At 43.1% G+C, this 121,896-nt stretch overlaps 3 protein-coding genes and 1 pseudogene across 6 annotated transcripts; 3 read left to right on the top strand and 1 right to left on the bottom strand.

Annotated features, from left to right (window-relative positions):
• Positions 1-469: 469 nt before the first annotated feature.
• Positions 470-47,823, top strand: LOC142049497 (poly(A) RNA polymerase GLD2-like). 4 transcript variants are annotated; one of them, XM_075077262.1, is made up of 15 exons: positions 470-549; positions 3,339-3,527; positions 4,186-4,299; positions 6,397-6,646; positions 7,231-7,345; positions 7,459-7,550; positions 8,292-8,358; positions 12,828-12,897; positions 17,524-17,600; positions 20,310-20,438; positions 23,168-23,211; positions 30,235-30,371; positions 40,833-40,924; positions 44,792-44,871; positions 46,694-47,823. In XM_075077262.1, exons 2-15 carry the CDS (start codon positions 3,376-3,378, stop codon positions 46,766-46,768), a joined length of 1,494 nt encoding a protein of 497 aa, XP_074933363.1. In that variant the 5' UTR covers positions 470-549; positions 3,339-3,375; the 3' UTR covers positions 46,769-47,823. The 4 variants fall into 4 exon arrangements, with proteins under 4 accessions (XP_074933363.1, XP_074933361.1, XP_074933362.1 ...); XM_075077260.1 differs by having other exon boundaries at positions 482-549; positions 4,177-4,299; XM_075077261.1 differs by lacking the exon at positions 470-549 and having other exon boundaries at positions 3,321-3,527; positions 4,177-4,299; positions 30,259-30,371.
• A 14,725-nt stretch (positions 47,824-62,548) lies between these two features.
• Positions 62,549-64,910, top strand: LOC142049743 (uncharacterized; annotated as a pseudogene).
• Positions 64,911-69,233: 4,323 nt separating this feature from the next.
• On the top strand, positions 69,234-70,777 carry LOC142049742 (uncharacterized). The gene is given in 3 exon segments (XM_075077675.1): positions 69,234-69,523; positions 69,525-69,951; positions 69,953-70,777. Coding segments are annotated over 3 exon segments (1,542 nt in total).
• A 41,722-nt stretch (positions 70,778-112,499) lies between these two features.
• Positions 112,500-114,032, bottom strand: LOC142049741 (uncharacterized). Its single transcript, XM_075077674.1, is given in 3 exon segments — positions 112,500-113,327; positions 113,329-113,687; positions 113,690-114,032. Coding segments are annotated over 3 exon segments (1,530 nt in total).
• Between the last annotated feature and the right edge of the window lie 7,864 nt (positions 114,033-121,896).

Raw genomic sequence — 121,896 nt, 5'->3', positions numbered from 1 at the left:
ATAACCTCTTCCTTTTATTCCTTTGTCAGCACATAAAGGCCGTCAGGCCTTTGTCAGACAAAACACTTGCAAATAGTGACTGCTGAGGACCGAGAAAAGATGCCGTGAGGCCGGGTTTTCGGTCTGCGCCTTTACAGGGCTGTGATGTAGTTCCAGCCCCAGCATACGGAGAGGCCGCAGGCGACTACCTACCGCCCCACACACAACACAGTGCCGCCCACGCCTGTCAACGCGGCGGCTCCCCGCTGCGCTGCACTCCCAGCCCCTCGGAGGGCAGCTGCCCCGGCCCAAGGCCGCCCTGCGCCGGGAAATCGCCCAGGAGACGGTAGCGCGTCCTCACACGACGCCAGGCGGAGGCGGCCACCCTTGACAGCTTACCACCAGTAACGGCCACCGATTCCAATGTCGCGTACAGCCGCTACACTCCCCCACCCCACCCCTCCCGGCACAGCGAGGGGGCGGAGAAGGTGCATGCGCAGGTGTTGCGCGGCGGGGAAGAAGTGGTGCGAGGGCTGGGTGGTTGTTTCCTGCCGGCGTCTCTGTATTTGGGTGAGAGGGTAGTGCTTAGTTGGTGGGGTTGTTGTTTGTTTCTGGTTCGTGCCGTTGTGGGGGGAGAGTGGCTTGAGGGGTTGTTGGTCGCTGTCTGTGGGCCTGTCTTTGCCCAGGCCTGGTGTGAGTCTCCTGGTGGGGTGTAGGGGTCTCGTGTTGTTGTGGGGAGAGGTGCTAGGGCAGTCAGGGTCCGGGGGGTTCGGGGGCGGGGGGGGAGCTTTATAGTGCTGCCCTGTGGTTGGGCGTCCTGGCTGCCTCCCTCTGGGTCGCTAAGCGCTGAGGTGGGGAGTGAGGTGTGTGAGTACTGTGGGGGGCTGGTGGGGCTTCGGGCGCTGTGGGAGCTGCGTCTCCTCAGGGGCTCCGGGGTCGTGTGCGCTTGGGCTTGCTTACGCAAAAAGCGTACCAGTATTTAGTTATGTGTTTCCCTCAAAAGTACATGCTTACTTGGAAAAGAGTTGCTCACTGGTGGAAGTGTATCTGACTTGTAACGCTTACTAGACTTTTTGGAGAGTAATTTCTGTCACGGTAATCTACTGAAAGTCATCGTAAATGCCGTTATAGCTACTGTGAGACAACAGTGTTGTTATGCTGTTTTGTTTTGGGTTTTGTTTTAGGGAAGGTAACTCCTTCATTGCTGTTCTCTTTATGGTATTTACAACTTCAAAGGCTAAAAATACCTTGTTACTTTTACAACTAAATCTCGAATTCTGATGCTGATGAATTTTATTAATCAACTCCTTATGTATATTGTATGTAATGCTGAGAGTGCCTGGGATGCTTAGAGATGAATGAGGTGTGTCAACAGTTTTTACATTGCCTGTCCATACTAGAAATGGAAAAGGTTAAGAGGTTTGTTTCTGAAGTGTAGGTCCCTTTTCTCTGTTAGAAATTACTAATTTCTTACTGGATTCCTTACTATGTCCACTTACTTCCTTAAAGTGACTTAATTGGTGTTTCTGCATCTGTGTGTTTTGCTTGTACTGTTTTATGATTTTTGCACTGCACATAAATATTATTCAGACTAAATGTAAATGTCAGGTAACTTTCTCATCATGCAATTTTTTTTCTCTTCAGCAGAATTGTAAGTAAGCATCTCAAAAAAAACTTTTGCTAATACATAACACTTCACCCCACCTCCAAACAAAAGTGAAAGAGAAAACTGTAAGAATAGTTATCTTGGCAGGTTTTTCTTGGAGCTAGTATAGCAGTGTCAATGTAGGTAGTACTAGTTTTTCACTAGTGTGGGCTGTCATCACAGGAAGTAAGGAACAATGTCAAATTTGAGCAAATAAACTCCTTGGAATTTATTTACCTAAGTTCCATGCTAATGCCACCTGCAGTGATAGTTGGAGCTGTCTGAGGAGGTAAAGAATATGACAGGAGTCCATAGTGGTAGGTGAAAGAAGACTTCGAGGCCATGGAAACAATGAGACCGTACTACAGTAAAGTTAGGAATAACTGATTTTATTTCAGTGTATGAGAGAATGCCTATTACTATAACTGTTAATACAATTTTATATATATATATTTAAATGTTTAGTTTGGTAATGGAGAGAGAGAACCTAAAAGTGATACTTTAATTTTATTCTGAACTTAGATTACTGTGTGGTGATAGGATTTCCATGCTGGTGCATGGATCTGTCAGCACTTTTCCTAATTGTGTTACTGTAGCATTGGGCTTATAAAAAAGTTTTTATGTAATAATTAGGGAAACACTGCCATTGCTCTTATGACTTCTAAATGTTCCACTTTTTTGAAAAAAAACTACTACTTGTATTTGTATCCCCGTATTGCACTAATGGGGTAAATATTTATATGCAAAGTATTGAGGTCAGTCATGAAAAACTCTTTCAGTGACACATCTTTGTTTGTAGGGTTCTTATTTAAGACAAGTAAAAAATGAAGAAACTTGAAAGTAATGTCAGGTTTTCACTGCAACAAAGAGATATATACAGAATTGATAACTGGTTTTAAAAATCTTCTAATGTGGTCTTGCCATGTAAAGTCTGAACTTTTATTGTCTCCAATCTATAAGTTGAGTTTAAGGTAAAATACTGATGACTTGCAAAATGGATGCAACACACAGTTTAACCTATTGTAGAGGCAAAGATTTTCACCCAGCCTTTCTGCTAATGTATAATGCATATAATGACACAAGATCAAACAGCAGTCAGTTGTGCCAGAATCAATTTAAAATATAGAAAAATGCAGATTTACTATCACAGCCTCCATTCTGTTAGCACACACATAAAATAACACTATATATATGACAGTCTTAAAGCATGAGTAGATTACTTTCCAATTGCTGTCACCATTTGGATGCTTCTTTGCTTATGTTATGAAGAAAACCTAATTTTGCTTATAGTTTGTGATCAGCTGCATCTTCATGTTCTTATGATGAAGTGAAGTGTTCCTTCCCTTATATTGTGAACATCATTGTGGAACATTTGAAATAAGAAACCTATTCCACTAAAATATGGTACTTTTTCCTTGAGATGAAAACTTATGAAAGTTACATGAAACAAAATATAAAACTAAACTTAAAATGGAGGGGAGCAAATCAAAATTCACTTTTAAAAATAAGTAAATTAAGTAGTAATTGTGAAACTTAGAAAAATATAGTGCTCTTATTTAGTGTCTTCTCCTGAAAGGAGATAAAACTAGCCCACAATCACAAGTCTTTTAAGCAATCTGTGGAAATATATTGTAGATTATTTCAGTTTTTAAACCAGATGTTTAAAAGGTTACTAGTATTTCTTGTTGCCTAATTTTAATTTTTTTTAATGTAGGTAAAAGGCTACATGTTCACTTTGAGTAGAAAGGAGCATGTTCCTAAATTCCTCCAACTTGGGTTGTCCACCCTTCCCTCCAGAACGTCATCAACAAAGTAATTTCTTCAGTAAGGTTCATCTAAATATGCCACCTGCTCGTCTCCCTCACCAGCTCAGTTTAACTCAGTTTAACTTTCAGAGTGCAGCGTAAGTACAGTAAGATTTGATAGTGGGGATTGGGTTGAAAAAGAGAGTTAACTATCTCTTGAAAGAAGTATTTCTGTTTATGGAGGATGTTTTTCACTGTTTGACATTAAACTGCATTAAACTTTAAAAAAATAGGAAGGTGTCGTGTAAAACAGAGCTGTATCATTTCTGTTGGTGACCTGCAAGTTTTAATGGTCCCCTATGTTGTGCATAATGCTTGAGATGCCACTGCAGTGGTTAGAGTTAATAATCCACAGTTCAATTTTAAGGATATTCAATTGTACTTGTTTACTGGGGAAATCAGGGAGGAGATGAGAAGGGGAGGAAACTTTTATTCTTGGGGTTAGGTCTGAAGACACGATGGTATTCTTTAGGCTCTTAACTTTAATGCTGCCTTAAGTTAATTTTTTTGTTAACCTCTTCTTACATGTGTGCTCTGAAGAATGGCTGTTTTCTTTGTATATTTCATTTAAAAATATTTTTAAAAATATATATACTAAAACATCTCTTCATTTTGAATAGAAAGGACAGATGTATTGCTTCTAAGAAAAAAATGGCAGGTCTTACTGAGTTAAGTATTTAATTAAGAAAAAAATGCCAACCCAAACAAAAGCATCTTAGTTGTTATATAAACAATTATGGACTGTAGTTTTTCCAGGCCTCTGAGTGGGAACCTCACAACTGTTCCAGCTGTTACACTGCAGCCATTGACTTATGGAAATGGCAGTCCACTATGTGTGTCTGCAGCCCCTATATCATTCCAAGGAAGAAAGTAAGTTCTTTGTGTGTGATTAATTCTGGTTGTAATGTACTCGTGATCAAGTTTGTCTAATATAAATTTCTTGTGCAGCTTGAATTTAGTTAGCAATTGCAAGAATACGGAATAACACTTTTTTGATGAAACGGGCCATGTCATGGATCTTTAAAGCGTTCGTGTATCTACTTTTGAGAATTTTAGTATTCAGAAGTGACTTAGTATGTGTAGTTTTTCTCTTCCAACAGCTGTGGACTTACAGCACTGACTTGCATATTTTATTTTAATGCTATAATAGATCGTAGTTTGTGTGTGCTTTGACTATAAGAGGGTTTGTGTCAATAGTGTGTTCTCTTCCTGTTAATTTGTCAAGCTAAGACTGCTCCTTCAATGTTTTATGTGAATTGTGATGTTTTTCTGATGACATGCTAGATGTTTCTCCTGATTTTCTTAATAATGTGATGTTTCGCTTTTCACAAAGTGCTGAATTCAAGTTCTGTAAGTTCTTTTTTTACTTTTTAAAACAACTAAGCTTATGTGAATTTACATAGCTTCCTTTGTTACCTTAGTTATAACAGAAAAGAATTTAAGATGAATGTGTGGTTTCAGTTTCTCTTAACATTCTAGGAAAAAAAATACTTTATTCACCATATCAGTTCAGAAATAGTAGTTATGTTTGCACAGTTTTTAATAGTTCCGTGAATCAGCTGATAGGGAGGAAGCCTTGTGTAATGTCTTAAACTTTCCTGTATGCTATTTCTCTTCCAGATTTAACAGATGAGAAAATAAGTACAATTAAATATATTGTAATAAGCTATAGTTGAGTATATAACCATCACATGACCTAAAGAAGTGCCTGGTTTCACGATGTATGCATGTTTTCCTCTTGACCAGTCTGGTTTATGGAAAGCTATATTGTGTTGAGAGATTTGCAATCAACTAGTTAATCCTTAGATCTTGAGTCAACTCTTAAGGTATTTTTGCTGAAGATGAGTTCATGTAAGTTCTTTTTGGTTAAAATAAGCTGAAACAGCATCACGTTTTGATTTAATATTACGTTGTGAATTTCTTTAAGGTTGTGGGTAGGTAATGTTATCAGAACTTCACTCAGAGTTGAAAACTGAAATGGTGAGTTGAGGTCTCTTCAGATAAACTTGTGTTTAATAATACTGTTCAGGTCCCCAAAAGCTGTGTCAGCTTTTCTGACTACAAGAAATAACTGTAGTTTTATTAATAGTTAATTTATACATATGAAGATTTGATTTAATGCTTTTTTAATTAAAAAAAAAGTGTGAATACCCCCATACTGGTTAGCTCATATGTAATACTTGATGTATAAACAAAATGTGAATGTCTTGTTTTAATCTTTATTGTGAATAGACCACAGTATCCAATCACTGATCAGCTTTCAGAACAACTTTTCTTAATGAAGAGTTCAGATGCCAAGGGGCTGTCTGTAAGATCACTATATCTCTTCAGATATATTTGAATTCCTGTGATAAATGACTTAACGAGGTGATACAAGCTTGTGCTTGAAAATGAGACATTAGTTTTATGACTTGTGTAGCTTAATACAATCATTAGTTTGATTTGTCAAATGAGTAGTGGTTCTTTTTTTTGCCCAGATTAACATTTATCTGTCTGTATAATCTAAGCCTACACAGACAAATGCTAAATTTTGAATGGCTATTGTGGTAAGTTTCTTTTTCTCCCCTCCCCGCTACTTGAACTTGTCTTGTTCATCCTGGGTATTCAGAACTCACAAAACTTTCTCACTGCACTCCTGTTGATTTTTAAAGAAAAGTACACTTACATAGTCTGTATGTATCTTTTTTTTTTTTTTTAAAAAAAGTGTCTGATCATGAAAATAGTAATACCAGCATTCATCTTTTTTAGCTGTACTGCTTAACTGAACTTGCCATTTAGGTTTCAGTTGGTTAATATATACTCTTGTAAAGCAGTTGCATCAGTTCATTTCAAGGGTATCTGTATTTTTGTAGTTGTTTGTTCCCTTTCCCATTCTAGATTTATTTCACCTAATATCTAGGATGGGCATGCCTTTTGTTCTGTAGAATACTTGCTTTTAGTGAAATAGTCACTTGTTTTTTTCCTTAGGAGACTAAGTGAACAAAGTGTTCCATATGATGTCAAGCGGCAGCGATTTCATTCACCTCATCATGAAACTACTGTAGTTAACCAAGCAGTGCCTTTACCAGAAGAATGTAGGTATTCCTATCCAGGATCAATTCCATCTCCGCTGTTCCATGCATATTACATACCATGTTTAACTGGATGTGTTCCTCCATTGCGAGATGCTTTGTTTCCAGACCCTATAGAAACCATGCTCCCTGTGGCAAAAGATAAGGTAATATCTTTCTATGCCTGTGCTTTACATCTGCCTTCTGAGTAGGCAGGGTCCAATGTTTCTGTGGGAGACCACAAAAATTTCTGCAAGGTTCTTTGACAGTGTCACGGGGTCTCTATTGCTGATCTGTCATTAGAAGGAATATCAATAAATGTAGCTGCCACTATGGTCCTATATAGCCTCCTTGTGTGTTTGGTTTTGGAGCATTTGGAGGGGGTAGGTCTGTTTGCTTGTGTTGGTTGTTTTTCATACTAATTTCGGGAAATCTACATGTCTGTCAGCAGAATATATATCTGGTCTTTCACTGCTTATTCCCTGAAAGGCTGTGGATACTGATGGGGCAACGATTATTTTCTGTGAATAGACATTTTGTAACAGATTGAAAAAATTTAAATTTAAAAACTTTGCAGAAATTTCTTCTGGGGAGGTGTTCAATATGAATTCAAGTGCAGTAAAACTCGAGACAATGGAATAGATCATGTGGAACTTTTTTTTTAATGCAGTTTTCTGTTTGATGTAATTGCAACTCTGGCAGGAAAGAATGTTCAGTTCTCTTTATCTTTACTTTTTGGATGTGTGTCAAGTTAAGTCAGCAGGTTTTGGAGTTGTTTCAAGCATGTCAGCAACAGACCTGTGATTTGAACAGAAAAGAGCTTTGCAGAATAGAACTCCAGAGAGAACTTCAGTGTATTTTTCCACGTATGTTTTCAACTTGATTACTTAATATTAGTTTGAATGTTCAAGTTCACAGTTCTTTCTCTTAAACTATGATACATCACATCAGTTTTTATTCTGTGATTCTTCTGTTACAGGGAGCAAGCTCTTCTTGGTTGGGTCCTCACTGAATGGGTTTGGCACTTGTAGCAGTGATGGTGACTTGTGTTTGGTGGTTAAAGAAGAACCAGTAAGTAATTTAAAAAATATATAGTTAAACTCTATTTTTAAAATGTGTGTTCTCTTATAAGGCTGGATTCTAAAACAAGAAACAAATGTTCAAATCCTTTTGATTTAATAACATATTTTATCACTTATGAACTGTGGGTCCAATAATGTTGCAAATATGAATTTAACAGGTAAACAAAGAACAGCAAAATGGAGAAGTAAATTGCCTAAGATCTTTAAACAGTTTTCTTCATGAACTCTAACTATTTTAGATGCAGGAACAATTTTTATTAAGTACAAACTTTTATTTCTTTAAATTCATAGCCAGTAATTTTAGTGAGCAGGAATAAGAAAAATGATATGCAATGTGTCTTAAACGTTTTCTTTCACCAAAAGTACTTATGAGTAGAATTCAAGTTGAGAGAAAAGATAACAAAAAAACCCCAAACCTAAATAGAGCATAATTTTGAAAGAATTGAGACATCATTGAAAAGGAGTTAAATTTTATGTAAGTGGGGCTAGCTTTCCCTCAAGTTCTGTGATTTGTGAATGTCTGATTGGTATTTGCATATTGAATATGAATTGTTCTGTCTAGCTTTTGCTACACTAAATGTATCTGTAGACTGAGGAATGTGTTCATACTCATGTACGTGTCTTACTGCAAGAATAATTTTTTTATTTGAAAAGTAAAGCATGCTTTACTATATAAGAATAAGAAATGTAAATGGGAGATACCACTTTTTTCTTCACTATCGTATTTCAGGTAAATCAGAAGACTGAAGCAAGGCATATACTCAGCTTAGTCCAAAAACTCTTCAGTACTAAACTTTGTAAGTTCCTGGCTACGGTGAGGTGGTAAGATTACTGGTAATTCTGGAAGAAATATTGATGCATGGTTATAACTAACTTATGTAATTGCATGTTGTCTAGCTTCTAATCACAGTATGGTTTGGAGAAAAGCTATAAATATTTTGTAATGTTACTTATCTTGGTACTGATGGATAGCAATTAGAAAAACATAAGGGTTGCTTTCCAAACTAGCGGACTTCAAGAACAGGTAGCATCTAAAATGACTTTTGAATAGTGGACCACAATTGCGGGGGGTGGATTTCACCTGTTAGTGAAATCTTACTACTCTTTTAGATTGCAGTGCCTTCCTGGGGATAATACTCTAAGGATTTGTAAAATAATAATAGACCGTGTATAATTTTTTTTTTTTTGGATGACACACAGGACGGCATGGATGGATGACTTGATACAGGTGAAAAAGTTAACTTAGGTGCCTAGTGGAGAAAATTTAAATGTTGACAGTACCAGCATGTATAGGAGAAACGGGTCAATTCATAGTTCTTATAAGTTGTTGTTTAGACTCCCTTCAGATGAAGAATCCATTTGGGCAGTTCTTGACTTAAAAGTGAAAACCACCTACTTAAGAGAGGTTTTTGTGTCATCCTTTGAATTATAAAAGATCCTGTCACTTATTAATTATCAATGACTGTGTCCCCTTAGTTCTCATACTTGTGAGATTTTTTTCTTTTATGCTACTCCTTACATTGCTGTTCTGAACAATCCTGTAATGGTAAAAGGAACAAACAATAAATTTTAGACTTCAAAATATCTTCACTGGCAGGTCTGTATAACCAGATTTCAACAGCTCACTTGAGGAGAGACTTGCTATATCTATCTCAGAATAGGCATCTGATATACAATAGCAATAAATCATCAAATATTGATGTTTGCATAAGTGGTCCAGAACTTAGTCTGAGTATGCCTAGGATGCGAGTCATTCCAGCGCTGAGAAGCACAGTGATAAAATAACTGTTTTCAGGGACCAGAAAGGGAGCATCTAAATGAACTATTACCCTCTCTTTTTTTTTTTTTTTCTTCTTTCTTTCAAGAGGTGTTCTGTGACAGAGTTTTAGAAAAAAATCAAGTTTGTTTGCCAGTAGCAGAAAGACATGAGTCATGTGGGAATGTGGGAGTGATCCCTGAAGGTGTGTTTGTGCCATCACTCATTTCTGATGCTTTCCAAATTGTCTGTTATCTTGCAAGTGCCTTTAGTCAGCTTCATTTAATCAAAATGTTCTGTGGAAGGTGAGGCAGGACAAAACACTGGTGATGATATTGCTCCTGTCAGACTGTTTTCGTTGTGGTATGTAGACCTCTTAGATAATCTCCTCATAGGTTTAACATCGCTATGAGCATGAATTCCTATACCTAGCCATCTGTCCTTGTATCTGTGTATGGGTGTTCTCTGGATACAACTGATAGACAATAGTTGTTTGAAAACATTCCCCCATTCAAAATGAAAAAGCTTTTCCATATGGGTCTTTCCATTTGGATTTAGTTCACTTTACAATTTTTATCTCAACTATGTGAAGGTTTCAGTACTTCTGAAACAAGGGAGTTGCCCAGTTATTTTGATTAAATCTTATTTAGGCAAATATAATTGCTGTAATCCAAAATTTCAAAATAGCTTGTGGGTTGCTGTGTGTTTAGTTGGGTTGTTTGTTTTGGGTTGGGTTTTCTTTGGGGTGGTGGGGGTGATGGGTGTCCCCCAAGCTAGATTTCAGAAGCTAATAGATTCATATGCTTTTTCTCTGTCTCTGGGGAGATGATCTTAGCAGTATTCTTCACTGGTGTCCTGTTGGCACTCCTGTGGGTTTGTGGAGTCAGGCTTACGTGCTCAGAAATGTCTGTTCATTGTCAGCTCCAAATTGGCTGCAAAGCTCTTGTTGTGTTTTGTGTATATTTTTTTAAATGGAACTGCAGTTTCTTGTTTAATAGATTTCCTACCTTATACTGTCTTCAGAATCCCAAATGTGGGATCTACAAGTACATAAATTTGAAGAAAAACCATACAGAAATTGTAATTCTTTTAAGACGTTACTTCAACTTGAACCAGAATTCTAGATTTGCAGCCTTAAAAGGGTTAGCGTGAGTGCATGTATGCTGCAGCTGTGTACAAGCAAGTGTAAGATTTGTCTGTACCAAACTTCATTTAAGAACTGCAATTTCATTCAAACAGTATTCTGTATTTTATTGCAAGGGCTTTTTAACAACCTAAAAAGTATGAAGCTGCTTCTGATCATTATTTTCAGGTTTTGTGCTGCCCAGTTAATACATATGCTATCCTGTAATCTTGTGGAAGAAAGACTGCAGCATGTTCTCAACAAGTGTGTGAGCTGTCATTAAACATATTCTTTGCTTCACACAGGAGAACAGAAATAAACATAGTTTGGGCCAGACACAAAAGCTAACTAAATATACGTGCCAAGATGTGAGAGAAACAAGAAGGAGGAGGAAAGAAAATGTTATTTAAAACTAAGTTCTTGGGCTAGTTTTGTGAAAGAGAAAGGGCTAAAAAAGAATTATTTTTTTTTTGTAAGGAGGAGATTTGTGGCATAGGTAATGTTCTAGAGCTTTTCTAGACTTTTCCTAGACCACTGCAATTTAGGAACTTGAGAGAAGTTTTCCTAGCTGTGCCTCTCCTAACATTTTCTGCTGTTCCTGCACTCTGGTGTTCCTGTATATTTCAAAATAAGGGCTATAAGAGGAGTGATTCTCTACTTATTTCACCTTAATTCCATGATTGACTAATGGGAAACCATTCCAAAGAAAAGTCTGTCTTTTAGGTAAATCATCTTCAGAACTTTGAATGCCATCTCTCTTACCCTTTATATACAGTTAACTGTGATTGTTAGGTTAGCATTTCATTCTGGGAGGTTTGGGAAGTGGATTCAAAACTTATCTAAACTCCAGCTTATTTCAGTTTCAGGCTTGCAAAAGGTAACAAGTGTGAGCAAGGAATTTGAGCCCATCAGATTTAAAGGCTTATAGCAGAGGTTTTTCTGTGTTGCCATTCTGCATGTAGAATACTGACTGAAATGGATATGTTCTTTTTTTGTTTTTGTTTTTTTAAATGGATAAAGAATTAACTTCAGGTCAAATCTGTCCAAATGTGCATATCCATAAAACACTTTCAAAAATTCTCAGGAAAAAAAAAAGGTAAGACTAATTTTAATTGAATATTGTACAGTAGGGTTTTAACAAATCTGAAGTTGTCATCCAAATGCAGTAGAGCTGACACTCTTTAATCAAGGTTGCTATCCAAACTGGTAGAAAGATCTCTTCCCACCTGCCTGGTGAAGATCAGCTTTTATTTAAGGCTATTTTTAATCTGTACTAATCCTATCTTTGTCATGCTTATTTATGCTAATTTGAGGTTAATTTATGGAAACAAGGGGAATATGTAGTGTTTGATATGGTCAAATTCAAGTGGTCCTATGTTTTGCAACCTAAGAATTGACTAAAGCTGTGCTTTTTGCCTAAATTCATATTGTGTAACCTATGGACTCTGCTTTGTCTTTTCCATTACTTTCATGGGTGCATTTCTCATTCAGGATTATGGGCAACTACTAAATACAGCCTGAGATATTGTGAAGAACGGGGAAATCGCAGATAATGACTGATGCAGCAGTCTTGGGTTGCTAAGTGTAAAGATGTGTTTGGTCGCACTGTCTGAGTCTGGCAGAGCTTAGTATGTTTGGGTTTAGACAGTCTGGCATTGAGCCTGTGTGTCTGTACTGTGTGGATAATAATCTGAGGTGCAGTCCTGTGATTGTGTATTTATTGCATGTCCTATTGTCACTAAAGCAAAAGGCAAATAAAGCTTAATCCATCTTTCATGGAAAGCGGTGTCCTGTTTTCAGTAGTAATTCAATAGGAAGTGTCTTTCTTTGTATGTACTTTAGTCAAAGAAACCGTTCTTGAAGTTTTAAGCGTAATCAGTGCATAGTGATGATACAGTTATGTTAATATTTTTTGATCAGTAAAATGCATGACATCAACTGCAGTCTAGACATGATTAACAAGTATGCAGCTGATCATGTGCCCCTTGCTACAATGTGGTGCTGGACTTAAGTATTTGGTCATCCTGGATGGGTCTGTTCTTGCTCCCTTCTTTTTGAACCTTAATTATTCAGGATTTCTATCACAGGTACTACTCCATTCCTTATGTTCAAATTTCTTGAATATACTTCCCACAGAAAAATCTTCCACTAATGCTTTTTTCTAATATTTAGTGCTTTTTTTTTTTTCACATGTTTTCCTAGATTGTATTTTTGCTGCAGTTGCTAAGGTTACTTAGTTTAGTGCAACCCTTCTAAGAATATTTTTGCGAAATCTAATAAGCTACTATTTGAAATAGATAAGTCAGTTTGACACTAGGATTTTTTTAATTATTATTTTAAGATCAGCATCTTTCATGGAACTTAGTTGCATATTTTTTCCCTTTTAGCAAGCTACATTGAACGACCTCGGCTGATTCAAGCAAAAGTGCCAATAGTGAAGTTCAGGGATAAAGTCAGGCAAGTATTCTGTTCAACATAATTTCTTAGACTTCGATGCAGGAAAGTATCTACTGTCCATATGAGTAGTCCCACTGAAGTAATACTTTATTTGTGTTGTACTGTAGTTGGATTACAAATTTGTACAGCTAGCATACAGTGGCAGTCAGCTTACTTTTTCAATGGCCTGAAACATCTCTTGTGGTTGAGATGCTGTTTAGTTTCTGTGATGTGAATTAGTAGCGGTACATCATGTATTTCTATGGGTGATTTGTGCATAGTGGATTCTAGTTGACAGATGGTTCATGACAGGAAAACAATGGTGGGAAGAAAATTGTTGTGAAAGGTAATTTTGCTTTCTGTGCTTGCTTGCTTCCCCCTGGTGGGATGGGGGAGAGAATTGGAAGAGTAAAAGTGAGGCAACTCATGGGTTGAGATAAAGACAGTTTAATAGGGAAAGCAAAAGCTGCGTGCGGTAGCAAAGCAAGGAATTAATTCACTACTTCCCATGGGCAGGCAGGTGTTCAGCCATCTCCAGGAAAGTGGGGCTCCATCACACGTAATGGTTACTTGGGAAGACAAATGCCATCGCTCCAAAAGTCCCCCCTTCCTCCTTCTTCCCCCAGCTTTATATACTGAGCATGATGCCATATGGTCTGGAATATCCCATTGGTCAGTTTGGGTCAGCTGTCCTGGCTGTGTCCCCTCCCAGCTTCTTGTGCACCTGGCAGAGCATGGGGAGCTGAAAAAGTCCTTGACCAGTGTAAGTGCTACTTAGCAACAGCCAAAACATCTCCCCATTATCACCACTGTTTCCATTACAAATCCAAAACACAGCCCCATACTAGCTGCAGTGAAGAAAATTAACTCTATCCTAGCTGAAACCAGGACATGATGACATTTGTTTTCTTGATTAAAATTTTTTGTTCATTTTAGCAAAATGTATTCTGCTGTCTTCTAGGGAGATATTCTGTGTTTAACAAAGTGTAGTATTGCATGTTCTATTTACAGTGTTAGGTACTAATTCTATGGCTTTTTTTTTTTTTTAGAAGGGGAAAGTAATTGGACAGAAGTTGTTGTATTGTATTCATTTTATCTTCATTATAAAGACATGAAAATAAATAATCAAGAGGGATGTAGTAGGACATGACAATGTATTCCTTATCGTGTGTGATAAAAGTACCTGCCATAGAGGAAAAAACTTTTCCAAAGCACTCAAATTGGTTGGGAGTCTGAGTAATGTTAAAATCTTCCTATATTTATGGGCTTATATTTTGTAAGAATTATGTGTATCACCTTCATGTAATAACATGGTTTGACTATTATTTGTAAATAGGACTTTGAACAACTTCCTTGTATCTATTTATCTTATCCTGCCCACATGCTTCTAAAATTCACGATATGCTTTTATCATGGCAGAAACCCTGCTCTGATAAAACTGAATCTGTCATGTTTACACTTTGAGCTAATAAATATCCATTTAAGCTATTCTTGCATCTGAGATATTATATAATACTTGCTAGGGTTTTGTTATATACTTTTTTCATTTACACCTAATCCCATATTTACTTCTGTATACTTTCCTGTCTTTTAAAAATGTGAATTTTTTTTTTAACTGATAAGTTTCTCCTCTAACAGTACAGAAGGTTGTTTCTCTCATGGTTTCTGAAAGTATTAACACACAAATTTTAGCTTGACAAGTTTATGGCTTAGCTACTTATAACAATATTAGTTTTCATGGATAAGTTATATGGTAATTCAAGATTTTTTTACCAGGAATAAATCATGGAGCTATAGCAAGAATATTTTTTTCCAATTTAACATCAGAAAATTAACTTTAAAAAGAAACCTTAAGTATGGAAGTGATTATGTCAGAAGATGGAAGTATTTTGTAGGCATTTATAGTCCATACTGCTGTCACTTTTAAAACAAAACAAACAAAAAAAGTCATGATATTAATATACCTTAGAGACAGGATTTAAAGAACTCTTTATTTCCTACTAAATCAAAGTATTATCTTATACTAGAAGCTGCCTATTACTTTTTTTTTTTTTTTGAGAAAAATCAGTGCTGTTCACCATCTGGCTTTCTGTGTTGGTTCTTTTTGGAAGAAGGGAGTGGGGTGGGGGGGAATGACATGACTTTGGGTTGGGGTTTTTTGTTTGGTGTGGGGTGTGGTTCCCCCCCAGTTATCTTTCTCTTATGTACCCTGTCACCTCCATCCATGTTTTGTCTTTTTATTTAAAGCATCTGTCTTTCTAGTCCTTATCAGCTTTTGTCTTTCCTAGGCTCACACATATACATAAATGCACAGTCACTAGTTGTTGTTTTTTTTCCAGAGGTATTAAAAATGGTTTGGATATTCTGTACCCAGGGGACTAAGCTTGTTTTGGCCAAAACCAGAAACTAAACATAACAAGTTTCCTGTGAAAGCCAATTCTCTTGATGGCCAGCTGCTGGGAGAAGGTGGTAGGATTCAATGGGCGCTCTCAGCCTCTGGATTCTAATGTGTTGTCACTGGTCCATATATATTTGAAAATTACCATTTCCTACTTATTTTGACTTGGTGAAAGGAGAAAACATTCAGTTTGTGTGTTCTCCTTTTTCATTTTAAAGGGTTTGTTTGGTTTTGTGGTGGTTTTATTTTGTGTTTTTTTTTTTAATGCTATAACAGTAAGGAAAGATCCATTGCATGTAAAGACTTCTTATCTTTTTTTTTTGTAGTCTTTCCCAGGTGTGCTGGTTTTGGCTGAGAAGGGGTTAATTCTCCTCACTGTGGGGGTCGGCTACCTTTCCAGCTTCCCGCCCTCTGCCGCGTGGCGGGGGGGGGGGGCTGGGAGGGGCGGGGCCGTGGTGGGGGCGGCTGACCCCGACTGGCCAATGGCAGGTTCATTCCATACCATGTGACACCATGACCGGTATATTAAGGGGGGGCAGGTTGCGGCTCGGGGGCGGCGTTGCGTGCGGTTTGTTTCGGCGGTTCGTTCCCCTCCTTCCCCCCCCCCCCCCCCTCTCCCCCCGGGGCTTTGCGCCTCTCGTTGTTCTCCTTTACATTGCATTTCTGTTGTTGTTTCTTTTAATTTTAATTATTAAACTGTTCTTATCCCAACCCATGAGCGTTACCCTTCTGATTCTCTCCCCCATCTACCGGTGGGGGAGTGAGCGAGCGACTGTGTGGGGCTGAGCTGCCGGCTAAAGCACGACACCAGGAAATAATTCCAGTGCTGGCTCTGCTACCAGACAAGCCTTTGATTAATTAACAAGATTTCTGTACTATGGAGGATGAAAAAGCTTCCTCTTCTGCTACATTTGATGTGCAGTTGACTCTCTTCCTCTCCTTTAGCACTTTTGCTAGAATTTGAGTCCCAACAGTACAAAACCTTTTTCACTTGCCATAATTGCAACATCTATTAAATGTTTGTATTAAAGTACAATATAACTGCAATGGAACTTCTTTAATCAGTGTCTGGTAAATAGTAATCTTGTCAATTGGGGTTAATTGGAATTACATATGCAGCTTGACATACTTTATTATATTTGCATATACAACTGATATTCATACTGGTTTTTACACTTATTTTTACATTTGTCAGGCAGTAGCTCAAGCTTGTTTATTTCCTGTACTGTTAGATGTTTTAAGATGGTAGTATCAAACAAGTCATGCTTGATATTAATTCAGGTTTAAAACTGTGTTATACCTGTGATGCAAAGAATGTTTTAATGTAGTTGATGTCAAAAACCTGTTGTAGGCATCAAGTTAATGTTTTATCTAGTTTAATAAATTCTAGGTCTATGTTCCCCTTAAAATAGTTCAAGAGAATCCAAAGGAATGTTCAGGCAAACAACTATGTGAGTGAGACTTGGATATATAAAATTGAAATAGCTGTACATAGCAGATAGCTACTGGTTTGGCAACAATAGGTTGCTCTTGTTGTGAGTTAAAATGTTGCTATGGCTTATTGACTATGAATTTAATATTGTTTCTTGAGTACTGTGAGCAGTTAAGCTCTATATGCAGTATGAAATTCAAATTGGAGGGGGATATAAGTAAAGCAGGTAGTGCTTGTTTGCCTTGTTCTTATTTGCTGTTAACAGTATGAAACGGTTATTAAAAATTGCATGCTCTGAAACGGTTACAATTCAGAAGTTTCTTTACACAGTATGTGCCACTTACTAATAAACAGTTTTCATCTCCAAGTGCTTGCTGATTTATCTCAGACCATCATTGCAGAAAAGAGATTCTTACCTTTTGACCTCTTCTCAGTTCATTGGTATGATTAGCTAAACTAATACCTCAATCCCTCCTGGCATCAAAAGTTGTCCATACTAAATCATGTATTGTCTAGTTAGGAGAAAGATTTGTTAAAAATCTACAAATTATTTTATATATTATGTTGTCCTAAGGTCTAGATTTGGATCTACATGTATTTTCTATGTAAAACAAGAACCTACATTTTGATAACAATGGAATTCAAGTATATAAACAATTCAAGTACTATAAACAAAAAGAGTAGAAATCACAGCATCAAAACTCTGAAGAAAGTGACAGAGGTAGAGAAATAACTAAGATAATACTCTAGAAACTAAGTAGGTAAATATTCTGAAATTGAATATCTGATGATTGATTCTTTTTCTTCTCACCAACAGCTGTGTGGAGTTTGACTTGAATGTAAACAATATTGTAGGAATAAGAAATACATTCCTTCTGAGAACCTATGCATACAGTAAGTTTTTAATATATTATTTCTATAAACTTTGCTTTTTGAATTTGTATTTTTGTATTGATAGACTATTAAAATTAAGTTGAATGTATTAGGTTACTATATATAATTACCGTTAGCTGCATTAGATAGCTTTAAGGTAACTTCTTGTTCACTATAAATGTATGGAGAAAACTGATATATCAGCTAAGTATGTTTTTAATTAAATATAATATTCAGAAGATAACAAGGAGTCTTCATATTAAGGTCCACATATCTACTACAGGGGCTGCTTCAGTCTTCTGCAGATGATGAGATCACTATACTAATGACCATCTCATGGTGTAATCTCCAGTTTCTTTTATTTCTTTACAGCCACTGATAGATATGTGTGGCTGATAGCTAGCTGTGACTGTATGCTGTTACAGAGTCTTTCCTTAGGAAAGCCAAAATACTGCTTCAGTTTTTATACTAACCCCAAAACAAAACTGATTTGTGTCTCCTCAGGAGTCTGTTTTACTATCTCTTCCTGAAATGCAGACTTCTAAAGGGGAAGTAATAAGAACAACACTCTTAGTGCTAAGCTAAGCTTTTCTTTCTTAGCATCACAATGTCATTTGGCAGATAAATACATAAGGAGGGGGCCTTAGAAGAAGGCTGCTTCTTCTAGGCCATCTGTGCTGCTGCTTTCACCACCTTCTTCAGTTCTTGCATACAGGAATTCCTTTCTCTTTAAGGTAGGAAGCTATTAGTAGAAGTTACCTTTACTAGTTAGTTTTGACTGTTTCAAGCAGAGTAGTTTGTGTTTCATATTCACATTATTAAAATTTTATTAATTTATTTAAAATATTAAAAATCACTTAAAATTTGTGTGGCTGAAGGGCTTTACCCTGCATCGGAGAGAAAAAAAAAAAGAAATTACCTCTCATGTGGAAGATGTATGGGTATCTCCTGTTCCATTAGAACAAATTAGATGCTTAGGCAGACAAGGGACTGGTTATCTTAGCATGATTAAAAAAAATAATAAATATTTCTGTGGATGTTGTTCTGTCTTTAAAATCAGCCCTTCTACGTTGGTGCATAGGTATTATAGAAAACATCAAAGATGATGTGGCAAAGTGAAGGAGAATGCCTCCAAAAGGGGGAAATGTAGGTAGATAGGTAACTGAAGTTGATGCTGTTGTGTTATCAGTTAGTTGCCTAAGGAGGCATGTCTGCAATTAAATCAGCAGTTGATGGTTGGGATTTTTCAGTTGAAGCTGGACCTTTTAGCTTTGAGCAAATGACATTACTGAGCACTTTCTTGAGGGGGTAGCTTGTTGACTGATGAAAGAGCATCAGGACAAGTTTACTGCCTGTGTTACTTTGTTATATGCTAATTACGGGTACTAGCAGACAGAAGACCTTATCTCAGAATGAGGTCAACTAAAAAGAGATCTCTTCTACTGTGTCACAAAAAAGAGAGTCCACTTTAGAATTTGAGCCTGTTTGTATTTCTCTCTCATGGAAGAATCCTATTCCAGTTAATGCATGTTCATATGATGCCTGTACAGTAATTCTTCTGTATCTCACAGTGTAGTAGTAGTCATATCTCTTCGTTCAACCTCTGGTGCATAATGTAGGGGATGAGATGACTGGTGGTAAGGAGTTTTCTTTCTAAGAGGTCTTCTGGATCTAGGACATGCATTCCGAGGAGTAGCACTTTCAGGGGCATGTGTGCTGACCCGCTGCAAATAGGTTGTGAGGAAAATACCATGCTTGGTAGGATTTTCAGAATAATGGAGAACACAGCAACTGGTACTGGTGCTATTGTAGAATGTTTCTTGTCCTGGATGAAGTAATTACCTATTGATGTATTCCTGTCCTGATGTGCAGAATACAAAACTTTGTACAATGATGTCAGGTTAGAAAAGATATTCCAAAACATATAAGGCATTGTAAGGCAGCTGACTGAGCTGATAATCTGTTTCCATGTATCTGCAAATAATAAATTAAGTATGCTGTAAGGTCCCTAGGAGGTAGTGGTGAGTGACATCTCCCTATAACACATCACAACCTTCATGAGAAAGCTGTCTATATTTCCCAGAAATTCAGATGATCATAGCTGGAATATGACTGTATTTATGTCTTTACTCATGAAAAGCACATCTTGATTTAATGTGTTACTGTATCTAACAATCTCATCTACAAAAAAAAAAAAAGCTGTTGAGGACAAGGCAAATTTTAAATTTAATGTTTGGATGCAGGGATTACTACTTTTGTGGATCCTGAAGGAAAACTTAAGAATGAGCTGTGTCCTCCAACCAGAAGAATTCTTTTCCCTGCCCTCAAAGGTTATTAAATCTAAATTTTTTCTTATTTAGATTATATCTGTCCTGGCAGCAAGTTAATTCAGGGAATTAGTGCAATGAACTGGAGAGAACTTAATGAAGTAGTGTCACGTTCTACTTTTGACTGATGCATTGTTTTGTCTTATCTGCAAGTTACCTGGCATACCCCTTGTAATATATCTGTGGATCTTACTATTCAGACTGTTTTCAAATGTGAATATTTTTTCTGATTTTTATAAGATGAATAGTAGTTGTAGAATAACTAAGGAAATTCTATAAAATAATTACAAAAGGTAACCTTAGAATACAAGAGTATTGATCAAGTAGGAACAAATACTGATTGATTGCTGTCTAGTTAAATGTGGTGGGTTTTTTTTTTTAGAAGCATTTGTTTTATTTGCAGTTGAGAATAGAGTTCGTCCCTTAGTGCTGGTTGTTAAGAAGTGGGCGAGTTACCGAGACATAAATGATGCCAGTTGTGGTACTTTAAGCAGCTATACTCTTGTGTTGATGGTTTTGCACTATTTACAGAGTAAGTATTTTTCTTTTTTTCTTGTTGAAATAATCCCTTTTAAGTTCATATTTGTGTAGTTTTCACTCTTAACTCCTGCCAGTGTTTAATCTTCTACACAGAAAAATCTGAAAATAAAGTGCTCCATTTCCTTAGTGCTGTGTTTTTATTTAACAAGTGGACCTCTTCTCTGGAGGTAGTTACCAGCTTTAAAAAGGAAAAAAAAAAAAAAATCGACATACCTGCAGGACACTGTAACTGTAAAATAAACTCAAGCTCTAGTTAACGAAATCTTATTTTCTTGTAATGTGCTGATTGTTCTTGTTCATGTTATCTTAATGACAGCTGGTTCTTAACGTCTTATGATTATATCTGTGGACATATTGGGTATGCTCTCACTTTAGACTTCTTTCTTTGTCAGTTTGTGTAGGTTTTAAATTTTTTTATCAGATAGAAAGAGCAATGCTTAGTTCCTCTGACAGCTTGTTTGGCCTGGAGTGTAGATACTTGCTGTAAAGTGGGTAGCCAACTATTTATTAGTCTCAAGATTGCACTACACCCACTCTGTACTAGGGTGGAAAGCTTTTTATGATAGTTGACTCAAGCTGTTGACTTGCTTTCAGCTGAACAGTATCTGTAGTAGAGGACCTAAGAGGGTGTTTTTGTCTGTTTGGGATCCAGTTGACTAGGTTACTAGTCTGGTGCTCATTTTAAAAAAAAAAAAAACAAAAACAAAAAAAAACCAACCAACCAAAAAAACCCTGTTGATTTGGAGGAGGTGAAATGGCAAGCAACTTAAAAATGAAAAGACCAAAGTGATTATTAGATACAAGATTGAAAATGTTGGGAGCAACTGGATGCTATGCGAAGGTGAAGCACAAACAGGAGAGGAGAAAAAGTATCTTTACGTGGTCTAGCAATGAGTGACCATCTCAACAGTGACTTGATAAGCATTTGATAGTGTTACGTTTTTAATGGAAAATAATTCCTTTCATACAAAACTGTGCAGTCAGCTGCCTGGGAAGGATCAGCAGTCTGCAGGCCAAAGAGGAGCTATTACCAGTGCTTTATCAGTCTTTTCTGCCAAAAAAAAGGCTGAAGTGTGGCTCTGGACATGTATCTGGCACCAGCTGTTTAGATTCTGATGTTTTATTTGTGCAGATTTTAACTTTTTTTCACTTCTGCTACTGAAAGCAGCTTGTGTCCTAGTCATAGAATTTTCTAATAGGGCTTTTGTTGATGTTACTTGGGGGGGGGGAAGCTTTCTTTATCAGTAAATAGTATCCCCGTCTTCACTAGACAAACTTCTTTCCTTTATTAATCCATTTCCATATTCTCATACTTGTGTGGAAGTCTTTTGAATCTAAGGTTAGTGTGTCTTGAGTTTATTTTGTAGATACATCAGTCTTGTGCATGAACTTTCCTCCAGGTAACAGGTCTATCTTGTACAGTAGGAAAAGGAAAACGCATGTGACAAGGGGTAACTTCCCCTTAACTCCATCCTCCTAATATATTATGCAGACCCTGATGAAATATCTTGATTGCTCATATTGCTCAGATTTTGTTGCCTTTTCTTTCATTATGGCAGATAATTGGAAAATATCCAAGATCTTGTAGAAATAAGCTGTTCATTTTGTTTGTGGGTGTTTAGAAATTTTAAAAAATTATTATTAAAGCAGCTGTGATCATATTCTTAGCAATCCTGCTAGATAATATAGTATACTCTTTGAAGATATCTCAAGCATGTTCTAAGAATTCTGCTGTTCTGATTCTTAGTCCCTATGGAAAAAGGATTCTGTAACATCTCTTACCCTGTGAGACCTTGTCTGAAGGGTGAATTAAGTCCCAAGTCTAAGTCCTGTGTGCTGAACTTAATTATTCTTCTCCCTAGTAAATTATATAAAACAATTGTTTAAAAAGACATGCTGAAGACATGATGTTGAAGCTTTAGTACGAGGAGTGTTCTAACAGTTCTGTAGCTGCTCTAAGGCTCGAGTAGGATGTGAATACTTTAGATGGTGCCATAGATAGAATAAAATTCTAACCTGGGAGAGAAAGGTTTTTTCCCCATTACTTGTATTGTGCAATATATGCTTTCCCTATCCATGACTTTCATAAGTTACAGACATTAATGATATTAACAAACACAAAATAAACTAAACAATTGTATGACCTTTAACCTGTTTGCCATTCAGTAGACCAGCTAAAGGCATTAGACTGTATTTATGTGTATTATGGGGATTTTGCTAGCAATTGTTGCTGAGTGGGTTGGGTGTTACTTTTATCTTTGGGTTACTTTTGGAGACTCGGTATCTAATACTTTGCAGCTGAAGAATGTGTACTTATGCAGTATCTGGAGACTTCCTGTGCTGTGATAGAATCATATTAGATGTAGGGGGGGGAAAAATGAATGAAGCTCTGATTTCCTTTAGGGAATCCTAAACTAGTTTCTTATAGCCATGAATTTCAAAAGTCAACTCATACCCAGCTGCTGTAGAGTCTCTCATGTCTTCTGCAAATAGCAGTATCTTAGTAACAGCTTCCCTTTAGTTGAATTAACCTCTTATACTACTATATACAAGATATAGTAACAGAAAGATTTGTGGAATAACTTATTTTACAAAATACACAAAAGTGAAGTTCTTGAATGTTTCTAAGATAGAATTTCAGTACAACTCTGGTGTAGTTGATATGATATTGTTACCCAGGAATTACATGAATCACAGCAACTGTTAACTTTTTTTTTATAGCCCTACCTGAACCCATCCTTCCATCCCTCCAAAAAAATTATCCAGTAAGTGTTTATGAATTTAATACATCATATATGTGTATGAAGCTGCTTATCTAAAATATGTGAATTCATAAATATCTCTAATGGGTTAAGTTAAACACAGTCTGTAAGCCTGGTCATTGATAACCTTTTTCACACAAGTTTAGTGTATTTGCTGCTTTTGATCATTTCTTTAGTGAAAACAGTTTGTTATATATGAGAAATTTACAGCTGTGTTTGAAACAGAGTGCTAATGAGAGCTGCTGACCTAATTCTCTCTGTGCTGGCCTGAAAATATTCCTGTCATCTTAACTTTCTGATTCTTATTTATTAATATGTTAAGTAGTGTTGTTTCTATCCAACTGTGGTGTTTCAGAATTCCATACCTTCCCACAGCTGTTGAGTTGATTAATATTTCTGGGTACAGAGTGTGAATGATATATGTTTTACTAAGGAGACTTCTGAGATCTCACAAAATTGGGCTTCAGTGAGCCTTAATCTAAGGAAGATTATCTAGAAATAACAGCTACCATCTTAAATATTTGTCCAGGAACAAAAGAGCTATTGCTGAATAGTTCTATGCTTTAACTAATTTAGAGAAATACCTAATTCCTTCTTCCTTACCTTTCCTTTCATGTGTCACTCCTTACATTTTTTCTTTTATTCATAGTTGCTATAGTTCGATGTTCCTATCTATGTTTTTTCTACTGTGCTGAAGTAGTATCAGAAAACCATTCTTTCCTTTGCATATACTTCCTATAATGCTGAAATGGGAATGTACTGTACATCAGGGAGAAAATACTGTGGTGTCAGCCATCTTGGGTAATTAGCATAATCAAGATGCAGAAGAAAGCTTTGAGCTATAGTGAACTGCTATTTCTGTTTTGTAACCCTGCTTAGGTATACCTGTGCTAAATTTTTATGGTCTTTATTTTTTCTCTGATTTTTTTTTTACTGTACTGTGTACCTTCTAATCTCTTCATTGATATTGCTTAAAAGCATTTGAAGCTGTCTTTAATTTCTTGTACACCTAGCTTTATCTGGTGGGTTTTTTTAATTACTAAATTTGCTAATTATATTTTCCTAAAGCTCATATACTTTTTAAAGTTTTTAAATTATTATTTATTTTTAAGGGTGTTTTATTTTAGTTTTATGTAGCATGTAATTTAAAGAAAAGAATCAGTAATTTTGACTTCTTTGTAATAATAATTCAAACATTCATTTTTGTAGTTTGAACTGTATAAATGCCTTCAGAGTACTACACAAATATTAATGGTTTAAATTATTAAAGCAAGAGTGTACAATACCATAAGCTGAAAAATCTGATTAATTTGTACTAAATGCGAGGTTTCATCTTGTGTCCTGTGAAAGTGGTAAATCAGTTGCAGGTTCCTGTGTTTTTATTCCTACAGCAGTGTTCTAGCATTTTTTTTACCCTGTTTCGACATAGATTTCTTTGTTGGTTATCTTGCCTTGCATTAGTATGGACAAATATTCTAGGATGACTAATTAATAAAATAAAAAGAATATTTTATACATGCTTACTGTAAAACCAAAGTGAAACTATGGATCAGGACACAAAAAAAATTATGCTAGAAATTTGCAGATATGTTTTTAGTCTACTGTCTCTATTAGGAATATAATTAAGTGTTTAAAATGTGCTGTGAAAGTTACAATTTCCAAATACTGATACTGCAAAGAAACTTAAAATGAAAATGAGAAATACACCAAAACGATTCTGGTCTTATAGCTTGCAGTAATAACTACAAAGTATGGGCAAATGTCAGTACCCAAAGAAACCATATATTTTTTTCTCGTGGTTGTAGCTAGTCAAAGCTGTGTGTCCGTTCTAATACTGCACATAAATGCTGCTGCTTCCCTTCTGAAACAAACCACCCTACTTACAGTCTGTGGTTTTTTTGTTTGTTTTTTTCAAATCAAATTTGCAGCTCTTTCTGCAGTTTGAAAATACTTCTGTGCTTTGAAAGAAACTGCTTGTTTAAAATTGTAGGTGCTGCGTAAGAGAGACATACTTACCTTGAGCGAGAAACAAAAAGCAGATTCTGTGACTTGGTATATCCCTACTGCAGATGTGAAGGGTGAGAAGTCCTGGAAAGCCACCAGATCTGACCACCTGTGCATTCTGTTGCCATGGGGGAGTCTCCAGCTGGCACCGAACTGATGTTTTGCAACTGCTACTTTAGAGGGAATGTTGGAGCATATCAGATGTGGGGTTGGATTCCGGGGCTTCCTGGCCCCCTAGCCAGATGGGGTAGATGAGTAGCCTACAAAATGTGTTGATCGGTTCTGAAGCTTATATAGAACTCGCCTCTGAGTCATAACTTTCACAGATAAGCTCTGGAGAACCTGTGGTGGCTTAGGCCACTACTGCTTCTGGTTGTTTTGCCTGTGTATTTGCCAGAGGTGAACACTGCTGCAACTGGGAGTCAGATGGGAATGTGTGCTTCAGTCTCCAGTGTTCCAGAGCAGCCTGGTGTATTGGCTTAAATCCAGATGGAGCCAAGTCTCCACTAGTGCTCTGGATTGTGAACTTTATGGACTCCAGCATGAGCATGTTTTTGTTTCTGCTTTCTCAGCTTCATGAGCAGTTGTATCTTACAAAGGGCTGGGGCAGAAGATGGGATGGTGCTTACAGTAGCTACTTCATGCATGGGAGTCAGTTGGACAGACACAATTTGCTTCACCCTTTGAGTTGCAGTTGTTTGAAGTATAAACATGAATTAAATGTTCATTTGTAAGACTGGAGAAGGGTCTTTTATGCATGTGACTATAGATACCTATAAAAACAGCAAGACACTATGCTGATGTTACCACTGTAAACTCTTTTGAAGGAAGTGTCTTGTACAGTCAGAGTTAAAGTCATTATACACCAAGATATTCAGATGTAAAGATTTTTTTGGATGTACGCTTGTGTTCCTTTCCTATGTGTAAGGTGGTGGAAAGGTGGAATGAGAATATGCATAAGCATTATGTAGCTTTGAATATAATGCTAGTGTTTCCTTGAGAAATCAGTCAACCAAAGTAAAGATTAGAGATCTAGAGGAAAAATATTTTTGGGGTCCCTTTTTCTGGGGTATTTTGAAATAATGGATAGCTCACTTATATTTGTTTCTCAATCAGATCCTGAATTTCTTTGCCATTTCTTAAGATGGCACGAGGCAAAGACACACCAAGCAAAATGGGGACTACTTTTAAAAGAAGCTGAATTTCTTGCCTTCTAGAGCAATTTAAGAAGGGAAAACTTACAAGAAGGCCTACTTGAAGCTAAGCTAATTTGAAGGATGCTTTGTAATTCTGTTTTATTACTAGCCTCCCTTTATGTGCAGAGTTGTGGTGGGTTGACCTTGGCTGGACACCAGGTGCTCACCAAGCTGCTCTATCACTCCCCTTCTTGGGGGGATAAAATGGAAAATAAATTAAAAAAAAAAACCAAACACCCCCAAAAAAACCCCAAAACAAAAAGCAACCAAAAAACCATCTCATGGGTCAAGATAAAGGCAGTTTAATAAAGCAGAAGCCAAGGAAAACAAAAGATTTATTCTCTACTTCCCATGAGCAGGCGATGTCCAATCACTTCCTGGGAACCAGGGCTTCAGTACATGTAGCAGTTGCTCTGGAAGACACATGTTGTAAATAATAAATGCCCCCCCTTCTCCTCCTCCTTTCTCTTAGCTTTTATTGCTGAGCAGACATCATATGGTATGGAATATCCCTTTGGTCAGTTTGGGTCAGCTGTCCTGGCTGTGTTCCCTCCCAAGATCTTGCCCACCCCCAGCCTACTGGCCTTTGTGGGGGGAGTTTGGAGAGACAGCCTTGATGCTGTGGGAGCACTGCTCAGCAGTAGCCAAAACACTGGTGTGTTATCAACACATCTCTAGCTATCAATACAAAGCACAGTGTTATGAGGGCTGCTATGGGGAAAATTACTTTCATCTCAGCCAGACCCAATACAAGAATCTATAATCTGTACCTTGTTCTGTTTATGTAGTATTCCCTGAGTCACTATGGCAGGAAGAAAAGTACTGTTATCCTTGTTTTACAATAGACGAATGGAGGCAGGGGGAGCCTAATGGAGTTTTATGGGTTGTCTGTGGCAAAGCAGAAAAATGAGCCTAGGTATCCTGTGCCTGGTCTGATCTCTTGTTCAGTAGACACTGAGTGATTGCTTTAAGAAATAACCTTAATCTACATTGTTGGTTATTGATATATTGAATATTGAGACATATACACATATAAAAAAAATCTTGACAGAAGTTTCCATGAAATCTTCCCCATAACCAACTTTAAATAATAATTAACTTTGGTTTACATATAAAACTCTAATCTGGTAATAGTAATTTATTCCATAACAAATTTGCTGTATTTCAGAAAGATGAAACACACTTCTTTTTCTACATGTGGTGATCAGCAACCTGCAGTGTTTTTAAAAAAAATAAGGTGACTAATATTATCAGAAACACCTGACTAACAATTTGCTTTAGATAATTTAAGTTAGTGGGGAAAAAAAAATATATCTTCCAGAAAAGTACTTTTAGTCATGCTTTCTATTTTGTGGTACTTAGTTGTCTTTTTAAGAGTCATTTTCATAGTGGTATAACCACTAAAGCAAGTGGAGATGGGAATTATTTATAACTATGTGTGTCTCTTAAACTAGATGGGTTTTTTAATGACTAGCTGCTATAGACTGTAACTTGTATTTTTACTATAGCACTTGTATAGAATATGCATTTATTTTTTGAAGGTAGATGCCTTTGAATAAGGAAAACTTATTTGCCTGACCTTTGTGAGGTAAATGTACTTAATATAAATGGTAAAACTTGGAACTGCAGATTTCATGAAATTGAACTCGATGGGGGGAATTTAAACATCATAATTTTAGATTTCAGAATTCAAGAGTTTTAATCCTAATTACTAGATGAAGATTTGGAAACTAGCCTTCTAATGCAGTTTAGGAATTGTATCTCTTCTGCCATGGATGGGAATCTTTGGAATGTGGTATGTTTCCTGCTCCTCAGGTGAGGAGTCTTTCAGATTTATTGCTGGTGCTTGCATGGCTTTTGTAAGTTGTAAATTCATTGAAGAAACAGACAAACTAAATATCCTGAAAAATGTCTTCATCTGGGCTGTGCTTCTATCATAATTGCCCTTTTCAAAATACAGATTTGTGATTTTAAAACTCTGCAACGTTTTGTAACTTCATGTTTCAGTAACTGCCAAAAAAAATCTAATTGAGAAAATATTTTTGGATAAAATTGTATTTTATATCCTTTTGCTCTCTCTTTTTCTGGATGTAAGTATCCCCACACAGAGGCATTACATGTACTCCCCCCCCCCCCCCCCAAGTTTTGTTACAACAATATTTGATATTTTGTCTTTTGCTATTGGTGTAACTATTACCAGGTGACTTTTTTTTTCCTCATTCATATGGTGCACAAACATAGATAGACTCCTCATGAGTTGTTATTCTGCTAATACTAAATTCATTTGTTTGACTCTTCCACAACTTTCTGTGGGCATGGGTAAGGAGTGACTTTCACTCCAGTTACCCATCTGATTAACATTAGGGTTAAAACTATGCTGTATAATCTATGAACATCTCTGTTCCCCTTTTTAGATCTTTATATGTATGCTGCGTATCTGCTTTTTGTCTGTCTCCATGTTTTTGGTGTGTTCTGGATTGTAAGCTGTTAAATTCTGAGCTCTGCTAACTATAATAACATTTTATATGCAAAGTTATATCATGTGAGAACAAGACCTCAAATTTTTCACAGCTGGAAGAATTGCCTTTTTTCCTCCCACAGAAGGTGTTATGCAAGGTTCCAGGAAGGTTTGCTAGAATTGGCAAAAGAGGGTAGGAGTCCAAAAGCTTCCAGTACTACTGGTTTGATCACTAACCATACTTTTCTCAGTGGAAGCATTGCCTGCTGTGCATGTGGAAATAGCATTACAGTGTATAGTCCTTCCAGTAATGTTCTAGTACTATAAAGTTTGAGAGTCATGCCTGATACTATTTGTTAAAATAACAAAGGAGTGGGAGAGGCGATACATCTATGTAAATTTAGGGACCCATTAAGTCATTACTGTATGTCCTTACGTGAATATAAAACTTTCTCCTGCACATCTTGGGTTTATTTTCCTTAAAATACATGACACTACTGTAAAATGCAGTATCCTGGTATTTACCAGTTTTTAAAAATAGTTTCTCTAGCTAGCAATAGATGATGTATGTTCTCTTCCATGTGCCCCAGTCTTTCGGAAGAACCTAAAGGATGTGATGGATGCCCAAACAGTATAGCAGATCTAAAACCATGTTAATTTAGTCTTGTGCAAATTCCTTTGAAAGTTGTCTTTCCTTTACAGCAAACATGACTTTTTTTTTTTCTTCTTCTCCATAGAAAAGCATGTTTCAGCTTAAATGCTGTGTTCTGTCTATTCAGGTTTTCTGTATCACCTATTCTTTCAGATAGGTTGGCTAGAGGAGGTACTGCTGCAGTCTTTGAACTCATTATGTGTTCATATTAGAGCTAGTGGGTTTGAACATGCATGTCAACTATGCTGTGGGGAAAAATAAGTCAGGCCTTCCTTTTGGATTGAGTATTTCTGTACCACAGTTATGGGAACTTGGCGATAAGTGCATTAGCTTCACCTACCCTATCTCAGTTCAACTCCAGCCAGCTCAGAGCAGGCTACCTTACTCAGCTTCCACTCATGTGGTTTTACTAGCATGTAAACACAAGTCCAGCTCAGAGATTCTCCCATGTTAAAATTATTTAGCAAATAGAAGGCAAGGGATGGTCTTGGACACTCCTGTGCAAGATGATTTTACCTGAGCTCAGGGGGAGTAACTAACTAGTATCCAACAGAGGAGTACAAGAGAAATAGAGCTGTTGGCTTGCACGTGCCCTTGAACCTCTAAGAAGAAAATGATGGGCAGCTTTTTTTATTGTGAAAAATACATACACCTAGACTAAGTCTCTCTGTGTGTGTGTATATATATATATATGTTCTCTGATTTAATTTTGACAGGAATGTTTTAATCCTACTATGCAGCTGCATCTTGTTCATCAAGCTCCATGTATCATTCCTCGTTACCCCTCAAAAAATGGATCAAGCCTTGGAGACTTACTAATAGGCTTCTTCAAATATTATGCCACAGAATTTGAGTAAGTAATAAGCTAATCTTAGTGTTTTAGAATATGTAATATTTTGATTCCTTCTATTCAATATATCAACACTTTATGACCCTTGAAGAGGAAAGAATAGCGGTAATGCAGGAGTGACAACTGACAGGAAATCGGTGAAAAGACTAAAGAACAATAGGAATGCTGATAAAGACTGACATATTTTGCTTAACCAAGCAGATTACCCTGTAAAATAGCTGCTGAAAGTTAGATAGCTTTGTCCTTTAAAAATAGCTGGGTTTTGTTATATTACACTATTTTAAAACTGCATATCCCTGTGCGAGAAAGATCTATTCTTAGGTGTAGTTTAAGGTATTGATTCTGATATGGAATTATTTGGACCTTAATACCTGTACTTTCTTCTGTCACCCCAAGTCAATGGAAATAACTGACCAAGTGGCTCTTTAACTATAATGTACATAAATATAGGCCATACCTAGGGAGGAATTCTCCCATATATAGTTGGCTCACTAACCTTCTTGGTTTGCTAGAATCTTGAGTTCAATTTTGACATCTGGACTTCCTTGTAGAAGAGAAGTAGAAGCTAAAATTGTGAGGGGAATATGAGAAAGCTGTAGATTATGAACATTTTGCCAAACTGTTGCTCAGATTTCTTACAAAAATTGCTTGTCCGTGTAAAACATCAAATGGCTGTATTTAAATAAGCTTAAAGACTTTCCATCCACTCTCCATCACTTATCAGCAGTCCTGGTTAACAGGGGAGGTCCCAGATGACTGGAGGCTTGCCAGCGTGATGCCCATCTACAAGAAGGGCCGGAAGGAGGATCTGGGGAACTGCAGGCCAGTCAGCCTGACCTCGGTACCAGGGAAGGTTATGGACTGGTTCATCCTGAGTGATCTCACCAGGCATGTGCAGGACAACCAGGGGATCAGGCCCAGTCAGCATGGCTTCATGAAAGGCAGGTCTTGCCTGACCAACCTGATCTCCTTTTATGACCAGGTGACCTGCCCAGTGGATGAGGGAAAGGCTGTTGATGTTGTCTACCTGGACTTTAGCAAAGCCTTTGATGCTGGCAGCTCATGGCTTAGACAGGTGTCCTCTTTGCTGGGTAAAAAAACTGGCTGGATGGTTGAGCCCAGAGAGTTGTGGTGAATGGAGCTAAATCCAGTTGGTGGCCGGTCACAAGTGGTGTTCCCCAGGGCTCAGTGTTGGGGCCAGTCTTGTTTAATATCTTTCTCAGTGATCTGGGTGAGGGGATCAAGTGCACCCTCAGTAAGTTTGCAGATGACACCAAGTTGGGTGGGAGTGTTCATCTGCTTGAGGGCAGGAAGGCTCTGCAGAGGGACCTGGACAGGCTGGATTGATGGGCCAAGGTCAGTTGTATGAGATTCAACAAGGCCAAGTGCCGGGTCCTGCACTTTGGTCACAACTACCCCGTTCAACGCTACAGGCTTGGGGAAGAGTGGCTGGAAAGCTGCCCAGCAGAGAAGGGCCTGGGGGTGTTGGTTGACAGCCAGCTGAACATTAGCCAGCAGTGTGCCCAGGTGGCCAAGAAGGCCAACAGCATCCTGGCTTGTATCAGGAATAGTGTGGCCAGCAGGACTAGGGAAGTGATCGTGCCCCTGTACTCGGCACTGGTGAGGCCACACCTTGAATATTGTGTTCAGTTTTGGGCCCCTCAGTACAAGAAGGACATTGAGTTGCTGGAGTGTGTCCAGAGAAGGGCAATGAAGCTGGTGAAGGGTCTGGAGAGCAGGTCTTATGAGGAGAGGTTGAGGGAACTGGGGTTGTTTGTTCTGGAGAAGAGGAGGCTGAGGGGAGACCTTATTGTTCTCTACAACTACCTGAAAGGAGGTTGTAGTGAGGTGGGGGTTGGTCCTTCTCCCAAGTTACTCGTGATAGGATGAGAGGAAATGGCCTCAAGCTGCATCAGGGGAGGTTTGGATTGAATATTAGGAAAATATTCTTCACTGAAAGAGTGGTCAGGCATTGGAACAGGCTGCCCAGAGAGGTGGTGGAGTCTCCATCCCTGGAGGTATCTAAAAGATGTGTAGATGTGGCACTTGAGGACATGGTTTAGGAGGCATGGTGGTGTTGGGCTGACGGTTGGTCTTGATCCTAGAGGTCTTTTCCAACCTTAATGATTCTATGATTCTAAATAACTTGTTTCTGAGCCTGTGGTTCATACACATTGCTGTCCTGTGTATGTGCGTCATATCCATTTCCTGGAAGGAGAACAAAATATTTAACTGCTGGATATTCATTATTATTTTTGAAACATTCATATTTTACTTCAGTGTAAGAAATGAATGCTCATGAAATCCTTAAAAGAAAACATCACTGGGGCATGTACCACTTGCAGAATATGTAAGCTAAATCCATGTGGCTTGTGGCAATTCATGAACTAATTGCACTTTTTGCATGCTTAAGTATGATTCTGAGATATTTTCACAGAAAGGATTTTCATTCAACAATCTCTGCAGATAAGGGAATGGTCTTTTGTCCTAAAAGTTCGTCCTGACTACCTGTCTTTTTAGCTGGCAAGGTGCTGTTTGCTATACAGGTAAATTAGACACCACTGGAGGATATCCTCAAGTTCCTAATTTATCTGGGACACTAGAGGCATCCTTTACTACTCATCTGTATAATGAGTTGTTAATCTTCTCATATATAAAAGAGGTCTACTTAGTAAATACCTTTTACACTAAAGTTGTTTCTGATTTACCTGTGCAAACTAGCAAGGAAGTCTTGCCGAAATGCAGGAAAAATACCTAATTTGACTTTACCAGTTTGAGTGCTCGTAAACATAGTCAAGAGCAGATATCTGCATAAATCAGTAGCTGGTCACTGTGTTCTCTTACTTTAAGGGAATATTTTTTTTTTGGTCTGCTGTTAGACATGCAGGGATATACTAAGGAGTATGAAGACTAACAATGCTGCAGTATCAGTATTTGAACTGATGGTAATATATTATCTCATGTGATGATTATATATAAAGAAAAAATGTTACCTTGATTTAATTGCAGAGGCATGGTGGAGCTTCTGGTTAAAACAAAGCTTGAAAAGGTGGAGAACAAAGGTAGGATAGTTGCTGAAGTCAAGGGAAGAAAATATTTTAAAACAAATAATAAAAGAATATCTGGCTAGTTTTTTTCCAGTGTTAAGTACCTTTTAAATATTTAAACTTTTGACTGGTGATATTCTGTTTGAAGAACAAACAAAAAAGACCCTGTTAAAAAAAAAAGTCATTAGGATTCCTGTGTTGAAAATGTTACATAGCTGAGAAGACATATCAGGAAATGATGCACCTAATGCAGCAACCTATATTATCTTTAGCTTTTTCTACTATAGAAATAAAAATCAGTTGTGTATCCCTGATAATTGTATTTCCTATTTGAAAGGAGCGGAGTGTGTGTCTTAAAGATACCAAAACTCTGAGTTTCATAAAAACTGGTAATTGGCTGGAGAAGACAAACTCAAATTAATGCCCATGTGGAGGAAAAGGCGGGCAGAATGTTGTGTTTAAATATTTGTGTGTGTGATAGCTAGCCAATGAGAACAAATAGTGTCATGCTATCCACAGTTTGAGGTTGTTGATGGAAACAACATTATAGGTGGGAATGAGGATGAGTTAAATAAACACAACACAGGGCTCAGTTAGTTCTGCCTTTCATGGAAGAACCAGTATTTTACTTCTGAATCATATAATGGTTTGGGTTGGAAGGGATCTTTAAAGGTCATCTAGTCTAACCCCCTGCAGTGAGCAGGGACATCTTCCACTAGATCAGGTTACTCAGAGCCTCATCCAATCTGACCTTGAATGTTTCTAGGGATGGGGCTTCCAACAACCTCTCTGGGCAAACCTGTTCCAGTGTTTCACCTCCCTCACAGTAAAGAATTTTTTCCTTATCCAGTCTAAAACTACCTTCCTTTAGTTTAAAACCACTACCCTTTGTCCTATCACAATAGGCCCTGCTAAAAATCTGTTCCCTTCTTTCTTATAAGCCCCCTTTAAGTATAGCAAGGCTGCAATAAGGTTTCCCCAGAGCCTTCTCTTCTCCAGGCTGAACAACCCCAGCTCTCTCAGCCTTTCCTCATAGGGAAATTGCTCCAGCCCCCTGATCTTCTTTGTGCCCCTCCTCTGGACCTGCTTGAGCAGATCTATCTGTCTTATGCTGGGGGCTCCAGAGCTGGACACAGTACTCCAGGTGGGGTCTCACAAGAGCAGAGTAGAAGGGGGAGAATCACCTCCCTCAACCTGCTGGCCATGCTTCTTCTGATGCAGCCCAGGATGTGATTGGCTTTCTGAGCTGTGAGAACACGTTGTCAGCTCACGTCCACCTTTTCATCCATCAGTATCCCCAAGTCCTTCTCTGCAGGGCTGCTCTCAATCCACTTATCACATAGCCTCTATCCATGTTTGGGATTGCCCTGACCTCATGAGGTTTGTGTGGGCCCACCCCTCTGGCCTGTCAAGGTCCCTCTGGATGACATCCCTTCTCTCTAGCAAATCAACTGCACCGCTCAGCTTGGTGTCATCTGCAAACTTGCTGAGGGTGCACTCAGTCCCACTGTCCATGTCCCTGACAAAAATGTTAAATAATACTGGTCCCAATACGGACCCCTGAGGGATACCGCTTGTCACTGGTCTCCACCTGGACATTGAGCCGTTGACCACAACTTTTTGAGTGCAACCATCCAGCCAATTCATTGTCCACCTATCAAATCCATGTCTGTCCATTTCAGAGACAAGGATGTTGTGCGGGACAGTATCAAATGCTTTGTACAGGTCCAGGTAGATGACATCAGTCACTCTTCCCTTATCCACCAATGTTGTAACCCCATTATAGAAGGCCACCAAATTTGTCAGGCATGACTTGCTCTTAGTGAAGCCATGTTGGCTGTCACCAGTCACCTCTGTTTTCCATGTGCCTTAGCATAGTTTTCAGGAGGCTCTGCTCTGTGGTCTTGCCAGGCACAGAGGTGAGACTGACTGGTCTGTAGTTCCCTGGGTCTTCCTTTTTTCCCTTTCTAAAAATGGGGGTTATGTTTCCCCTTTTCTAGCCACTAGGAACTTCACCTGACTGCCATGAGTTTTCAAATATGATGGATAGTGGCTTAGCAACTTCATCTGCCAGTTCCCTCAGATACATCTCATCAGGTCCCGTGTACTTGTGCACATTGAGGTTCCTTAGAGGGCCTCGAATCTGATCTCCTACAGCAGGTTGTACTTCATTCTCTCAGCCCCTGACTTTGAATTGTGTGAATTGGGTGGTGTGGCTAGAGCACTTGCCAGTTAAGACCGAGGCAAAAAAGTTGAGTACCTCAGCCTTTTCCATGTGGGTTGTAGCCAGGTCTCCTGTTTTGCTCATCAGGGCGGGGGTACAGTTTCTTTCATCTTCCTTTGTCCTATGTACCTGAAGAAACCCTTCTTGTTCTTTTTCACATCCCTAGCCAAGTCCAGCTCCAGCTGTGCCTTGGCTTTCCTGATCGTCTCCCTGCACTCTTGGGCTATATCCCTATAATCTTCCCAGGATGTGTATCCCTGCCCCCACTACCTATGCATTTTCATTTTGTGTTTTAGTTTGACTAAGAAGTCTTGACTTGGCTAAGCTGGCCTCCTGCCTCCCCTGCCCAACTTCTTGCACATTGGGATTGGGAGCTCTTGCACCCTAAGAAAAATGTCTTTAAATATCTCCTAGTTCTCATTCGCTGCTTTATTTCTGAGGGCAGTTTCCCAAGGGATCCCACACACTACCACCCTGAACAGGTGAAAGCTTGCCTTTCTGAGGTTTAGGGTCCTGACTCTACTTTTGACCTGTCCTGTACCCCTCAAGATTGAGAATTCTACTAGAGCACGATTGATGCAGCCCAGGCTACCTCCAGTCTTGACCGCTCTGATAAGTTCTTCTGCATTAGTGAGCAACAGGTCCAGCAGTTCCTCTCCTCTGGTTGAGCTCTCCATCACCTGTACTAGGAAGCAGTCGTCAACGCACTCCAGTAGTTTCCTGGACTGCTTGCAGTTCTCTGTGCTGCTTTTCCAGCAGATGTCTGGGTGGTTGAAGTCTCCTGTCAGGATCAGGGCCTGCAAGCATGATGCTTCCTGCAGTTGAAGAAAGAACTCTTCATCAACCTCTTCTTCTCGATTGGGTGGCCTTCAGTAGAAACCAACCACAAAGTTTCCTTTGTTGGCTTGGTCTCTAGATTTCACCCATAAGCTCTTGATCTGTGCATTGCTGTTCTTCAAGATAGCTCTGTGCAATCAGTCCTGGGTTTGGCATAGAGGGCAACTCCCCCACCTCTCCTTCCTTGCCTATCCCTTCTGAATGGTTTATAGCCATCAATCACAGCACTCCAATTGTGTGATTCATCCCACCAAGTTTCTGTGATAGCAATCAGGTTGTAGTTTTCCATCTGGGCAGTGGCTACCAGCTCCTCCTGTTTGTTTCCCATGCTGTGTGCATCGGTATAGAGGCACTTCAGCTGGGCTATTGGCCACATCACCTTTTTAGAGAAGCTTGTCCTAATTCCCTTGAGGCAATTCACAGGTGTTTTCCTGTTGCTTCCTAATGCCTCAGCAGTTCCTGGCTCTTCTCTAGTGCTTAGAATTCCATCCCTTTCCCCTGCTAAATCTAGTTTAAAGCTCTGTTTATAAGTTCAGCCAGCTTGTTGTCCAGGATGTTCTTGACCCGCTTGGTCAGTTGAGCCCTGTTAGCTGTCAACAGGCCTGGTTTCTTGAAGGTATGCCCAAGATTGTAGAAGCCAAGACTTTGAGCATGGCACCATATATGCAGCCAGTCATTCACCTGTTCAATTCATCTCCTTTTCTTGAACCCCCATTACTTTACTTGATGTAGCAAATAATATTTTATGGCAGGATGGGCCCAAAAAGTAGGACACAAAGGAAGAAACAAACACCTTGCATGCTGTGCAGCCATAAATAAGTTAATCTCCTTGTGCTGTGTTGTTCTGTTTTGGGGATTTTTTTTTTTCTTCCTCCCTTTATGCTATTAATCTGCTTTGTTTGTTTAGACTATAAATTATTTCAGAAGAGAATTGTTGTTTTCCATGTATTTATACAGTGCCTATTCCACAGTCCAAGTCTGGGATTTTTGCTGTGTCTATAAGTAGTAATTTTTCTCTCCCTTCATAAGTTACCAGAAATGTGGTTTGGAAATTGTCGCATATATTGGATTTACACATGATGTATGGCAAAGCTTGATTTGCTGACACAGTTGTATAATTAACTTGCCACAGAGTTCAAGTCTGCATTAAATTTTTACATGATACAGTTGGCTAAAAGTATACTTAACTCCTTTTTGACTTTCAGTAAAAGCTCTGCTGATCACGCAGTAAATGTGACAGTATAAAAATGCATGGAGGTGTTCTCAAAAAAAAAAAAAAAAAAAGTATTTGGAAACTGTTCCGTGTTTACCAGGGCCTCTGAAGAGTGTCTGATTTCACTTCTGTAGCTATGAGTGAAGGCAGCAGGTTTTCACTTGGCTGTCCCATTACAAAGGGAGACCTTGAAGCAAGGCCTTGTCCCCCTGAAGATACTGCTAGGGAACCTAGAGGTTGTCCTTTGGGACTGTACTACTTTAGGATTTATTGTTTCAAGTTATGTAATGGTTGTTTAAGATCACTCATTGATTAGGTTGTATTTGGTGGACATGATAAAAGATCAATTATGTTATCATTACAAAATATAAAATATGGTTGCTCATGGCTCTCCAGGGCAGAATTGGTCAGGTAATAAAGTGATCATATTTTTTACTAGAACTATATTGTATCAAATATGCTTGTAGTTTGTACCCATCTTAATGTGTTTATGCAAGAAGCTTTGGCTTATAAGAATGCTCTGGAAAATATAAGCTTTTAAATCTATTTGTAGTGTGTTCATATACATTTACACCTGGGAATCCCTGTTCTTTTCTTTCAAATTATTTTCCACGAGGAGCACATACCTAATGTGGGCAGCGATACCAGAAATAAGTGATGATTGAGAAAGCTGTTCAAATGGTTATTGTTAACTTACGGATTGAAAGCATGCATGCAGAGAATATTCACTTTGCATTGGCAATAATGAAGTTATTGTGTGCAAGCCAAAATGGTTAAAGTCAATACACAAATAACTTGCTGTTGGTAATTAATTTCTAGTTCAGATTTTGGTACCAAGGCAGGGTTAGTGAAGGTTTAATGATACTATTAGATAAAGTAGTTGTTTTCAAGTTTAAATACAAAGTTGTTTAAATAGCTAGAAATGTAATTTTTGTTGCATCTTGCTAAATGAGTGTATTAGAAACACGTTTATTTTTTTGCTGAGGAATTAAGCCAGGTAGAAAGGAAGAAGAGAAGAATTACATGTTTGAAGTGAAACAGTATTACTTGTTTTAACCAAACAGAGATCAAATGTTTGTTGTGTAACTCTTACTGTCCTGGACATCTATGATTTTTAAATAAGTTTTTAGATAAGGCAGAAGTTAAACTGTCATCAGCTTCTGCTCACGACCAATGTTCTGGAGCTGCAGTTTAAGCTTCTTTGCTCTAGTCACTTGCTTTCTCTCTTTTTGTCTTTTTGTGTGTGTGGTTGGTTTTTTTTTTTTTTTAAGCAATTAATCTGAATTTCTTGTTAAGCTTGTGTTTGGTAGTTTATTAAAAAGACATGATAGGAAAGTATTTGGTGCTTCACAACATCTCTAATTCTTGCAAAAGTAGTCTAATATGGGAATTAAGGAGAGGGAGAGTGATGGGTTAGAATGAAAACCTTATTTTGCTTTGAATGCTAGAAATGATCATCACCTGTATTAATTTTCTAAAGAGTATACCAAGGGAAATCTAAATACTTATTCACCCACTGCTGTGTATAATCTGAGGTATCCTAAACTATGCTTCATATGCTGTGTCCTGCACCTTTTTGAAATATTCGTATTCTTAAATAGAAGAATAATGTAAGTATTCTGTGGAAGTATGGTTATTCAAACAGCTAACTTCCATAAGTGGCTGTAATCGTGAGCTGTATCCAAGCTAATCTGCAGAATCACAGACACAGATTTTTAGCTGGTGTAAACTGGCTTATCACCACTGACTTAATGGAGTTATGATAGTTGATCTATGGCCTAGGGAACACAGAGTTCTTCCAAATTTAACTGATGATTTAAAGACTGTATTTTGGTTTACAGTTGATATATATCGACTTACTGCAGGTAGTTGATGCACCTAGCCAAGCTTTTATCTCTTCGCATTATGTCAAAAGATCCATACAGTCAGGAGATCCAGTCAGGTGTACGTAATACCAGTTCAGTTAGCAGCATGCTACCCAGCTACTTCTAATTCCCATCTAGTGGGGGGGTGTGGTGATCCAGGCCTTTTGCTGATACGGTAGTTCCCTGGGTTAGTTAAGAGCAGCTGAAAACTGGCTGGGTAGAATTGATTAGGAATATAAAGCTTAGAACAAAGAACGTAAAGCAAGCAGTTGCTTTGGCTTCCATTACGTTTGGCATAGCATTGTGCCAAGCATCATAGAATACATAGAATGTCCTGAGTTGGAAGGGACCCACAAGGATCATAGAGTCCAACTCCTGTCCCTGCACAGGACACCCCCAAATTTATGCCATATCTCTGAGGGTGTTGTCCAAGTGCTTCTTGAATAGCGTCAGGCTTGGCACCGTGACTACCTCCCTGGGGAGCCTGTTTCAGTGCTCTACCACCCTCTGGGTGAAGAACCTTTTCCTAATATCCAACCTAAACCTCTCATTTATCATAAAGATCATAAAGACACTTGGCACATCATTAAAGATTGCTCTCTAAATGGCACTGCTGTTCTTGTTTCAGTGTGATAATTTCCTATGGCTTTGTTTTAAAATTGTGTGCAGAAAGCAGTAGGTTATTTTGAAATGTGCATTTGAGTTGTTGCTCTGTTAGAGTTGTGGAAGATCTACAATTCAGCATACACAAAGTGTTAGTGCTTTCTAATAATAGGTTCCTTGCACTAGGAATGGTGGCCTGTAAGCATGCTATCTTAATATATTTTTTACATTATTGCATTTTTTTAATGGAATGCAATATGTGACGTCATCTGCACTTAAACTCCTTATGTTCCTTTTCTCCCCACAGAAAATGCTGAAAGATAGATTTGAGGCTATAATTTATTTTCAACTTAGAAATAAATGTAGGTGTCCATATTTATGTTGACATTTTTGAAGAAAAAAAGCCCCATGTTCTGTCATGAACACATGTTACTTATGGAAACTGTTCTGTTTTGCAGATGTTTTTGTAAATACACGTTTGTATCTGTGGAAAATTTTTCTTGTTTCCTACCCATCATTCCTTACTCTTATATAGTGAATTACTGTTATACTAAATTATTCCTTATTATAAAGTACTGTGTTATTCAGGCTTATGAATTTTTTTAAATGTAAACTGATATTATTTATTCAGAATCAAGAGTTAAAAGGTCTGCAAATTGTTTTCCTTTTCCCTAGTTGGAGCCATCAAATGATTTCAGTTCGTGAGGCTAAAGCTGTTCCAAGACCTGATGGTATTGAATGGAGAAACAAATTCATATGTGTAGAAGGTAAAATGTAAAGCTGCATTATAATTTTTAACTGTTAAGACACTAAATATATGAATCTGTCAATTAGACTTTACCTTGGTCGTGTTTTAATAATGCACGTGTAATATATTTATGTAGAAAACGAAGTTTAACCAATATAGTTTTGGAAACGGTCTTGCCAGAAAGATTTGAGAAGGAAGCTTTAACCTCTGTAGTGTTTAAAAATAGTTCTCCTGACCTTTTCTTCAAAAGGACTTATTGCCCTGTTACTTTGGAACAGGGATTAGGACTTTGACAAGGAATGGCAGTAGTGTTTGTTTTCCTGCTCTGCAAAAGTAGTCTTCAGTTTTGCCAAGATGGAGCTTCTGAAAAAAACACAGTGGGCATGTATTCAGATTCCTCTATAAGAATATTTATTGTTCTAGTAATGCTCTAGCGTCCCAAGTCCTAGCAGTAACTACATCATGCATATGCTGATCCCCTTGTGGTTACTGGTTTTGGTTGTCTGGTGAATGTATGGTTTCCACAGAGGAAAAACCCAGGTTACCTTTTGGAGTTGCAGGTCTCGGCTGCCTTAGTTCAGGCTGAACTGGGCAGTAGCATGATACAGGGAACCTGTTTCATGTGCTCTTTGGTGCCTTTCAACTGCTGTGGGGAGTCTACATGGAGAAGATGAACACTTAGCATGTGTGAAGTTTGGACCAGGGAAAGAGAAAATAATAGACTAAGAAGGATTGAGATGTTAAAGGAGAATGAAAAGAGAAGCAGGGAAGGACTGGGAGCTACCCTGTAACTGGAAACAGTTAACACAGATAAGAAGGGGGAGCAAGAATCAGAATGCAGCAGATGAAGGGGAATTGATTGGACAGAAGACCATGGATAAGGAACCAAGGTGGAATGGGAGCAGAATTAGAAGTAGGAGATTTAGGACGCTAGGGTGAAGAGGGAAGGTTTGAAATGGGGGAGGTGACCTGGGGCCCAGCTGTAAATAAATGGGAAGCCATTAGGTCAGGATATCAAGGGTTGAAGCTTTAGGATAAAAGAGGAATAGAAATAGGACAGGAGCCAAACTGTACAGAAATAGTTTTTAGAGACAGGGATAATTTTGCTGGGGTGGATGGGAGGAATAAGGCAGAAGTCCTGTGGTTAGGCACAGACACTCCTCAAGATTCCTGGGGGGTGGGAGTGCATTGTGTGTGTGCAAGTAATTTCCCACATTTTGTGCTGCTCTGTGCAGAGAATAACTAATTTCACCAGTAGGTAACTATTCTGTGGCCTAGAGCTCGCCAACTTGGCTATAATCATATGGACAGTGTGAAGCCTCATGATGGGATTCCTGTTCTTTGACTTGGGAAAAAAAAAAAAAACAAACCACCTACCAGTCACAGGGAAAAAATACACTGAAACCTGTGAAGACTGCATGCTTGACTCTGCAGTCTCAGAGTTGAGAAATGTGAGAAATAAGGTACCTGCACAGCTGAAATGATTTGGGATAGTGCAGAACAGAGCCTTGGCAAAGCTGTTTGCTGATGTCACATGATGTTGATACACTGAGGTGTGGGTGAGGGGTGGTGTGTTTCAAGCTCTCAGTTTTTATTTTTTTTATGACATTGTGGTTCAGCCCCAGTCAGCAACTAAACACCATGCAGCCGCTCGCTAACTCCCCCCACACCTGTGGGATGGGGGTGAGAATCAGAAGAGCAAAAGCAAGAAAACTCGTGGGTTGAGATAAGAACAGTTTAATAATTAAAATAGTAATAATGGTAATTATAATAATAATGATGATAATATAAAAAGGACAATAACAAGAGAGAAATGAAGCCCAGAAAAAAAGGGGGGGAAAAACCCACAAGCGATGCAACCGCTCACCATCTGCTGACTGACGCTGCCGGTCCCCGAGCCGTGATCACTGCATGCCCTGGCCAACTCCCTCCAGTTTATATACTGGGCATGACATTACATGATATGGAATATCCCTTTGGCCAGTTTGAATCTGCTCTCTTAGCTGTGCCCCCTCCCCTCCCGGCTTCTTGTGCACCTGGCAGAGCATGGGAAGCTAGAAAAGTCCATGACTAGTACAAGCGCTACCCAGCAACAGCCCAAACATCTGTGTGTTATCAACAATGTTTTCATACTACGTCCAAAGCACAGCACTATGCCAGCTGCAGTGAAGAAAATTAACTCTATCCCAGCTAAAACCATGGCATGATGTTACAAAGTGGCTGAATAACTAGGTTTGTCTTCTGTCAGCTTGGAAAATATAATATCAGCATACAAAATAGGCATTTTAGAATTTGTGTTAAATGGGCTTGATCACATACAACTTAAGAGCGCGTTTTGCATTTGAACTATTAAAAAAGCAAAATTATCTATAGGTGACATAACTGATTCCTTCCTGTTACTGTGTGCTTCAAGACTCAATTAAGAGTGGGTTTTATCCTCACATAACAAGTTTTTACTTTTAAATTGGAAGGGAAAAATTAAATTTCTTATTTCAACTTGAAGTAAGCTTCATGTTTAGAACAGCTGTTAAGCTGAACTAGTTTAACAAAGTATGTAGATAAACTTCTGTGTATTTTGAGAAGAAACTTTTAAAAGCTAGCTAAACATGTCAACATATTCTGGTTTCCAAGTCTTTGTCAGATTGTCAGATTTTCCATTTAGCGGACTAAAATTCCACTAATTTGTATTATTGCATATATTTTTAATATTTTATATTTGTTGATAGATTACAAGAAGTCTAGCTGCAAGTTGTGATAATTCTACATGTAGCACTATAGGCTCACTCAAAGAAAAAAATTTATTCTGTTTTAATTTTTATTGGCCTTAAGACTGATTATAACTTGTATTTCTGCTGTTTGAGAAACAAATATAGTAGAGATGCTCTTTCCAGACAGTTTAAAATCTCGCAAGCTATTACCATTATAGGGATACAGAGAACTTTGTTCATAAACATTAGCTAAAAGCATTCCTTGTCAGAAACTCTAAATTTCTAGCAACTATTCTGGTTCCAGTTTAAATCTTCTCTATATCAAATAATATCATATATTCTCCTGTTGAAAAAGACACAGTTTGGAAAAGCTAGAAAATTGGCAACTTTGTGAGACAGTGAAATTGATAGTCATTTAGGGAAACTGGATCAGAAGCTGTCTGAGCTGCACCTGATTCATGCTTGTACTTTTAAATCTCTCAGATCCACATGTTAATTCTAAAAGTAATTCCTCAGGGCTTGGTTTGCAGCAGTTCTGAAGCTTTATGATTTCTTGGATTTTCATTTGGAAAGATGATCCCCTTTTAGCCTTTCCCTCAAGCATCAGTGTTAATGTTTTATTACTTTTTTTTCTTTTAATACTCTCATGTCTGTGTGTGAACAAAACAATTTATGATGGATTCTCACTGTAGTGTTGTAAATAGTAGCTTTACTCTTGTTGCTTTAAAAGAAAAAAATATGCTAGGACATTTATGTACTTTATGTCAAATCATTAAAGACATTAAAGAAACGGTGTCAAGTTTAAGACAAAGAATGCAGTACTGCTTTTCATGTTAAGGGTGATATGGAAAATCATATTCTGATATCTCATCACAGGCTATTAAACAGTAACAAATAATTACTGATGCATAAATTCAGCACAATTGTAGCATGCTTCGATAGAAATAATAACCTGACTTTATTATGGATTACATACTATTAGAATGTTTGGGGCTTTTCTGGATGAATGTTATGTAGAAATAAAGCTTAATAAGCAAAGTGGAATCAGACACTTAAAACACACTTGGGAAGCAATGATATGTTAACTTCTCTGGTTTTTGCCTGATTACTTACTCAGTGAAGACAGCGTAACTCTCGCTTTTTTTTAATGCTTTTAATGTTTGTGTTTGATCTTGCAGAACCCTTTGATGGGACAAACACTGCTAGAGCTGTACATGAAAAACAGAAGTTTGATATTATCAAAGATGAATTTCTGAAGGTAAAAAGTGCATCAGAGTTAATTTTTCCAATCACTTTGGCTTTGAAGGTAGTTATACAAGTGGAAGTCATTGAACCTGCCTGTTTCTGATGTTTCTTATGCTTATTTTTATGCTTTGTGCTATACATATGATAGAAACTTATTCCTTAAAATGTGGAAAATTATTTAATAAGACTATTGTCTGTATGCCAGTAAGCATCAGGCTTAAGTTGAAATGGGTGCTTGAAAGAGTAGATCCTTCGTCTTAAAATTATGAATTTTACACACACAAAAATCTAACAATAATAGCTTTAGAATCACAACTTTATTTTCATTATTCCTTCCTATATGAATTTGCTAATAAACAATGTTTTATACCTCTTACTATCCCTTTTTTATAATATTGCCGCCAATGTGTTTCTGCTGGGTTTTTGACAACTGAATCAGATTGTTATTTTTCTTTAGGAAGACCACAATCATAATTTTAGAACATGAGTAGTTCAAACTGGAGGTTTCACTGTTCCAGGTGTAGTAGAGGAGGCAAGGAAACTCTGAATGAAGCAAGGAAAGACTTAAGCCTTGGTTAAACAGCCTTGTTTCTAAAAATCCTTGCTGCCAACTCACTTGTATGCTTGTCTCCTAACATGGGCATTGCATTTGGAATTATGTTCATATATCTGAGCTCAAGTTCTGGTTTTCTGAGATATCTGACTAGTCATAATGTAGTTCATGACTAGGGATTAGTGCACAGAACTGGCTTCAACCTTTAACCAGTTAGACTTCCTTGTATGCTGTCATTGGAGACTCTTGTTTACTCCAGTTAATCAAGTCCTTAAATATCTTTAGGGTTTCTCTAACAAAAAGGAAATCAATGCCAGATATTTATAAAAAAATAAATGCTATAAGGTGTTGCCTTTATATGGTCAGAAAAGGATAACTTTTTTGCTTTGTAATTATGTTCAGAAATGTCAGTTTCCTCCTATTTAGCCATTTTGGCATACAAAATACTTTTCACATACTTTTACATAATGTATTTTATTTTGTGAATCTGCTAAAGCAGTGGTTTACTAAATGTTTGGGCTCTCACACTGTTCTGTGAAATTAGAGTTAATTTCTCTTTTCAGAATTTTCAATTAAAAAATTGGTTTCAAACCTGTGTGGTTTTTAAAAAAAAAAAAAAAATGTAAAAGCAGTTGTTTGGTCCAAGCTGTTTGGAAGCCTCTTTACTAGGAACCATAAGGAATGACAGTTGCTTAAAGCTACAAGTACTTATGAATATCTTGCACTTTAAGAAGCCTAAGGAATCTGTGTTTCTGCTGTTGAAAGATTATTCTTCCTGTGGTTTTCATTACACATTGTGGTTTAAATTAATTCTACATAAAGACAGGAGGGTCAGTGCAGTTATTTGCAGATTCATGGCCTAACAGATGTATCCTGGAATCCAGAACAGAATACAGAACAAAATTGAAATAACCTATTTTAAAGACACAATTAAGTTCTGGAAATGTCAGAGTATAACATCTTGTATCAGGAAGTTTGACATGTGTGATTTTGAGACTGTTACTTCACATTCAGAATATCAGTGTAATGCTTGAATAATGTTAACATCTTAGTCTCTGCAAATCCACTCTCTTCTTGAAAGGATGTACCTTTCTCAGTAGTTCATTGCATTTTGTGTACCTTTTGGAGTAATCTTCCCTTAAAAAAAAAAAAATATCAAGGGGAAAAATATCAAACTTATTTTTGTGGATCTGTGAGGCTTACTACTTAAAATGGTATTTAAGTATTAATGGCAAAGATGATTATTTAGCCTTTTAAAACATTGTACTTTTTCCCTCCCCAGTCTTGGCAGATATTACAAGACAAGAAAGACCTGAACTGTATATTACCTTTAAGAATAACCACACGGAAAAGATAACCAACTTGTTCCATTTTTCTCCTTACTGGATCCTGCTGAAATAAAGAGGAGTATCAAAATCAAGATGCAGTTACCCCATAGTTTTTTGACATGTTTTTCTCCTTAAACTTTGGTTACGGAAATGTTTACAGAAAAGATTGCATATTTTATTATTGACATTTTTTAATACAGGTGTTCATTCAAAGATATGCTTTCTGAAAAAGCTTGCATTGTTGACTTCTAGAAGAAACTGTTGTGACTCAAACAGCAGACAAAATAAATCCATTTTAAAGAAAGTATGGGGATATACTGACTTGTTTCTATAATCTGTGTAATCATTAATTTGGATGTGTTTAACAATGAAATGAAATTCAGAGTTAAACAAAGTGTGAGTCTGACTGTATCCTTAAGGCATTGCACAGTGCTTGATGAACAGACAGCCCATGCTTTACATCTGCTTAACGCAGTATGCACTTTTGCTTAACTTAGCACTTTCCAGTTTTATTTCCCTTTTACGTAGAACAACAAGCAACAGTTTATGAAAATTAAGTTAGATTATAGTTGGTAGTATTCTGGATACAAAGAACTACTCTAAACTGGATTTTTCAAGCAACAGTTCTACTGCAAAGAAATAGAAATAAAAAAGGACAAATCAATATATGTAAATGCTTCATATTCACACAGAGTAGGCAAGATACTTTTTAGGCTTCCTCTTAAATATATGAAGTAGTAGTGATATCTGCCTGAAGGGGGCGGGGGGGAAGAAGAAAACCCCAAATAACACAACCCTGCTGCTGCTACAATAAGCTGGGCTTCTGTTTTGATTTTGTATAAATATTTGTAAATTGGTTAGCTACTGTAAATTGAATTTAAATAAGTAATCTTGAAAATTTTATCTTTTCAAAATAAAGTTGAAATTTTAGACCTGCTGTAGCTCAGTTTGTGCCTTTCATGTACTTGTTATTGAAGACCAGTTAATTGTTAAAACTGTACTTATCATTGATGTAAAATTAATTTTCACTTTTTATTTGTTTTGTTATGGTGTCCAATAGAATAAAGTTTATATATGGAAAATACAGCTTATTTTTCCAGTTTTATGTTATTTTGTACTGATGCTTATAATATTTCCTATAATTAAGTAGAAAAGGAAAATAGTATGTGGAGATAAGGCCCCTGTTGCAAATCATAAACTTCTATGTGGCTATTCTGTGCTCTGTACGTATACAGGTATAAGTTTCATCTATTGCTGTTTCTAACTAGATTGTGAAAACCCTTATAACTGTAAAATAACAAGCATTATCTCTTCTTGTGCAAACTAAGTTCTAACGAATTTAAAATTTTACAATTTAGAAGTTCTAGAAAGCGTAAACTGTTTGCCTGCTGTGAGGTTACTTACTACACACTTCATGATCTAGTCTAAGATTTTGGCTTGCTTCTTAAAACAGCTTCCTTCTGCAAATTAAATAGTTTTAATCCAACTCTAGTAACCTACTAAAATGTAAAACTTTCCCAACATAGGACCACTAAGAAGGGGCATACATTTTTGCCAAGTTTGAACACGTATTTCAAGTGAGCCGGATGCGAGGCACAGAACTTTATGTATGTCTGTCTCTTACAAGGTTGCACTGTATCACTTAAAGTGTCAACATATCCCACACCTTAAATTATTGCTTTATGTTTGAAACCACTTCTTCCTATCTGTTTTTACAACATACAATTTAAAAAAACATTGATACCCCTATGCAACTGTAAAAATTGACCCACCAGCTCAGTGATCTTTTTTAATGAGCCAAGATCTGTAGCCACAATTACTTGTCTTTAAAAAGAATCTTTGTGCTTTTTCTTAAGTTTATGTACTTCTGATAAGCTATATTTATAATCAGAAATATAATGTCTTAGATGGTAGTTTTCCCCAAATGTTTGGGGATGAGCCTGTTTGTTTTATCCTATCTAACAACAGAAAATTCCCTAGTAATTTACTGCATTAGCTAAGCAAGGTGCAAGCTCGTGTGACTTGGTTTAACTTATAGTGAAAAAAGCTAGTGGGTAATCTGGCAAGAGCATGGAAAGTGGCAGTGTGCTCTCATATTAAAAAAATAATAAATCTGAAAGGTTCGGAAAACAAATTTCACCAGATGTCATGTTATATTATTTTCCTGTCAAGGCAAATGAGTAGCTCCGCTTCCTGTAGAAGTGCCAGACAACTGGAATGGCAATGTGTGAATGTAATGATCTTTGTTAAATGGTGAGCTGCAACTTTTGTCAGAAAACTTCAGATAAAATGACACAAAATTGTTTGGGGAGAGGGAGCAAGAGCTGAACTTTAACTAACTTTGGATTCAGTTCTACATAGTCTGAAGTTGTTGAGAGGCTTAATGACCCAGCTTTTTATCTACTCTGGGCAGGTATCCAGACCAAGAAATCCACTAATGGCTATCATAAATCTTAGTGTCAAGTTTTTCCCTTCTCAACTTTAAAATAAAAACCTTCGCTACATCTATCCCTTGGCATGTACCCTAGCAGGAATAGCTTTCCTGGAAGACCTTTGATAAAAGGTGTTTATTCATGGCTGACCAAGGTTTCAGTGTGTGTGCAAGGCGCTGACATCTGAGGCTGACTACTGCCTTGAAGTGAAAATGCTTTAGTTCAGCTCTGTTATTTTAGGAATAGTTTTGGCTACTTATTTTGGTATTGGGTTTGCCTGTGTTGTGGTTCAGCCCCAGTCAGCAACTAAACACTATGCAGCTGCTCACTCACTCCCCCCCACCCCTGTGGGATGGGGGAGAGAATCGGAAGAGCAAAAGCAAGAAAACTCGTGGGTTGAGATAAGAACAATTTAATACATGGTTCTATCTCTCAGACCATTCCTGCCTGATTTCCTTTTGCAGCGGGAAGGTCTCAGGATGTGTCTGTGTGCAGGACTTACCTAAAAATGGCTCTGTAGCCAGTTCATATGTGTTTCCAGGTAGCTGGTTTGCCTGGAATGAGTATGGGGCTGTTTTTATCTATTCATTTAGTGATGACCTAAGACCAGTAAATGGGGAGAAAGTCCTGGAGTTAGTTCTGGATTTAATTCTTTTTTTTAAATGAAGCAGTCCTTTAATGAGAAAATCAGAGGTGCGGAAGCTTTAGAGCCAAGTGTAGCTTAGGATGAGTGGTGAAATGGATGAAAAAGGAAGCAAAGTGGAGAAGGGGGCTGCCTGCCACCCAGGGAATGCTGCATTATCCAGGAGAGCAAAGAAGTTGAATGATAGCAAATGGGATGGTGGGAAAGAAGGGGGTGGGAAGGGGAGCGCTGGGGATTTGTCTTCCCAAGAAAAAGTTTGCCATACCTTCCCCAAAGCAAAGTAAGAAAGACGTGGGGAAAAGGGTGTGTGATTTTTAGTTTCCTAGATCAGGCAGCGCCTGACTTGGGCCGGTGTGGAAGGGACTGACAGGGCTGTTTGTGCACCGCTGGCTGCAGGAGCGTGTGCGCAGGGAAGGTGAGAGCGGCAGGAACGGGGGCTTTCCAGCACCCCACATGAGCCATTTCGAGTGGGGCGGAGGCTCGAGTTACAGGGTGCCAGGAGCAGCTGAATGCGGCAAAGCATCAAGGTGGGTGCGCTGCGGTGGGGAGCAGCTCAGCTGGGGACGCTACCACACCTGGTCCCTGCTGGTGGCCACCGCAACCAGGAAAAAATACTTCACTCCCTGTTTTCAAGCTGTGGATGCTGGCTGAGGAAAAAGCGAGTCAAAGTATGTACCTTAGGGCATGACTGTTTCTGAAAGACTGATATTTAAGCAAAAAATAATTTTCAGTTAATTTTTGGCAAAGAGGCCAAATGAAAAATCTGTATTGCAGGTACTGGAGAAGTTTTGCACTATGAGTATAAATGAAGCTTATTAAAAGCCTTCCTATGGTTTTGTTTTCTGTCAAAGGGTGTGGAGGAAGAGTAAATCAATTGGCTTTTCACCCATGTAACCCTTCTTGTTTTGTTTTTCTTCAGCCTTTGATAGAATTTTAACTGAGCCCTTGATAAAGCTCTAGATTGCAGTTTGGCTCTGAAGTAACACTCAGATTTTGAGAAGTTCCCTATTAGGTCTCAACAAAGTGATTAAATCACTGCATAAAGGAAGTCTCTAATCCAGACCAAAGTGTTTGTTCAACGCCCGTGCTACTTCCACAGCCTGTATGGTGGAGAATCCAAAATGCAAGAGTAATGCAGACCTCTGGGGCACAAAGGTGCTGTGGTTTCTCAAGCAGCACCTGAAGCTACGACCGGCAACGCCACCAGGCCATGCCACAACCTGACATCTGGAAAAGAGGACAACACTGCAGTGGGTCATATCGCTTCTCAGGCATTTACGAGCATCAGGGACGGAACAAAATGTTTGAGACTGGCCCAACTCCTGGCTCCCAGCAACGCTTAACAAAAATCAGCTTTGTAGCAGAAAGCGAGTAACTGTTTTATTGCTTTTAGATAATTATTCATTTGAATTTGGACAGATGTATGAGCCACTGTCTTGCCAGAAGGGGCATTGTTAACACCGAAGGAAGTTATTAGCAGTCTGTAAGGGACTAGAAACTTGTCTCAACATTGCTGGCAGGACAAGTTTCACTACCAGTGCCTGATCACCAGGGAAACTGAGCGGGACAGTTTGGTCACCAGGGCAGCTCGTTGAGTCCTGCCTGGCAGGAGTGTGTGTGTCCTGTTGTCTCTGGAGTACGTGCCCTCTGTGCATGTGCCCAAGCCCAGGGTCGACTGATGGGGGGAGCTTGGACTGTCTAGAACTTTCTAGTACCCTCTAGTGACGGTACTGGGCATGCGCCCCACTGCCGAGTAGGAGGCATGGATATGCAAAACAGTTATTGACTATGCTGGAACATTCTCCTTCCACCAGATTCGAAGATACATCGGATGGCCGGACCACTGGGACTGCCCTGACCGACCAATCACATGGACGGATGGACCACTGCATGATCCGTGGTGGTAGCTATCACAACACTCCTATTCTCTCCCTCCCTCTCGTTCACTTTTTCACCTTTTCTCTCTTTGCTTTTCTCTCGTGTATCTATTTTTGGCCAAATAAAATCACTTGGCACTTGACTCCGTTTTGAGTCTTAATTCTGTTTCCGAGAATGTAAAAGGAACCTAGTGTTCTGGTTTTGGCTGAGAAGGGGTTAATTCTCCTCACTGTGGGGGTCGGCTACCTTTCCAGCTTCCCGCCCTCTGCCGCGTGGCGGGGGGGGGGGGGCTGGGAGGGGCAGGGCCATGGTGGGGGCGGCTGACCCCGACTGGCCAATGGCAGGTTCATTCCATACCATGTGACACCATGACCAGTATATTGAGGGGGGCAGTGGCAGCGCGGGGCCGGCGCGGCGTCGGGTCAGAGGGCGGCAAGTGGCTGCATCGCGTGCAGTTCGTTTTGGCGGTTCGTTCCCCCTCTCCCCTCCCTTCCCCTCTCCCCCAGGGCTTTGCGCCTCTCGTTGTTCTCCTTTACATTGCATTTCTATTGTTGTTTCTTTTAATTTTAATTATTAAACTGTTCTTATCCCAACCCACGAGCGTTACCCTTCTGATTCTCTCCCCCATCTACCGGTGGGGGAGTGAGCGAGCGACTGTGTGGGGCTGAGCTGCAGGCTAAACCACGACACCTAGTCACGATAGCACACTGGAGTTAATCAGAAGTTAAGCCCAGCCGCCCCCAACCTCCCAGAATTATCTGAGGTCAGTTGGAAAGCAAGGGGATTTAACCTCTGCCAAATTGTTCAACCCAGTGATGGATTGTGACACAGGTTAACAAGTGAAAGGCTAGGTTTAAAATAGTGACTTCCTGTAGCTTCTGATTCTCTTACCCTGAAGAAGATGGATGAACTATAGCCCTAGGAAATGCAGAGCAATAGGCAGAGACCTCGCGGAGCATACTGATTGCTGTAGGGGAAAAGGAGCAGCATGGTAAAGGCAAAAACTACAGGAATGTACAGAACAAAAACACAACACAGAAAAAGAAAATATTTCCTTGGGAATGGAAGTTGGCCAATACCAATTTTTTTTACCCCCTGCCCTGTGTCTACAGGGTTCAGGTAGGAGCCTTTAGGGGATGTGAGGTCTTTTCAGTGCAGGCTATTGCCACAGCTTGACATCTCAGTCATTTTTATCTGGGTTGTTTTCAGCTTGTGAGGTGTCATGCAGCAAACAGCAACAAAGTTTGTTGATACCAGGAGTGAAAAAAGGTCTGATGTGAAGAGGATGAAGGGAGGGTCTGGGAGGATTTTAGAATGATGGGCTGGCTATACTTCTCTGCAATGATAGTGGTGTAGTACAGGTGGACAGACCTCACTCAGCATGTCTGAACATGACTGTTCCAGCAGCTGGGGATTATTGTTATTTCATTCAGGTAGGGCTCAGTATATTTTTATTGTTGAATGTATTCTAAATTACTTTGTTAAATATGTAGAGTTCTTAGAGGATGGAACATATGAGAAGACAGTAACAAACTAGCAGATAGAGTCTATACTCCTTTGAGCACTTAGACAAAGCAAATGTGGGTGCTAATAAAACACTGACAGTATCTTATGTTTAGTGCAAGGTTTAAATTACTGTGAGATAACCTGGCACTGGAGAATAGCCCCAGAATCAGCTCAATCTCACACTGGCAAAACAAGGGCAGATCAAAGACTGGTTTTCCTGCTGGTGATAGAGGAATAAAAGCCAAACAGATGTGGCTGAGGTGAGATGTGTTTCCACTGAAACATTTCCATTGTTGGTGGCATTTCTGGAAGGCCTGAGATGCCTGAGGGCCAGGCTTACAGTGGAGACTGAAGCAAAGAAGGCATTCAGTAACTCTGCCTTCTCTGCATCCTGCATCACCAGAGCACCCACCTTGTTCAGCAGCAGGCCCACAGTTTCCTCAGTTCTTCTTTTACTACTGATGTATTTGAAGAAGCCCTTCTTGCTATCCTTGGCTTTTATTCCTCTATCACCAGCACCCTCTGGTTTTGCAGGACAATGTGGATCCCCAAAAAATTTTCTTCAAAGGACCTTTTTGGTGAGACTGTCCCATGATACGAGTGCTTAAGCTGTAATCGCAAGGATCTCCTCGCCAGATCCGTGGTTCGTTCTTCCTGCTATTAACTCCCCTCACTGAGCAGCATGCTGCAGAAACATAGGTGTATGTGAGGGCAGGTGCAGTGCCCACTGCCTGTATTGGTGGCACAGGAAAGCTTGCCATTTTCTTTTCCAGACCAAAGGTATCTTGTATGTATGGCTTTTTTTTTTCCCAGACAGCTATTTTCCTTTCATGGGCTCAAATCAATTGCTTCTTTGACAATAAAATAAAAAAAATCAGTAAGATGCTTATTAAATCTACAGCTGGTAAGAAGCATTGTGAGGCTGACAGGCATTGCCATTTTGGGGTCCTGCAATATAGTAATTTACTCTGTGGCTGTAGCCACCTCATGATAATCTTTCCCAGTCAGCAGTCAGAATATCCTCTCTGAAGGCCTACTTCAGTGCCTCAGAGATATAATAACTACTTCCATTTCATGAGATATGAATTTTTCTACAGGCTACAGGTGTGGCTTCTGTGAGCAGCTGCCCCTATGTCTGATAGAGACAGTGCCAGCCAGCTCCAAGAGAAACCCGCCACTGACCAAGGCTGAGCCAATCAGCGACCGTGGTAGTGCCTCTGTGATAACATATTTAAGAAGGGGGAACAAAAAAAAACACAAAACCCCCCCAAAAAAAAACCAACCTGCACAATTGCAGCCAGAGAGAGGAGTGAGAATACACAAGAGGAACAACTCTGAAGACTGAAGACACCAAGGTCAGTGAAGAAGGAGGGGGAGGAGGTGCTCCAGGCACCAGAGCAGAGATTCCCCTGCAGCCCATGGTGAAGACCATGGTGAGGCAGGCTGGCCCCCTACAGCTAATGGAGGTGTCGTGATTCAGCCCCAGTAGGCAACTAAACACCATGCAGCCACTCCCTCCCCGGGCCAGCTCCTCCCAGTTACTATACCGGGCATGACATTACATGATATGGAATATCCCTTTGGCCAGTTTGAATCTGCTCTCTTTGCTGTGCCCCCTCCCCTCCCGGCTTCTTGTGCACCTGGCAGAGCATGGGAAGCTAGAAAAGTCCTTGACTAGTACAAGCACTACCCAGCAACAACTAAAGCATCGGTGTGTTATCAACATTATTTTCATACTACGTCCAAAGCACAACACTATGCCAGCTGCAGTGAAGAAAATTCGCTCTATCCCAGCTAAACCCATGACAGTATCCACCCCTTATTCCATACTGTTTACATCATGCTCAGGCCCCATATTACCCAGTACAACTTCAATAACCCCTACCTGCCTTCTCATCCTTTAATAGAATATACAGATTTCATTTATCATGCCCCTAGTCTATCGACCACCCCTGAATCTTTGCTTCAGTATTCACTGCTAAGGCTGGGGGCTCCTTCTGGCCTCCTTCTGGCTCTGGTGTGGGGGTCCTTTACAGGCTGCAGGTGGATATCTGACCTCCTGTCATGGTTTTAGCGGGGCCAGGCTTACAGTGACGAGTGAAGCAAAGGCGGCATTCAGTAACTCTGCCTTCTCTGCATCCTGCGTCACCAGGGCACCCACCTCATTCATCAGCAGGCCCACAGCTTCCTCAGTCTTTCTTTTACTACTGATGTATTTAAAGAAGTACTGATGTATTTAAAGAAGCCCTTCTTGCTATCCCTGACACCCCTTGCCAGGATATTATACTTTGTACTCTCCCTTTAATTTCGTTCATTTGGCAGTACTGTAATTACAGGCTAGCCATGAGCTTGTGTTCTACTGGGGCAAAGTTCAGAGAGTGAAGCACAAGAGTCTCACTGAATTTTCAAGAAGCATTTTTTCATGGATGATCATCCTGTTCTCTGAGCCTAAAAACTCAGGGAAATGGCACGTCTCTGCTTTTTCTTGTTGCTTCAGAGCCACTGGGACTTATCACAGTCATTTGGAGTGGAACAAAAGAGAACAAGTTCATTTCAGTCGCATTACAAACAAGGGAAAGACCTCACAGTTTCATCTAAAGGTGCATCTGTCAAATTCAGACTGCAGCCATTAGAAAAATAGCCATTCAGAAACTGTTCCCTCTCCTGCAGAATCAGTCCTCTGCTTGTATTCACTTTATGCCATTGTAAGAACTTGATGTTTATAGACTAGCTCCTGCTTTATCCCTGTCAACAGTAGACAGTATATTCCCACATATTCAGGCATCCAATTTAGTGTGAACAGCAGGCAGTACAATAATATTAAACTATGAAAAAGAATTAGGAAGGTTATCAGAAGTAGTCAACATGGATTCCCCAAGGGGACATCATGCTTGACCAACCTGAGAGCCTTCTGTGATGGTGTGACTGGCTGGGTAGATGAAGGGAGAGCAGTGGATGTTGTTTACCTCAACTTCAGCAAGGATTTTGACACTGTCTCCCATAACATCCTCATAGGTAAGCTTAGGAAGTGTGGGTTAGATGAGTGGACAGTGATGTGGATAGAGAACTGGTGGAATGGCAGAGCTCAGACAGTCGTGATCAACGGGGCAGAGTCTGGTTGGAGGCCTGTAACTAGCAGTGTTCCCCAGGGGTCTGTGCTGGGTCCAGTCCTGTTTAATATATTTGTCAATGACCTGGACAAAGGGACAGAGAGTACCCTCAGCATGTTTTCTGATGATACAAAACTGGGAGCAGTGGCTGATACACCAGAAGGCTGCACTACCACTCAGCAGGACCTGGACAGGCTGGAGAGCTGGGCCAAGGGGTGTGGAATAATCGCTGGAGGTGACTTAGAAGTTAAACTTATGTTTTTAGAAAAGGTACAGCATGGAAGAAGCTTTCAGGGTAGAGTGCAGCTGATGTGCAAGAAATCCATTCCATGGAAGTTCACTAGGTTCGTAACCTTAGATGTCAGCAATGCCAGGAGAACTTGGTGTACTAAGAGGAGTTGTCCGGAGGGTGGAACGGTGTGGAGACACCGTGGCCAGGCTCTGTGATAAATGGGAACTTGAGGTACCATGGAGTGGGTACACTGCACATTTGCCACCCTGAGCCAACAGTCTGTCATACTTTTGACAAAATGCTGTCCTTTTGGTGAACTTTGCTCATTATAATATCATTATAATACCAAAACACATCTCCATCCCAAAAGCTACCCGCCTCCAAGGTGCAACCATCCCCCACTCGGCATGTGCTTTGAATTTATCTAGTCTACACCTTTAAAAGCTGTCGTGGTTTAGCCCCAGCCAGCAACCAAGCACCACGCAGCCGCTCGCTCACTCCCCCGTGGTGGGACGGGGGAGAGAATCGGAAGAGTAAAAGTGAGGCAACTCATGGGTTGAGATAAAGACAGTTTAATAGGTAAAGCAAAAGCTGCGTGCGGAAGCAAAGCAAAGCAAGGAATTCATTCACTACTTCCCATGGGCAGGCAGGTGTTCAGCCATCTCCAGGAAAGCAGGGCTCCATCACGCATAACAGTTACTTGGGAAGACAAACGCCATCACTCCAAAACAACCCCCCCCTTCCTTCTTCTTCCCCCAGCTTTATATACTGAGCATGACGTCATATGGTATGGAATATCCCATTGGTCAGTTTGGGTCAGCTGTCCCGGCTGTGCCCCCTCCCAGCTTCTTGTGCACCCGGCAGAGCATGGGGAGCCGAAAAAGTCCTTGACCAGTGTAAGTGCTACTTAGCAACAACTAAAACACCTCCACATTATCACCACTGTTACCAGCAAAAATCCAAAACATAGTCTCATACTAGCTACTACGAAGAAATTTAACTCTACCCCAGCTGAAACCAGGACAAAAGCAAAGCAAGGAAATTTTACACCAATCATAATAAAGGTATGTATGACTAGAGTCACTCAAGCTCCACCCGAAAGGTAAGAAATAGTATAAAATGTGTGAAGAGAAAGAGCGTGTTAGGGAAGATACCATCGTGTACCACTCTGACTTCTGGGACCAGTCGACAGGCTGAGCCTTTCTTCCCCGCCATTGGGATGCCTTTGGGTAAGATTTGAGCACTTGGTTATACCAAGTGTTTCCCTGGGAAAACTTAGAAATCTCTATATAGATTCACTTTAAATCTCCGATGCATTAGAGTCGCTTCATATTTGCTTAACGCACTTGTAGCCTAGCAGTGTTACTCATTTTCTTAGTATTTCTGTGTGCCTTGTAACCAGCAATTTTACCACCGGTAATCCAAAGAACCTGTGTATCTGTCGCTTTAATAAATTGTACTATACATTAATCTAGCCGTGATCGTTCTCATTGAATATGACCGGCCTGGGCAGCTGCCAAATTAGTTACTAACAAATACTCTGATGGGTGGTTACTTCTACAATCCTTAGAAAATAAACCGTTGACCAAGTCTGAGACTAGGACTGGACTTCGCCGCACCTAGACTCCTCTCGGAGAAGGAGTTTAGAAAGCAAGGGCGTCCTGTCTGAACCTCGTGACTCAACGGTAGGGTCTCCCCCTAGCCACTCCTCAGACTCCTACTATTAACGCAACAGAAAATTGGCGTAGTCGGCAGGATTACCATGGATAAATTGCTGCAAAAATGCAAATGTGCCCCTTCCCAGGCTGGGAACGAGTGGGCTCAAAAATTTTGGAAGGATGAAGAGAAAGTGGTAGAACGCATTGAGCAGTGTCAGGCTGCACAAAGGCTGGGAGCAAACAGTAAGGGTGTAACTTGTGCAGTGCTAGGAGCCTGTTTGTCTTGCGCTCAGCAAGAAGCGAAGGAATCCCCTGCTCCCCAACAAATTTCAAATGCGGAATATACAGCTTTAAAATCAGAAAATGAAGTATTGAAATCATCATTGGCCTTTGAGAGGGAGACAGGCAAAAAACTAGGAACCCGAGTTGATGAACTTGTGAGTGAGAATAATCATCTTAAACAATTGCTGGAAAGGGTTAATTAGCTAATAGATACAATGCAACCTTCTGCACCAGTTAAGCAGATTTGTAGATTAATGCGTGGTGCAGACCCTGGAATTTGGAATGGCGACCTTTGGTTTGACGACAATGATGGTGATGTTGAGGGGATCTCTGATCCCGAGCCTCAATCCATTTCCCTAAGACCTTTGATTAAAACTGAGACCGCTGTCGATGATGAAATCCGCACTACTGTGCGAACAATTCCATGGTCACCAGCGGAGTTACTGAAAATACAGGAGAAATTCTCGAGGCGGCCAGCTGAGTATGTGTGGCGAGTTCCTCTGACGGGGGAGACTGAATTATGTTAGATGAAGACGAAGCAGGAGGCTATTGGGGGCCAGGAGTATTCTTAACCTCCATGCCAGGATATCATAGCTATTCCTTAACTGCACGGGTTGCATACTGGGCAGGTGGTATAGATCCTCAGGAGAAAGGAGAACTGCTGGAGATCAAAACTACTGGCTCCTCCGATCTGGCTGCGTCAGTTACAGAAAGCAGCCTGCATACAGGCAATGTACGAAAGAGACAGGTTCAGGAAATCCCTGATGCTAGCTCCTGTCGACCCAGCACAATTAACCCCTCTTATTCGCAGTCTTCCTGATAGTGTCAAACTATTTGCAGCAAACACCCAAGATCGCATACAACCTGGCCGACGCAGGGTTAAATTCACTGGAATCGATGGCGTGGAAAAGGAATGCGCTACCGGGAAAGTTTCACTCTGGCTGCCAGGAGAACAAAGACTAACCAAGGCAGAGATGTTAGTCAGTGCCGCATATACTAACATTCTAGGATTTGGTATACTGCGTGGGCGGATGTGGAAACTCCCAGATGGAACTGTGTGGAGTTTTGCAAGAAATGAGGAGGAATCAGGCATAGTGAAATTGAGTCTGTTATAAACATCTATACCCTTGCCCCCCTCTAAAATCACTAATGTTCGACAATAGCCCTTGCCAGCAGCCGCGCAATTGGGTATTGACAGGGTGGTAACAGACCCGGAAAAACGAGGTATTATCACTTGCACACACTCTCCCTATAATTCTCCTGTATGGCCTGTAAAAAAGCTGAATGGACAGTGGAGACCCACAATCGATTATAGACAATTGAACACCAATACTGCACCTTTAGCGGCAGCTGCACCAAACAGCGCAGAGTTAGTAACACAAATCCAGGGAGCATCACACCTGTGGATGGCGACTTTAGATGTTAAGGACATGTTCGTTGTGATCCCACTCCAGGAACATGATAAGGCTCAATCTGCTTTTACTTGGAAGGGGATACAGTATACTTTTAACAGGCTGCCACAGGGATATAAAGGCTCCCTCACCATCACTCACAACACCTTGGCAAAGGTTTTAACAGAAATTTCCAGCCCGCCAAGCGTCACGATATAACAATATATCGATGACATACTGATAGGAGGAGAAAACTCAGAGGAAGTCGGGCATACTGCAGAAAGTGTACGAGAAAAACTGATAACTTTGGGGTTAGACATTCCTCCATCTAAGTGTCAGGGACCCGCACAGGAGGTTAGCTTCCTGGGGAGTCTGGTGGGTTAAAGGAGCTGCTTCTGTTCCTCAGGACACCTTGGAAAAAATAGAACATGGACAAAGGCCATCTAGTGTGAAGGAACTACAGGAAGTTTGGGGAGCTTTAGGTTACTGGCACAAACACATTCCTGGTTTCGCTATTATTGTGCGCCCCTGATATAATTTGCTCAAAAAGGGAAAATCATGGGAATGGACTGAACAGCATACAAATGCATTAGAACTGTTAATAAAAGAATTGAGGTTATTCCAGCAACTTGGTGCTATACACCCGACCGACCCTACCCATGTTGAATGGGGGTTCAGTGACCATGGTTCTCATTGCAACCTATGGCGAAGAGGGCCAGAGGGACCAGAAAGACCATTGGAATTTAGCTCCCACTCCTTCAGTGATACCAAAAGGAGATACGCGGATCTTGAGAAGGGTTTGCTGCCCCTGGTGCGAGCAGTGAAACAAGCAAAACAAATAAGGAGAAAACAGAATGTGATCATTCGGGGACCTTTCTGTCTCCTGGATGTAGTCCGTAAAGGAACAATACCACCTGCTGGTATTGCCCAGAAGCCCATGGTTTGTAAGTGGTATGCCTATCTAGAAGGCATTAATGAAATTATGCCAATCACCGAGGGTAATATAAAAATATCTAAATTACAAAAGGACATAGATAGTACTCTTTTATTCCAGTCTCCACCAAACAAACCGTCTCTGATTCAGAAAGCACCTGCTCTGAAGGAAGACAGTGATCTTACCGGAGTATGGTTCACTGATGCATCATCCCATAGGGAGAACAGTAAATGGAAATATAAAGCTGTAGCACTAGAAGTGGCAACAGGAGAAAAACTCATTGAAACAGGTGGAGGTAGTGCACAGGTAGGGGAACTCAGAGCAGTACTACTAGCTGCACAACATGGTGCTAACCATATCGACACTGACTCATATGGTGTTTTTAAAGGAGCCACCGAATGGGTAGGCTACTGGGCAGTCAACGACTGGCAGGTAAATAGAGTCCCAGTTTGGCAAACTGACAGCTGGAAACAACTGCTAAAAATAGGAGAACAAAGAGTGCTGCATATTGGTTGGGTAAAAGGACATGATCAATCAAACTCTGTTGCCACTCAGTTCAACCAACAGGTAGAGAGCCTTACGCGGCTGCGACAAATTGATGTCGCGAATAACAACCAAGAATGGGAACGCCTACTCGAATGGTTACATGTCAAGCGTGGCCACGCTGGACGGGCCGATTTATATTGGGAAGGTATAGCCCGAGGATGGCCTGTATCAGTTAAGCTGTGCGAACAAGTAGTGACTGCCTGTTCACAATGTCGTTTACGACTTAACAAAGACCACCTGAGTAAGGCGCCCCCCCCGCACATTCGGGACAAGAAAACATTGTGGCACTCTTGGCAGATTGATTATATCGGCCCACTGCGACCCTCAGGTGGGAAAAGGTATGTCCTGGTGGGAGTAGAAGTTATATCTGGTCTCACCATGGCTGCTGACTTTACGTCAGCCACTGGCAAAAACACAGTAAGAGGCCTTAAAGGATGGTTCAGCACACTTCCCCTACCAGAAGAGATCCAAAGTGATAACGGCTCACACTTCACAGCTGCAGTGGTACAAGACTGGGCCAAAGAGGAAGGGATTCGGTGGGTATTTCACACTCCCTACTATCCTCAGGCTAACAGCGTTGTTGAGCGCACCAATGGGTTGGTTAAGCGTTTTGCAAACACTCATAAACCTGGGTGGCATTTGCAATTGTATGACACCATCTACCAATTAAATAATCGATGGAGCGGAGACGGCTGCCCCAAAATGAAAGCCTTTTGTGCATCTGCTAATACAATTACCCCAAGAGTTCATGCTAAACCAGGAGAATATCCTACAGGATTTTACATCGGACAACCTGTGCTGGTGAAAATGCCTCAGATTAGAACAGTACCAATGGTACTAACTACGCCCAAAAATCCGCACGCAGGGAAGCCAAAGATTGCTCAGGAAAAGTACACCGGATTAGCACCCGGTGGATTTCACCTTCTTTTTAACCCTGCCGGTTGAATACGACCAAGCATGTTTGTTTCCTTTTACCTGTTCACAGGAATCCTGAGCGAAGAAGACTCCGATTGAAGTAGACGTCTTCAAAATGCTGCTAAATTTATTGTACATTTTGATTTGCATTCTGATTCTAATACAACCCCCTTTGGTGTGTAGCCAGAAAGACCCAGAATGGGCGTGGTCCCAAGCCCATATTAAATACAATGGAATCATAGGGACCATCAGAAAAAAACCCTAAATTTAGCTACTGTAGTTATGCATGGAGCCGAGGTGTTCTCACGGCACGAGTGGAACTCGGATAACGGATGGTCTCTACTCCTGAAGGGGAAAACAGGAGAAGAAATCCGAGTAGGGTGTAGAATGATCAACGGATCAACCCATGAAAAGGTCACAGCCATAACTATATCTGACATTTCCAGAAACCCAATAGCAATGAAGGCTTGTATCACTGATGAGTGGGATTGTTGGTATAATTTTACTTTGGTGGAACCCACTACTGTGGCTTGTGTGTGGCAACAAAACTGTTCAAGGCCAGAGTTGTCAAAGCCAGGCTGTATAGGGCTGTCATTCTGGTTCAAAATAGATATGATTGAGCCTGATCCAACTACATCACCTGGCTTAGCCCCACCCACTCCATTTGACACTCTACTGCATGGGGTTAGGAATATACCCATGTTCACCACGGTATCTCGCAATGACCCTTGGGACCATGCATTGTCACAATATACTGCGAGCATTGGAACACTACAAAACAAAAGGAACTTAAATCTCTCCGTTGTAGTTATACATGGGAATGAAGTGTATTCAAGGGATGAATGGAGTTGGAATGACTCTCTTCGGATGGCTAGGCTTCAAGCCATTCCAGGACAAACCATACAAATTGGCTGTCTAGTAACTAATGGGTCTACTTACCATAGGCCGATTGAAATGGGTCACAGAGGCACTGAATTGCTCTTTGAATTTATGATTGATACAGCAACATCTGCACCGGTTGCAAAGGACAAGGAGCCTCTGCCCCCACAAATGTCTGAAAATATACCCACTCGGCCTCCCATTAGTCCTTTCATCTTCAACACAGGTTCTTACATAACTAAAAATACAGGTCAGCAGCAAGTGCTGTTTAATCTGTCATACTCTCTCAAACGGGTGGAATTAGCAATGAAGATTAATATCTCTGCAGTTAAACCTACCTGTTCACCATTCCTGGATACATGCTATGCAGGATGGTCAGCATGGTTGCACAGACGGACCCTCGGCTCTCAAAAACAATCAGAGAGATGTGACTGGTGCCTTAGGAATGGGACTGGGAGTCTTAAACAGCATAGATGCCGAAGTACTTGCTAATAAACTAGCAACAGTAACCAGTGACTTAAATGCATTGAAGCACCCTTTACAATCTTCTCTTTCAGCCCTGGGAGATAACCAATGGCTTTTGTCAGATATATTGCCTCAGTGGGGAAAGGTAAATGAGAAAGACCACCAGTTGATTACAGATGCACTCGGTGCCGCCCAAAATAATGCTCCTCTAGCTCTTAGTTGTATCCAAGCGCAACTGTGGATACAATCTATAGTCACTGCAGTTGTACGAGAAGGTGAGGGGAGGCACCCTGCCCACTGAAATTCGAAAGATAATTTGGGATAATGCAACTAAATTTGAGAAAGAATTCCAGTCCTGGTGGTAGCCAGTTAATTTCACCTAGAACCCCCTACAACCCTACTGGCAGCAAAGCCACAGCTTTTGTTTTGACAATATGCAATGCTTCGGTATATACCATATACCCAATCATTGCACTAGGGTTGAACCACAATGGGGCCGTACTCTATCCATTGGAAAATCGAGCATGGGGCCAACAAAGAGAAGACAAATGGGAAACCCTTGATGTTGCTGCATGTGTTGTGCGGGAGCAACAGCATCAAAGCCCAAGACATTTGTCTCGGCACTGAACAAAATGTTTGTCATTTTGAAATACAACCCAAGGAAACCCCTAAAACTGTACTTGTATATATTGGGAAAGGATGCACTTGTATTAGAACCCTTTGCGATTTTATACTTGGAGACAGCGCCACTGTAGATACTTATAATCACTCTAATATTTGTGTTTGTAGCTTTACTAACATAATGGGATGTGACTTTAATTATTCAGCTCCTGTCACGTCCTACCAATTGCTACAATCTAACTACATATCATATCAAGACTTGTTACCTACCCCCATTGGAATGAATCTCACATTGGTGAGAAAACTGTTGCAACATGTTGACCTGAACCAGTTATTGCAAAAAGTTCGGAACAATGGAAAAGGAACTCTAATTACTGTCCATTGCAATGCAGAGGAGATACACCGAGTCTTAGAAAGAGTGAAGAAGGATGGAGAACACCACTGGTGGGACACTTTATTTGGATGGTCACCGACTGCAACAGGAATCTTCAACAAGATGCTTCACCCTGTCATGGTTTTGCTAATACTTAACATATCGTGTTGTATTTTAACAATTACCTTGTATGCTAAACTTTGGATTATGATGAAACGTTTGCCTCACCAAATGTCCCCACAAGAGATATATGTCCTCGATAATCCTCACCACAAGAACACATGTGATACACCCAATGCATCCTAAATCTCGTGAAGCTTGAGTGACTATAGTCACGGGGTGGATTATGTGGAATAATCGCTGGAGGTGACTTAGAAGTTAAACTTATGTTTTTAGAAAAGGATGGAAGAAGCTTTCAGGGTAGAGTGCAACTGACGTGAGAAATCCATTCCACGGAAGTTCCCTAGTAACCTTAGATGTCAGCAATGCCAGGAGAACTTGGTGTACTGACTCTAAGAGGAGTTGTCCGGAGGGCGGAACGGTGTGGAGACACCGTGGCCAGGCTCTGTGATAAATGGGAACTCGAGGTACCATGGAGCAGGTACGCTGCACATTTGCCACCCTGAGCCAACAGTCTGTCATGCTTCTGACAAAATGCTGTCCTTTTGGTGATGCCTCTTTCCTCTAACTCCTCATGAAATTCAACAAAAGGAAGTGTAAGGTCCTGCACCTGGGGGGGAACAACCCCACGCACCAGTACAGGTTGGGGGTTGACCTGCTGGAAAGCAGCTCCACTGAGAAGGACCTGGGAGTGCTGGTGGACAGCAAGTTGACCATGAGCCACCACTGTGCCCTTGTGGCCAAGAAGGCCAATGATATCCTGGGGTGTGTTGAAAGGAGTGTAGCCAGCAGGTTGAGGGAAGTTATCCTCCCCCTCTACTCCGCCCTAGTGAGGCCACATCTGGAGTACTGTGTCCAGTTCTGGGCTCCCCAGTTCAGGAAAGACAGGGAACTACTGGAGAGAGTCCAGCGGAGAGCTACCAAGATGATCAGGGGACTGGAGCATCTCCCTTATGAGGAAAGGCTGAGAGACCTGGGTTTGTTCAGCCTGGACAAGAGAAGACTGAGGGGGGATCCTATCAATGCTTATAAATATCTAAAGGGTGGGGCCAGACTATTTTCAGTGGTGCCCAATGACAGGACAAGGGGCAATGGGCACAATTTGGAACACAGGAAGTTCCACCTGGATATGAGAAAAAAACTTCTTTACTGTGAGGGTGACAGAGCAGTTGAACAGGCTGCCCAGGGAGGTTGTGGAGTCTCCTTCCCTGGAGACATTCAAAACCCGCCTGGATGCGTTCCTGTGCCCCCTGCTCTGGGTGTACCTGCTCAAGCAGGGGGGTTGGGCAAGATGATCTCCAGAGGTCCCTTCCAACCCCTACCATTCTGTGATTTTCTGAGACTCAACAGTTTGAAGAACCCTGGATGCCAACTGCAGTAGAGAACCAGGCAGTGTCTACCCCCAATATTAAGATAAGTGCAACCTCTGGAGAAGGGGAAGGGTGGAAGCTGGTGACTTCTGGCACCAAGAGGAAGGCTCCTGACCCACCTAAGTGCTAATAACTACAAACTAGGTTCACCTGCCCTCAAAGTTGAAGAGGAGCCAGATGTGCCTTCAAGCAAAGGAGCTGGTCCACCAATCCGAAACCATGCAAGACCACCAGGAAGAAGTGGCAAATGATCACAATGAGTGACTCCCTACTGTGGGGGACAGGCACCTGACCTGACCTATCCTTGTATTGGGTTTGCATGGCAAAGTTTTAGTATCAGGGGAGAGCTACAGGGGTGGCTCCTGTGAGAAGATGCCAGAAGCTTCCCTCATGTCTGATAGAGCTGGTGCCAGCCGGCTCCAAGGCGGACCTGCTGCTGGCCAAGGCTGAGCCAATCAGCGACAGTGGTAGTGCCTCTGTGATAACATATTTAAGAAGGGGGAAAAAACTGCTGTGCAACAGCAGCTGGAAGAGAGAGGAGTGAGAATATGTGAGAGAAACAACTCTGCAGACACCAAGGTCAGTGAAGGAGGAGGGGGAGGGGGAGGAGGTGCTCCAGGCGCTGGAGCGGAGATTCCCCTGTAGCCCCAGGTGAAGACCATGGTGATGCAGGCTGTCCCACTGCAGCCCGTAGAGGTTAACGGTGGAGCAGATATCTACCTGCAGCCTGTGGAGGACCCCACGCCAGAGCAGGTGGATGTGCCCAAAGGAGGCTGTGACCCCATGGAAAGCTCACGCTGGAGCAGTCTGTTCCTGAAGGGCTGCAGCCTGTGGGAAGGACCCATGCTGGAGCAGTTCGTGGAGGACTGTCTCCTGTGGGTGGGACCCCATGCTGGAGCAGGGGAAGAGTGTGAGGAGGGAAGAGTGGCAGAGACAATGCGTGATGAACTGACTGCAACCCCCATTCCCCATCCCCCTGCACTGTTCGGGGGGAGGAGGTAGAGAATTCAGGAGTAAAGTTGAGCCTGGGAAGAAGGGAGGGGTGAGAGGAAGGTGTTTTTAGATTTAGTTTTATTTCTCATTACCCTACTCTGATTTGATTAGTAATAAATTAAATTAATTTCCCCAAGTTGAGTTAATTGGTGAGTGATCTGCCTGTCTGCCTGTCCTTATCTCAACCCATGAGCCTTTCATTATGTTTTCTCTTCCCCGTCCAGTTGATGGGGGGGGGGGGGAGGGAGAGAGAGAGAGCGCAGCTTGGTGGGCACCTGGCATCCAGCCAAGGTCAACCCACCACAAGCTTCTAGAAAGGCTTGCTGCTTGCCGGAGGCCTGATTCCTGGATGCTGTGGAGGGATTGTTGAAGTGTGTCCAACCCGCTGACTTCTACCCCTTGCTGTTCTTCCGTATGGGCACCAATAATAGGGGCAACCTGGACAGTATCAAAATTGAATACAGAGCTCTGGGGGCAGTAGTCAGGGGCATGAGGGCATAGGTGGTGTTCTCCTCAGTTCTGCCGGTGAAAGTGTGTGAGGAGGAGGGTGCTGACAATGCAGGTCAATAATTGGCTGCGGAACTGGTGTTGGCAACAGGACTTTGGGTTCTAAAACCATGGGATGCTGTTTACAGATCAGCATCTGCTTGGGAGAGATGGGATTCACCTCACTAAGCAGGGCAAAGGTATCTTTGCCAGCAGGATGGCTGTCCTGGTTTCAGCTGGGATAGAGTTAAATTTCTTCATAGTAGCTAGTATGAGACTATGTTTTGGATTTTTGCTGGAAACAGTGGTGATAATGTGGAGATGGTTTAGTTGTTGCTAAGTAGCGCTTACACTGGTCAAGGACTTTTTCAGCTCCCCGTACTCTGCTGGGTGCACAAGAAGCTGGGAGGGGACACAGCCAGGACAGCTGACCCCAAATGACCAATGGGATATTCCATACCATATGACGTCATGCTCAGTATATAAAGCTGGGGGAAGAAGAAGGAAGGGGGGACATTGGGAGTGATGGCATTTGTCTTCCTAAGTAACCACTACGCATGATGGAGCCCTGCTTTCCTGGAGGTGGCTGAACACCTGCCTGCCCGTGGGAAGTAGTGAATGAATTCCTTGTTTTGCTTTGCTTCTGTGCGCAGCTTTCGCTTTACCTATTAAACTGTCTTTATCTCAACCCATGAGTTACCTCACTTTCACTCTTCCGATTCTCTCCCTGGTCCCACCAGGGGGGAGCGAGCGAGCGGCTGCGTGGTGCTTAGTTACTGACTGGGGCTAAACCACGAGAATGGCTAACCTGGTAGGGAAAGCTTTACTCTCTCCTTCCCCCATCATTCTTACTTTAATAATGTAAGGTACTAGAAACTTGTCTCAACATTGTCGGCAGAACGGCTTGACTACCAAGGCTTCACCACGATGGCAACTGAGGAGACCCAGTCCTCTGCACATGTGCCTGGCCCCAGGGTCATCTTATAGTATAATGGGGGGGGGGGCTTGGACCCTCTGGAACCCTCTGGAACTGTCAAGCACCCTCTAGTGATGATACTGCACATGCGCCCCACTTCCGAGTGGGAGGTGTGGCTATGCAAACCAGCTCATTGACTATGCAACTGGACAATGCTATAAAAGGCGGAACCAGCGGAGACCAGTTGGAACGTTCCCCCACCAGACTGAAGGTACGTCGGACTGACGGGACGCCGCAGATCCGTGGTGGTAGCTATTGCAACTCTCTGTCTCTTTTTTTTTCCTTTTTTTTTTTTTCACTTTCTCTCCTTTTCTCTTGCGTACTTGTTGTTGGCCAAATAAAGTGACTTGGCACTTGACTCCGTTTCGAGTCTTAATCCTGTTCCCGAGAATACAACAAACCTGGTCACGATAAAACATCCAATTGAACATCACTCAGAAGTTAAGCCCAGCCGCCCAGAATTATCTGAGGTTGGTTAGAAAGCAAGGGGGTTTAACTTCTGCCAAATTGTGCAACCCAACAGTGGATCATGACATTTTTAAATTGGCATCATGGACAGGATTCTCTGAGAACAGAAAGTGCACTATTAAGGTGTGACCTCCTGAGGATGAAAAGGGGAAAAGTGGCTAGCAGCATTAAGGTGTGACCCTCTCAGGATGATACAGCCCCTTTGTGTTAGGTAAAATGGCCACTCAGAAGGCAGTTAATGCCCACGATTATGTCTCTTCATCGGCCAAAGGGATAGATAAGCTATATGATCTTTTGGAGGCACACCAATCTCACCCCTCACCCCAGGGACAAGACTGGGTGAAAAAACATTGGTTTCAACCCCAGAGTGTAGTAGACAGGATAAGGGTACTGCAGAAGGAAGCTAGGGTTAGACCGGGGAAAGGAAAAGCTGTAATTTGCGCAGTACTGGGAGCAAGTCTGGCAGCAGCGGTGGAAGATAGGAAACAGGCTTTGTCAAGCCGATGTCACAATAGACTCACTGAAGATGGTCATAAAGTCACTGCAGGAACAATTGGAGGAAAACAAGCGATTGTTGCAGGAGGAGAGAAATCAAAATTCCATATTACAGGAAGAATTGAGGAGTCAACTCTTGAGGGAAGCGGATACACTGGCGGAGGTAGAGGTGAAACTTTCAGAGAAAGGGATACGGCAAGTTTACCCTCAGGGAGACTTGAAGAAGGCAAGGGAAACTGTAGAAAGCCTCCCTCACATGTATCCACTGGTTAAAACAGAGTACTTATATGAGGACAATAACGATGACTGTCCTCAAGTTCTCACCAAAGAGGTCCCATTTACAGCAACTGAACTAACAAATTTGAAGAAAGACTTTGCGAGAACTCCGAAGGAATCGGAGACAGAATATGTGTGGAGAGTGTCACTGTCGGGGGGGCAGGGATGGAATTTTGTTGTCAGAGAAAGAAGCAGAAGGATATTGGGGTCCGGGTGTGTTCCTAACTACAGGTAATCGCCAAGCCACATGGCCATTAACCCAGAGGGCCGCATATTGGGCTGGGGGGCTGAACCCTTTGGAGAGGGGATATCCCCTTGCCATAACAGGTACGGTGGATCAGTTAGTGGAAAGTGTGCAGAAAGCGGCCTGTCTCCAAATGATGTATGATTGGGAGCTCAAGCCCAACCAGAGTTCCCCGATGATGATGCCTGTGGACCCAGAGAGGATGACTCCCCTGATCCGGGGACTCCCTGACTCCCTGAAACCCATTGGGATCCAATTACAGGGGAAAATTCAAAATACTCCCAAAGGAGAAAGAACTACGGCCACTCTAGAAGGGATAATAACCCGTGACCATTGGCGGTCGGGAAGGAAAGTGTGGACGTGGGAGGAGGTAGCGCAGGAATTAATTAATTTTGGTAGAAAATATTGCCCTGTTGGTGGATCATTCCAAAAAACCGAAACAAGGGTTGTATGGTCTGCAGAGCAAGATAACAATCGGCAGCTGTCAATTGGGAAGGGCCAGGATTTGAGGCCACTCCGCAACAATCATCCCGGGGGAGAGAGACCCCTAAGTCGACAGGGGTTATGGCATCTAGGGCTTCAGAAGGGCATTCCTCGAGACCTGATGGATGGACTCCTAACCCAAAAATTGGAAAAACTTGTACAGAAATGGTCAGGGAAGAAGGCCACTCTCAGATTAGTTCCCGATGCTCCACCCCTGATAGATCTTGAGGGGGAGCTGACTAGGGAAAAGGCAGAAAACTAGGCCCTCCGTTCCCCGAAGGTGAGGAGGGGAGCGGAGGATGGATGTTTGTAAGACAACTCACCTTGAATGTAAGAGGGGATTTATTAATCACAGTAGCTGTAGGACCAAGGAGAAGACCGGTAATTTTTCTAATTGATACTGGGGCACAAATCACCGCACTGATGTGGACTGAAGCAGAACACTGCGGGATCTCTATCCCATCTAGAAATCTAATTATCTTAAATGCTCTGGGAAAAACACAGTCAATGCCTATGACTGCAGTGACACTATGGTTACCAGGAGAGGAAGCCCCCATCAATACCGTGGTAGCCATAGGACCGTTTCAGACGGACCTTTTAGGCATAGATGTGTTGAAGGGAAGGCAGTGGCATGACACCCAGTGGAACTCGTGGTCTTTTGGCATCCCCCAGATCAGGCAATTAACTGAAACATCTTGGGCGGAGGTGTGCCTATTGCAAACGGCACCTGCCCTTCCCCCCTCCAAGACTACCAACGTAAAACCCTATCCGTTGCCGTTAGGAGCCAGGGAAGGGATAGCCCTAGTAATTGAGGATCTCAAACAGCGGGGAATTTTAGTGTTTACCCACTCCCCGTACAATTCACCGGTGTGGCCAGTACGCAAACCTAATGGAAAATGGCGACTGACCATTGACTATCGGCAACTGAATGCAAACACTGGCCCCTTGACTGCGGCTGTACCTGACATAGCCGAATTAATTGCAACCATTCAAGAACAGGCCCACCCTATCTTAGCAACCATTGATGTGAAGGACATGTTTTTTATGGTTCCACTCCAGGAGTGTGATCGATATCGATTTGCTTTTACCTGGGAAGGACAACAGTATACTTTTACCCATTTGCCTCAGGGATATAAACACTCGCCTACCTTGGCCCACCATGCCCTAGCACAGGAATTGTCAATAATCCCATCAGAAAGAGAGGTCAAAGTCTATCAGTATATTGATGACATACTAATAGGGGGACATACCATAGCTTTGGTGCAGACTATGCAGGACAGAATTATTAATCATCTGGAAGGAATAGGCCTTCAAATACCCAAAGAAAAAAATAAAAAAAATACAAGCCTCTGCCAGTGAAGTTAAGTTTTTGGGCATCTGGTGGAAAGGAGGGTCAGTCTGTATTCCTCGGGACACCCTCTCAGCGTTAGATCAGGTAAAAATACCGGAAAGTAAAAAGGAGCTGCAACACACCTTGGGATCATTGGTCTTTTGGAGAAAGCATATCCCAAACTTTGCAATAATTGCACATCCCTTATATGACCTGTTGCGAAAGAGGGCGATTTGGAAATGGACTCCAGCTCACAATGAGGCATTGCAGCTTTTGGTGTTTGAAGCAAGCACCCATCAAACTTTGGGCCCTATCCACCCCACCGACCCAGTTCAAATTGAATGGGGGTTCTCACACTCGGGATTGTCAATTCACTTTTGGCAGAAAGGACCAGAGGGTCCCATTCGACCGATTGGGTTTTATTCTAGGAGTTTTAAGGATGCTGAAAAGCGGTACTCCAGCTGGGAAAAGGGTTTGTTTGTAGTGAGCTTAGCTCTTAGAGAAGCGGAGCGACCCATACGCCAACAACCTATAGTTTTAAGGGGACCCTTTAAGGTAATTAAGCCTGTGTTAGCAGGGACCCCCTCCCCCTGACGGGGTGGTTCAAAGGGATACTGTGAGGAAATGGTATGCTAAAATCGAACATTATTGTAGTGTTTTTACAGTCACTGAAGGTACCCCAAAGGTGTTAAACATACAGGAAGAAGTGACAAACCTTCTGGAGTAGGATACCTCCTTCTGTAGTTAAGATTGCCCCGCCATTTTCAGAGGAGCTGCGAAACGTATGGTTCACAGACGCCTCTGCCAAGCGAGAGGGCAAACAGTGGAAGTATCAGGCTGTAGCTATTAATGTGGATACTAAGAGGGAAGTAATCACTGAAGGTGAGGGCAGTGCCCAAGTGGGAGAGTTAGTGGCAGTATGGAGTGTGTTTAATAGCGAGGGAAAAGCAGGGGCTCCGGTGTATATCTACACTGACTCATTTGCAGTATTCAAAGGCTGCACAGAACGGCTCCCTTTTTGGGAACAGAACAACTGGGAGGTAAATCGGGTGCCAGTGTGGCAAAAGGAGAGGTGGCAAGAAATCTTAAATGTCACCAAACACGGGGATTTCACAATAGGATGGGTGCCCTCCCACCAGGAAGGGGGTACTCCAGTGAGTGATTGGAATAATAGGGCAGACGAATTGGCCAGAATTGCCCCTCTGCAGAAGGAGGACCAAACAGGAGAAAATTGGGATAAGCTCCTAGAATGGCTACATGTTAAACGTGGCCACGCAGGGTCTAATGATTTATACAAGGAGGCACATGCCAGAGGCTGGCCTGTCACTCGGGAGGCTTGCAGGACCTGTATTTCAGCTTGTGAACAATGCCGACTTTGGCTAGAGCGACATCCCATGGAGGAATTCCCACTCCATTTGAGAGACAAAAAGACCCTCTGGGAAGTCTGGCAAATCGATTATATTGGGCCTTTCCGAAAGTCGGAAGGAAAACAATATGTGTTAGTAGGCATGGAAGTAATTTCTGGCCTAGTCCAGGCCGAAGCATTTCCACGAGCAACTGGGGAAAATACAGTGCAGGCCCTGAAAATTTGGTTTAGCTCCCTCCCAAAGCCTTTCGTACTGTCACTGGGCGCCACTGAAAAGATCCCATCTCCGTCCTCTTTTCACCCTCCCTTCAGGTATTTATATACCTTGATAAGATCCCCCTGAGCCTTCTCTTCTCTAGGCTACAGTCCCAGCTCTCTCTGCCTTTCCTCACAGGAGAGATGCTCCAGTCCCTTAATCATCCTTGTGGCCCTTCACTGAACTCTCTCCGGCATGTCCATGTCTCTCTTGTACTGGGAAGCCCAGAACTAGACACAGTACTCCAGGTGTGGCCTCATCAGTGCTGAATGGAGGGGAACCTGCTGAGGTGTACCTGCTCAAGCAAGGAGTTTGGACAAGATGATCTCCAGAGGTCCCTTCCAACCCCTACTATTCTGTGAAAACTGGAGTAGAAAGTGTTTGCTTTGAGGAAGCATCCTTTGATTTGGGAGATGGAGGGGCCAAACCCTTATTTAGGACAAAATGCCTCAAAATAGGCATTTGCCCTTTGGGCATCTGGTAAACATTAAGTTTTTAACTGGTCCAAACTGAAATGGGCTTTGAATGTTCTAGAAGTAACTCTCCTTGTAAATACACTGTCAATGTCACATAATGTGAGCAGTACAAGGACGGCTGTGATTTTGTTGCACACTGGTTACTGAGAAAAAAAAATGAAAAGAAGGAACTCTGAATTAAAACACAGAGCTGTTTCCTCTGCAGACATAACCACTAAGGGATGGACATTTCTATTCAACAGAATAATCAGTCGCATTAGCTTTCAGCTGTTCGTGGTCCCAGTGCAGTGGGAGCAGGATACTGAGTCATTCTAGGCTCCTTTACTTTGCCTGAACTTTTTTTTGAGGCCCATCTGTTTTGCATATCAAATTCATAAGAGAAAAATCTTTTCAGTTTTAGAATTTTAAATCACTTTATCTCCCTCTTTCCTTTTCTTAGTCTTCTTGTTAGCTCTAATTTCAAAGATATAGTTGATCCTGAAAGTCAGAGAGTATGTTGAAGCGAGGAGTCATGTGGCCAGTTAGGGACACCGTATTCACTTAGCATTTAAGGATACGCAGTCAGACCCGAGTCCTTTAGTGCTTATTCTGCTTTGGCTCACTGCAGCCATAGCAGAGGCAGTGTGATGGGGACGGTTCACAAAACCCCACACAGGTCTCCTGAGGCCCACTGTCTCAGATCCCAGAGATCCCAGTTGGAGGCAGGGAGATGTGTGTAGCCATGTGTGTAGCCATATGTGAAGCCAACCAAGAAGCAGCAACTACCTGCATATCATTTTACTGGGGCTAAAGGTCCAGGCTAGGCAGTGCAAATACAAATCCCCCATCTCTTCCCAAGGTCTCAACTTCTCTCAGCACAGAGCCTGGCCTAACTAAAAAGTGCTTTTCTGGGGCCATTCAATGATGAGTGGGATAAGAGAAAAGTCAAATGGAGAAATAAATCTGAGCTTCACTGGTGGTAGCTGCTGCTGCCTAGAAAGGAAGAGGGGCACAAAAGAAAAAGAGGTTTAGGCTGTGCAGAGGGAAAAGGACAGCATGACAGAGACCAAAATATCTTTTTATGCACCTGCAGCATTGGGGCATAAAAGAGTTGACTGCCAGATGGCCCATCCCAAGCCTAGGGAACATGTGCTATGCTCCACACCAAGATTCCCAGCCCTGTGGAATGGCAGAATAACTGCAAGGTCACTCCTCTCATTCTGGTTTTTGGCAAAAGAGTGAATTCATTTTCCCAAAGAGATGATCAGGACTGACTCAGACTGCCTGGTATTTGAATGATATTGGGAAGCTGGCCTCTGTAGAAGCTGACAACTTTGGTCATTAGCATAGTGAAGGTTTTTTGTTTTTTGTGGTTTTTTTGCTACTGTTCCTGGCATGCATTCAGAAACATTACCATACCACTAAAACACTTAAATAGTACAATTTGCTCAGAGTGGACTTTCAGATGATAGCAGCTGGAACCAACTAAAAACTAGAGCCTCGTTTAATAGGTGCAATTCCTGGCCTCCAGTTCACTATCACTGTCCTCAGCTAAGTGACACATCTGGATACCGACTTATTCCTCAGATCTTTAAGTCTGCGTCTAACAGAAAAGAGGGGGAGACAGCCAGGGTCTCCTCTGCATGATTTTCTTTCTGGAACTATCACGCAGTGTCTTTTCTTGCATATCACATACTATATGCTTTTCAAGCATTTCTGTGTCCCACTCCAAGACTGCAGCACAGATAAAGGAAATAGGATATGGCTGGAACATCGTCTTCTGGCTAATCCCAGCTGTTGGGTATTGATGGCACCTGGCCACGAGGCTTCTTTATTTTATGTGACGGGTCAGGCTGGGCCAAGAATGGCAAAGTCACATAGGACCTGTGTTGTGGTTTAATCCTAGCCGGCAACCAAGCCCCACACAGCCGCTCACTCACTCCCCCCCCCACAGTGGGCTGGGGGAGAGAAACCGAAGAGTAAAAGTGAGAAAACTCATGGGTTGAGATAAAGACAATTTAATAGGGAAAGGAAAAGAAGGAATTCATTCACTACTTCGCATAGGAAGGCAGGTGTTCAGCCATCTCCAGGAAAGCAGGACTCCATCAAGCATAACGGTTACTTGGGAAGACAAACGTCATCACTCCGAACATATCCCCCCATCCCCCCATTCCCCCCCCTTCCTTCTTCTTCCCCTAGCTTTTTATGCTGAGCATGACGTCACATGGTATGGAATATCCATCCCTTTGGTCATTTGGGGTCAGCTGTCCTGGCTGTGTCTCCTCCCAGCTTCTTGTGCACCCCCAGCCTACTCGTTGGTGGAGTGGTGTGAGGAGCAGGAAAGGCCTTGACTCTATGTAAGCTCTGCTCAGCAATAACTAAAACATCCCTGTATTATCAACACTGTTTTCAGCATGTATCCAAAACATTGCCCCATACTAGCTACAGTGAAGAAAATTAACTCTACCTCAGCCAAAACCAGCACATTCTCCACCCCTTATTCGATACCATTTATGTCATACTCAGGTCCCACACTATCCAGTACATTCTCATTATCCACTGCCACCCTTCCCATCCTTTGATATAATACACAGATATCATTCCCTTAGTCAATGGACCATCCCCCTGTGAAATGTCCATAAAATGTCTGTAAAATGTCCACAAATGTCCACTGAGTTCATTTAGTCCATGACTTTCGGCTCCATCTGTTCTGGTGGTCACTCAGGGCAGGAGAGGTGGTGTGTTGCATGGAGTTACTGGGCACTAAAGCCAGCTCAGGTCAGGCCACTGCTGCACTTGCACTGCTTCTTGTAAGGCTTGTCCTCCACTGGTTCAGGTGGTTCCTGCTATAGTAATTCCCATAACATGCAGCTCAAATAATGGATTATTTTCACCCAGGATTAAATCACGTACACGTTGGACTTCCCCATCCTTCCACATTACCCACCAAGTGCACCCAGGTCCTTGAGCAAAAACAATCCCATGAATAGGTTTAGCCTTTCCTGAGGAAGGGATAACCCAGACCGTTTTTTCTCAACAAGTTCCTTATATGTACTACAGGGATCTTATTTCCTTCCACAGTGCGCAGGGGTTTTGATTGGGCAGGGCCAGGTCGACTGGCAGATCCTCTAGTGTTGACTAACCAGGTGGCTTGTGCTAAATGTGTATCCCAATGTTTGAATGTCCCAGTACCCATTGCTCTCAGCGTAGCCTTTAACAGTCCATTGTATCTTTTGATTTTCCCAGAGGCTGCTGCGTGATGGGGGATGTGATACACCCACTCAATGCCATGCTCTTTGGCCCAGGTGTCTATGAGGTTGTTTCGGAAATGAGTCCCGTTGTCTGATTCAATTCTTTTAGGGGTGCCGTGTCACTGTAAAACTTGATTTTCAAGGCCCAAGACAGTATTCTGGGCTGTGGCATGGGTCACAGGGTATGTTTCCAACCATTCAGTAGTCGCTTCCACCATAGTAAGCACATGGTGCTTGCCATGGCGGGTTTGTGATAGTGTGATATAACCAATCTGCCAGGCTTCCCCATATTGATATTTCAGCCCCCATCCTCTATACCAAAAAGGCTTTAGCCACTTAGCTTGTTTGATTATGGTGCATGTTTCACATTCATGGATAATCTGTGCAATGGCATCAATAGCTCACGATCCCATTTGTATGTTGCATCCCTTCCTAAAGGTCCTGATGTGTCATGGGCTCATTGAGTTATAAATAGCTCACCCTTAGGTTCCCAGTCCAGATCCACCTCAGCCACTTCCATTCTAGCAGCCTGGTCCACCTGCTGGTTGTTCCGATGTTCTTCAGTGGCCCGACTCTTGGGGACGTGGGCATCCACACGACATACTTTTATAACCAGGTTCTCTGCCTGGGCAGCAGTATCTTGCCATAATGCAGCAGCCCAGATGCGCTGCCAGTTGGTTTGCTTCCACTGCTGTAACCACCCCCACAGGGCATTTGGACCATCCATGAGTCAGTACAGAGATAGAGCACTGGCCGCTTTTCCTGTTCATCAATGTCTAAGGCCAGCTGGATGGCTTTCACCTCTGCAAACTGACTCGATTCACCTTCTCCTTCAGCAGTTTCTGCTACTTGTTGCATAGGACTCCATACAGCAGCTTTCCAGCTTCGATGTTTTCTCACAAGACGACAGGACCCATCAGTGAACAGGGCACATTGCTTCTCATTTTCTGGCAGTTCATTATACAGTGGGGCCTCTTCAGCATGAGTCACCTCGTCTGGCGACACGCCGAAGTTTTGACCCTCTGGCCAGTCCATGATCACTTCCAGGATTCCTGGGCGGTCGGGATTTCCCATTCAAGCCTGTTGGGTGATCAGTGCAACCCACTTGCTCCATGTAGCATCAGCTGCATAATGCGTAGAAGGGACCCTCCCTTTGAACATTCAGCCCAGCACAGGCAATCAAGGTGCCAAAAGGAGCTGTGCTTCAGTACCAACTACTTCTGAAGCAGCTCGTATTCCTTCTTATGCTGCTAATATTTCTTTTTCAGTTGGAGTGTAACGGGCTTTGGATCCCCTATATCCCCAGCTCCAAAACCCTAGAGGTCGACCTTGAGTCTCTCCAGGCGCTTTCTGCCAGAGGCTCCAGGAAGGGCCATTCTCCCCAGCTGTGATATAGAGCACGTTTTTTACATCTTTTCCTGTCCAGACTGGCCCAAGTGCTACTGCATGAACTATCTCTCGTTTAATTTGTTCAAAGGCTTGCTGCTGCTCAGGGCCCCATTCAAAGTAATTTTTCTTCCGGGTCACTCAATAAAGAGGGCTTACGATCAGACTATAACCTGGAATATTTGCCAAAACCCCATGACACCTAAGAAAGCTTGTGTTTCTTTTTTGTTAGTTTGTGGAGACATAGCTGTTATTTTATTGATCATATCCATTGGGATATGTCGACGTCCATCTTGCCATTTCACTCCTAAAAACTGAATCTCCTGTTGTGCTGGTTTTGGCTGAGAAGGGGTTAATTCTCTTCACTGTGGGGGTCGGCTACCTTTCCAGCTTCTCACACTCTGCCGCGTAGGCGGGTGGCTGGGAGGGGCAGGGCCACGGCCGGGGCGGCTGACCCCAACTGGCCAATGGCATGTTCATTCCATATCATGTGACACCATGACCAGTATATTAAGGGGGGCAGGTTGCGGCTCGGGAAGGTGCGACGTCAGGTCGGCGGGCGGTGAGCGGCTGCATCGCGTGCGGTTTGTTTCGGCCATTCATTCCCCTCCCCCCGCCCACCCCCCCCCGGGTTTCGCGCCTCTCGTTGCTTTCCTTTCCATTGCATTTTTGTTGGGTTTTTGGTTTTTATTTTTTTCATTTTAATTATTAACCTGTTCTTATCTCAACCCACGAGCGTTACCCTTCTGCTTCTCTCCCCCATCTACCAGTGGGGGAGTGAGCGAGCGACTGTGTGGAGCTGAGTTGCTGGCTAAACCACAACACCTGTGCAGGTCCTTTGACCTTACCTTGTTTTATAGCAAAACCAGCTTTCAAAAGAACCTGGATTATTCTTCTCTTCTCAAACACTTCCTCCGCTGTGTTGCCCCATACAATGATTTCATCAATGTACTGCAGGTGTTCAGGAGCTTCACCTTGTTGCAGTGCATTCTTTATCAATCCACGGCAAATGGTAGGGCTGTGTTTCCACCCCTGGGGCAGTCGATTCCAGGTTGTCGTGGTTCAGCCTCAGCTGGCAACTGAACACCACGCAGCCGCTCGCTCACATCCCCCCCCCACCCCTGTGGGATGGGGAAGAGAATCGGACGAGCAAAAGAACTTGTGGGTTGAGATAAGCACAGTTTAATGATTACAATAAAATGATGATGATAAATGATTATGATAATAATGACAATAATGTTAATATAATAAAAGGGAAAAGGAAGGAAAGGGGAAACGGGGAAAAAAAACGCAGAAACACGAACGATACAGCTGCTCACCACCCGCCGACCGACGCTGCCCGTCCCTGAGCCGCGATTGCTCCCTCCCTCCCCCGGCCAGCCCCTCCCAGGTAGCATACTGGGCATGACGTTACATGATATGGAATATCCCTTTGGTCAGTTTGAATCCGCTCTCTTAGCTGTGCCCCCTCCCCTCCCAGCTTCTTGTGCACCCAGCAGAGCATGGGAGGCTGGACATGTCCTTGACTAGTATAAGCGCTACCCAGCAACAGCCTGAACATCTGTGTGTTATCTCAACAGGATTTTTTTTTCCCTGCTAATTTCAAAGCACAGCACTATACCAGCTAGAGTGAAGAAAATTAACTCTATCCCAGCTGAAACCATGACAGTATCCACCCCTTATTCCATATCATTGACATCATGCTCAGGTCCCATACTATTCAGTACAAATTCAATAATCCCTATCCATCTTCTCATCCTTTAACAATATATATATATATCTCTATACAGATTTTCTTTTATCATTCCACTAGTCTATGGACCACCCCTGTAGAATGCCTGTGGAATGTCCATTGAATTCATTTAGTCCATGACTTTGGATTTCATCTCTTGTAAGGGTCCTTCAGAGAGGCGGTGTGCGTGGGGTCAGGTTGTTGCATGTCAGTCCTTGTTCCATCACCGCTGCACTGGTAGTTCTTGTTCTCTCACTGCTGCACTTTGCCTGGTTCCATTGAAGGTTCATTCGCTATTATTATTAATTGGGAGATTCCCACCATGATAATATTCCATTGATGCAACCATAGTAGTGATGACATACAACATCATATAGCAATTAACAGCATATTATTCAGTTCATTGGCTGTTTTCACCCAAAATTAAATCCCCCTGAGGTACACACCGGACTCCTCCATCCTCCCGCATCACCCACCAAGTGCACCCAGGTCCTCGAGCAAACGCAATCCCACGAGTGGGTTTGCCTCTGCTGGAAGCAGGAATAACCCAGACTGTCTTGCCCAGCATATTTTTTATGTGCACTACAGGGACTCTATCCCCTTCCACAGTACATAAGGATTCTGACTGGGCAGGGCCAGCTCGCCTGGCAGATCCCCTCGTGTTGACTAACCAGGTGGCTTTTGCTAAATGTGTATCCCAGTGTTTAAATGTTCCACCCCCCATTGCTCAGTGTCATCTTTAATAGTCCATTGTATCTTTCGATTTTCCCAGAGGCTGGTGCGTGATAGGGGATGTGATACACCCACTCAGTGCCGTGCTCTTTGGCCCAGGTGTCTATGAGGTTATTTCGGAAATGAGTCCCATTGTCTGACTCAATTCTCTCTGGGGTGCCATGTCACCACAGCACTTGTTTTTTGAGACCCAGGATAGTGTTACGGGCAGTGGCGTGGGGGACAGGATATGTTTCCAGCCAGCCAGTGGTTGCTTCTACCATGGTGAGAACATGGCGCTTGCCTTGGCGGGTCTGTGGGAGTGTGATATAGTCAATTTGCCAGGCCTCCCCATATTTGTATTTCAGCCATCGTCCCCCATACCACAGAGGCTTTACCCGCTTCGCTTGCTTGATTGCAGCGCATGTGTCACATTCGTGGATAACCTGCGCAATAACGTCCATGGTCAAGTCCACCCCTCGATCACGAGCCCACCTGTATGTTGCATCTCTCCCTTGATGGCCTGAGGTGTCATGGGCCCATCGAGCTAGAAATAGTTCACCCTTATGTTGCCAGTCCAGATCCACCTCAGCCACTTCAATCTTGGCAGCCTGATCTACCTGCTGGTTGTTTCGATGTTCTTCAGTGGCTCGACTCTTGGGGACGTGAGCATCCACATGCCATACCTTTACAACCAGGTTCTCTACCTGGGCAGCAATATCTTGCCACAATGTGGCAGCCCAGATGGGTTTGCCTCTGCACTGCCAGTTGCTTTGCTTCCATTGCTGCAGCCAGCCCCACAAGGCATTTGCCACCATCCAGGAGTCAGTATAGAGATAGAGGACTGGCCACTTTTCCCGTTCAGCAATGTCTAAGGCCAGCTGGATGGCCTTTACCTCTGCAAACTGGCTCGATTCACCTTCTCCTTCAGCAGTTTCTGCTACTTGTCGTGTAGGACTCCATACAGCAGCCTTCCATCTCCGGTGCTTTCCCACAAGGCGACAGGACCCATCAGTGAACAGGGCATACTGCTTCTCCTTTTCTGGCAGTGTGTTATACAGTGGGGCTTCTTCAGCACGTGTCACCTCCTCCTCTGGTGATAATCCAAAGTCTTTGCCTTCTGGCCAGTCCATAATCACTTCCAAGATTCCTGGGCGACTGGGGTTTCCTACTCGAGCCTGCTGGGTGATCAGTGCAACCCATTTACTCCACGTAGCATCAGTTGCATGGTGTGTGGAGGGGACGTTCCCTCTGAACATCCAGCCCAGCACTGGCAGTCGGGGTGCCAGGAGCAACTGTGCCTCAGTACCAACCACTTCTGAAGCAGCTCGAACCCCTTCATATGCTGCCAATATCTCTTTTTCAGTTGGAGTATAGCGGGCTTCGGACCCTCTGTATCCCCGACTCCAAAACCCTAGGGGTCGACCTCGGGTCTCCCCATGCGCTTTCTGCCAGAGGCTCCAGGTAGGGCCATTCTCCCCGGCTGCGGTGTAGAGCGCATTTTTTATATCTTGTCCTGCCCGGACTGGCCCAAGAGCTACTGCATGAACTATTTCGCGTTTAATCTGTTCAAAGGCCTGTTTTTGCTCAGGGCCCCATTTGAAATCATTCTTTTTCCAGGTCACTTGATAGAGAGGGCTCGCGATCAGACTGTAGTGTGGAATATGCATTCTCCAAAAACCCACAATGCCCAAGAAAGCTTGTGTTTCCTTTTTGCTAGTTGGTGGAGACATGGCTGTTATTTTATTGATCACATCCATGGGGATCTGACAACGACCATCTTGCCATTTTATTCCCAAGAACTGGATTTCTCGTGCAGGTCCCTTAACTTTACTTTGTTTTATGGCGAAACCAGCTTTCAGGAGGATTTGAACTATTTCCTTTCCTTTCTCAAAAACTTCTTCTGCTGTATTGCCCCACACAATGATGTCATCAATGTATTGTAGGTGTTCGGGAGCTCCACCTTGTTCCAAAGCATTATGGATCAGTCCATGGCAAATGGTAGGGCTGTGTTTCCACCCCTGGGGCAGTCGATTCCAGGTGTACTGGACCCCCCTCCAAGTAAAAGCAAACTGTGGCCTGCACTCTGCTGCCAGAGGGATGGAGAAGAATGCATTAGCGATATCATTTGTGGCATACCACTTGGCTGCCTTTGACTCCAGTTCATATTGAAGTTCTAGCATGTCTGGCACAGCAGCACTCAACGGTGGAGTGACTTCGTTCAGGCCACGGTATTCTACTGTTAGTCTCCACTCTCCACTAGACTTCCAGACTGGCCATATGGGACTGTTAAAGGGTGAGTGGGTTTTACTGATGACTCCTTGGCTCTCCAGTCGACGAATGAGCCCGTGGATGGGGATCAGAGAGTCTCTGTTGGTGCGATATTGCCGCCGGTGCACTGTTGTGGTGGCGATTGGCACCTGTTGTTCTTTGACCTTCAGCAACCCCACAACAGAAGGGTCCTTCGAGAGACCGGGCAAGGTAGACAGCTGTTTAATTTCCGCCGTCTCCAAGGCGGCTACACCAAAAGCCCACTTGTAGTCTTTTGGGTCCTTGAAATACCCTCTCCTGAGATAGTCTATGCCAAGGATGCACGGAGCCTCTGGGCCAGTCACAATGGGGTGCTTTTGCCACTCATTGCCAGTGAGGCTCACTTCGGCCTCCAATACAGTTAGCTCTTGGGATCCCCCTGTCACTCCAGCAATGCTGATGGGTTCTGCCCCTATATAGTTTGATGGCATTAAGGTACACTGTGCGCCGGTGTCCACTAAAGCTTTATACTCCTGTGGGTCAGATGTGCCAGGCCATCGGATCCACACAGTCCAGTAAACCCGGTTATCCCTTTCCTCCACCTGGCTGGAGGCAAGGACCCCTAGTCCTGATCATAGTATTCATCACTCACTTCCGGTAAATATGAATCACGGGTGTCTCTGTTAAGATCAGTCAGGACATCAGCACTTCTGCTCCTCTGTCTGGAGAATTGCTTACGGGAAACTGGGGCAGCAGCTCTCCTGGAGAAACTCCCCTGAGTAATTGTTCTCCCTTGCAGCTCATGTACCCGTGCCTCTAAGGCTGAGGTAGGTTTTCCATCCCACTTCTTCATGTCCTCTCCGTGATCACGCAGGTAAAACCATAGGGTGCCCCGTCGTGTGTATCCCTTCTCTTGAGCCAAGGGACGATTACTCCTAATGGCTGAGATACTGGTCCGTACTGGTGGGGAGTAGGACATATCTTCTTTGAGTTGCTGGAACTCTCGGGACAGTTTCTCAACAGCAGAGACGAGCGAGGAAGAGAGATTCGCTTCATATTCCCAGAGTTTATCAATCAACTCAGCCACCGTTGGTGTCTCGTCATCTTTCCAGGACATCACTGCCAATGAGTTTGCATACGAGGATGGTGCGCTCCGTACAAACTTCCGCCACATGGGTCGTGTGCACTCAGCTTCATCTGGATCTTTGGAGGACCGTTGATCGTCCAGGTCACCATAAACCACCTCAAGCACAGCTAATTCCCTTAGATGCTGAATGCCTTTCTCCATGGTCATCCATTTTCCTAGGCGAAATACAATATCTTCTTTGAAGGGATACCTCTCTCTCACCGCGGACAGGAGCCGCCTCCAGAGGCTGAGGGCTTGTGTTCCTTTTCCAATTGCTTTGTTGAAGCCCCCTTCCCCAGAAAGGGATCCCAGTTGTTTGGCTTCCTTCCCCTCTAATTCCAAACTACTGGCCCCATTATCCCAGCATCGGAGCAGCCAGGTGATAACGTGTTCACCTGAATGACGCCCGAAATCTTTCCGTATATCCCGCAACTCACTCAAGGATAGAGATCGGGTAGTTTCCGTTTCTTGTACACATGGTTCCTCCTCCTCCTCTTCTCGTGATGGCCCTGGTTCCTCGAAATCTCTTTCTAAACGAGTTGACCTTCTCTTCCATGATTTCTTCTTGCGTATAGGGGCGACTGATACTGGCACAGGTTGGTCCTCTGGTTTAGCTGCAACGCTTGGCACTGGGGTTTGAGTAGCTGCAGTGCCTGTCGTGGGGGTTTGAGTGGCCGCCGTGCTCGTCACCGGGGTTGGAGCAGCTGCAGTATCTGTCATGGCGGGTTGGGTGGCCGCAGTGCTTGTCACTGGGGTTGGAGTAGCTGCAGTATCTGTCGTGGCGGGTTGGGTGGCCGCAGTGCTTGTCGCTGGGGTTGGAGTAGCTGCAGAGTCTATCGTGGGTGTTTGAGTGGCCGCAGTGCTTGTCACGGGGGTTGGAGTAGCTCCCTTCTCTTTCCCTTGGAGGTACTGAATAGTGTTAAATAGGGACCAATAGGCATAAGCCAGACCCCAGCACATGGCAGTGATTTGCATCTCTCTGGAATTGCCAGGGTGACAACATACTTCCTCCAAATGTTCTACTAATTTTTCAGGATTCTGCACTTGTTCAGGGGTGAAGTCCCACACCACTCCTTGGATCTCCAGTCACTGGATCAACTTATGGATGGGAACCAGGGAGTCTCAATTGGTGCGATATTGTCCCCGGTGCACTGTCATGGTAGCAATTGGCACCTGCTGTTCTTTAACACCCAGCAACCCCACCACAGAAGGATCCTCTGAGAGACCAGGCAAGGTAGACAACTGTTTAATCTTCTCCGTACTCAAGGAAGCTATACCAAAAGCCCATCAGTACCCTTTTGGGTCCTTGAAATACCCTCTCCTGAGGTAGTCTATGCCAAGGATGCATGGAGCCTCCATACCAGTCACAATAGGATGGTTTTGCCACTCATTCCCAGTTAGGCTTACCTCAGCCTCCAACACAGGCAGTTCTTGGGTTCCTCCTGTCACCCCAGAAATACAGATGGATTCTGCCCCTTTGTGATCTGATGACATTAGGGTGCACTGTGCACCGGTGTCCAATGGAGCCTTATACTCCCGTGGGCCTGATGTGCCAGACTACTGAACCCACACAGTCTGGTAAACCCATTTGTCCCTTTCTTTCACCTGGCCAAAGGCAGGGCCCCTCTGTTCCTCATCGGAGTCTTCATTACTTGATTTTTGTAAGTGCAAAACAGAAGTCCCTTCATCAGGGTCAAAAGTACGATCAGCCCTTCTACTCTTCCCAACAGACACTGGAGCAATAATTTTCCTGGATGGATGCTTTTTAGCTGTTGTTTTTCCTTGCAGTTCCTGTACCCGAGCTTCTAGCCTCCAGGCAGGTTCACCATCTCACTTCCTCATGTCCTCCCCCTGCTCAAGCAGGAAGAACCACAGGGTTGCACGCGGTGTGCACCACCAGTACCTTCTCCCTTGAACAGAAGAAGGCTGACTCTTAATAGCTGAGGCCTTGGTTGGAGTGCGTGAGGAAGACCTATCCTTCTCGGCTTGCTTGGTCAATTTTTGGGTCAGACTGTCCACAGCCGAGACGCAGGCCCGCATGGAGGAAGTGAGATTTTCTTCGTATTCTCAGAGTTGCCTGGCTAGTCCATCTATAGTTGGTGCCTCCGTGTCTGTCCAGCTCATTATCGCCAGGGTGTTGGTGTATGGTGTTGGTGCATTTCATATAAACTTTCACCGCATGGACCGCGTGCACCGGATTTCATCCAGGTCTTTGGATGTCTGGGCGTCATCCAGGTTGTTATAGATCACCTCCAGCACGGCTAATTCCCTCAGATACTGGATACCTCCCTCAGTGGTGGTCCATTTGCTCTGGGAATTTGCAAGTTCTTCCTTGAAGGGATACCTGTCCTTCACACTTGACAGGAGTTGCCGCCAAAGACCGAGGACTCCTGCCTTTTTTCCAATCCCTTTGTCAATGGCCTTATCCTTAGCAAGGGATCCTAGCTGCCGTGCTTCCTTACCCTCTAATTCCTGACTACTGGCCCCAATATCACAGCACTGGAGTAACCAGCTGAGAATTAGCTCACCTGGTTGATGGCTAAAATGTTTTCACATATCTCACAGCTCACTTAAGGATAGGGATCGGGTGGTTCCTGTCTCGTTTATGATTTCAGTCTCTTCCTCCTCCTGTTCTTGTGACTGCTCTGCTGCAGAACAGGCTGCCTCTGCTGATTCTTTCTCCTGTTCCCTCCTAGGAGAAGCTTCTTCATCCCTTACTAAATAAGCCGACTTCCACTTCCATTGTTTCTTTTTAGTTAGAGGGGCAACTGATATAGCGTCTGGCTTAGCCATAGTGTCTGTTGGTATGTTTTTTGTCTCTTCTTCCTGAGGGTGCTGCATAATATCAGTCAGTGTTTGGTAGATGCTGGCCAGGGCCCAGCACAGTGCACTAAGTTGTGCCGCTTTGGAATAGCCACGGCATTTTTTTTTTTTCTTCAAACATTCTATCACTTCATCAGGATCCTGTAGTTGTTTGGGAGTGAAGTTCCAGACCATTGGAGGTGAGAAGTTCTCTAGATACCTGCCCATATCCCAGTGTCCTCCCACCTGAACATGGGGTCCTGTAAGGGACTGAAAGAGTTAATGTCTCAAACATTGTTGTAAAGTGGGATATAGCAAACTGCAGGCAGGAAATTGATAGACACAAGACATGGGAGGATGCGCGGTCCCAGGTTCTGCTGGGCCTCACATAGCAACTTGCTGAGCTCATACAAAGTTTATTTGAGGAAGGGGCTTATGACTGCCCGAAAGACCCCTCGCGACCACCCCTCACAATGGCACCTGCGCAGAAGATCATGAAACTTCTGAGACAAGAACTATATAAACTCACAGGAGGCATACCTGAAGGCAGGGCTTAGACTATAAAAGACACTACAACAAAGGGACTGGTGCATGCCCACCATCGGAGGATCATCATGTTTGTCCGTCATTGGCGCTGGATCCAAAGGCGGTGATATCTCCCTATCTTTCCCTATCTCTCTCTCTCCCCCCCTCTCCTTTCTTTTCCTCTTCTTCTTTTACGAATATTCTTAATGAGAACCCCCACCATCAACGCTTTTCCATGTTTTCAAGTTCGAGTTGCCTTCTCAAATTCAAGTTACTTCTGCATTGAAATAAAATGTTTAATTGATCATTTGGTGTTGTTTCACCTTAATTTAGTCCAAGGGGATCATTAGAACCTCGGTCCGTCTCCCTCCTCCTCTCAGATTGGGATGCGACAGGTCTCTCCCATGGGATATAGTCCTTCACAAACTTCCCCAACATGTGTCCTTCCCACAGGCTACAGTTGTTCAAGAATGGACTGTTCCAGCATGGGTCCCCGACGGGGTCACAGTTCCTGCCGGAAAGCCTGCTCCTGCATGGGTTCTCCACAGGCTGCAGCTTCCTTTGGGCACATCCACCTGCTCCGGCGTGGGGTCCTCCACAGGCTGCAGTGTGGATATCTGCTCCACTGTGAACCTCCACGGGCTGCAGGGGGACAGCCTGCATCACCATGGTCTTCTCCATGGGCTGTTTATTCTATTAGTGCAGGCTCTTCTGAATGTATGTTTAAAATCAATAATCAGTAATTAATAAACACTGAACACTTGTAACAAAGATCTCATTGGAGGTGAGAAGTTCTCTAGATACCTGCCCATATTCTCCCACATGCCATGCCACCCATGACCATACTCTTGCGGAGCCCGGGTCATATTCCTAAGTTGCTTGTTAACCTTAGACAAAACTGAAGCAATATTCCAAAGAAATACTAATAGAAGTATTTTAACTACCCAAGGATGTTCAAGATAGTGAAAAGTTATTGCAACAAGGGAGAAAATAACACAGAAGAAGGTAGTGAAGGTGCCATTCTGTATTTCCGCCACAGAAAACCTCTCAGTAGTAGTATAATTGTTAATTGTCTCCATGAAATTGTATCCTAAGTACAGTAACGGCTTTAGTACAAAACCCAAATACCAGATAAAGCTCAAGGCCAGTTTTTTAATAACAAATCTCCCAGGCAAAACATCATTAAGCACTGCAGAGCACAGCAAACTGCAAAAGCCAACACCAATCTTTAACATGTACATCAAAAAAAAAGAGCATGGCACAGATGAGATAAACTGCTATTGAGAACAGATGAATTAATATCGTGACCTGCAACTGTTAACAGATATAAATCCCTTCTAATACGCTCTGGTCAATCTGTTATTATCTCAAACGACTGTCGTGGTTTAACCCCAGCTGGCAACTAAGCACCACACAGCCGCTTGCTCACTCCCCTCCCACCACCACCAGCAGGATGGAGGGAAGAGAACTGGAAGGGTAAAAGTGAGAAAACTTGTGGGTTGAGATAAGAAGAGTTTAATAATTGAAATACAATATAATAATAATAGTAATGAAAATGAAAATAACAAAGAGAGAGAAATAAAATCCAAGAAAGACAAGCGATGCAAATGAAAACAATTGCTCACCACCAACCAACCAATGCCCAGCCAGTCCCCAAGCAGCAGCCCCCCTGGCCAACCTTCCCCCTAGTTTTATTGCTGAGCATGATGTCATATGGTATGGAGTATCCCTTTGGTCATTTGGGGTCAGCTGTCCTGGCTGTGTCTCCTCCCAGCTTCTTGTGCACCCCCAGCCTACTCACTGGCAGGGTGGTATGAGGAGCAGAAAAGGCCTTGACTCTGTGTAAGCACTGCTCAGAAATAACAAAAACATCCCTGTATTATCAACACTGTTTCCAGTACAAATTCAAAACATAGCCCCATACTAACTTCTATGAAGAAAATTAAAGCTATCTCAGCCAAAACCAGCACACCTGTCTGCATTATTGGGCCCTCCATTGCCAGGCCCTTGTGCCCAGGGGCACCAGCCTCTCACTATGGGACCTGACGAGCCTGAGGTTAACCCACCTTGACAAGGTCAGGAGAATATGGTCAACATCCTGCGAAGCAGTCTTTCCCCCCTTTGGGGCATTTGCCATCCTTGCTGAGTGGTGGTTGGTGGGCAGCCCCAGAGACCCCTGTGATGTCACTGTGGGGCACCTGTGACAGCCCCAACCTCACTGCTCTTCAGCAGCTGCATGCTCTGTCCCAGCACACTTGGTCCAGGGCTCCTATGAGTGCACATGCATGGCATGCAAGCTCCATTGGGACTGTGGCCCTCCATTTGGAGTGCTGCCTTTGTGCAGAGACTTGGCAGGCAGGGGTGCTGTGGGTCCTGCATGGTGGCTGTCCTGGGGATGCAGGCACCACTGAAGACTCCCAGACAGTTCCTTCACCTTCCTTAATTGCCTCCTTCAGTTACCCTGTGCTAGCTCGAGTCGTGCTAGTTGTCTGGGGGGGGAGCATGGGGTGTGGGAGATCTTGGACTGGGGTTCAGCATCTATGGGGGGAGGTAAGGGGGGAAGGCAGGTGTGGAGGACAGCCCTTGGGGCTGGCTGGACCATGGGGCTGCTTCTGCTGCCACTTTCCTTTTGTACCTGGGGGTGCTGGTTGACAGCCGGCTGAACATGAGCCAGCAGTGTGTCCAGGTGGCCAAGGCAGCCAACAGCATCCTGGCTTGTATCAGGAATAGTGTGGCCAACAGGAGCAGGGGAGTGATTGTGCCCCTGTACTCAGCACTGGTGAGGCCACACAGAGAGCTACCAAGCTACACTGGTGAGGCCACACAGAGAGCTACCAAGATGATCAGGGGGCTGGAGCATCTCCCTTATGAGGAAAGGCTGAGTGACTTGGGTTTGTTCAGCCTGGACAGGAGAAGACTGAGGGGGGATCTTATCAATACTTATAAATACCTAAAGGGTGGGTGTCAAGAGGATGGGGCCGGACTCTTTTCAGTGGTGCCCAATGACAGGACAAGGGGCAACGGACACAGGTTAGAACACAGGAAGTACCACTTAAATATGAGAAAAAAACTTCTTTCCTGTGAGGGTGACAGAGCAGTGGAACAGGCTGCCCAGAGAGGTTGTGGAGTCTCCTTCCCTGGAGACATTCAAAACCCACCTGGATGTGATCCAGTGCCCCCTGCTCTAGGTGTACCTGCTCAAGCATGGGGGTTGGACAAGATGATCTCCAGAGGTCCCTTCCAACCCCTGCCATTCTGTGATTCTGTGAATACTGTGTTCAGTTTTGAGCCACTCACTACAAGAAGGACGTTGAATTGCTGGAGCATGTCCAGAGAAGGGCAATGAAGCTGGTGAAGGGTCTGGAGAACGTCTTATGAGGAGAGGTTGAGGGAACTGGGGTTGTTTAGCTTGGAGAAGAGGAGGCTGAGGGGAGACCTTATCGCTCTCTACAACTACCTGAAAGGGGGTTGTAGTGAGGTGGGGGTTGGTCTCTTCTCCCACGTTACTAGCAATAGGACGAGAGGAAGTGACCTCAAGCTGTGTCAGGGGAGGTTTAGATTGGATATTAGGAAAAATGCCTTCACTGAAAGAGTGGTCAGGCTTTGGAACAGGCTGCCCAGAGAGGTGGTGGAGTAACCATCCCTGGAGGTGTTCAAAAAACGTGTAGACGTGGCACTTGAGGGCATGGTTTAGGAGACATGGTAGTGTTGGGTTGACGGTTGGACTTGATGATCCTAGAGGTCTTTTCCAACCTTAGTGATTCTATGATTTTCAGCCTACAAGGAGACCCTTCAGGAGGCCCTTACCTCCCCTCTCCCACCACTTTCTGGGGTTTTCTTTGCTTTTCTGTTCCTGCTGCCAGAAAAGCTCAGGCACTTTGAACATCTCTCTTGGTAGGACATGGTGTCAGGTGCTGAGGAGGCTCCAGAGCAGGGCGGCTCTGCCATGACGGCCAGCATGAGCCAGCTGCAGCAGGCAGGGCAGTGGGAGGCAGCAGCAGATGGCCTGTGCCCCATCTGCCTGGGTGACGTCGACAATGCAGCCTACATCAATGCCTGCTGCCACCACTTCTGCTTTGGCTGCATCTGGTGGTGGGATGCCACAAGAGCTGCGTGCCTGCTCTGCAGGCAGCCTTTCATCTGTGTCCTGCACATGGTGAGGGCGGATGATGACTACCGGGAATACATGAGTCAGCTCGTCTGCCCATCGGCAGAGGACCATGGCCTCTTCAGTGGATTAATTGCTATTAGATCATATATCTCAGCCTCAGAAAGGCTAATTAGAAGTTTTAATGTGCTGCAAGCCAGCTGCATCAGCGTTACTTATTCCCACTAGTCAAGCAACATCAGTTTCAGAAGTAGCTATTATCTACACCCTTTCCTTTGGGATTTTTTAATATTATAAATTGCTATTGCAGAATAATTGCAATTGGAAATGTTAGTAATTAGTACCTTCTTTTTGAAGGCTGAGATTTTAAATTATTCTGTAAATAAATATATGTACTCTGACTTTTTTTTGTTTTATTTTATCTTTTACAATAATTTTTCTGAGATTAAATAAGAGAGGTGGATTTAAGTTAGTTTTGCATATATTTTTGTTTATTGATATATATTCAGAATATTAGTTTTATTAAAATTTATTAAAATATGTATGTATACACTTGTATTTTAAGGAAAAGCTGTTTGTTATAGTGTCCAACCTGGGTTAACTTTAGGATCGCTACCTTTGGAAATTGAAATGGTCTATGTCACAAGACTGGTTACAAAGATTTTCAGGGCAGAAAAAAATAAAGTTAACCCTTGCAAATGCTATAGCACCCTCCTGAGGTGGTCACAAGCATCCAGATCTATCTGACAGGTGGAAGACATTGGCACTAGGAAAGTTTTGGCTAACAAATGTGCTGAATCAGTGCATCTGACTTCCAAGTTCTGCTAGGGGGAAGTGTTGACATCATGGGAGATACTAACATGGTCTCATGTAGGGCTGTGAAATTTTTACTTTCCTAGTTTCCAGAAAAAAATAACATTAACCCAATCCAAGTGTTAACAGTTGAGATTTAACCAGTACAGCTGGCTTGTAAGTCAGTTACTGAAAAGATGTAGAGATCTGATTTGCCATTGCCATAGTTTCCAGTGTTGCTTATAAAGCCTTCATCTGTTCTCCAGAGGGGGAAAAAAAAATTTTAAAAATCATGTTTGCACGTATTTCTTGAGGAAACTATGGAAGCTTTTGAAAAGTTTCTAGCTCTCTGTGCTGGTTTTGGCTGAGAAGGGGTTAATTCTCTTCACTGCAGTGCCTGTAGTAGTCAGGGACCTTTCCAGCTTCCCTCGCCCTGCCATGTGGGCAGGAGGCTGGGAGGGGCAGGGCCACGGCTGGGGCAGCTGACCCCGACTGGCCAATGGGATATTCATTCCATACCATGTGACACCATGACCAGTATATTAATGGGGGCAGTTGCAGCTTGGGGACTAGTGGTGTTGGGTTGGTGGGTGGTGGTGTCATGTGTAGTTTGTTATGGTGGTTCATTCTCCTCCTCCCCTAGGACAAGGTTGGTGTGGCTGACCTTACCCTAGGCTATAGAATGAGGTAAGGTAAACTCTTGCAGTAGGAATCCTAGTCTTCCTGAACAACTAAGTTACAAAACTTGTTCTTAAATTTCTGAAATTCACAAATTAATAAATAGATTTAAAGTAATTAAATGGGACATATTTTACCTGTTCAGATTATACTATAGTCTTTTTAGTATTTCCTGTTTATTAGAACAGTAAAGTTTTTAATGTTTAAACAGTTTACAGATGTTTTGATAAGTTTAAGAAAGTCTGCACCAGTAAGAAAAAAATGAAGGGAGTTATCATACTACAGTTGGTGTTTTTCAAAGATGAACACAACAGAAACCTTAAGTAATTTTTGGTAATTTGTAATTTACCATGTTACATAACCATTATTAGAGGTTTTAACTTTGCTGTGATTAAATCTTTACTGTTTTAATCCATCACTGATTATGTAAAGTAATTAGCTTTTGCAAGATATTTTTTTTTGAGGGGAGAAAAAGTGATTGCAGATATGTACTCTAAATTACTGAGCTGGATAAATCTACACTGAATAGGTAATATGCTTTCTACCAGTGTCATCAGCTATTTGACAGGCCAAACCCCAGTGTGACAGAGGCAAAGATAAGGGTATAATGCATCCTGTACAATTGCCAGAAAACCATGATGAATATAAGTGCAAGTAGGTATCATCTTCCCCTAGGACAACTGGAACATCTACTACCTATTTTTCACAATAGCCTAGGAACATCTGCCAGTGTGATGCCATTTCCAGTTGAGGAGTTGGGGTTACTGTAATATTGGCTATTATGTCACTTAGAGTGATTGAAGTGAGCCCAGGTATTGGCTTGGCATGTCAGCTACATAGTTCAGCAGATATAAAACACCTGGGAAACACAGAACTGAAGCTCAGCAAACATACAGAGGTAGAACTGCAGAGGAATGTATTATGAGCTGGTGCTTGTACAACAGACACAGAAATAGCCTTTAGAGGGCAGGAGAAGACTGTAACTACGGAGGGTCTTCTGCCAAGAATGAAACAAAACTTTGTTTCTCCAGCTTAATGAAATAATGTGTCAACTAAATACAGTACATTCTTTTGCCTTATGGCTATGTGCAGAATAGTTTCTAATTTTTTTTAAAGTGAACTTGGGATATAATGTGCAGAGATTAAAGAGACACAGTAGGTCAATGTTAAGGATATCACAAATATTCATTTTAGTAAATCAACTAAAAAAAGGAAGAATTGATATCCAAGTCCATTCTCTGCAATTGTTTTTTTAAAAAACATGTCAACTTCATTATATCAATACAGTGTATTTTCCTGTCATTGCTCACACTATTATTCCTAAATAGCAGTTACCACAATTATGATATAGTCTGTCTTAAGCTCATTGCCAAGACAGTTGTGTTCTTCAAAGGCTATCACATAAATTTCTTCAGTATTTATGAAGATGAATATTGAAATATATAATTATATAGAGATTTACTGATCTATTTTTACAAGTTATGGTAAATGTTTTTTTTTTAAAAAAATCCTTTAGTGCTGCCAATGGTGCTGATTGGCTGTCCTGGTTTTGGCTGGGACAGAGTTATTTTTCCTCCTAGTAGCTGTGTTTTGGATTTAGTATGAGAATAATGTTGATAACACACTGATGTTTTAGTTGTTGCTAAGTAGTACTTACACTAAGTCAGGGACTTTTCAGCTTCTCATGCTCTACCGACTGAGAAGGCTGGAGATGTATAAGAAGCTGGGAGGAGACACAGCCAGGACAGCTCACCCAAACTGGCCAAAGGGATATTCCATACCATATGACATCATGCTCAGTATATAAGTTAGGGGAAAGCTGGCTAGGGGGCCACTGCTCAGGGACCGGCTGGACATTGGTCATTGGGTGGTGAGCAATTGCATCATGTATCACTTGCTTTATATATTCTTTTATCATTAATGTTATTATATTACTATTTTATTTTACGTCAATTATTAAATTGTTCTTATCTTGTCCCACGAGGGTGTCTTTCACTTTTATTCTTCTAATTCTCTCCCCTACTCCACTGGGGGGGTGGGTGAGTGAGTGAGCGGCTGTGTGGTGCTCAGTTGCTGGCTGGGATTAAACCAGGACATTGGTCAGCTATGGCCAGCAACGGGTCTGTCTTGGAACCAGCTGGAACTGGCTCCATCTGACATGGGGGCAGCTTCTGGCATCTTCTTACAAAAGACACTCCTGCAGCCCCACCACTACCAAAACCTTGCCATGTAAACCCAATACAGAGACTAAGGTAACCTTTATTTTCATTAATGACTTTGGAGAATACAGTTATAATGCCTATGGTGTGAAATGCAGAATAAAACCATTAACTTATTTTGGGGAAAAATGTGAAATTCTTGGTTAATTTCATATTTAGCTGATCAAGATAATTGAAAACTGTAATATTTTTATTTTTACCAAAAAACCTTAGCTTTAAAATGTTTTAAAATAAATATTTATAATAATATTGTATTTAAAGCAACTATTAAGAAAAACACTACAAACTTCATATGGACTCAGGACAGTGGATAATTTCCATAAACCAGTTTAGCACAAGTGTACTCACCCCCAAGCTGAAGTAGCAGCTTGTCAGTTTCTACATGTCCATTTGATAGTGGACATATGGACATTGGATAGTGTCCATTGGATAGTGGACATTTTTGGACATTTGATCACACAAAGGAGTCATCCTGTCCACTTGAATGAGCAGATCTATCTCTGGACAATGTTTCAAAATTTCACAGATGCACACCATGCTGGTATGGCTACAAGCTTAGAAATGCATCCAGCTAGCATAGTCTGAATCAAGGGAAGTTTTAAAATGGAAGTAGTACTAAAAAGTTTATGTAATACATTAGACAGCAAAACACTTATTTTCAAATATTCATTATGCTTACAGTGGGAACTTTTGATTTCAAAACAAGAAATTTTAGTGAAAAACATTTGAAAAGTCTTTAATCAATAAAACTGTGATGAGTGCTACAACTTCAGTTATAAATTAATTTTTTATCAATTTTTGCTTTGAAGTCATGCTATTGTTATTTAAAATAATATAGTTTTCATAGTATAAATATGAACTCTGTTTCCAAATAGATTTTAATGCAGTCCTTTATCTCTCTTAAATTGTTAATTCTGTAGAAGAAAATAACTAACTTGCCTTCAACGTTATTGTTTCTTTCAGGGGAAGAGAGAAGCTAAATCAATTTCTGTACTTTTTTTCTTATGTCAGCTTTGTGCAGGGTTGTCTTTCCTGCCATAAAATATTAATAGATTACCCTAGACTAGGCAAGATTATTTTCTTTAGTTGCTATCAAATATGCCATAAAATTCAATAACAGGTAAGATTTTCCTTTATCCTGTTTAACTATCTTTTAAGAAAATTTTAAAGACCCCACACAGCTGCTGTTCCACCATCATATATGAGATGGAGGATGAGGAGCAAGGGGGAACCCCAGCCCAGAAGTGTTATGGGTTTACAGTGGAGCATTCTGTCAGTTGCAGCAACTTGTAGAGAGCAAAACAGGTCACACAAAGTTCAAGAAATAGGTCAGGTCAGAAGCTGTCCCCCAAATCAGAATAAAACTGGTGATGTTACAGGTATTACGGTAGATCAGGCAGAACTTTGACTTGGTTCTGCTCATCACCATTTAGCATCAGTAATAACCTCTGAGACTCAGGGTGTGGCCACTGCCCTATGTTCTTTTTCATTGTTTTATCTATCTTATCTCATGCATCCCTACCTTTCCTAAAGCAGACAAATAGGAACAAGATTGTTGTAAAAGTAACATTTTCAATGACATTGTATACAGTAAATTAATATGTAGTCATTTTCTTTTCTTGCACTTTATGTAAAGCAGTCAGACACAACTAACAGCTTGAAAATATGTTTTCATATGTAGATTGTTTAAAGTTGTCTTCAGCAATTTTTTTATATGTGCCTGTCCTGGTTTCAGCGGGGATAGAGTTAAATTTCTTCGTAGTAGCTAGTATGGGGCTATGTTTTGGATTTTTGCTGGAAACAGCAGTGATAATGGGGAGATGTTTTAGTTGTTCCTAAGTAGCACTTACACTGGTCAAGGACTTTTTCAGCTCCCCATGCTCTGCTGGGCGCATAAAAAGCTAGGAGGGGACACAGCTGGGACAGCTGACCCAAACTGACCAATGGGATATTCCATACCATATGACATCATGCTCAGTATATAAAGTTGGGGGAAGAAGGAGGAAGGGGGGGCATGTTTGGAGTGATGGCGTTTGTCTTCCCAAGTAACTGTTATGCGTGATGGAGCCCCGCTTTCCTGGAAATGGCTGAAAACCTGCCTGCCCATGGGAAGTGGTGAATGAATTCCTTGTTTTGCTTTGCTTCCACACGCAGCTTTTGCTTTACCTATTTGTCATGGTTTTAGCTGGGATAGAGTTAATTTTTTTCACTGTAGCTGGTATAGTGCTGTGCTTTGAACTTAGCATGGAAAAAAAAATGTTGAGATAACACACAGATGTTTTGGGCTCTTGCTGGGTAGTGCTTGTACTAGTCAAAGACATTTCTAGCTTCCCATGCTCTGCCGGGTGCACAAGAAGCTGGGAGGGGAGGGGGCACAGCTAAGAGAGCGGATTCAAACTGACCAAAGGGATATTCCATATCATGTAACGTCATGCCCAGTATGTTAACTGGGAGGGGCTGGCGGGGGGAGGGAGGAAGCAATCGCAGCTCGAGGACGGGCAGCGTCAGTCGGCGGGTGGTGAGTGGTTGTATCGTTCATGTTTCTGTGGTTTTTTTCCTTTTTTCCCCTTTCCCTTCCTTTTCCATTTTATTATATTAACATTATTGTCATTGTTATAATAATAATAATGATTATGATTATTTTATTGTAATCATTAAACTGTGCTTATCTCAACCCACAAGTTCTTTTGCTCGTCCAATTCTCTTCCCCCATCCCACAGGAGTGGGGGGAGTGAGTGAGCGGCTGCGTGGTGTTCAGTTGCCAACTGGGGCTGAACCACGACAGTCCATTTTTGGCACCCAACGTGGGGCTCAAAGGGTTTGAGATAATAACAGTTGCTGGTCACAGCATTGATTCATCTGTTCTCAGTATTAGTTTGTCCAGTCTTTACCATGCCGATTGTAAAGTCCATGTTAAAAATTGCTGTTGGTTTTTGTAGTTTGCTGTGCTCTGCAGTGATTAGAGAGGTTTTGCCTAGGAGACTTGTTATTGAAACACTGGCCTTGACCGTTATTGGTTATTTAGGTCTTGCATGGAAGCCATTACTGTACTTCGGCTACCACCTCATGGAGAAAATTAGCAATTATACCTCCTCCTCTGAGAGGTTTTTTTATGGAGGAAATACAGAATGGCACCTTAGCTACCATCTTCTATAACGCCTCCTCCTTCATTACAACAACTTTTCAGTATCTTGAACATCCTTGGGTAGTTAAGATACATCTGTTGGTATTTCTTTGGCAGATGGTTTCAGTTCTGTCGAAGGTTAATAAGCAATTTAAAAATATAATCCATAGATCTGCCCCAAGGCTTGATAGCTATGGGTGGCAGGGTATGTGGGGATAGTATGGGCAAATGCCTTATATGGTGGACACCCCCAGTGTTGTGGGACTTCACCCCTGAACAAGTGCAGAATCCTGAAAAATTAGTAGAATATTTGGAGGAAGTGTGTTGTCACCCAGGCAACTCCAGAGAGATAGAAATCACTGCAATGTGCTGGGGCCTGGCCAGTGCCTATTGAGCCCTATTTAACACTATTCAGTACCCCCAAGGGGAAGAGAAGGTCGCTGGATCTAAAAAGACAAAGGCAAGGAAAGCAACAAGCACTGCAGCCACTCAAACCCTCACGACAGACACTGCAGCTACTCCAACCCCAGTGACAAGTGTTGCAGCTAAACCAGAGGACTAACCTTTACCAGTATCAATCACCCCTATATACAAGCAGAAATCATGGAAGAGAAGGTCAACTCATTTAGAAAGAGACTATGAGGAACCAGGGCCATCACAAGAAGAGGAGGAGGAAGAGGAAGAACTCATACAAGAAACGGAAACTACCCAATCCCTATCCTTGAGTGAGATGCAGAATATATGGAAAGATTTTGGGCATCATTCAGGTGAGCACGTTATCACCCGGCTGCTCTGATGCTGGGATAATGGGGCCAGTAGTCTGGAAACAGAGGGGAAGGAAGCCAAACAACTGGGATCCCTTTCTGGGTAAGGGGGCTTCAACAAAGCAATTGGAAAAGGAACACAAGCCCTCAGCCTCTGGAGGCGACTCCTGTCCATGGTGAGAGAAATGTACCCCTTCAAGGAAGATATTGTATTTCGCCTAGGAAAATGGATGACCATGGAGAAAGGCATTGAGCATCTAAGGGAATTAGCCGTGCTTGAGGTGATTTATGGTGACCTGGACGATCAACGGTCCTCCAAAGATCCAGATGAAGCTGAGTGCACACGACCCATGTGGCGGAAGTTTGTACGGAGTGCACCATCCTCGTATGCGAACTCATTGGCAGTGATGTCCTGGAAAGATGACGGGACACCAACGGTGGCAGAGTTGATGTATAAACTCCGGGAATACATAGCAGATCTCTCTTCCTCGCTCGTCTCTGCTGTTGAGAAACTCTCCCGAGAGTTCCAGCAACTCAAAGAAGATAGGTCCTACCCCCCACCAGTACGGACCAGTATTTCAGCCATTAGGAGTAAGCGTGTCTTTGCTCAAGAGAAGGGGCACCCTATGGTTTCACCTGCGTGATCACGGAGAGGACATGAAGAAGTGGGATGGAAAACCTACCTCAGCCCTAGAGGCACAGGTACGTGAGCTGCAAGGAAGAATAGTCACTCAGGGAGGGTCTTCCAGGAAAGCTGCTGCTCCAGATTCCAGTGAGCAGGTCCCCAGACAGAGGAGCAGAAGTGCTGATTTTATTTATAAGCGTAATAGAGGGACTCCTGATTGACATTTACAGGAAGTGAGTTGTGACTGCCATGATCAGGACTAGAGGGGCCCTGCCTCCAGCCAGGTGGAGGAAAGGGATAATCAGGCTTACTGGACTGTGTGGATACGATGGCCTGGCACATCCGACCCACAGGAGTATAAAGCTTTAGTGGACACGGGCGCACAGAGCCCCTTAATGCCATCAAACTATATCGGGGCAGAACCCATCAGCATTGCTGGAGTGACAGGGGTATCCCAAGAGCTAACTGTATTGGAGGCCAAAGTGACCCTAACCGGGAATGAGTGGCAAAAGCATCCCATTATGACTGGCCCAGAGGCTCCGTGCATCCTTGGCATAGACTACCTCAGGAGAGGGTATTTCAAGGACCCAAAAGGTTACAAGTGGGCTTTTGGTGTAGCTGCCTCGGAGACGGAGGAAACTAAACAGCTGTCTACCTTGCCTGGTCTCTCGAAGGAGCCTTCTGTTGTGGGGTTGCTGAAGGTCAAAGAACAACAGGTGCCGATTGCCACCACAACAGTGCACCGGCAGCAATATCGCACCAACTGAGACTCTCTGATCCCTGTCTATGAGCTAATTCATCGACTGGAGAGCCAAGGAGTCATCAAAAAGAGCCATTCACCCTTTAACAGTCTCATATGGCCAGTGCGGAAGTCTAATGGAGAGTGGAGACTAACAGTAGGCTATCGTAGCGTGAATGAAGTCACAGTGCCACTGAGTGCTGCCGTGCCAGACATGCTAGAACTTCAGTACAAACTGGAGTGAAAGGTGGCCAAGTGGTATGCCACAATTGATATCGCTAATGCATTCTTCTCAATCCCTCTGGCAGCAGAGTGCAGGCCACAGTTTACTTTCACTTGGAGGGGTGTCTAGTACACCTGGAATCAAGTGCCCCAGGGGTGGAAACACAGTCCTACCATTTGCCATGGACTGATCCATAATGCTTTGGAACAAGGTGGAGCTCTCGAACACCATCAATACACTGATTACATCATTGTGCGGGGCAATACAGCAGAAGTTGTTTCTGGGAAAGGGAAGAAAATAGACCAAATTCTCCTGAAAGCTGGTTTTGTCATAAAACAAAATAAGGTGAAGGGACCCGCAGAAGAGATCCAGTTCTTAGGAATCAAATGGCAAGATGGTCATCGTCAGATCCCAATGGATGTGATCAACAAGATAGCAGCCATGTCTCCACCAACTAGAAAAAAGGAAACACAAGCTTTCTTGGGCGTTGTGGGTTTTTGGAGAATGCATATTCCACACTACAGTCTGATCGTAAGCCCTCTATATCAAGTGACCCAGAAGAAGAAGGAGTTCAAATGGGGCCCTGAGCAAAAACAGGCCTTTGAACAAATTAAACAGGAGATAGTTCATGCAGTAGCTCTTGGGCCAATCCGGACAGGACAAGATATAAAGAATGTGCTCTACACCACAGGTGGGGAGAATGGCCCTACCTGGAGCCTCTGGCAGAAAGCTCCAGGGGAGACCCAAGGTCGACCCCTAGGGTTTTGGAGTCTTGGATACAGAGGGTCCGAGGCCCGCTATATTCCAACTGAAAGAGAGATATTGGCAGCATATGAAGGGGTTCGAGCTGCTTCAGAAGTGGTTGGTACTGAGGCACAGTTGCTCCTGGCACCCCGACTGCCAGTGCTGGGCTGGATGGTAAAAGGGAAGGTCCCCTCTACACACCATGCAACTGATGCTACGTGGAGTAAATGGGTTGCACTGATCACCCAGCGGGTCAAGTAGGAAACCCCAGTCTCCCAGGAATCTTGGAAGTGATCATGGATTGGCCAGAAAACGAAGACTTTGGAATATCACCAGAGGAGGAGGTGACACGTGCTGAAGAAGCCCCACTGTATAATACACTGCTGGAAAAGGAGAAGCTATGTGCCCTGTTCACTGATGGGTCCTGTCGCCTTGTGGGAAAGCACCGGGGATGGAAGGCTGCTGTATGGAGTCCTACACGACAAGTAGCAGAAACTGCTGAAGGAGAAGGTGAATCGAGCCAGTCTGCAGAGGTAAAGGCCATCCAGCTGGCCTTAGACATTGCTGAACGGGAAAAGTGGCCAGTGCTCTATCTCTATACTGACTCCTGGGTGGTGGCAAATGCCCTGTGGGGCTGGCTGCAGCAGTGGAAGCAAAGCAACTGGCAGCGCAGAGGCAAACCCATCTGGGCTGCCGCATTGTGGCAAGATATTGCTGCCCAGGTAGAGAACCTGGTTGTGAAAGTATGTCATGTGGATGCTCACGTCCCCAAGAGTCGGCCCACTGAAGAACATCGAAACAACCAGCAGGTGGATCAGGCTGCCAAGATTGAAGTGGCTGAGGTGGATCTGGACTGGCAACATAAGGGTGAACTATTTCTAGCTCGGTGGGCCCATGACACCTCAGGTCATCAAGGGAGAAATGCAACATACAGGTGGGCTCGTGATCGAGGGGTGGACTTGACCATGGACGCTATTGCGCAGGTTATCCACGAATGTGAAATGTGCACTGCAATCAATCAAGCGAAGCGGGTAAAGCCTCTGTGGTATGGGGGACGATGGTTGTAGTATAAATATGGGGAGGCCTGGCAAATTGACTATATTACACTCCCACAAACCCGCCAAGGCAAGCACCATGTGCTCACCATGGTAGAGGCAACCACCGGCTGGCTGGAAACATATCCTGTCCCCCACGCCACTGCCCGGAACACTATCCTGGCTCTCGGAAAAACAAGTCCTGTGGCGACATGGCACCCCAGAGAGAACCGAGTCAGACAATGGGACTCATTTCCGAAACAGCCTCATAGACACCTGGGCCAAAGAGCATGGTATTGAGTGGGTGTATCACATCCCCTATCATGCACCAGCCTCTGGGAAAATTGAACGGTACAATGGACTATTAAAGACGACACTGAGAGCAATGGGGGTGTGGAACATTCAAGCGCTGGGATGTACATTTAGCAAAAGCCACCTGGTTAGTCAACACGAGGGGATCTGCCAGGCGAGCTGGCCCTGCCCAGTCAGAATCCTTACGTACTGTGGAAGGGGATAAAGTCCCTGTAGTGCACATAAAAAATATGTTGGGCAAAACAGTCTGGGTTATTCCTGCTTCAGTCAAAGGCAAACCCACTCGTGGGATTGCGTTTGCTCGAGGACCTGGGTGCACTTGGTGGGTGATGTGGGAGGATGGAGGAGTCCGATGTGTGCCTCAAGGGGATTTAATTTTGGGTGAAAACAGCCAATGAAATGAATAATATGCTGTTAATTGCTATATAATTTTGTATGTCACCACTACTATGGTTGCTATATGCCATATCAGTGGAATGGTATCATGGTGGGAATCTCCTAATTAATAATAATAGCAAATGAACTTTCAGTTGAACCAAGCAAAGTACAGCAGTGAGAGAACAAGAACTACCAGTGCAGCGGTGATGGAACAAGGACTGACTTCAGCATGCAACAATCTGACACCACACACAGCACCTCTCTGAAAGACTCTTACAATAGATGAGACCCAAAGTCATGGACTAAATGAACTCAATGGACATTTCACCGGCATTTTACAGGGGTGGTCCATAGACTAGGGGAATGATAAATGAAACTCTGTATATCCTGTTAAAGGATGAGAAGGTGGGTAGGGATTATTGAAATTGTATTGAATAGTATGGGACCTGAGCATGATGTAAATGATATGGAATAAGGGGTGGATACTGTCATGGTTTTAGCTGGGATAGAGTTTATTTTCTTCACTGTAGCTGGTATAGTGCTGTGCTTTGAACTTAGCATGGAAAAAAAATGTTGAGATAACACACAGATGTTTTGGGCTGTTGCTGGGTAGCGCTTGTACTAGTCAAGGACTTTTCTAGCTTCCCATGCTCTGCTGGGTGCACAAGAAGCTGGGAGGGGAGGGGGCACAGCTAAGAGAGCTGATTCAAACTGACCAAAGGGATATTCCATATCATGTAACGTCATGCCCAGTATGTTAACTGGGAGGGGCTGGCGGGGGGAGGGAGGAAGCAATCGTGGCTCGGGGATGGGCAGCGTCGGTCGGCAGGTGGTGAGCGGTTGTATCGTTTGTGTTTCTGTGGGTTTTTATCCTTTTTTTTTCCTTTCCCTTCCTTTTCCATTTTATTATATTAACATTATTGTCATTGTTATCATAATCATTATTATTATTATTTTATTGTAATCATTAAACTGTGCTTGTCTCAACCCACAAGTTCTTTTGCTCGTCCAATTCTCTTCCCCCATCCCACAGGGGTGGGGGGGGAGTGAGCGAGCGGCTGCGTGCTGTTCAGTTGCCAACTGAGGCTGAACCACGACACTATTAAACTGTCTTTATCTCAAACCATGAGTTGCCTCACTTTCACTCTTCCGATTCTCTCCCCGGTCCCACCAGGGGGTAGTGAGCGAGCGGCTGCGTGGTGCTTGGTTGCTGACTGGGGCTAAACCACGACAGTACCTCACTCAATAATTCACTCTTATATGCTCGTGTGAGAGGTGAGTGGGCTATGTCTGAGCCAGAAAGTGGGAAATTTTAGACCTTTCTCTTGGGGTTTCTTGGTAACTGAGAAAATTTTGATATGTTTAGTTGGACATAAGACTGAAGCAAACTTATTGATTCTCAGGTAATTAATGGAGATATTTACAAGCTTTTCTGTACCCAACACAGAGCAATTTGGCAAAGAAATACCCCCCTCCCTCATCTCTATTAAGATGAGGGTTATATTAAGCCTTTGGGCATTGTGGAGGCAATAAGCTAGTAACATTTTAGGTGTTCTCTCACTACTAGGATAGTCTGGTGGGTTAACCTTAGCCAGCATCCAAATGCCCACCCAGCTGCTCACTTCCCCTCCTCAAGCAGGACAGGGGAAGATAATAAGATGTAAAAGCTTGTGAGTCAAGATAAAGACAGAGATCACTTCCCAATTGCTGTCATGGGCAAACAGACTCGACTTGGGGAAAATTAATTTAATTTTAATTATTAAACTGTTCTTATCCCGACCCACGAGTGTTACCCTTCTGATTCTCTCCCCATCTACCGGTGGGAGACTGAGAGAACAACTGCGTGGGGCTGAGTTGCCGGCTAAACCATGACAGTCTTTTTCGCGCCCAACGTGGGGCTCAAAGATTAGAGATAATAGCAGCTGCTGGTCACAGCACCATGTTCTCATTTTTGTAGTTTGTGTTAAAGATTGGTGTTGGTTTGTTTAGTCTGCTGTGTTCTGCTGTGATTAGTAATGTTTTGCCTGTGAGATTTGTTATGCAAACACTCATTTTCAGCTTTATCTGGTATTTGGGGTTTTTGCTGAAACCGTTACTGTACTTTGGATACCACCTTGTTGAGGCAATTAGCAATTACACCTCCTCCTCTGAGAGATTTTATATGGAGGAAATACAGAATGGTATCTTTGCAACTTTGTTCTATGATGTCTCTGCCTTTATTACAACAACCTTTTTGTATCTTGAACATCCTTGGGTGATTAAGGTACACTTATTGGGTTTTTTTGGGCATGTTGTTTTGTTTTTGACTAAGCAACTTCAGAATATCACCCAGAAATCTGCCCCAAGGCTTGATAGTTATGAGTGGCAGGGCATTTGGGATAGCATGGGCAAATACCTAGGGGAGTGGGCACCCCCAGTGTTTCAGAGCTTCACCCCCGAACAAGTGCAGAATCCTGAAAAACTAGTAGAATATTTGGAGAAAGTATGTTGTTACCCTGGGAACTCCAGAGAGACACAGATAAATGCAACGTGCTGGGGCCTGGCCCATGCGTACCGAGCCCTGCTCAACAGTATTCAGTGCCCCCAAGGGGAAGAGAAGGTCTCTGGATAGAAAGGCAAAGTGACAGGCACTGTGGCTGTTCAAACCCCCAGGACAAGCACTGTGGCTGCTTGTCGTGGTTCAGCCAGCAACTCAGGCCCACACAGTCACTCGCTCACTCCCCCACTGGTGGGATGGGGGACAGAATCAGAAGGGTAACACTCGTGGGTTGAGATAAGAAGAGTTTAATCATTAAAATAAAACAACAACAACAGAAATTCAATGGAAAGGAAAACAACGAGAGGCGCAAAACCTGGAGGAGGGAGGAAGGGGGATGAACCACCGAAACAGACCGCACACGACACAGCCGCTCACTGCCCGCCGACCCAATGCCATGCCTCCTCAAGCTGCAACTGCCCCCCTTAATATACTGGTAATGGTGTCAAATGGTACAGAATGAACATCCCATTGGCCAGTCAGGGTCAGCTGCCCCAGCCGTGGCCCCACCCCTCCCAGCCTCCTGCCCACGTGGCAGAGCGCGGGAAGCTGGAAAGGTCCCTGACCACCACAGGCACTACAGTGAAGAGAATTAACCCCTTCCCAGCCAAAACCAGCACATTCTCCACCCCTTATTCCATACCATTTACACCATGCCCAGGTCCCATACCATCCAATACAACCTTACCAAACACCACCCCTCCCCTTCCCATCCTTTGACATAATACACAGACATCATTCCCTTAGTCTATGGACCTTCTCTGTAAAATGTCTGTTAAAATGTCCATTGAATTCACCCAGTCCATGACTCTGGGCTCCATCTGTCATATAAGTCTTTCAGGGTGGGAGAGATTGTGTGTGTCGCGTTGGGTTGCTGCATACCAAGTCAGTCATTGTTCCATCACTGCTGCACTTTGCTTGTTTCACAGTTTATCTGCCATGTATCGGGAGGCTTGTACTATAATATCATTGCTACAACACAGAGATGACACACAATATTATATAGCAGTTTGCATTGTGCCATTCAGTTCATTGGCTGTTTTAGCCCAAAATCAAATCCCCTTGAGACATGCATCGGATTTCTCCAGCCTCCTGCATCACCCAAGTGCACCCAGGTCCTCGAGCAAAAGCAATCCAATGAATGGGTTTGCCTTTGCCTGAGGCAGGAAGAACCCAGACTGTTCAAAGGCTTCTCGTTGCTCAGGGCCCCATTTGAAATCATTCTTCTTCCAGGTCACCTGATAGAGAGGGCTTACGATCAGACTGTAATCTGGAATATGCATTCTCCAAAAACCCACAACGCCCAAGAAAGCTTGTGTTTCCTTTTTGCTAGTTGGTGGAGACATGGCTGCTATCTTGTTGATCACATCCATTGGGATCTGACGACGTCCATCTTGCCATTTGATTCCTAAGAACTGGATCTCTTGTGCGGGTCCCTTCACCTTATTTTGTTTTATGACAAAACCGGCTTTCAGAAGGATTAGGACTATTTTCTCTCCTTTCTCAAAAACTTCTTCCGCTGTGTTGCCCAACACGATGATGTCATCAATGTATTGATGGTGTTCTGTAGCTTCTCCCTGTTCCAGTACAGTCTGAATCAGTCCATGGCAAATGGTAGGACTGTGTTTCCACCCCTGGGGCAGTCGATTCCAGGTGTACTGGACGCCCCTCCAAGTAAAAAGCAAACTGTGGCCTGCACTCTGCTGCCAGAGGGATGGAGAAGAATGCATTAGCAATATCAATTGTGGCATACCCCTTGTCGGCCTTTGACTCCAGTTTGTATTGAAGTTCCAGCATGTCTGGCACAGCAGCACTCAACGGTGGAGTGACTTTGCTCACGCCATGATAGTCTACTGTTAGCCTCCACTCTCTATTAGACTTCTGCACTGCCAGTATGGGACTGTTAAAGGGTGAGTGGCTCTTATTGATGACTCCTTGGCTCTTCAGTTGGTTGAATGAGTTCATGGACGGGAATCAAGTAACCTTGGTTGGTGCGATATTGCCGCCAGTGCACTGTTGTGGTGGCGATCGGCACCTGTTGTTCTTTGACCTTCAGCAACCCCACAACAGAAGGGTCCTTCTAGAGGCCAGGCAAGGTAGACAGCTGTTTAGTTTCCTCCGTCTCCAAGGCAGCTACACCAAAAGCCCACTTGTACTCTTTCGGGTCCTTGAAATACCTTCTCCTGAGGTAGTCTATGCCAAGGATGCATTGAGCCTCTGGGCCAGTCATAATGGGATGCTTTGGCCACTCATTCCTGGTTAGGCTCACTTCGGCCTCCAATACAGTTAGCTCTTGGGATCCCCCTGTCACTCCAGCAATACTGATGGGTTCTGCCCTGATATAGTTTGATGGCATTAAGGTGCACTGTGCGCCCGTGTCCACTAAAGCTTTATACTCCTGTGGGTCGGACATGCCAGGCCATCGGATCCACACAGTCCAGTGAACCCAGTTATCCCTTTCCTCCACCTGGCTGGAGGCAGGGCCTTTCTAGTCCTGATCATGGCATTCGCAACTTACTTCCTGTAAATGTGAATCAAGAGCCTGTCTATTAAGGTCAGAAATAAAATCAATACTTCTATTCCTCTGTCTGGGGACCTGTTCACTGGAATCTGGAGCAGCAGCTTTCCTGTAAGACCCTCCCTGAGTGATTGTTCTTCCTTGCAGTTCACGCACCCGTGCCTCTAGGTTCGAGGTAGGCTTGCCATCCCACCTCATCATATCATCTCCATGGTCACACAGGTAGGACCATAGGGTGGCCCGTGGTGTGTATCCTCTCCTTTGAGCCAAAGGACGCTTATTCTTAACAGCTGAGACACTACTCTGTAGAGGTGGGGAGCAGGAGATATCTTCTTTGAGTTGCTGGATCTCTCGGGAGAGTTTCTCCTCAGTAGAGGCTAGCGAGGAAGAGAGATTTGCTTTGTAGTCCTGGAGTCTATGAAGCACCTCCGCGACTGTTGGTCCCTCATCCCCTTTCCAGGACATCACTGCCAATAAGTTTGCATACAAGGATGGTGTGTTCCGTACAAACTTCCTCCACATGGGTCGTGTGCACTTGGCTTCATCTGGTTCTTTGGATGTCTGTTGATCGTCCAGGTCACCATAAATCACCTCAAGCACGGCTAATTCCCTTAGATGCTCAATGCCTTTCTCCATGGTCATCCATTTTCCTAGGCGAAATACAATATCTTCCTTGAAGGGGTACATTTCTCTCACTGCGGACAGGAGCCGCCTCCAGAGGCTGAGGGCTTGTGTTCCTTTTCCAATTGCTTTGTTGAAGCCCCCTTCCCCAGAAAGGGATCCCAGTTGTTTGGCTTCCTTCCCCTCTGTTTCCAGACTACTGGCCCCATTATCCCAGCATCGGAGCAGCCAGGTGATAACGTGTTCACCTGAATGACGCCCAAAATCTTTCCGTATATTCCGCATCTCACTCAAGGATAGGGATCAGGTAGTTTCCGTTTCTTGTACACATTCTTCCTCTTCCTCCTCCTCTCCTCGTGATGGCCCTGCTCTTCCATTATCTCTTTCTTCTTGAGTATAGGGGTGACTGATACTGACACGGGTTGATCCTTTTATTCAGCTACGATGTGTGTTGTGGGGGTTTGAGTGGCTGCAGTGCTTGTTGCTTTCCTTGTCTTTGTCTTTTTAGATCCAGACCCTTGGGGGTACTGAATAGTGTTAAATAGGGCTCAATAGGCACTGGCCAGGCCCCAGCACATTGCAGTCATTTCTATCTCTCTGGAGTTGCCTGGGTGACAACATACTTCCTCCATATATTCTACTAATTTTTCAGGATTCTGCACTTGTTCAGGGGTGAAGTCCCACAACACTGGGGGTGCCCACCATCTTAGGCATTTGCCCATACTGTCCCACATACCCTGCCACCCATAGCTATCGAGCCTTGGGGCAGATCTATGGATTATATTTTTAAATTGCTTATTAACCTTAGACAGAACTGAAACCATCTGCCAAAGAAATACCAACAGATGTATCTTAACTACCCAAGGATGTTCAAGATACTGAAAAGTTGTTGTAATGAAGGAGGAGGTGTTATAGAAGATGGTAGCTAAGGTGCCATTCTGTATGTCCTCCATAAAAAACCTCTCAGAGGAGGAGGTATAATTGCTAATTGCCTCCATGAGGTGGTAGCCGAAGTACAGTAATGGCTTCCATGCAAGACCTAAATAACCAATAACGGTCAAGGCCAGTGTTTCAATAACAAGTCTCCTAGGCAAAACTTCTCTAATCACTGCAGAGCACAGCAAACTACAAAAACCAACAGCAATTTTTAACATGGACTTTACAATCGGCATGGTAAAGACTGGACAAACTAATACTGATAACAGATGAATCAATGCTGTGACCAGCAACTGTTATTATCTCAAACCCTTTGAGCCCCACGTTGGGTGCCAAAAATGGACTGTCGTGGTTCAGCCCCAGTTGGCCAACTAAGTACCACACAGCCACTCACTCACTCCCCCCACTCCTGTGGGATGGGGGAGAGAATCGTAAAGGACAAAGCAAGACAACTCATGGGTTTAGTAGTTTAATAATTAAAATAAAACAGTAATAATAATAATTAAAATATAATGAAAAAGAAAATAACATGACAGACAGACATATGAACCCTCAGGAGGAGGAAAAAACAAAAATCCAAACAACAAGTGATGCAACTGCTTATCACCCGCCGACCGATGCTGCCCGTCCTCGAGCCGTAATTGCTTCCCCCCCACGGCCAGCTCCCCACCATTAATATACTGGGCATGACGTTACATGATATGGAATATCCCTTTGGCCAGTTTGAATCTGCTCTCTTAGCTGTGCCCCCTCCCCTCCCGGCTTCTTGTGCACCTGGCAGAGCATGGGAAGCCAGAAATGTCTTTGACTAGTAAAAGCACTACCCAGCAACAACCAAAACATCTGCGTGTTATCAACAATGTTTTCATACTAAGTCCAAAGCACAGCACTATGTCAGCTACAGTGAAGAAAATTAACTCTATCCCAGCTAAAACCATGACATATGTGCAAACTAAAAACAACGTATAATGTACCTTAAATGCTTCATGACCAGCAGTTTGAACCATATAAGAAATTCAAAAGTGTATTAGCTAAATATTTTTAATTGGTTTGGGGCATTTGTTTTAAAATTGTTGTAAATGTCTTGGAACTTTGCAACAACTTTTTTCTGACCTATGTTTTTATGATTTTTTTTGTTATCCCATCTGATCAAAATGAGTTGTCGCAACAGGTCATATAAGGGACGTGCAATTATTGCAAAGTCCATGATATGTTTTCTCCAAAAGACCAATAATCCCAAGGTATGTTGCAGCTCTTTTTTCACTTTCTGGGATTTTTACCTGATCCAATGCTGAGAGGGTGTCTCGAGGAATACAGACTGACCCTCCTTTCCACCAGATGCCCAAAAACTTAACTTCACTGGCAGGAGATCGTATTTTTTCTTTTGGTATTTGGAGGCCTGTTCCTTCCAGATGATTAATAATTCTGTCCTGCATAGTCTGCACCAAAGCTATGGTATGTCCCCCTATTAGTATGTCATCAATATACTGATAGACTTTGACCTCTCTTTCTGATGGGATTATTGACAATTCCTGTGCTAGGGCATGGTGGGCCAAGGTAGGCGAGTGTTTATATCCCTGAGGCAAATGGGTAAAAGTATACTGTTGTCCTTCCCAGGTAAAAGCAAATCGATATCGATCACACTCCTGGAGTGGAACCATAAAAAACATGTCCTTCACATCAATGGTTGCTAAGATAGGGTGGGCCTGTTCTTGAATGGTTGCAATTAATTCGGCTATGTCAGGTACAGCCGCAGTCAAGGGGCCAGTGTTTGCATTCAGTTGCCGATAGTCAATGGTCAGTCGCCATTTTCCATTAGGTTTGCGTACTGGCCACACCGGTGAATTGTACGGGGAGCGGGTAAACACTAAAATTCCCCATTGTTTGAGATCCTCAATTACTGGGGCTATCCCTTCCCTGGCTCCTAACGGCAACGGATAGGGTTTTACGTTGGTAGTCTTGGAGGGGGGAAGGGCAGGTGCCATTTGCAATAGGCACACCTCCGTCCAAGATGTTTCAGTTAATTGCCTGATCTGGGGGATGCCAAAAGACCACAAGTTCCACTGGGTGTCATGCCATTGCCTTCCCTTCAACACATCTATGCCTAGAAGGTTCGTCTGAAAAGGTCCTATGGCTACCACGGTATTGATGGGGGCTTCCTCTCCTGGTAACCATAGTGTCACTGCAGTCATAGGCATTGACTGTGTTTTTCCCAGAGCATTTAAGATAATTAGATTTCTGGGTGGGATAGAGATCCCGCAGCGTTCTGCTTCAGTCCACATCAGTGCGGTGATTTGTGCCCCAGTATCAATTAGAAAAATTACCGGTCTTCTCCTTGGTCCTACAGCTACTGTGATTAATAAATCCCCTCTTACATTCAAGGTGAGTTGTCTTACAAACATCCATCCTCCGCTCCCCTCCTCACCTTCGGGGAACGGAGGGCCTAGTTTTCTGCCTTTTCCCTAGTCAGCTCCCCCTCAAGATCTATCAGGGGTGGAGCATCGGGAACTAATCTGAGAGTGGCCTTCTTCCCTGACCATTTCTGTACAAGTTTTTCCAATTTTTGGGTTAGGAGTCCATCCATCAGGTCTTAAGGAATGCCCTTCTGAAGCCCTAGATGCCATAACCCCTGTCGACTTAGGGGTCTCTCTCCCCCAGGATGATTGTTGCGGAGTGGCCTCAAATCCTGGCCCTTCCCAATTGACAGCTGCCGATTGTTATCTTGCTCTGCAGACCATACAACCCTTGTTTCGGTTTTTTGGAACGATCCACCAACAGGGCCATATTTTCTACCAAAATTAATTAATTCCTGCGCTACCTCCTCCCATGTCCACACTTTCCTTCCCAACCACTGATGGTTGGGGGTTATTATCCCTTCCAGAGTGGCCGTAGTTCTTTCTCCTTTGGGAGTATTTTGAATTTTCCCCTGTAATTGGATCCCAATGGGTTTCAGGGAGTCAGGGAGTCCCCGGATCAGGGGAGTCATCCTCTCTGGGTCCACAGGCATCATCATCGGGGAACTCTGGTTGGGCTTGAGCTCCCAATCATACATCATTTGGAGACAGGCCGCTTTCTGCACACTTTCCACTAACTGATCCACCGTACCTGTTATGGCAAGGGGATATCCCCTCTCCAAAGGGTTCAGCCCCCCAGCCCAATATGCGGCCCTCTGGGTTAATGGCCATGTGGCTTGGCGATTACCTGTAGTTAGGAACACACCCGGACCCCAATATCCTTCTGCTTCTTTCTCTGACAACAAAATTCCATCCCTGCCCCCCCGACAGTGACACTCTCCACACATATTCTGTCTCCGATTCCTTCGGAGTTCTCGCAAAGTCTTTCTTCAAATTTGTTAGTTCAGTTGCTGTAAATGGGACCTCTTTGGTGAGAACTTGAGGACAGTCATCGTTATTGTCCTCATATAAGTACTCTGTTTTAACCAGTGGATACATGTGAGGGAGGCTTTCTACAGTTTCCCTTGCCTTCTTCAAGTCTCCCTGAGGGTAAACTTGCCATATCCCTTTCTCTGAAAGTTTCACCTCTACCTCCACCTGTGTATCTGTTTCCCTCAAAAGTTGGTTCCTCAATTCTTCCTTCAGTATGGCATTTTGATTTCTTTCCTCCTTCAACAATTGCTTATTTTCCTCCAATTATTCTGCGATGACCTTATGACCATCTGCAGTATGCTTATTGCGGCATCGGCTTGACAAAGCCTCTGTTTCTTATCTTCCACTGCCGCTGACAGACTCGCTCCCAGTACTGCGCAAGTGATAGCTTTTCCTTTTCCTGATCTAACCCTAGCTTCTTTCTGCAGTACCCTTATCCCTCTGGGGTTGAAACCAATGTTTTTTTCCCAATCTTGTCCCTGGAGTGAGGGGCGAGATCGGTGCACATCCAAAAGATCATATAGCTTATCTATCTCTGCGACCGGCAAAGAGACATAATTGTGGGCATCGACTGCCTTCTGAGGGGCCATCTTACCTAACACAAAGGGGCTATATCATCCTGAGGGGGCCACACCTTAATATTCCAATTTTCCCCTATTCACCCTCAGGAGGTCACACCTTAACTGTGTACTTTCTGTTCTCTAAGAATCCTGTCTGTGATGCCAATTTAAAAATGTCATGTTCCACTGTTGGGTTAAAAAATTTGGCAGAGGTTAAACCCCCTTGCTTTCCAACCAACCTCAGGTAGCTCTGGGTGGTTGGGGGTGGCTGGCCTTAACTTCTGATTAACTCAAATGTTTTATTGTGACTAGGTTCCTTTTACATTCTCAGAAACAGAACTAAGACTCAAAACGGAGTCAAGTGCCAAGTCACTTTATTTGGCCAACAAGTATGCAAGAGAAAAGGAGAGAAAGAGACAACAGAGTGAGAAAGGGAGAGAGAGTTGTGATAGCTACCACCATGGATCTGTGGCATCCCGTTGATCTGATGTATCTTCGAATCTGGTAGGAGAACATTCTTCTTTTCCCTTCCCTTCCCTTCCCTTCCCTTCCCTTCCCTTCCCTTCCCTTCCCTTCCCTTCCCTTCCTGCTGGTCCTCTGCTGGTTTCGCCTTTTATAGCATTGTTCTCAGAACTGTTTTACATAATCATGCCTCCGGTTCGGAGATGGGGACACATGCCCAGTACTGTCACTAGAGGGTCTAGAGGGTCTGAGCCCCTCATATGTGGTCAGTAGACCCTGGGCCCAGGCGCATGCGCAGAGGACTAGGGCTATGTGCTCTGAGGCAACAGGATGCATATGTGTTCCTGTCGGGTCAAACTGTCCTGGTTGCCGTGGCGATGAGGTTTCGGTGGTTAAACTGTCCTGCTTGGTTGCCGTGGTGGTTAAACTGTCCTAGTTGCCATTGTGGCTAAAACTGTCCTGCCAACAATGTTGAGACAAGTTTCTAGTCCCTTACATGGCTCCCAGCATGTACTGGTGCCTGGGGCTATTCCTCCCCAGGTGCAGGGCTTTGACCTTCCCCTTATTAAACTGTATGAGGTTCCTGCCGGCCCATTTCTCCAGGTTCCTCTGGATGACAGCATGACCCTCTGGCATATCAGCTACTCCTCCCACTTTTGTGTAATCAGCAAACTTGCTGATTTGCAGGTCATCAATGAAGGTGCTGAACAAGACTGGACCCAGTACAGACCCCTTGGGTACACTGCTAGTCACTGTTGTCCAGCTAGACTTTGTGCCACTGATCATCACCCTCTGGGCCCAGCCATTCAGCCAGGTTTCAATCCACCTCAATGCCTGCTTTTTCCAGCCCATACAGATTCTCTAAGAGGTTTTCATGGGAGACAGCATCAAAAGCTTTAATGAATTTGAGGTAGAATCATAGAATCATAGATTGTCCTGAGTTGGAAGGGACCCACAAGGCTCATCAAGTCCAACTCCTGTCCCTGCACAGGACAACCCCAAATTTATGCCATATCTCTGAGAGCACTGTCCAAGTGTTTCTTGAATAGCGTCAGGCTTGGCACTGTGACTACCTCCCTGGGGAGCCTGTTCCAGGTCTCCACTACCCTCTGGGTGAAGAATCTTTTCCTAATAGCCAACCTAAACCTCCCCTGGCACATCTTCCTGCCATTCCCTCAGGTCAGCACCTGCCCCTCCTCCTCCCCTTGTCAGGAAGCTCTAGACCATGATAAGGTCTCACCTCAGTCTCCTCTTCTCTAGGCTGAACAAACCAAGTGACCTTAGCTGCTCCTCATATGGTTTCTCCTCTAAACCCTTCACCAACTTCATGGCCCTCCTCTGGACACTCTCTAGTAGCTTTATATCTTTAATGTACCATGGCACCCAAAACTGCACACAGTACTCAAGGTGAGGCCGCACCAGTGCAGAGTAGAACAGGACAATCACCTCCCTCGACCAGCTAGCAATACAGTGCTTGATGCACCCAAGGACATGGTTGGCCCTCTTGGCTGCCAGGACGCACTGTTGGCTCATGTTCAACTTGCCATCAACCAGAACCCCCAGGTCGCTCTCTCTGCAGAGCTGCTCTCCAGCCTCTCGTTCCCCAGTCTGTATGTATATCCAGGATTGCCGTGCCCCAGGTGTAAAATCCGGCACTTGCTCTTTTTAAACTTCATATGGTTGGTGATTGCCCAGCTCTCCAGTCTGTCCAGATCTCTTTGCAGGGCCTCTCTGCCCTGACTGACTGACCTGTAGCTCCCTGGGTTCTCCTTCTTGCCCTTCTTGAAAATAGCAGTGACATTTGTTTTCCTGCAGTCTTCAGGCACTTCTCCCAGTCACCATGTGTTGAGAACTGTTAGGATTAATAGCCTTGCTTAGCACTAGAAGCTAAGTTAGTTGACGCCTTAGGCCGTGAGAGCTGACCAAGAGTAAACTTTTTGTTAAAGCTAATGTTGCAAACAGAAATAGATGAAATTGGCAGATGCAAGCAGAATGAAGAATAAAAGGACCAAGTAAACAATTCCAAGAGAATGAGGTAACTTCAGAAGGCAGCCAGCCCAGTGACCAAGAAAATCAATAAGAAATCAAGGGACCACTGACCAGAATTAAGTGATTGGACTTGGAGATCAGATGATGGATTACCCAGTGATGGATGACCCAGTGGTCAGCCTTGAATTTTATCAGGCGTCCACTGCCACACACTCCAGGAGATTCCCACATCTCCTGAGGTAGTATATAGGCTATTTTCTACTCTGTCATCAGGTTAGATAGGGCCCAGAGCTACTGCCCATGGTACTTCTTGCTTCACTTGTTGGAAGGCTTGCTGTTGCTTGGGTCCCAACTCAAACTGATTTCACTGGGTCATGACATAACAGTGGTTTCACAAGCTGACTGTATCCAGGAATGTGCATCAGCCAGAATCTGACCATTCCAAGGAAAGTTTGAGTTTCCTTTTAGTTGGTGGGGTTCAGCAAACATACTAATCTTTTCTACTGCTTCCCTAGGTGTCTGTAGTCTTCCATCCACCCGTGTTAGGCCTAAGAATTGTTTCTGTAGAGGGTCCTTTGACTTTAGACTTCTTGATGGTTGTATTGGTTGTACATGGCAAGGTTGGGGTGGGGGGGAGGATGCAGAGGTGGCCTCTGTGAGAAAAGGTTCCAGCCAGCTCCGCAACAGATCCACCACAGGCCAAAGCTGAGCCAATCAGCAAAGCTGGTGGTGCCTCTGTGAAAACATATTTAAGAAAAGGAAAAAATGCCAGACAGGCAGAGGAGTGAAGAAAAAATAGTGAGGAGTAGTACAAACACCAAGGTCAGAAAAAAAGGAAGAGGAGGTGCTCCAGATGCTGGAGCAGGTATTTCTTTGCAGCCTGTGGAAGAGACCATACTGGAACAGATATTCACACTGCAGCCCATGAAAGACCACACACCAGAGCAGTTGGCTGTTTCCTGAAGGAATTGCAGTCCATGGAGAATCCATAGTGGAGCAGGTTTTCCTGAAGGACCGCAGCACTGTGCTGGTTTTGTCTGGGATAGAGTTAATTTTCTTCATAGTAGCTAGTATGGGGCTATGTTTTGGATTTGTGCTGAAAACAGTGTTGATAATACAGAGATGTTTTAGTTATTGCTGAGCAGCGCTTACACAGAGTCAAGGACTTTTATGCTTCTCACACCACCCCACCAGTGAGTAGGCTGGGGGTGCACAAGAAGTTGGGAGGGGACACAGCCAGGACAGCTGACCCCAACTGACCAAAAGGATATTCCATACCATATGACGTCATGCTGAGCATATAAAGCTGGGGGAAGAAGAAGGAAGACGGGGACATTCAGAGTGATGGTGTTTGTGTTCCCAAGTAACTGTTACATGTGACGGAACCCTGCTTTCCTGGAGATGGCTGAACACCTGCCTGCTGATGGGAAGTAGTGAATTAATTCCTTGCTTTGCTTTGCTTGTGTGCATGTCTTCTGCTTTCCCTATTAAACTGTCTTTATTTCAACCCACAAGTTTTCTCACTTTTGCTCTTCTGATTCTCTCCCTCATCCCACTGGAGGGGGAGTGAGTGAGAAATTGTGTGGTGCTTAGTTGTCAGCTGGGGTTAAACCACAACTAGCCCGTGGAGAGGACCTAAGCTGGTGTGGTGGTGCAGCCCCCCCAGGCCACTCTGGGATCCCAGCACAAGCCCTATTGTGTTGTTATCTTATCTAAACTAAAGCTGTGTAACAAATCATATTCAAAAAAATTTGCAGGATACACAAGGTTGTATTTGTGACAATTTGGTGTAGTCGGCCATATCCACAAACCTGAATTTGCGACAATTTTGACGTAGGCAGCAGGATGGCAAGTAGTGCCACCGATTACGTACGAAGGCACAGTATTAATCCGAACCCTGGCTTCTCAAAAGAATGGATGAAGGATAATTGGTATAACTGTGAAGCAGTAGAGAAGCAGCTAAGTGCCACGAGGGGTTTGATAGAGTTAGAACTGTTATGACTAAAACTTGTCGCTTTGGGGGAGTCAGAAAGGCTTCAAGACAAGAAGTGCCTAAACAAATTTACGATTACTACATTTGACCTTAGAAGAAGCAGATGTACAGAACCATAAAGATAAGGAACTGCAGAGCAAACACTAAACCAGAACAGACTATCCCTCAAGGACAGTATATACGTGGTCTCAGAACTGAGTTTGCGCGAAAGCAAAAGTTAACTAGCAGACACAGTGAGGAAGAGTATATCCTTCATCCAGAGACCCCTGACAACCACCCAGAGACACCAACAGGCATCATGCGCAAAGGACATTTGCATCTGATAATGAGTTCTTGGAAAATAATGAATATGTATATATTTTCTTGGGAAACTAATGAATATGTATGTAGAGCTTGTATAAGTTATGCAACTAACCCTGTGCAGGCACGCAGATTAGGAGGAGTGATCCCCTGTGCGTCCAGCACTGCAATAAAGAATACCTGCTTAATAGTCATTCAGACTATTGAGTCCTGATTTCGGCTTTTCACGGCATCAATTTGGCACCCCAGATGGGACCCTCTCTGCTCGGCTGTAGGACCCGCTGAGAACAGGACTCCCTAGGGTACCCCCGGGATTTCCCAGAGGGACTCCTCACCTCAATTGGATCACTGCAGGAGCAGACAGGGACCATCTAAAGGAATAAAGGTATTCTTTAAATATTTCTGGATCTCTGTTTTAGAATCTGGGACCGGTCATTTGGGGTTCTCGTAAGCCGTAGGAGACATCTGCAGGGATGAATGTCACTGACTCCTGACAGATGTTCTGCAGAAGACCTTTATTGCCAGCTTTTCACTGCTTATATATATTTTTGACACATTCTCCATGCGATCACATGCACAAACAGTTTCTGTTATTCATCAGCTAGCTCTAAGCACGCGCCTTATGCTACATTCTAATATGCTGTTTTATTCACGTTACCTCATTTGTTTTAGCTTACTTAATTCTTTCTTGACATTCCCACGCTCCTGTGTCTGTTCTTTACTGCTGCACTGCTTCAGCTCAAGGACGTGTCAAACAGCGCTAAGTTACTTGCAAATTCATCTCCTACAGATGTCCTACGCAGAGTGCCGTATCCAGGCTACTAGTGCCTGAGGGATACATCTGGTGGTGCATGCTCATCGTGGGTAGTGTACTCTGGTATTTAGTACGTGGGTACGGGCACGGGTTAGGCTTCGTACTTCTGCAGTAACGTACTTCTGGTATTGGTACACATACGTAACCCACATAAGTTTTGTACTCTGGTGGTATGGATTTATTGATACTGAACTTGGATACTGGCTTGTTGACATTGAATTTGGATATACCCATCAGGTGTTGTAAAATTGATAACTAAGTATGAATGAGTTGAGTTAACTCTGGTGTGACTGGTGAATGAATGAGTGACTGAGACGCAGCATAGCTGCAAAGCAAGTGTGGAGTTCTGACCCTTGGTTCCTCTATCCTGCGAGGGGTATGACCAGAACAAAGCGGTTATTAACTTTATTATGGACCAATACTGTGCTATCTGTGTACACATTGACATCCTGTGTGCCTCGTTGTGCTGGTTTTGTCTGAGAAGGGGTTAATTCTCTTCACTGTGGTGGTCGGGGACTTTTCGAGTTTCCCACGCCCTGCCCCGTCAGTGGGAGGCTGGGAGGGGCAGGGCCATGGTGGGGGTGGCTGACCCCAACTGGCCAATGGCATGTTCATTCCATACCATGTGACACCATGACCAGTAAATTAAGGGGGGCCAGTTTGCGGCTCGGGAGTGGTGCGGCGTCGGGTTGGTGGACGGTGAGCGGCTGCATCGCATGCGGTTTGTTTTGGCGGTTCATTCCCCTCCCTTCCCTCCCCCCCCCCCCGGGGTTTTGCGCCTCTCGTAGTTCTCCTTTACATTGCATTTCTGTTGTTGTTTCTTTTAATTTTAATTATTAAACTGTTCTTATCCCAACCCATGAGCATTACCCTTCTGATTCTCTCCCCCATCTACCGGTGGGGGAGTGAGCGAGTGGCTGTGTGGGGCTGAGCTGCCGGCTAAACCACGACACTCGTAAATAAGAAAATGGAATGGGGGGGAATCAGAGCAGCGAAATTCCAAAGAAAAGCTCCCTAGGATGTATCCTAGCACACTGGAAAGATATAGGGGGAACGCCAGGTGGGAGTGTGAATAAGAAAACACTGTATTGCAGCTGATGTTGGTTTTTTTAAGGAAAGAAGGAAAGTGGGATGAGGTTATGTATGCAGATATGTTTTCCACTTTGCAGAATCATCTAGAGTGTCAGAGAGATTGTGGTATTAATATTCTACCAGAAGATGCCCCGGTTTTATCTTTAGAAAGAAAAAGAGAGAAGTAAAAAGAAGGAGCAGGGGAAAATAAGGAGATGCTGTTCAGCATGTAGTATTGGGCAGAGATGTTTGAAAATAACAATCCCAGAAAGAAAAGGGAGGAGATAGAGGATCAACCTGAGGATTTGAGATTGCCCCCTTCACCCCTTAATCTGTCTCCCCCTCATCCATCACTGTTATCTGAAACGGATGATAACAGCGAGGAGGAAGGAGCAATAAGTGCTTTTACTCCTGTTACAGCATGGACCAGGAATAGAACAAAGAAAGCTCCACAACTCCTGGCTCCATTACAAGAGGTAATGGGGGCAGGAGGACCAGCTAGATTAAAAGTACCCTTCTCCACTACTGATTTAGATGCCTGGAGAGAGGTAGCTAGGGGATACCGGGATGACCCCTCTCGAGCGGCAAAGCGATTTGAATTAATAATAAAAAACCAGGACCCTGACTGGACAGATGTAGATTTGATTTTGGGGGAAATGACGGAAACAGAAAAACAATTAGTATTAAAAGCTGCACAAACTCATGTGCAGGCCCAAATTACTGGGGGAACCTTACAAGGGAATGTGGACAATTACATTTACCTGACTGCCTCACATTGGGACACCAATGATGGGCATGATTATAGATTATTAAAAAGAAACCAAGATTGGAAAAAATTGGGATTAGAAAATGCAAAAGCTGTAAATTGGTCAGCATTATATGCTATCAAACAGGGGCAGAAAGAGACCCCTACTGAATTTTTGGATCAATTGAGAAATGCCGTGCGAAAACACACTACCCTAGATCCCTCCTCAGATGTGGGACAAAAACTACTTGTTTGTCTATTTTTGGGGCAATCATCTACAGATATAAGAAAGAAGCTACAGAAACTAAAAGAACTGGAAATAAGAAATTTAGAGAAATTACTTGAAGAGGCATGGAGAGTTTTTAGGAATCAGGAGAATGTGGATAGAGGAAAACTGACGAAAGTGATGGCAACAGCTATGGTGGTGTTACCGAAAAACACGGTAGAATCAGAAACAACTCTTTAACACTAATTTAGTATTAAAGAGCAGGCATTCTATTCATGGTGCCAGATGCACGGG

Source organism: Phalacrocorax aristotelis, chromosome W, assembly GCF_949628215.1.
Source record: "Phalacrocorax aristotelis chromosome W, bGulAri2.1, whole genome shotgun sequence".
NCBI classification, from domain to species: Eukaryota; Metazoa; Chordata; class Aves; order Suliformes; family Phalacrocoracidae; genus Phalacrocorax; species Phalacrocorax aristotelis.
The sequence above is the reverse complement of the archived record's forward strand: the minus strand, read 5'-3'. Positions and strand labels throughout refer to the sequence as shown.

Coding starts and splice junctions, on each gene's coding strand:
- LOC142049497 (XM_075077260.1), top strand. CDS start 3,376: ATGTTCCTAAATTCCTCCAACTTGGGTTGTCCACCCTTCCCTCCAGAA. Junction 30,372..40,832: donor TATTATGCCACAGAATTTGA/GTAAGTAATAAG, acceptor CCTTTTCCCTAG/TTGGAGCCATCAAATGATTT. Junction 44,872..46,693: donor TCAAAGATGAATTTCTGAAG/GTAAAAAGTGCA, acceptor TTCCCTCCCCAG/TCTTGGCAGATATTACAAGA.